The sequence below is a fragment of the Natator depressus genome, chromosome 7 (genome assembly GCF_965152275.1).
Source record: "Natator depressus isolate rNatDep1 chromosome 7, rNatDep2.hap1, whole genome shotgun sequence".
Taxonomy (NCBI): Eukaryota; Metazoa; Chordata; order Testudines; family Cheloniidae; genus Natator; species Natator depressus.
In genome coordinates this window covers 51,866,818-52,010,996 of record NC_134240.1, presented here as the reverse complement: position 1 = coordinate 52,010,996, position 144,179 = coordinate 51,866,818, and the positions used below count along the sequence as shown (strand labels likewise).

Below are 144,179 nucleotides of genomic sequence, written 5' to 3'. Positions count from 1 at the left end.
CTAGACGAGGGAGTGGGAGGAAGCAAATGAGTACAAAACAAATCTGGTCTATGTCTTGTTTTGATCCACTCCATCTATCTTTTACATCTTTGGCTGGCAGCAGACGGTGCAGAAGGACTGCATGCCATGCACATCTCATGGCTGCCCGGCAGAAGATGATGCAATAGGACTGCTAGCAATCCATATCACCTGCCTGCTCACCATAAGGCAGTTCAATAGGACTGACTGCAGGACTGAAGAGAATGACCTGGTCAAGTCACTCCAAATTTAGTCCCTGCGCCCATGTCTGCCTAGGCGCTCCTGGCCAACGTGGCCAGGAGCGCCTCGGACATGATGATGACGGCTACCAGTCGTATTGCACCGTCTGCTGTCACAAGGCAATGGGTTGCTGCTGCTGTGTAGCAATGCAGTACCACGTCTGCCAGCACCCAGGAGACATATGGTGACGGTTACCTGAGCGGGCTCCATGCTTGCCGTGGTATGGTGTCTGCACAGGTAACTCAGGAAAAAAGGCGCGAAACGATTGTCTGCCCTTGCTTTCACGGAGGGAGGGAGGGAACGGGGGCCTGACGATATGTACCCAGAACCACCCGCGACAATGTTTTAGCCCCATCAGGCATTGGGATCTCAATCCAGAATTCCAATGGGCAGCGGAGACTGCGGGAACTGTGGGATAGCCACCCACAGTGCAACGCTCCGGAAGTCGACTCTAGCCTCGGTACTGTGGAAGCACTCCGCCGAGTTAATGCACTTAATGCACTTAGAGCATTTTCTGTGGGGACACACACACTCGAATATATAAAACCGATTTCTAAAAAACCGACTTCTATAAATTCGACCTAATTCCGTAGTGTAGACATACCCTATAGCACAAGTTGAGACTGAAAGAACTGGAGGTAAAAGAGAAGGAAGTAGAGGCAGCCGGAGAAGCCAAAGCCCAGAAGCAAGCCAAAGAGGCTGCGGAGATAGCACACCAGAGGACTATGGAACTGAAATGACAAGAAACTGAGGAAAGAGAGAGAGTGAAAGCAACCATTGGACTTACTAGAAAAGCAGAACCAGAAACCACCCCCCCAGCCCCGCCACCACCACCACTAATTCCCACCCTTCCAAAAATCCACAAATGGGAACAATTGTGTCCTGCATACGCCAAGATCAGAGATGTTGCAGATTATTTCACTATCTTTGAGAGGCTGTGTGTGATTCACCAGATTCCTGATGACACGAAAATCCCCACTTTGATTGCCAAGTTAACTGGTGAATCTCTGGATATATTCAATGAAATGCCAACTGAGGATGCTTAAGATTATTGTAAATTCAAAGAAATGGTTTTGAAGCAATTTCAGATTACCCTGAAACCTATAGAGTAAAATTTAGAAATCTTAAGGGGGTGCTGACATGAGTAAAGGGGAATATGTAAACAAGATGAAAGATTTGATGGGAAAGTTGGTGAGGGGAAAAGGGGTTACAAGCTTTGAAGGACTATTTGACCTGGTTGCTCAGGAACATTTCCTAAGCATATGTAAAGATGATGTGAAACAGTTTCTATGGGACAAAAATGTGAAAACTGTGGATGAGATGGCTTCTCTAGATGATGCCTTTGAGCAAATACAGGCATCTATTATGGATAAACCACATAAAGGGAGGTTTAAAGGGAGGGAAGCAGGGTTCTGTTTTACTCCTTGGAGAAAGAGGGTGCCTGGGAGTCTGGGCACTCACCACCCCAAAACCATTCCTCTCTACTCGCTGTCCCAAATCTCCTGTGAAAACAGAGGAGCCCAAAAGATGCTATCATTGTAATTCTACTGACCACCTGAGGAATAGATGCTCTGTACTAGGAGGAAGCAGGCAACCAATAGCTCATGACAATTCTACTGTCCTCAACACAGAAAACTCCCAGGTGATTGAAACATATCCTATTTGTTTTGTAAGATTAGCCTCTGCAGAGCCAGAGAGGAAACACATAAAGGCTGTCAGGATTAATGGCAGGGCATATTTTGGGTGGGAACATACAGATGCTGAGATTTCTGTGGTCAAGTGGAGTATAATTCAGGAAGGTGACCTACTACCAGGACAGATGGCAGAGCTTTTATTAGAAGGAGTTTACAGGATTTATTCAGGATGCCTTTGGTGAAAACACATAGAAATTCGGGGGTTTAGAAAGTTTATTGACAGCAGGGGTGGTGGACGATAATCCTATTTTCATACTAATTGGCAGAGATTTTTTCTGTGTGGCTCAGGCTGTTAAGGTGTTGGCCTGCAGCAAGAAGGAGCATTCTGCTGGGACCCCAGAGGGAAAGTGTAAAGTGCCAGGAACTGCTGAAGGAGTGGGAGAGAGTCTTCTTGATTTCTGTGCAGCAGGGGGAAGCAGCATGCTTCCAGGTGTGGGGATGGTTGAGACCAGCTCTTGCACTGTAGCTGAAGGCAACAGCACCTCAGGAAGGGAGGGGAGTATTGTGCCTGTCAGTGAGACAACTGTCCAGGTTGTTAGCTATGAGCCCTTCACAGCTGAACAGGGGATAGATCCTACTGTAGAGAACATACAGGGATGTGTCTTAGAGGGGGGCCCAGAGGAGGAAACTGGGGAAGGAATAGTGGGAGTACAAGAATGTCTCCACAATGATCACATGGGAGAGGATACCCAGGACAGAATGGCTGATTCAGCATCTGTGCACCCAGGCACCCAGCCTGTGTCTCAGGTTTTGAAAGGAAACTATGTAACTGATCTCCTGGAGGGGAGCAGTCACACAGTTGACCTCTTGGGGACAGAGAAAGGGGTGACAGAGGGTACCCTAACCCAGGTCTGAGTTTTTCAGGACGCTGGTCCTGATAAGCTTTTGGAAAGTAACTGTGTCTCTTTAAACCAAGATGCAACCCTAGTGCCTGTGATAATAGAGGGAAGGCTGCTGGGAAAAGGTGCATTTGGGTAGCCACTATTAGCTCAGAGAGCACAAATCATAACCCTTTAGGAAAAGGGGGTGGGGAAGGTCTGAGTGCTGGGAGTGGGAATCACAGGGTAACCCCAAGTAGAGAGATGGATTTTTGGCACATGTCCTGGGGTTGGGAGACAGCTCCGCCGCTACTGCCTGCCAGGGCCATCGCCTCATTAACCACTTCTGCCCCATCAGCCCCGCTGTCTGCTCGGGTCACCTTCCCATTAACCTCTTTCGCCCCATCCTCCCCTCCACTGCCTGCAGGGGCCATTTCCCCATTAACCCCTTCCATGCCATCACCCCTCACTGCCTGCTGGGGCCACCACCCCATTAACCCCTTTTGCCCCATCTCCTGTCCAGCCCACCAGGGCCATCACCCCATTAACCCCTTCTGCACGTTCACACACCCCTGCTCACCAGGGTCATCAAACCATTAACCCCTTCCACCTCGCAGCTACCACTCTGCTCTGACCCACCAGTTGCCGTCATACCATTAACCTCTTCCGTAGCAAATATAGGCAAACATACACTAGAACAATCAAGGGAATTTGCAGAGCCATAAAGACTTGGGCAATAAATTATGACTCAGAATCTCTCAAGAACGTTATTCCTTGCATCAGCAAGGCCCCAATCCTACAGGCACCTCATAGCAAGGTTGGGGCATGACTCCAAAAATCCCTCTTTATACTAGGTGAAGGCCCAGCACAAGGAACCATGCTAGCTCTATGTTGGGAACAAACAGCCATTACATTAATAGAATCATAGGAAAGTAGGGCTGGAAGGGACTTATGCACTGACACATGGTGCAATACAGCTAGACCATCCCTGATCGCTGTTTGTGCCCTACCATTTCCCCCCACGGTACTTTGGACAGTACCATATCAGTGGCCACTGTGGGCCTTCGTGATTGTCGCTGTGCTGCACTCCACAGCCACTCAGAACATCAGTGACTACAGGGACAGTGCACAGATCCTCTGACTCCAAACTGTAGATCTCCATTATTTGAATCCATTGGCTAGCTCTAACCATTGTCAGGATCTAGTATCAATCGAGCTGTTCTCATTCAATCCAGGAGAGGGCAGCAGGACACTTACACATTAGCCAGATCAGTGCAAAAAGCTTAACACGCCCCTTGTGCCTAATACAGCGTAAGATTTTACAAACACCAATCTCCCGAACAAGCAGTTATACAAACCATCTTTCCCCATGTAAAAAAAAAAAAAGTCAAATAATGACGATGTTGCTGAAATTATGTTGCTGAATAACAAGTCGATGTCTCTTCACATTTGGATGCCTTCAGTGCATTTGAAGTTGCTTTGCAGTGGTTTGACTGACAAGACGAAAGTGCTGGTGGGCACCAGACTACAACATCCGTGCTGCACCTACTGCAGCTGTGTGAAATGTTCAGCTTTATGAACTCCTCAATCCCCAGTTACTTCATAACATAGGAGTTTAATGGTATATAGTTCACAGTATGAACACTTAAACCTAAGACGATTAACACCAGCAATCAAAAGGATTTAAAGATGGCTAATTGCTTGTAATTTCTAGCTCCCCACTGTCAAATAGATACTGCTGAGTATTATTGCTATTAAACTTACCAGAGCTGCTGGAGGAAGAACAAATTTGGTATTAATGAAGGGTCCTTGTGTTCAGCTGCAGCGCATTCTTGCCATACCTCCAGGCCTTCGGGGAAAATCCTGGATGCTGTAATGTAGCTCAGGGAAAGGTGGTAATGCTGCTTTGCCACACATAATTCAGATGCTAACAAGAGAGCCATTTGTCAGGTCTATTGCCCTGGGGGTCTCAGTATGTTACAGAGGAAAGGTTTAAAGGGATGAACCTGAACTTTTAACAAAGACGCTCTGTAACTTTCCCAAGAACATTTTATCAACCATGCTGTAGTTTAATAGTTATTTTGGGGGCTCAAATCTCTTTTCCATTTTTCCCATATTTAATGAATCACCTGAATAGGGGGCACTGCAATACACAAACAACAACAATAATAATAATTTAAATGTCTATAGCACCTTTCAATCTGTAAGATCCCAAAGCACTTTCCAAATTCTACCGTTAGAGTACAGCATCACTTTTCTTACTATTGAAATGCAGCCATGTTCCAGGCGGAATGTGGTGGCTGGTGAAGCAACTCCAAACAACAGTTTAGGGCAGGAAGTGAAGATGAAGGTCCAACTGAAACTGCAGGGGAATTTAGGGAAGCTGAATATAACTGTATGAGTTGATGGCTGTGGCCTTAGGCTCCAATGTTAACAGTCCCATTTTTATGAAAAGGGCCATCAGATCTTTAATGGCCATAAAATGTAATGACTCAAAACACAGTTTACATCTCATCTGAGAAACAGAATTTCCAGTAAAACATATTATACCCACCACACCACACCCCTCTTTCTCTACACCCACGTTATTTTGTAACCTCATCAAAAACAATTTCTGGGACTGCAAGACATGTGCCAAACTTCAACAAAGACTTTGCTTCATGCACTCCCTGCTGCTCTCCCGACCCATTTGTCTAGACATGGGTCTCATGCTACACATTCATCTCATTGGCTTCAAGACAACTATTTGTCCCTGGAAAATGGGGTTTGCAGGTTGAGGCCCTCCAACTGGGAGTTCTTCGGGGCAGGGACATTGTCTTCTTGTAATTGTGGGTCAAATACTAAGAAGCTGTAGGATTCATAAAGGTTTATGCGCTTGGCAACATTCAGGGCACACCCGGAGTGTTGTGTAGGAGTAGTGCACACACTGCTCCATCCAAGGGCATCAACCTTGGAATCTCGCCAAGATGACATGAACCGTGAGAAGCCTCTCAGGACTGGGCTCAAGGCCCGAGAGCAAGGAATGCGGTAGATAGAAATTGGTAAATAAGAATGTTAAACAAAGCCAGTGTATTCCTTTTATCTGTTGGAGAATGTAATGCGCGGGGGGAGAGAGAGAATAAAGGGGAAGGTGGAAAGCTGACAGGCAGAAGCCCGTTAGCAGAGACCAGCCTGCTTGCTTGCTAAAAGCTGTGTTCTGTCTTGTCATTGAACCGCCACAACTGGCGCCCAAACGTGGGGCCCTCAGCACTCACCTCGCCCGGCAAGGGTTTCAGACGCGTCACTCATCCGCTTCGTGGATCCCGGTGAGTATTTTTCGTTGTGGTAAGTATGGGAAGCTCCCTCTCTGCTTTGCAAGTGCAACACCGCAATGAGCTACAGTATTTGCTGCGTAAGGCTCAGCATGATTGCCCCACTCGAGAACTCACTCTCCTGCTACAGGAGGTGAGTGCCCAATGCCCGTGGTACCCTGAAGCCGGAACCCTTAAGCTAGCGGACTGGGAGCGGTTGGGCCAGACATTGCACAAAGAGCCTCGGGCGCCCGTGCAGGCTTTACATGCCTGGCACCTCTGCCGCGACGCGATACAGCGTGTCACCTCGGACAGGCCCTCCCTCGCGAGGCTGGTGATCTCGCCACGCCCGTCCGCTCCTGCAGCCATCCCCCCTCCTAGCGATGCGACACAATGTGTCGCCTCAGAAAGACCCTCTCCCGCGCCAACAGAGGGGCTGCCGATCCCGCCACCCCCGTCCGCTCCTGCAGCCATCCCTCTCCCTGCTTCGCCCCCAGTGCCTCTATTACCACCGCCTCCCTGGCCTTCCCCACCGGAGCCGGTGTGTGATCACCCTCCACCCGTGGGGCCCCATGCTCCGGGGCCCCCCGGGGGGTCGTCTGCGTCTGCTCAAGGGCTTTCGCAGGTGCAACAAATGGTGCATGCAGCGAAGACTCGCTCAGATCTTACAGCAGAGGAGCTGGCTGATCTGGTCTCAGTTTGTCCGGTGACCTGGCAGGATGATGGCCAGGGCAACCAGGTTGCAAACTGGGTCAGTTTGCCTTACTCGGTGATCAGAGAGGTAAAGAAAGCGATTTGCGAGTTCGGCCTGACTAGCACGTATGTGCGTGGTCTCATTGAAGGGCTAGGTACTGGGTACACCCTGATCCCTGAAGACTGGAAGGCGCTGTTGCGCATGATGCTGACGCCCAGTCAGTATGTTAATTGGCTTAGTGAGTATAGGCAGATGGCGGAACGCCAGGCCCAGGTATATAGAGAGCAAGGTATCATTTATGAGCACTTGGCAGGGGAGGGACAGTTTGCTACTGTTCAGCTGCAGTCTCAACTCCCTCAGGCCGTCTTCCCCATTATTTCCACCTGCGCCCAGCATGCTTTCCGGAAGGTCCCGGATTCAGGCAAGCCTACCAAAAGCTTTGCCAGTATCCGTCAGGGTGCATCAGAGTCCTTTATGGATTTTACCAACAGATTGCAGGAGGCTATCCTCCGACAGGTGGATAACCCTGCAGCAGCTCAGGAGATCCTGTTAAAAATGGCGGTTGAAAATGCGAACGAGGATTGCCGCCGTGCTCTCCAGGCTGCACAAGCCTCTGGAATTCTAGAGCTGTCGGACATGCTGCGGGCATGCCAAAACATCGGAACCCAAGCACATAAAGCTGGAGTTCTGGCCGCCGCCCTGCGGAAAAGTGGGAAGGAGGGGAAGCGTTGTTACCGCTGTGGTAAGGAGGGTCACTTTCAGCGGGAGTGCCGCTCATCGACGGCGCCCGCCCACCCCTCAAAGAAGTGCCCCAAGTGTCGGAAAGGCTATCATTGGGCTAATCAGTGTCGTAGAGGGTCGGGAAACCGCACGACGGGTCCCCCCCCGAACCCAGGGCCAAATGGGGGTGTTTCCCACTCAGACAACTGTTCCTCTGCCTTACAATCCATAGACTCCATGAGGGCGGCGACTGCCGGAAGTGCAGGGCTTGATTTGATTATGCAGGAGGACGTTGATTTTCAGTTGCCGGGGGAGGTTTGCGCCATACCTACGCAGGTGACGGGACCTCTCCCTGACGGCTTTGTGGGTCTCATTCTCCCTCGCTCACACGCTGGGAAACAGGGTTTTTTTGTCATCCCAGGAGTCATTGACGCCGATTACACCGGCATTATTAAGGTTGTGGTGTGGACCCATCTTCCGCAGTCGCTCCCGCGTGGACGCTCCATTGCACAATTGATTTTAGTCCCCTATCAGGTGCCAGCCGCAGAGGATCGAGCCCGGGGCGGAGGCGGCTTTGGATCTACGCTGTCTCACTCGCTGTCTCACAACACATCTTCTCCACTTGTTGCTCTGACAATGTCGGTCCGCCCCTCAAAACCTCAGTTAACACTTCTCTTAAATAATGTTCCTTTTACAGGGCTGGTGGACACTGGAGCTGACGTTACGGTGATTCGTGATCCGGAGTGGCCGGTCGGTTGGCCAACAGTTCCTTCTAAAGAGTTGTGGGGGATCGGGGGTAGCAAACCCGGGCGCCAAAGTTTGTCTTGGGTCATGGTCTCTAAACCGGGAGGCCGTGTCCTTGCTACAATCCGCCCTTTTGTACTCCCTGTCCACCTCAATATTTGGGGCCGTGACTTACTTACAAAGCTGGACACCACCCTTGATATTAATATATAATGGCCCAAAACCCTCCCTCACCCACCTTGCCATCCGCATTACCATTGGTATGGCAATCCTTAGAGCCCGTATGGATTGACCAGTGGCCCCTCCCTTTAGAAAAGCTGAAAGCGCTTCATTCACTTGTACAACAATATTTCCATGCACAGCGCTTGGAGAGCTTTACTAGTCCTTGGAACTAGCTGCTGTTATTTTGGCCTTTCAACTTTTTGCTGATTGTCCCTTTAATGTGATTGTGGACACGCATTATGTTTATCAGGTAATTGATCATTTACCCCTTGCCCTCATTACCCCTCAGGTCGATGTGGACCTCCTTCACCTGTTTTTGTCCTTACAGTATCTCCTCACCACTCGTAATTTCCCTTATTTTGTTGCTTATATTTGCAGTCATACCCCTCTGCTTGGGCCGCTCATTGAAGGCAATGTGCGCGCCAATCGCGCGTTACGTGGTCAGGTAAATTCCCTTTTTTCTGACCCCATTGAAAGCCATTCCTTTTTTCATCAGTCTGCCTCTGTTTTGGCCCGACAGTTTCATATTCCTGCTGACCATACACGTTCTATTGTTCGTTCCTGCCCCCACTGTGCCGCTGCTGCCCCTACCTTTTTTTATGCCGTTAACCCCAGAGGTACCGCAGCGAATCAGCTGTGGCAAATGGATGTCACTCACATGCCACAATTCTGCCCCTATTCGTTTTTACATGTTTTCATTGAAATCTATTTGGGATTCCTTTGGGCGACCCCACAGCGTGGGGAAGCCACTTCCAAAGTTATTCACCATTTGCTAGCCTGTTTTGCTGTTATGGGTCACCCGAGCCAGATAAAAACGGATAATGCCCCGGCCTATTGCTCCACAGCCCTCTCCACCTTTTGTGCCCAATGGGACATCCGTCTCAAACACGGGATCCCTTATAATTCCACAGGCCAAGCTATTGTTGAACGTGCAAATCGCACGCTACAAACCCTGCTCGACAAACAATTAAAACAAGGGGAGCTGCGTCTCCGAACCTTAGGAGACATTCAGCAACAACTGCATATCCTTTTGTTTCCTTTAAATAATTTAACGCTGAACGCAGATCAGCAGACCCCCGCAGATCGGCATTTTCACAAATCCGAGGTACTGGAAAGACGGCGTGTCTATTACCGTCAGCTGCCCAATCCGCAATGGTTGGGCCCAGTGCCTTTAATTACTTGGGGTCGGGGATAGCTGCTGTGTTTCTCCCTGCAGGACCGTTGTGGGTTCCAGCCCGGTGTGTGCGACCGGCACTGAAACAGCATGGCGTGGCACCAGGGGCTGTCGAACCCCATACCGGAGTTTCAGCTGACCTTGGAGGAAAACGCGGTGCCTCCCAGGTCGACAACGGCGGGACGGAGATGGAGGAGACGTAGCATCCCAAGCCAGCCCGTGAGATGCGGAGCAGTAAAAGCATTGGTCGCCGCGGCTCAACGAAGACTGGCAACAAACCAACAGCCAGAGACTCCTGAGACTTTGTTTGTGGCGATTCTCACCCAAATTACTGCTAATTCTGTATTGATTGTGTGCCTTTTGTGCCTGCTATTTCCTGGAGGGGTTGACTCGGGAGCGCTTTCTCCGTTACGGGCCCGAATGACATATAACCTATGGGAAAGATTGGCTTCAATAGCAAATGTTACCCATTTTTGTTTATTTGATTTTGTAGCAGCTGAAGAATTGTTAGGTACATGCCTTATTTCAGTATGTCATCACCCTGAGGAAATTGGGAATGAGATGATGCTCGCTGCTTATGCGAACCTCTCTTCCCAGTACTTTAGCATGGCTAATTGGGGCCCGGCCAATCACACTTTACCTTTTTAAGCTTATTTTTTGCTGCTGCTGTGTACAATGTATTCCTTTTTGTTAAGGCTTTGTTGAGACCCGCCCTGGCAGGCTCCACGAGTTATGACCTTGTCTGTCCGGGAGTTAATTGGCTTGCAAATGCAAATTAATGGCTACCATGAGATGGCCGAGCACAAATAAACAAAAAAGGAGGGGATGTAGGATTCATAAAGGTTTATGCGCTTGGCAACATTCAGGGCACACCCGGAGTGTTGTGTAGGAGTAGTGCACACACTGCTCCATCCAAGGGCATCAACCTTGGAATCTCGCCAAGATGACATGAACCGTGAGAAGCCTCTCAGGACTGGGCTCAAGACCCGAGAGCAAGGAATGCGGTAGATAGAAATTGGTAAATAAGAATGTTAAACAAAGCCAGTGTATTCCTTTTATCTGTTGGAGAATGTAATGCGCGGGGGGAGAGAGAGAATAAAGGGGAAGGTGGAAAGCTGACAGGGGGAAGCCCGTTAGCAGAGACCAGCCTGCTTGCTTGCTAAAAGCTGTGTTCTGTCTTGTCATTGAACCGCCACAAAGAAGCAATAAATGATCAAATAATAACTAATGAGTGATAGCAGTAACACGTTGCTTGTGTACTGCTCATGCACCTCGTCTCCATGTAACTTGCAGCAAAAGACTCCCTGTTTTGAGTGGGCCCTTTAGAGAAATATCTCAGGCAAATGCTCCTAGACTGCTTGGCAGTGGGTTGGTACCTGGAGTACACAGCATGATCAGCATTTCACATACCACAAGTGGAAACCTACTAAGGGAGTATGTATCAATTTCATGCCCAATCTTCCAGGCAAGCACACTTAATATACTGGTTTGGTGCATGTGATTAAGCCCTCTCCTGCCTCCTGTGAACAGTCCTAGCAAATCATCTGCAGGCTGTAACTTCTACTCAACAAGGTCTCCTTTACAGCAGGTGGTAGGGACTTGACTTTTGGTGCTGAAGGGTCTCTGGTTCAATCCCCACTAATGACCGTGATGGCTGTATGTGTGTGGTCACTGTTTTTTATAAAAAGAAAAGGAGTACTAGTGGCACCCTAGAGACTAACCAATTTATTTGAGCATAAGCTTTCATGAGCTACAGCTCACTTCATCGGATGCATCTGATTAAGTGAGCTGTAGCTCACGAAAGCTTATGCTCAAATAAATTGGTTAGTCTCTAAGGTGCCACTAGTACTCCTTTTCTTTCTGCGAATACAGACTAACACGGCTGCTACTCTGAAACCGTTTTTTATGTTGTGGCAAAATGCCAAAGGAGACTTGAGATTGAGGGGAGAGCTCTGACCATTTGAGACCCCATCAAGTACAGTATGCCACCTCCAGTGCCCATTGCCTTATGTTTCAGAGGAAGGTGAAAGCCACTCATAACACACCTAGCTATTTATGCAATGTAATGCAAGGTGCAGGGCAGGGAACTTGTTGGCAAGAAGAAAATGACAGTAAAGAGAAAGAGATAAAAGTCAGCAACAAGCAAGTACTGTGAACAAAGACACACCTGTTCTCAGGTAAGGCAAATGGGTGCTGCTAAGTCACAAAACTCCCAGATCCTTGTCTTTGAAGTTTGCCTGTCAATCTGATAAGTGACACAATGAGAATTTGCCCTGGTCTACACTAGGACTTTAGGTCGAATTTAGCAGCATTAAATTGATGTAAACCTGCACCCGTCCACACGATGAAGCCCTTTATTTCGACTTAAAGGGCTCTTAAAATCGATTTCCTTACTCCACCCCTGACAAGTGGATTAGCGCTTAAATCGACCTTGCCGGGTCGAATTTGGGATACTGTGGACACAATTCGACGGGTGCTCCATTTTGACCGCTCTGGACAGCACTCTCAACTCAGATGCACTGGCCAGGTAGACAGGAAAAGAACCGCGAACTTTTGAATCTCATTTCCTGTTTGGCCAGCGTGGCAAGCTGCAGGTAACCATGCAGAGCTCATCAGCAGAGGTGACCATGATGGAGTCTCAGAATCGCAAAAGAGCTCCAGCATGGACCGAACGGGAGGTACGGGATCCGATCGCTGTATGGGGAGAGGAATCCGTGCTATCAGAACTCCGTTCCAGTTTTCGAAATGCCAAAACCTTTGTCAATATCTCCCAGGGCATGAAGGACAGAGGCCATAACAGGGACCCGAAGCAGTGCCGCATGAAACTGAAGGAGCTGAGGCAAGCCTACCAGAAAACCAGAGAGGCGAACGGCCGCTCCGGGTCAGAGCCCCAAACATGCTGCTTCTATGATGAGCTGCATGCCATTTTAGGGGGTTCAGCCACCACTACCCCAGCCGTGTTGTTTGACTCCTTCAATGGAGATGGAGGCAATACGGAAGCAGGTTTTGGGGACGAAGAAGATGATGATGATGACGAGGTTGTAGATAGCTCACAGCAAGCAAGCGGAGAAACCGGTTTTCCCGACAGCCAGGAACTGTTTCTCACCCTGGACCTGGAGCCAGTCCCCCCTGAACCCACCCAAGGCTGCCTCCTGGACCCAGCAGGTGGAGAAGGGACCTCCGGTGAGTGTACCTTTTAAAATACTATACATGGTTTAAAAGCAAGCATGTGAAAGGATTACTTTGCCCTGGCATTCGCGGCTCTCCTGGATATACTCCCAAAGCCTTTGCAAAAGGTTTCTGGGGAGGGCAGACTTATTGCGTCCTTCATGGTAGGACACTTTACCACTCCAGGCCAGTAACACGTACTCGGGAATCATTGTACAACAAAGCATTGCAGTGTATGTTTGCTGGCGTTCAAGCAACATCCGTTCGTGTGTTATCCTCAGGAGAGTGAGATATAATCCATGGTCACCTGGTTGAAATAGGGTGCTTTTCTTCAGGGGACACTCAGAGGAGCCCATTCCTGCTGGGCTGTTTGCCTGCGGCTGAACAGAAATGTTCCCCGCTGTTAGCCACAGGGAGGGGGGAGGGTTGAGGGGGTAGCCACGCGGTGGGGGGAGGCAAAATGCGACCTTGTAACGAAAGCACATGTGCTATGTATGTAATGTTAACAGCAAGGCTTACCCTGAAAGAGTGTAGCCACTGTTTTATAAAATGTGTCTTTTTAAATACCGCTGTCCCTTTTCTTTTCTCCACCAGCTGCATGTGTTTCAATGATCACAGGATCTTCTCCTTCCCAGAGGCTAGTGAAGATTAGAAAGAAAAAAAAACGCACTCGAGATGAAATGTTCTCCGAGCTCATGCTGTCCTCCCACACTGACAAAGCACAGACGAATGCGTGGAGGCAAATAATGTCAGACTGCAGGAAAGCACAAAATGACCAGGAGGAGAGGTGGCGGGCTGAAGAGAGTAAGTGGCGGGCTGAAGAGAGTAAGTGGCGGGCTGAAGAGAGGGCTGAAGCTCGAATGTGGCGGCAGCGTGATGAGAGGAGGCAGGATTCAATGCTGAGGCTGCTGGAGGACCAAACCAGTATGCTCCAGTGTATGGTTGAGCTGCAGCAAAGGCAGCTGGAGCACAGACTGCCACTACAGCCCCTGTGTAACCAACCGCCCTCCTCCCCAAGTTCCATAGCCTCCACACCCAGACGCCCAAGAACGCGGTGGGGTGGCCACCGGCCAACCAGCCACTCCACCACAGAGGATTGCCCAAAAAACAGAAGGCTGTCATTCAATAAATTTTAAAGTTGTAAACTTTTAAAGTGCTGTGTGGCATTTTCCTTCCCTCCTCCACCACCCCTCCTGGGCTACCTTGGTAGTCATCCCCCTATTTGTGTGATGAATGAATAAAGAATGCATGAATGTGAAGCAACAATGACTTTATTGCCTCTGCAAGAGGTGATCAAAGGGAGGAGGGGAGGGTGCTTAGCTTACAAGGAAGTAGAGTGAACCAAGGGGCGGGGGGTTTCATCAAGGAGAAACAAACAGAACTTTCACACCGTAGCCTGGCCAGTCATGAAACTGGTTTTCAAAGCCTCTCTGATGCGTACCGCACCCTCCTGTGCTCTTCTAACCGCCCTGGTGTCTGGCTGCGCGTAACCAGCAGCCAGGCGATTTGCCTCAACCTCCCACCCCGCCATAAACGTCTCCCCCTTACTCTCACAGATATTGTGGAGCACACAGCAAGCAGTAATAACAGTGGGAATATTGGTTTCGCTGAGGTCTAAGCGAGTCAATAAACTGCGCCAGCGCGCCTTTAAACGTCCAAATGCACATTCTACCACCATTCTGCACTTGCTCAGCCTGTAGTTGAACAGCTCCTGACTGCTGTCCAGGCTGCCTGTGTACGGCTTCATGAGCCATGGCATTAAGGGGTAGGCTGGGTCCCCAAGGATACATATAGGCATTTCAACATCACCAACAGTTATTTTCTGGTCTGGGAATAAAGTCCCTTCTTGAAGCTTTTGAAACAGACCAGAGTTCCTGAAGATGCGAGTGTCATGTACCTTTCCCGGCCATCCCACGTTGATGTTGGTGAAACGTCCCTTGTGATCCACCAGAGCTTGCAGCACTATTGAAAAGTACCCCTTGCGGTTTATGTACTCGCTGGCTTGGTGCTCCGGTGCCAAGATAGGGATATGGGTTCCGTCTATGGCCCCACCACAGTTAGGGAATCCCATTGCAGCAAAGCCATCCACTATGACCTGCACATTTCCCAGGGTCACTACCCTTGATATCAGCAGATCTTTGATTGCGTGGGCTACTTGCATCACAGCAGCCCCCACAGTAGATTTGCCCACTCCAAATTGATTCCCAACTGACTGGTAGCTGTCTGGCGTTGCAAGCTTCCACAGGGCTATCGCCACTCGCTTCTCAACTGTGAGGGCTGCTCTCATCTTGGTATTCATGCGCTTCAGGGCAGGGGAAAGCAAGTCACAAAGTTCCATGAAAGTGCCCTTACGCATGCGAAAGTTTCGCAGCCACTGGGAATCGTCCCAGACCTGCAACACTATGCGGTCCCACCAGTCTGTACTTGTTTCCCGAGCCCAGAATCAGCGTTCCACAGCATGAACCTGCCCCATTAGCACCATTATGCATGCATTGGCAGGGCCCATGCTTTCAGAGAAATCTGTGTCCATGTCCTGATCACTCACGTGACCGCGCTGACGTCGCCTCCTCGCCCGGTAGCGCTTTGCCAGGTTCTGGTGCTGCATATACTGCTGGATAATGCGTGTGGTGTTTAATGTGCTCCTAATTGCCAAAGTGAGCTGAGCGGACTCCATGCTTGCCTTGGTATGGCGTCCGCACAGAAAAAAGGCGCGGAATGATTGTCTGCCGTTGCTCTGACGGAGGGAGGGGCGACTGACGACACGGCTTACAGGGTTGGCTTCAGGAGGCTAAAATCCACAAAGGGGGTGGCTTTACATCAAGGAGTAGTTCAGGCAGGACTTCACGGAGGGTTCCAATAAGAAATGGTGCACCTAAGTTATTGTTCTTATTGGAACAAGGAGGTTAGCCTGGCCTCTGATTGATACATGGCTAGATCTACCTCACTGCACCTTCTCTGTGAGTGACTGCAGTGTGACCTAGAGGAATGAGTCCCCTAGACAGGGGAGGAGGCAAATGAGTACAAAACAAATCTGGTCTATTTCTTGTTTTGATCCACTCCATCTATCTTTTACATCTTTGGCTGGCAGCAGACGGTGCAGAAGGACATATTGCCTGCCTGCTCACCATAAGACGGTTCAATAGGACTGACTGCCGGACTAAAGAGAATGACCTGGTCAAGTCACTAAAAATTTAGTCCCTGCGCCCATGTCTGCCCAGGCGCTCCTGATCGACCTCACACAGGCGACCAGGAGTACCTCGGACATGACGAGGACGGCTACCAGTCGTATTGTACCGTCTGCTGTCACAAGGCAATGGGTTGCTGCTACTGTATAGCAATGCCGTGCCGCGTCTGCCAGCACCCAGGAGACATACGGTGACGGTTACCTGAGCGGGCTCCATGCTTGCGGTGGTATGGCGTCCGCACAGGTAACTCAGGAAAAAAGGTGCGAAACAATTGTCTGCCCTTGCTTTCACAGAGGGAGGGAGGGAAGGGGGGGACTGACGATATGTACCCAGAACCACCCGCGACAATGTTTCAGCCCCATCAGGCATTGGGATCTCAACCCAGAATTCCAATGGGCAACGGAGACTGCGGGAACTGTGGGATAGCTACCCACAGTGCAACGCTCCGGAAGTCGACTCTAGCCTCGGTACTGTGGAAGCACTCCGCCGAGTTAATGCACTTAATGCACTTCTGTGGGGACACACACACTCGAATATATAAAACCGATTTCTAAAAAACCGACTTCTATAAATTCGACCTTATTCCGTAGTGTAGACATACCCTTTGTGTGTTGCTTCATCGTGCTCTTCTAGAACTGGTTTTCCTAGCCAACCATCACCATAGTAGCTATACACTGCGCTAACTGTGCAAATGAAAAGCTGTGACTTTGCAGCAGGATGATTTTAATGTTGGGAGAGAAATGAGTGAGACAGAATCTTTCTTTCTTGCCTTCTTTATTCACAGTATGGATGCAAGCTTTCCTCATCTTGAGCAAAGATGGCCAAACCAGAAAGATTCCAAAGGGATTTAAAACTCCTGAGCAAGTTCATTACTGGCAGAATTCCATTGGCTTCCATGGAGTTCCCCCCACTTACCACCAAATCTGAATTTGGCCTACTTTGTATCAACCGTCCACCACTAAAATGCAGCCTCTTCTGCAAGTAGGCACTCTCCCCCAGTAGTGCACCTGCTGCCCCTACATTTTCTGTAGCTGGGTGGGGAGCAAGGGCCAGATCATAGAATCATAGAATCATAGAATATCAGGGTTGGAAGGGACCTCAGGAGGTCATCTAGTCCAACCCCCTGCTGAAAGCAGGACCGATCCCCGACTAAATCATCCCAGCCAGGGCTTTGTAAAGCCTGACCTTAAAAACTTCTAGGGAAGGAGATTCCACCACCTCCCGAGGTAACGCATTCCAGTGTTTCACCACCCTCCAAGTGAAAAAGTTTTTCCTAATATCCAACCTAAATCTCCCCCACTGCAACTTGAGACCATTACTCCTTGTTCTGTCATCTGCTACCACTGAGAACAGTCTAGAGCCATCCTCTTTGGAACCCCCTTTCAGGTAGTTGAAAGCAGCTATCAAATCCCCCCTCATTCTTCTCTTCTGAAGACTAAACATCCCCAGTTCCCTCAGCCTCTCCTCGTAAGTCATGTGTTCCAGTCCCCTTATCATTTTTGTTGCCCTCCGCTGGACTCTTTCCAATTTTTCCACATCCCTCTTGTAGTGTGGGGCCCAAAACTGGACACAGTACTCCAGATGAGGCCTCACCAATGTCGAATAGAGGGGAACGATCACATCCCTCGATCTGCTGGCAATGCTCCTACTTATACATCCCAAAATGCCATTGGCCTTCTTGGCAACAAGGGCACACTGTTGACTCATATCCAACTTCTCGTCCACTGTAACCCCTAGGTCCTTTTCTGCAGAACTGCTGCTGAGCCATTCGGTCCCTAGTCTGTAGCGGTGCATTGGATTCTTCCGTCCTAAGTGCAGGACTCTGCACTTGTCCTTGTTGAACCTCATCAGATTTCTTTTGGCCCAATCCTCCAATTTGTCTAGGTCCCTCTGTATCCTATCCCTACCCTCCAGCGTATCTACCACTCCTCCCAGTTTAGTGTCATCTGCAAACTTGCTGAGGGTGCAATCTACACCATCCTCCAGATCATTTATGAAGATATTGAACAAAACCGGCCCCAGGACCGACCCCTGGGGCACTTCACTTGTTACCGGCTGCCAACTAGACATGGAGCCATTGATCACTACCCGTTGAGCCCGAAAATCTAGCCAGCTTTCTATCCACCTTATAGTCCATTCATCCAGCCCATACTTCTTTAACTTGCTGGCAAGAATACTGTGGGAGACCATATCAAAAGCTTTGCTAAAGTCAAGGAACAACATGTCCACTGCTTTCCCCTCATCCACAGAGCCAGTTATCTCGTCACAGAAGGCAATTAGATTAGTCAGGCATGACTTGCCCTTGGTGAATCCATGCTGACTGTTCCTGATCACTTTCCTCTCCTCTAAGTGCTTCACAATTGATTCCTTGAGGACCTGCTCCATGATTTTTCCAGGGACTGAGGTGAGGCTGACTGGCCTGTAGTTCCCAGGATCCTCCTTCTTCCCTTTTTTAAAGATGGGCACTACATTAGCCTTTTTCCAGTCATCTGGGACCTCTCCCGATCGCCACGAGTTTTCAAAGATAATGGCCAATGGCTCTGCAATCACATTCGCCAATTCCTTTAGCACTCTCGGATGCAACTCGTCCGGCCCCATGGACTTGTGCTAGTCCAGCTTTTCTAAATAGTCCAGAACCACTTCTTTCTCCACAGAGAGCTGGTCACCTCCTCCCCATACTGTGCTGCCCAGTGCAGTAGTCTGGGAGCTGACCTTGTTCGTGAAGACAGAGGCAAAAAAAGCATTGAGTACATTAGCTTTTTCCACATCCTCTGTCACGAGGTTGCCTCCCTTTGACCTACATGTGCATTTCCCATTGACATCTGGAGGGAAGTCTGACATTTCTTGAGCTGGCTTGAAATTTCCCAAACGTTATCAAGATCAGTGGGTTAGCAGGTTTGATTTAAATCTCCTGTAACTCAGAGCTAAGTATCTACAAAGCCAGGCAAGTCAGCAGAAAAAATCTCAATTGTCTTGGGGGCTCACAAGGTTACCTTGATTTGTTGCAGGGGATTAAGTTTACAGGAGAGGTTCTGGAGCATGTTGTATACACAAGAATAGCTGCACAGTCTCTTAGGAATTACTTTAGCCTTTGGATTAGTGTATGTAGCTCATAGGCCTGAGTATATAAAGCAGACTCACCTTGTTAGTCAATGACACTGGAATGTGTTTTATTTGTGTCTGTGTCTCTTTCCATCAGCAAATAGAGCACGTTTTTTTCCAGTTTAGGAGCCAGCGAAGTTGGAGCTGCAGAATATTAAAAAGTGTTGGGAAAAGCTTACTAGGACTTTGCTTATGGTTGAACTGAGACATCTGCCAAATGACAAGGGCACCTCAGCTGTGTAATAAGAGTCTTTACACCTTGTTTCTTGGAGGGGCTGAGCTGTGTCCTTTCACTGTTATCTAATGATGCTGTTCTCGCAGATGGGTATAGAAAAGGAAATCTATGCAAGATATTGGATCCTATTTATGGCCTTGATTCAGCCAAGCAGTTAGGCGCATGCAGAACTTTAAGCATGTGCTTAAGTCCCATTTAATCCTATCTCCGGACTTTCCCCTGTGTTTCCTTCTCCCATTCTTAGGGCTGGTCTATACTAGAAAATGAGATTGACCCAGCTGCATTGCTCAGGGGTGTGAAAAATCCACACCCCTGAATGACGTTTATAAATCCCTGCGTAGACAGCGCTAGGTGGATAGAAGAATTATTCTGTTGACCTATTTGCCACCTCTCGTGGACATGGATTAACTACTACAGCAATGGGAGGACCCCTCCTGTCAGCGTAGGTAGTGGCTCCACTGAAGCACTACCGCTGCACAGCTGCACCATTTCAAATGTAGGCAAAGCCATTAGCTTTGTGCCTTTTTTATGCTACCCCTATACCTGGAAGAAGCTTCCCACTTCCTAGACATTAGTTCCCCTCCTTTTCTCCATTCATATCCTTCCTCAAAACTCACTGCTTTTGCAAAGCCTTCAATATCACCAGTGATATTTGTGCCCCTGAACTCTTATCCCATATGTTGCATTTGCCTGACTTAGACTATATGTGCTTTGGGCGAGAGAGACCTTCTCTTTGCATGTTTTATAAACCACAGTATACATGAGGGAGGAGAATGGACTTATAGCTAAAGCACAGTATTGGGCATCAGGAGATCCTGGTTCTAGCCTTGACTCTGTCATGAACTGACAAGTGATTAACCTTAAGCAAGTGATTTAACTATCTGTGCCTCAATTTCTCCATCTGAAAAATGAGGATAATTCCTACCACATAGAGGAGGGTTTATGAGGCTTAATTAAATATTTCTAAAGTTGCTGTAGCTCCTCTGGTGGAAGATGCTGCAAATTGTTATTTACTGTCCAAAATAAAGAACAGTACCCAACATGTCTGAATGTGTCCTGGTACACAGATCACTTCTTCAGCTTCCCAGTTCTTTCAAAGCACACAGCCTACATGACCAGGGCTGGATGAAGGCTGTCAGGAGTCAGGATTGATGAGGTGATGTTGTGTTCCAGTGGGTAGGCTGTTATCCTGGGGCCTTTCAGAGTGTGAAGCTAGGGGATGTGGGGCCCTGGATACTCCCTTAAAATTTGTCAATGAAAATGGCAAACAGTTCACCGTGTTTTCTGTCACTCCTTTCACCCTGGTCAATACAGAACAGAAGAATTAGGCATTACTAGGACACTCTTTGATGCAAACCAAAGTACCCTATTTACTCAAGCTGGTTTATTGCTCCATTGGTCATTCTTCTCACTGTGTCTAGATCTGGGTATTACTGTACTTGTTGATAAACCTGAGAACATGAGCACTACATAATGAGGAGAGTCTTGTCCAAATTAATTCCTGGTGTAAACCCTTTGATTTTAAGGGAATTGTACCAGACATGAGTTTAGTGCTCTGTGTTCAGGGAGCATAGTAACAAAATCACCTTCAGCTTCTCTGACCATAATTGTGCCTTCCTAATGATTTGTGGCTGCATATTCACACAAACACAGAATTGTAAACTGTGGTATGGGAAACAGAACTTATTGGGATACCCTTCTGCTCCAAAACCACAGGCCTCTACCACTTGAGATGAAGAAGGAAGTCTGTCAGCAGTATCAGAGAGTATCGCTTCTTTTCAAGCCATCAAAAGAGGGCAAGACAGTTACCAACCCAGGATCAAGTCTGATTCCATAGAGCAGAGGGTAGAAATATACCCACACATGTCCTCCAGCCCCTAAACAGCAATCACAGTAAATCACCAATCAAGGATGAGTTTGTCCCTGAGTAGGGCGGCATTGCATGATTTCAATTCAATAGTCAGGTGCTAATTTATTGGCCTCACGCATACAGCTTTCCGAGTTGTAATCAAAACTGCATACATGCATCAGGAGCAATAGAATTAATGACCTTTACTGCCAGAAAAAAGCCTTTGTTATTGGCACTAAAGCGGGAGCTTTGAAAACTCTCACTTGTAGTGGCACTTCAGGCCAACCACCAGCATGTGGGAAAACTATAACCTGATCCAAGTTGGAACCATTTCAGAGAAGGCCAGAGCGCACACAATTATGTCTGTACATTAGTTATGCACCAAACATCTGAAACTGTGTAATCTAGTGGACAGAGCATAAGACTGGGAGTCCAGAGCTTGAGTTCTAATCCTGGCTCCAACCCACACTTGGAATCTGACCCAAGGCACATTGAAGTCAATGAGAGCCTTGCCATGGGCTTTGGATCAGGCTCTTCTTTTGTCCCGTGGGCAATAGGTTTCTGTTAATCATTACAGTCCTGCCAGTCCATGGGATAGTTGGTTTACATCAACTACTAAAATCTTTTGGCAGTTGCTTCAAAAGGGGAATAAATTAGTAGTGTCTAGATTATATAAGAACATAAGAACGGCCATACGGGGTCAGACCAATGGTCCACCTACCTCAGTATCCTGTCTTCTAATAGTGGCCATTGCCAGGTGCTTCAGAGGGAATGAACAGAACACGTAATCATCAAGTGATTCATCCACTATCGCCCATTCCCAACTTCTGGCAAACAGAGGCTAGGAACACCATCCCTGCCCATCCTGGCTAATAGCCATTGATGGACCTATGCTCCATGAACTTATCTAGTTCTTTTTTGAACCATATTATAGTCTTGGCTTTCACAATATCCTCTGGCAAAGAGTTCCACAGGTTGAATGCGCATTGTGTGAAGAAATACTTCCTTTTGTTTGTTTTAAATCTGCTGCCTCTTAATTTCATTTGCTGACCCCTCTAGTTCTTGTGTTATAAGAAGGAGTATATAACACTTCCTTATTTACTTTCTTCACACCAGTCATGATTTTATAGACCTCTATCATATCCCCCCTTAGTCATCTTTTTTCCAAACTGAAAAGTCCCAGTCTCATTAATTTCTCCTCATATGGAAGCTGTTCCATACTCCTAATTATTGTTGTTGCCCTTTTCTGTAGTTTTTCCAATTCCAGTATATCTTTTTTGAGATGGGGAGACCAGATCTGCAGACAATACAGTATTCAAAATGTGGGTGTACCATGGATTTAGATAGAGCCATTATGGTATTTTCTGTCTTATTATCTATCCCTTTCTTAATGGTTCCTAACATTCTGTTAGTTTTTTTGACTGCCGCTGCACACCGAGTGGATGTTTTCAGGGAACTATCCACAATGACTCCAAGATCTCTTTCCTGAGTGGTAACAGCTAATTTAGACCCCATAAATTTATATGAATAGTTGGGATTATGTTTTCCAATGTGCATTACTTTGCATTGATCAACATTGAATTTCATCTGCCATTTTGTTGCCATATAATGGAAGGTAAATCTATACACCCTCATCTTCTATATTTCTTTGCCCATTGATGGTTTTTACAAACATTTCCCAGTAGAGCTGTCAATGTTTGGAAATTGTGGAGCCTTAGAGGACCAATATTTAACCCTGAAATATACCTAGGGACTGATTCTTATTTACATTAAGGTCTCTTTACATTACTCACAGTGCTAGAGCAGCATAAATGGCCTTAAGGAGAATCAGGTGCCCAGGTTATAACTTTGTTCTCTAACATGCTTTTTCTGGCCCAAGAGGAAAGGATAAACCTTGTTCTAACACAGTCTGGCCACAACCATGTTCATAAACATGATTTTGGGCAGCGTAGACAGGACCTAAAATTTACCTCATTCATACAAATAGGAAGCCAATAAAGGCGAGCCACCACCTTGTTTAAAATTCCATTCCTTTTGATCCCTCCCTCCCTAGCATTCTAGTGATTCACTGGGGTGGGGGCGGGGGGGATGAGGGGAGGTTCAATGCTACAATAATTTGATACACTTCCATTCAACAATGTAATTCACAGATAATAGAGCCAAATTCTCTGGTCCGCTAATTCCACTTCGTGCCACTGAAGTGGCAGCGTGGAATCAGGCAGCTGCAGCTGGCTTCCTGCAGCTACCCCCTCCACTGTGTCTGAGAAGAGGTTGGGTGGGGTGGAGAATCCAGCCCATAATAGAAATTTTTTTAAAATCTTCTGATGAATGAAACATGCATCCCTCACACTCACCTCAGCACGAAGGCACTTTGAACTCTGACAATGGTATGCAAAAAAGCAAGCTGTTTTCTAATAATAATAACAAATGAGGAATTCAACATATTTGGTCTGTTGGGCGCCAAGGGGAAGATGATTAATTACCAAAGAGGGAGTGACTGAAAAGTGCAAGCCAGCGTCTCTAGATAATTTGTTTTTGTTCTCTCTCTTTTTTAAGCAAATCTTTATTGGATAGGACTCTAGTGTAAACAATTCCAAGAGCTTTGGAATCTTCTCTGAAGGCAAGGGCTGCCACCTTTTCTGCCAGGGTTCAGACACTATGCATGGGAGTGCCTTCCTTCAGGATTGGACAAAGAGCGCTGCTGTGCAGGAGTCATGATGGGCATGATAGAGTCATAACACGCACTATAAAGTTTCGGTGTGATATCCTGGCCCCACTGGAGACCAAGATATCACCCTAGATATTTATCTCAATCTCTGGGGCCTGCTATTTTGTAATGGAAGCTTCTGCTGAGATCCCGTCTGACTGCCCAAACTAAGCATGACTGAGATGGGTTAGTATGTGGATGGAAGACCACTGAGGCTGTGTACTAAAGCAAGTGATGCTGGTAGTAACTCAGTGGCACTCTTCTATCTAAGTCAGTGTTGAGCTAATTGTCCTAGGCGGTGCCATCCTTGGGTTTAAATGTAAGTCTGAAGTCCTAACACATGCATAGTCATTAAGGATCTGATTATATTTATTGGAAGGGAGGAGATGTTAACCTTGGAATCCTGGCCAAATTCCATCTCAGGTTACTAACTTCTGCCTTCCTAAACATGCCTTACAGTTTCATATAATCATAGAAGATTAGGGTTGGAAGAGACCTCAGGAGGACATCTAGTCCAACCCCACGCTCAAAGCAGGACCAACCCCAACTAAATCATCCCAGACCGGGCTTTGTCAAGTCGGGTCTTAAAAACCTCGAAGGATGGAGATTCCATTACTTCCCTAGGTAACCCATTCCAGTGCTTTACCACCCTCCTAGTGAAATAGTTTTTCCTAATATCTAACATACACATCCCCCACTGCAATTTCAGGCCATTGCTTCTTGTTCTGTCATCTGCCACCACTGAGAACAGCTGAGCTCCATCCTCTTTGGAACCCCCTTTCAGGTAGTTGAAGGCTGCTATCAAATCCCACCTCACTCTACTCTTCTGCAGACTAAATAAGCCCAATTCCCTCAGCCTCTCCTCATAAATCATGTGCCCCAGCCCCCTGATCATTTCCATTACCCTCTCCTGGACTCTCTCCAATTTGTCCACATCCTTTCTGTAGTGGGGGGACCAAAACTGGATGCAATATTCCAAATGTGGCCTCACCATTGCCAAATAGAGGGGAATAATCACTTCCCTCTATCTGCTGGCAATGCTCCTACTAATGCAGCCCAATATGCCATTAGCCTTCTTGGCAACAGGGGCACACTGCTGACTCATATCCAGCTTCTCGTCCACTGTAATCCCCAGGTCCTTTTCTGAAGAACTGCCGCTTAGACAGTCAGTCCTCAGCCTGTAGCAGTGCATGGGATTCTTCCATCCTAAGTGCAGGATGTCCTCTGCACTTGTCCTTGTTGAACCACATCTGATTTCTTTTGGCCCAATCCTCCAATTGTAGTTTCCACTGAATGCATCCGATGAAGTGAGCTGTAGCTCACGAAAGCTTATGCTCAAATAAATTTGTTAGTCTCTAAGGTGCCACAAGTACTCCTTTTCTTTTTGCGAATACAGACTAACATGGCTGCTACTCTGAAACCAATTTCTCTAGTTCACTCTGGACCCTATCCCTACCCTCCAGCATATCTACCTCTCCCCCCAGCTTAGTGTCATTCACAAACTTGCTGAGGGTACAATCCATCCCATTATCCAGATCATTATGAAAATGTTGAACAAAACCAGCCCCAGGACCGACCCCTGGGGCACTCTGCTTGATACCAGCTGCCAACTAGACATCGAGTTTGTTGAAAACTAGCCATTGAGCCCAATGATCTAGCCAGCTTTCTATCCACCTTATAGTCCATTCATCCAATCCATACTTCTTTAACTTGCTGGCAAGAATACTGTGGGAGACCGTATCAAAAGCTTTGCTAAAGTCAAGGTATACCACATCCACCGTTTTCCCCATATCCACAGAGCCAGTTATCTCACCATAGAAGGCAATCAGGTTGGTCAGGCATGACTTGCCCTTGGTGAATCCATGTTGACTGTTCCTGATCACTTTCCTCTCCTCCAAGTGCTTCAAAATGGATTTCTTGAGGACCTGCTCCATGATTTTTCCAGGAACAGAGGTGAAGCTGAATGGTCTGTAGTTCCCCTGATTCTCCTTCTTCCCTTTTTTAAAGATCAGCACTATATTTGTCTTTTTCCAATTATCTGGGATCTCCTGTTTGCCACGAGTTTTCAAAGATGTTGGTCCATGGCTCTGCAATCACATCAGCCAACTCCCTCAGCAGCCTCGGACGCATTGCATCCAGCCCCATGGACTTGTGCATGTCCAGTTTTTCTAAAGAGTCCTTAACCTGTTCTTTCACCACTGAGGGCTGCTCACCTCCTCCCCATATTGTGCTGCCCAGTGCAGCAGTCTGGGAGCTGACCTTGTCTGTGAAGACCAAGGCAAAAAAAGCATTGAGTACTTCAGCTTTTTTCATATCATCTGTCACTAGGTTGTCTCCCCCATTCAGTAAGGGTCCCACACTTTCCCTGACCTTCTTCTTGTTGCTAAAATACCTGTAGAAACCCTTTGTTACCCTTCACATGCCTTGCTAGCTGCAACTCCAGTTGTGCTTTGGCCTTCTTGATTACACCCCTGCATGCTTGAGCAATATTTTATACTCCTCCCTAGTCATCTGTTCAAGTTTCTACTTCTCGTAAGCTTCCTTTTTGTGTTTAAGCTCACCGAATATTTTACTGTTAAGCCAAGCTGGTCGCCTGCCATGTTTGCTATTCTTTCTGCACATTGGGATGGTGTGTTTCTGCTCCCTCAATAAGGCTTCTTTAAAATACACCTGGCTCTCCTGGACTCCTCTCCCCCTCAGATTAGCCGCCTAGGGGATCCTACCCATCAGTTCCCTGAGAGAGTCAAAGTCTGCTTCTCTGAAGTCCAGGGTCCATATTCTGCTGCTCTCCTTTCTTCTTTTTGTCAGGATCCTGAACTCGAGCATCTCATGGTCACTGATGCCTAGGTTGCCACCCACTTCTACTTCCCCTACCAATTCTTCCCTGTTTGTAAGTAGCAGGTCAAGAGGAGCACAGCCCCTAGTTGGTTCCTCCAGCACTTGCACCAGGAAGTTGTCCCCAACACTCTCCAAAAACTTCCTGGATTGTCTGTGCACTGCTGTATTGTTCTCCCAGCAGATGTCAGTGTGATTGAACTTCCTCATGGGAACCAGGGCCTGTGATCTGGAAACTTCTGTTGTTTCCAGAAGAAAGCCTTGTCTACCTCATCCTGGTGGTCTGTAGCAGACGCCCACCATGACACCACCCTTGATGCTCTCATCTCTAAACTTAACCCAAAGACTCTCAACAGGCTTTTCTCCAGTTCATACTGTAGTTCTGAGCAATCATGCTGCTCTCTCACATACACTGCAACTCCTACACCTTTTCTCCTCTGCCTGTCCTTCCTGAACAGTTTATACACATCCATGACAGTGCTCCAGTCATGTAAGTTACCCCACCAAGTCTCTGTTATTCCAATCACATCATAGTTCCTTGGCTGTGCCAGGACTTCCAATTCTTTCTGCTTGTTTCCCAGGTTTCTTGCATTTGTGTACAGGCACCTAAGATAACTAGCTGATTGTCCTACTTTCTCAGCATGAATCAGGAGGCCTCCCCTGTTGCACCCTCTCCTTGTGTTTCCTCCCGGTATCCCACTGCCCCACTTACTTCAGGGCTTAGGTCTCCATCCACCGGCAAACCTAGTTTAAAGCCCTCCTCACTAGGTTAGCAAGCCCACCTGCGAAGATGCTCTTCCCAGTCTTCCTTAGGTGGATCCCATCTCTTCCTAGCAATCCTTCTTCCTGGAACAACATCCCATGGTCAAAGAATCCAAAGCCCTCTCTCTGACACCACCTGCGTAACCACGCATTTACCTCCACAATTTGATGGTCCCTACCTAGGCCTTCTCCTTCAACAGGGAGGATGGACGAGAACTGGATACTGTATAAAGTTCTTCCCTTCCTGTCCTAATTTATTGACTGGTATTGATATATGCTGTTAAAAAGCTGCTGCCTTTGACCCAAGAGCTGCATGGCTTGTAAAGCACTTTGGGATAGCAGGGGATGACAGGTGCACCAGAAATGTGAGATACTAAATTTCCCAAGATTCCCAACACTTCCTGCTTCTAGTGAGGCCAGAAAAAAACACTTTTCTCAGGTTATTTAATGCTTTCACTTCTGACTTGGTCTGCAAAGGACAGAAACATCAACAAAGGAAAGTTCAGCTTTTTCAGCTTTTAAGAACAACTGAGGTTTAGTTCACATTTTGGGTAAGTGTTTTGGTCTGGGTCTTATATTATTGAAACTTTTTTTATATTATCTACAACTGTCTCTAGAGTAAAATATCTCCTCTCTACTTTTTTCTATTGAGCTATTTTCCAATTAGAGCTGTGCAAATAATGGATTTTTCAATTCACTGGGAATTCTGGGAACAAAACAAACAACACCCCTACACATTTCAGGTGGACATGAAAATGGTAATTTTTCAAAAATTTTGGGGGAATTGAAAAGTTGGGAAAAAATCATTTTGGATCAAATGAACGGTTTTGCTCAACTCGAAACAAAATGGTTCATTTACAATGAGCATTTCTTAACATTTTTATTTTGTAAAAAATAAAATTAAAATACATTTCAAAATGGAAGGTCATTTTGAATAGGAAAAAGTAAACATTTAAAATGTCAAAAATAAACATTTAAATTAGTTTGGGTTTTTGTTTTGCAACTGAAACAATTCAGCAAAATGACACACATTTCTGAAGTGTTTCAGGTGACCCAACTTTGCATTTTTCACTGAAAAAATGTTTTGGTCAAAAATTTTGCCCAGCTTTACTACCAACAGCATCTATAGAAACCCCTTGCATAGCCTGAGCACAGAACTTGCTGTGGAGAGTTACAGCATGGAAAACAGATTCCCTAGTACAGATCAAAGTAAATGTTTGAGTGTATATATCATAACAAACCTGTGGCTATTTAGGATTTTGCAGTTACAGGTATACTGCACTGCTACTGGCAACATAGTAACTGCAAGGCTAGAACTCAGGTCCTCCTGCTCCAGGAGGACAGACCACTTCCCCAGAAGCTGAAGAAGAATTGCCTTTAGCTGGCACCAATCTACAACTGAACAGTCACACACACACAAACACACACTCAGTGCACATGGAAACAACACAAGATAATTAGATTTGGCTTCAAGTAGAAACCAGGGAAACATGTTTGGGGCCAGACAGGAGGGCTCAGGATGAAGTGCACAGAATATTTGTAAAAACATGTTCCTGGAATTCTGAGCCCATAAATAACGTTTGTTAGAAGTTATTCAGTATCTTCCCACAGGGCTGTCAGGGAACAGAAATAAGCAGACCAGAAGGAGCTTAGGCACATTCCAATTTGGGGAGGAGATAGAGGCTGCAAAGACATCTCCAACTGACTTATTATAGTTCCTTTATGGTACTTTTGCTTTTGCTTTACCCAGAGGGTAGAAAAAACTTGAAAACAAACCCCCAGTGATTCCTCTCTGACAATGGCTCAGCCATGAAACTCTTGCTGCTCTGAGCCTCCCCTTGAAAGGTATCTTGAGCTAGACTGACACTAGCCAGAGGCTATTCTAGCAATTGCCCATATTGCATGGAAGTGACATTTATGTGAAGCAATTAGATCATTTTAAGCTTTGGAGAAAACGAGTAGCAACAAAGTGGAAGCTGTTTCGGTCTGTGCAAAGGTATCAGCATTTGCTTTGTCCATATTTACACAGTCAATCCAAGGTAAAACATCATCATTTCTACGGAAGCAAAGAAATAGAAGACAGAAGGGACTGAGGTCCACAGATGTTCCACTGTGATCCTATAGAAGATTCCCACTGTGATCCTACAGAAGTTCCCACAGTAAAAGGAAATTTATCATGATAAGTGATATGCCCGTCAGCTCCTAGTCCTAATGCACCCTGCTCAATAGGTCCAGAAAAAGGACTACCTCCACCCCGTGTCCCCCCTCCTCCCTCAAATTCAAGGGCTCACTGAATAGTCCAAGAGACAAAATGTTCACTCAGTCGCATATTCAGTGATCACTTTAACCCTGTGCATGTGAGCTGGGATTAGTGTCAACAGAACTAAACTGTATCATATCTCCCTACAATACCACTGGGTTCATTTTCATTCTTGACTCAATTCTGACAATAGAGGTGTTAACCCAGGACCTCTGTCCAGACTATAATTTGGAATAATTAAATTCTGCCTTCCTAAAATTTCCCCAGCCATGTGAATTAGCTACACTGTGGTATTCTTCCTGTGCTAAACTGTCCCTGTCCACTGCTGAACAGCTGCTGCGTTCCACCCCATAGGCAGCTGCATTTCACTGGTAGATGGACTAAAGCCTTCATATAGTTCAGTATCTTTCGTTAGGAAAGGTACTATATCAATGTTTATTATTATTTTCCTCCTTGTGGGGGCAGAGAACTGCAAACATCTAGCAGGTGCTGGACAAGCAGGCCCAGCCCTGCATTTAATCAAAACCTGGTTTTGCTCTAGTTATAATTATTTCCATCCAGTGAACAAACCAGACAATCACTACACTCTCGAATGAACTCAGACAGGAAAATAATAAAAGACAAAAACACTCTATCACCCGCAGGCAAACACTCTTCCCAAAGCCATTGCTCCATATCTGACCTCTCAGTCCTCATCCACAAAGGAAACCTACACAACACTAAAAATCATGGACTGAATAGAGACACTGGTTGTATGGCTCATTACAACATCCTGTAATCCACTAACCCTCCCTTGTCCTATGACTGCAGAGTTGTTAACTGCCCACTTCACCTCTTATATGTTAACTCCTTATGCTAAACAAACTGTTCCCCCTTGTAGTTAGCTGTGACACTCTGAGTACCTTTCCCAACCTGAGAAAGAGCTCTGTGTAGCTCGAAAGAAAAGCTACAATAAAAGATATTACCTCATCCGTCTTGTGTAACTAAAGATTTTAGTAGGAGTAATACCAACAATTCCCCACCATAGGCAAAAAGCTGAGAATTCTTGTCAGTTTTCTCACCCCATCAATAAATTAATAAACAAATAAAAACCCTCCACATTTCCACAGAGAAACTGGCCTAATTTCACAGACTTGTGTGTATGAGTATATTTGGGTTCTGGTAGTCCGTGATTGGGCCCTAGGCACTGTACATACATATAATGCTGCCCTCTACAAAAAATCTGCAGAAATAATTGAACCACCACCTTTATTTTTTCCACAAACCCTTGAAAACATGATTGATTTGATTAGGAGTCTATGATTGAGGCAGTGCGGCCTAGTGGAGAGGTCTCTGGACTGAGACCCAGGTTTCATTCCCAGCTCTGCCACTGACCTGCTGGATTACCGTGAGAAAGTCACTTCACCTCTGTTGTAAAATGGGAATAATGACACTGACTTCCTTTGGAAGATCTGCTGATGGAAAGTGCTAAATAACAGCTAGGTATTGTTATTTATTTGCCAGTTTCATTAATCACAAGACTTTTCCTCCACAGCTCTCTGAAGACAGCAGAAACCCCAGCTGTCTTTTCCCAGCTAGATTATGCCAAACATCCTCTCCAAGTGTGATACCAATCAACTGAGCTGCTTCTTTACACAGCGAAGTGCTTAATTTATGGGGCTAGTCTGCAGCAAGGCATTCAGCACTGCAGGATTCTTCACTTGAAAGCAACATGGGGCTTGTCTACACTACCACATGGGGTCAATCTAAGCACTGGTCTACACTGGGTGGGAGGGGGAGGGAAATCGATCTAAGTTACGCAACTTCAGCTACGTGAATAATGTAGCTGAAGTTGACGTACTTAGATCGACTTACTGTGGTGTCTTCACTGCGGTGAGTCGACTGCTGCCGCTCCCCCGTCGACTCTGCCTGCGCCTCTCGGGGCGCTGGAGTACAGGAGTCAACAGGAGAGCGCTCGGGGGTCGATTTATCGCGCCTAGTCTAGACGCGATAAATCGATCCCCGCTGGAGTGATCGCTGCCCACCGATTTGGTGGGTAGTGAAGACATACCCTTAGACCAGTGGTTCCCAAACTGGGGTTTGTGAACCTCTGGGGGTTCGCGAAATGTTACAGGGGGTTCTCAAGAAAAAATTCTTTAATGGCAGACAGAGCTGTCCCTAGGAACCCTGGGCAGCACGGGGCCAGCAGCCTGGAGCCCCTGGATTTCCAAGAGCTAGGCAGATCAAAGCAAGCATATCTATCACACTGAGGAGATTTAAACTTCAAGACTCCTTATAAGAAATAGAAAGGGAGGTGGATATTTTTTTCTGTTTTTAAAATTAAATAGGCAGCTAGTATTGTTTTTAAAATTATTATGAAGAACAAGTTTAAGCTTTGTAGTAACGTGCGTTGTTTGCCTGGACTGCTCAAGACCTGAATGCTTGTGTAGGAGGAACTTAGCCAGAGGTCCACACCAGCAATCTCACTCTTTTCCCAAAATGGAGCCCACTCCCCGGAAGAGGAAGTCTCTTGCTCTTTCCCCAAGATATCATGGGAGTTCTGGTCTCTAAGGCTAGATTGCAGCACACAGGATCTTCCCAACTGTAACATTCCCAATAAAGTTCAGAGTGAGGCCCCTCTAGGAAAGGGGGCCTACATAAGCATAACGGGAGTTGCTGTGTGCTTGTCACTTTTGAAAATCTGACTCTTATGCAGGTACCTAAATGGGAACTGATAATATTTGAAAATCTGCCCCCTAATTGTTTAGAGCTATTTTCTGGTGCAGTCTCTTCATCTAAACCTGCAGGAACTTGGGTTGTTTGGATAAAATGAAGTCTCAAATCAAACTAATTCTGATTTTGAAAAACCAAAGCACAATTAACCACAGTTTTGAAAAACCAAACCCATGTTCATGTAAGGGGACCCTTGGCTCCTTACTAAAACTCAGTGAGGTTTTTTTTTTGGTTGGCTAGCTCCCAGTACCAAAAGAAAGGGAAGGGTTGATGGGAAATCAGGACCCTGAGACTGACAATCCCCAGGGGCAATGGGGAGAGGCCAGTGCTCCAGGTCAGCCTGATTGATAGGGCGGGCAGGCTAGTGAGGGAGTCAGGAGTCCAGGGGATGGGGGGTGAGTCCCGTCCTCCTCTGTGTGAGCTGGAATTGCCTGAAACAGAGTGGAATTGAGCTAAGGAGAGAGCAGGGGCCTGAGTAGGATTGCCAGGTTTGGTTGGACATATTCCTGGAGGTTTCATCACATGACATAATTGTTAATTAAAGATTAATCTTTAATTCCTGGAGACTCCAGGACAATCCTGGTGGGTTGGCAAAACCCTAGGCCCGAGAGAGAGAGAGCCAGAAAAGCAGCCCAGGAAGCAGATCTGTGCTGGGATGTGAGCTGCAGCAACCAGAGCCAGAAGTGCCAGAGAAGTAGCCCAGGGAGCCACACTGGGAGCAGAGCAGCAGTGGCAGAGTGGAGACACAGTGGAACTGGAGCTGGGGCTGGAACAGTCTGGAGTCAGGTGCAGTGAGCAGCTGGGGAGAACGAGGGAGGGATCCTGGGCAGAGAGCTTAGCACAGTGAGACGCCCCAACCAAGATTTGGAGGGGGATCATAACCCTAACTGGGAGGGTGGGGGGAAGGGGCTGATGCTGGGAAGAAGAGTCCTACCAGCCACCTAGAGCCTGAGGGCGTGTGGCCATTGCCAGAGCAAGTGTTCGACCTGCAGCATCCCTGCAGCACAGCCACGGCCTGAGGAGGCCTGGGATGTGTGAGGAAGAGACTGTGAATTGCCCTTACATGCCAGAGACAGCTGTTTGTGATGTCCCCATGCCACAGAGCGGGGTTATAAGAACATAAGAATGGCCATACTGGGTCAGACCAAAGGTCCATCTAGCCCAGTATCCTGTCTTCCAACAGTGGCCAGTGCCAGGTGCCCCAGAGGGAATGAACAGAGCAGGTAATCATCAAGCGATCCATCGCCCATTCCCAGCTTCTGGCAAACAGAGGCTAGGGGAACCATCCCGGCCATCCTGGCTAATAGCCATTGATGGACCTATCCTCCATGAACTTATCTAGTTCTTTTTTGAACTCTGTTATAGTCTTGGCCTTCACAAAATCCTCTGGCATCCTTCCACATACTGAATGTGTGTTGTGTGAAAAAATACCTCCTTTTGTTTGTTTTAAACCTGCTGCCTATTAATTTCATTTGGTGACCCCTAGTTCTTGTGTTATGAGAAGGATTAAATAACACTTTCTTATTTACTTTATCCACACCTGTCATGATTTTATAGACCGCAGTCATATCCCCCCTTAGTCATCTTTTCCAAGCTGAAAAGTCCCAGTCTTATTAATCGCTCCTTGTACAGAAGCCGTTCCATACCCCTAATCATTTTTGTTGCCCTTTTCTGAACCTTTTCCAATTCCAATATACCTTTTTTGAGATGGGGCGACCACATCTGCACACAGTATTCAAGATGTGGGTGTACCATGGATTTATATAGAGGCAATATGATATTTTCTGTCTTATTATCTACCCCTTTCTTAATGATTCCTAACATTCTGTTCGATTTTTTGACTGCCGCTGCACATTGAGTGGATGTTTTCAGAGAACTATCCACAATGATGCCAAGATCTCTTTCTTGAGTGATAACATCTAATATAGACCCCATCATTTTGTGTATATAGTTGGGATTATGTTTTCCAATGTGCATTACTTTGCATTTATCATCATTGAATTTCATCTGTCATTTTGTTGCCCAGTCACCCAGTTTTGTGAGATCCTTTTGTAGCTCTTCGCACTCTGCCTGGGACTTAACTATCTTGAGTAGTTTTGTATCATCTGCAAATTTTGCCACCTCACTGTTTACCCCTTTTCCCAGATCATTTATGAATATGTTGACTAGGACTGGTCCCAGTACAGACCCCTGGGAGAAAACACTATTTACCTCTCTCCATTCTGAAAACTGACCATTTATTCCTACCCCTTGTTTCCTACCTTTTAACCAGTTACCTATCCATGAGAGGACCTTCCCTCTTACCCCACGACAGCTTACTTTGCTTAAGAGCCTTTGGTGAGGGACCTTGTCAAAGGCTTTCTGAAAATCTAAGTGTAAGCAGAGTCAGGATGAGCTCCACCCTGACATCTGGTGGTGAGGTGTGGCAAGTTGTGGAAAAGAACTTCAGGGGCTGATCTCATTTGCATAGGCACACCCACCCCGCCTAGAATGAGGCCATAACTGCCCAAATGGTTACTTTGGCTGTTGTGGGATCCCCAGTGTCTCTGTTATTGGGGCGGGAAGAATAAATTGTTATTACCCTGATTATGGGAACTGTGCTTGGAACTGTACTTGGCCTTTTGTTATGATGGAGGGACTCACCATCAACTAAGTAGCACTCGCTAGGCAAGGGACATGGGTTCCAAAACTCTGTGAATTGAGAGAGGTTTGAGACAGGTATTAGTGCTTGGTAGTGTGGGCCCCTTTGTGAGGGTCCAAAACACCAATTGCACCTCTGTCTCTCTCCAGGATACGGACCCTAGACTTCAGGAAAGCAGACTTTGACTCCCTCAGGGAACAGATGGCCAGGATCCCCTGGGGGACTAACATGAAGGGGAAGGGAGTCCAGGAGAGCTGGCTGTATTTCAAGGAATCCCTGTTGAGGTTACAGGGACAAACCATCCCGATGAGTCGAAAGAATAGTAAACATGGCAAGCGACCAGCTTGGCTTAATGGTGAAATCCTAGCGGATATTAAACATAAAAAAGAAGCTTACAAGAAGTGGAAGGTTGGACATATGACCAGGGAAGAGTATAAAAATATTGCTCGGGCATGTAGGAAAGATATCAGGAGGGCCAAATCGCACCTGGAGCTGCAGCTAGCAAGAGATGTCAAGAGTAACAAGAAGGGTTTCTTCAGGTATGTTGGCAACAAGAAGAAAGCCAAGGAAAATATGGGCCCCTTACTGAATGAGGGAGGCAACCTAGTGACAGAGGATGTGGAAAAAGCTAATGTACTCAATGCTTTTTTTGCCTCTGTTTTCACTAACAAGGTCAGCTCCCAGACTGCTGCGCTGGGCATCACAGAATGGGGAAAAGATGGCCAGCCCTCTGTGGAGATAGAGGTGGTTAGGGACTATTTAGAAAAGCTGGACGTGCACAAGTCCATGGGGCCGGACGAGTTACATCCGAGAGTGCTGAAGGAATTGGCGGCTGTGATTGCAGAGCCCTTGGCCATTATCTTTGAAAACTCGTGGCGAACGGGGGAAGTCCCGGATGACTGGAAAAAGGCTAATGTAGTGCCAATCTTTAAAAAAGGGAAGAAGGAGGATCCTGGGAACTACAGGCCGGTCAGCCTCACCTCAGTCCCTGGAAAAATCATGGAGCAGGTCCTCAAAGAATCAATCCTGAAGCACTTGCATGAGAGGAAAGTGATCAGGAACAGTCAGCATGGATTCACCAAGGGAAGGTCATGCCTGACTAATCTAATCGCCTTTTATGATGAGATTACTGGTTCTGTGGATGAAGGGAAAGCAGTGGATGTATTGTTTCTTGACTTTAGCAAAGCTTTTGACACGGTCTCCCACAGTATTCTTGTCAGCAAGTTAAGGAAGTATGGGCTAGATGAATGCACTATAAGGTGGGTAGAAAGCTGGCTAGATTGTCGGGCTCAACGGGTAGTGATCAATGGCTCCATGTCTAGTTGGCAGCCGGTGTCAAGTGGAGTGCCCCAGGGGTCGGTCCTGGGGCCGGTTTTGTTCAATATCTTCATAAATGATCTGGAGGATGGTGTGGATTGCACTCTCAGCAAATTTGCAGATGATACTAAACTGGGAGGAGTGGTAGATACGCTGGAGGGGAGGGATAGGATACAGAAGGACCTAGACAAATTGGAGGATTGGGCCAAAAGAAATCTGATGAGGTTCAATAAGGATAAGTGCAGGGTCCTGCACTTAGGATGGAAGAATCCAATGCACCGCTACAGACTAGGGACCGAATGGCTAGGCAGCAGTTCTGCGGAAAAGGACCTAGGGGTGACAGTGGACGAGAAGCTGGATATGAGTCAACAGTGTGCCCTTGTTGCCAAGAAGGCCAATGGCATTTTGGGATGTATAAGTAGGGGCATAGCGAGCAGATCGAGGGATGTGATCGTTCCCCTCTATTCGACACTGGTGAGGCCTCATCTGGAGTACTGTGTCCAGTTTTGGGCCCCACACTACAAGAAGGATGTGGATAAATTGGAGAGAGTCCAGCGAAGGGCAACAAAAATGATTAGGGGTCTAGAGCACATGACTTATGAAGAGAGGCTGAGGGAGCTGGGATTGTTTAGTCTGCGGAAGAGAAGAATGAGGGGGGATTTGATAGCTGCTTTCAACTACCTGAAAGGGGGTTCCAAAGAGGATGGCTCTAGACTGTTCTCAATGGTAGCAGATGACAGAACGAGGAGTAATGGTCTCAAGTTGCAATGGGGGAGGTTTAGATTGGATATTAGGAAAAACTTTTTCACTAAGAGGGTGGTGAAACACTGGAATGCGTTACCTCGGGAGGTGGTAGAATCTCCTTCCTTAGAGGTTTTTAAGGTCAGGCTTGACAAAGCCCTGGCTGGGATGATTTAACTGGGAATTGGTCCTGCTTCGAGCAGGGGGTTGGACTAGATGACCTTCTGGGGTCCCTTCCAACCCTGATATTCTATGATTCTATGATTCTATACTGTGGAATGTCAGAGCTAATTTTGGGTCTATTAAGAGTCTTGCTACAGGTACTGTGCTGAATTCACTTTGGCCTTATGGTGCACCAGCACTAAGGCTCCCACTACTATGAGCTGGAATCACTGAGCACTGTGTCAAGTAGTGGGGAGCCGCAAGATCTAGAGTGCAGTGGTGCTGTTTGTGCTGTGGTGCTGTTCACACGCCCCCCTCTGAGAAAACCTGTATTTGTGCTGGAAATGGCCCACCTTGATTTTCATGCACGTTGTAAGGAGAGTGGTCACTTTGGATAGGCTATTACCAGCAGGAGAGTGAGTTTGTGTGTGTGGTTTTTGGAGGGGGGTGAGGGGGTGAGAGAACCTGGATTTGTGCTGGAAATGGCCCACCTTGATTATCATGCACATTGTGAAGAGAGTGGTCACTTTGGATGGGCTATTACCAGCAGGAGAGTGAGTTTGTGTGGTGGGGGCGGAGGGTGAGAAAACCTGGATTTGTGCTGGAAATGGCCCAACTTGATGATCACTTTAGATAAGCTATTACCAGCAGGAGAGTGGGGTGGGAGGAGGTATTGTTTCATGGTCTCTGAGTATATAATGTCTTCTGCAGTTTCCACAGTATGCATCCGATGAAGTGAGCTGTAGCTCACGAAAGCTCATGCTCAAATAAATTGGTTAGTCTCTAAGGTGCCACAAGTACTCCTTTTCTTTATGCGAATACAGACTAACACGGCTGTTACTCTGAAACCTGTCATAAGTACACTATATCCACTGAATCCCCCTTGTCCACATGCTTGTTGACCCCCTCAAAGAATTCTAGCAGATTGGTCAGGGTGGATTTGATTTAAATCAAATTGATTTAAATCACTAATCAGGAAGACTCGATTTAATCATGGTTTTCTACATAAAAGTGCATTCTTGTTGGTTGTTATAACCTTAATACATATTCTTCACAACTCAGAGATAGATGTAGGTTTCATTTTTAGAAGGTACATGCTATACATTTTTAAACAGTGATTTATTTTGAAAACTTTTCAGATTAGTTTTACAATTATATCAGAAAATGAATGATTGTTTGGCTATTTCATTTACCAAAAGTAATTGTAGCAGATATTTATGAAGTCATTGGGAGGTGAACTATCTCCAATTCAACACGTTAATCATTAATATTTGGAAGATTTTCTTGCCATGCTGTATTAGGAGGAGAACATCACCAGACAGACATTTAAATTGTTTTAATTTAATTTAATTAAATTAAGTTAACTAAAACAACAATGTTAAGTGTTTAGATTTTTTTATTCAACGGCAAACATATAATATTTTAACAAAACAAGCATATGTCCCTCGCCTCTCACATTTATCTCCAGACTTCTTCTCCTTGTCCCGATCTATTCTGCCCCCAACAATCTTCTATTCATTGAACTTTTTGAAACTGTGCACTTTTAGAGAAAGGTAAGGGATTGACTCTGGGTACACAAATTTGCAGAGGGACAATAGAGTTGAGGTCTGTTATTTCTCACCTCTTATATATTATTTATTTATTTAAAAACATTTTTTGCTGTTAACAAGCATGAAGTCAGAACATGTAGGGACAAAGTGAGAAAGGCCAAAAGCCATGTAGAGTTGGACCTTGCAAAGGGAATTAAAACCAATAGTACAAGGTTCTATAGCCATATAAATAAGAAGAAAATAAGGAAAGAAGAAGTGGGACCGCTAAACACTGAGGATGGAGTGGAGGTTAAGGATAATCTAGGCATGGCCCAATATCTAAACAAATACTTTGCCTCAGTCTTTAATGAGGCTAATGAGGAGCTTAGGGATAATGGTAGGATGACAAATGAGAATGAGGATATGGAGGTAGATATTACCACTTCTGAGGTAGAAGCCAAACTTGAACAGCTTAATGCGACTAAATCGGAGGACCCATCCAAGAATATTGAAGGAACTGGCACATGAAATTGTAAGCCCACTAGCAAGAATTTTTAATGAATCTGTAAACTCAGGGGTTGTACCGTATGGCTGGAGAATTGCTAACATAGTTCCTATTTTTAAGAAAGGAAAAAAAAGTGATCTGGATAACTACAGGCCTGTTAGTTTGACATCTGTAGTATGCAAGGTCTTGAAAAATTTTTGAAGGAGAAAGTAGTTAAGGACATTGAGGTTAATGGTAATTGGGACAAAGTACAACATGATTTTACAAAAGGTAGATCATGCCAAACCAACCTGATCTCCTTCTTTGAGAAGTTAACAGATTTTTTAGACAAAGGAAACGCAGTGGATCTAATTTACCTCAATTTGATATGGTTCCACATGGAGAATTATTGCTAAATTGGAAAAGATGGGGATCAATATGAAAACTGAAAGGTGGATAAGGAACTGGTTAAAGGAGAGACTACAACGGGTCATACTGAAAGGTGAACTGTCAGACTGGAAGGAGGTTACTAGTGGAGTTCCTCAGGGATTGGTTTTGGGAGCAATCTTACTTAATCTTTTTATTACTGACCTTGGCACAAAAAGTGGGAATGTGCTAATAAAGTTTGCAGATGACACGAAGCTGGGAGATATTGCCAATACAGAGAGGGACAGGGATATCATTTTACAAGATCTGGATGACCTTGTTAACTGGAGTAATAGTAATAGGATGAAATTTAAGAGTGAAAAGTGCAAGGTCATGCATTTAGGGATTAATAACAAGAATTTTTGTTATAAACTGGGGACGCATCACTTGGAAGTAACAGAGGAGGAGAAGGACCTCCGAGTATTGGTTGATCACAGGATGACTATGAGCTGCCAATGTGATATGGCTGTGAAAAAAGCTAATGCAGTCTTGGGATGCATCATGCGAGGTATTTCCAGTCGAGATAAGGAGATGTTAGTACCGTTATACAAGGCACTTGTGAGACCTCATCTGGAATATTGTGTGCAGTTCTGGTCTCCCATGTTTAAGAAGGATGAATTCAGACTGGAACAGGTACAGAGAAGGACTACTAAGATGACCTGAGGAATGGAAAACCTGTCTTACGAAAAGGAGACTCAAAGAGCTTGGCTTGTTTAGCCTAACCAAAAGAAGGCTCAGGGGAGATATGATTGCTCTCAATAAATATATCAGAGGGATAAATACCAGGGAGGGAGAGGAATTATTTAAGCTTAGTACCAATGTGGACACAAGAACAAATGGATATAAACTGGCCATCAGGAAGTTTAGACTTGAAATTAGATGAAGGTTTCTAACCATCAGAGGAGTGAAGTTCTGGAATAGCCTTCCAAGGGGAGCAATGGAGGCAAAAGGCATATTTGGCTTCAAGACTAAGCTTGATAAGTTTATGGAGGGGATGGTATGATGGGATAGCCTAATTTTGGCAATTAATTGATCTTTGAGTATTAGCGATAAATATGCCCAATGGCCTGTGATGGGACGCTAGATAGGGTGGGATCTGAGTTACTACAGAGAATTCTTTCCTGGGTGTCTGGCTGGTGAGTCTTCCCCACATGCTCAGGGTTTAGCTGATCGCCATATTTGGGGTTGGGAAGGAATTTTCCTCCAGGGCAGAGTGGCAGAGGCCCTGGGGGTTTTTCGCCTTCCTCTGTAGCATGGGGCACGGGTCACTTGCTGGAGGATTCTCTGCACCTTGAAGTCTTTAAACCACGATTTGAGGACTTCAATAGCTCAGACATAGGTCAGGGGTTTGTCACAGGAGTGGGTGGGTGAGATTCTGTGGCCTGCATTGTGCAGGAGGTCAGACTAGACGATCATAATGGTCCCTTCTGACCTTAAAGTCTATGATTCTATGGTTCTGTTACCTCTGGAGACACAAATCCACAGTTTGAGAACTGCAAAACTAAGCATCTCTGATGGTATCTTCTAGACTGAGCACTGAGTCCAATTGGGTAGATAGAAAGATTAACCTAAATAATCGATACAGAAGCCTGTGGAACCCCATAAGATTAGGTCCCTAATCCATGAATTATTGCAACTCATTTACAAAACTTTTCTTAAACATTACATGAATATTTTGTCTCATACTATAGAATTAGAATTTATAATCCCTATTCCATGATGAGATATCTTTGAGCTATAATGTACCTTAATTAAAACTATCTTTAGATAGGTTTTTCTCCTCAAAAAGCAATATATAAAAAAAAATCTGGTTTAAATTTAAAAAATCAGATTTTTTAAAAAAAATCATTGATTTTTATCCACCCTGAAATTGGTGAGGCATGATTTCCGTTTACAAAAACCATGTTGACTCTTCCCCAACAAATTATATTAATCTATGTGTCTGACAATTTTGTTCTTTACTATAGTTTTTAATATGTGTTTTCCTTTAACCTTTCCCATTTTTTCCTTATTTTTTTAAAAATTGATTGCTCTTGAATACATTATATTTGCTTTGAACTGTATGTAATGATCAGTAGGTCAGGGAAGTGTCCAGTGTGGAGAAAGCACCCCAGAGTGGGGACACCTTAGCCCCTGTCCGAAGTGATCATGACAAGGTTGGGGTTGAGCGTCCCAGGAATCTTGGGCCCAGTCTTGTTGGAGTTACGAGGACTTAGCCACACGGGAGAGTGGAAGGGGAGCCCTCGAGGTCAGGCAGGTCTCTGGGTAAAGGAAGTGGGAGCGAGGACTGAGATCTTTTCGCTAGCCCATTCCACTGGGGTAATTTATAAGCCAGAAAGGTTCCCCAATTTCGGGACCATTCCCCCACTTACATTTATCTTCTCTTTCACTGTCCTTTGCCTTAGAACCAAAGAACTGGGAGTGAGGAAGCGGTACTAGTGCAATTGCAAATCATTGAGAGTCAAAGCTGGGTTATTTGCAGGTCAATATTTTCTCTCCCTTTTTTTTTTAAAGCATTGCCAGGAATTGTTTTGGAAGGCACTAAAGGAAGCTGTCTTGATGCAAATCCAGTTTAAAATACCACATATTTCAATTTCTTGTTATTTATTTTTTAAGTTGACACAGGAAAAGTGGCTGCCTTGAACACAGCAGTTATCTTATTGGCAGTGAATTTGGGTCACCTTGTAGGATCAGTCTGTCACACCGACTATTTGTGTGCTACAGTATTGTGGCACTGTGTTTGTGTATCACAAGGCAACGTCGTGCAGTGCTGCTTGTTCTTTTGGGATGGGTAAGTATCTCACCAGATGTGCATGTAAAATGGGTTTTTGGCATGAGTGAACTGGGAAGAGCCCAGAACAATCAGGATGAGTGGCAGCCCTAAATTAATAAGCACAATTAAGTTTAAACTAGAATAGCACAAACTGTCCCACTATTCCTACAGGAAATAGAACTATAAACCTAACTGCACGCTGTTTTTCTAAGTAGAAGTTCGGAAGCGCTATCAAGATGAGAGATCATACGGGACCAGATCCTAAAGCCTTTGAAGTCAGTGGGAGTTTTTCCATTGCTTCACTGAGCTTTGCGTCAGGCCTGAATTGAGGGGCCAGCATTGCTGATGCTAAGCTAAACCTGGCCCCTGAGAAGCCCCAGATGGTGGAAGCCATAATGTTACTTGATGACAAGCTAGCCAGGTTCCTTGGTTACATTGTTATGTGACAGGTTTCCCAATGCAACTCACGTTGTTGTATTTACTGTACACTATCAACCCTCATTTCCTAGTTTTTTTAATAGCGGATATATACCACTATATGCCCTAAGTGGGAGACAGTAAGTAGTTCTACAAGTTCTGAAAGTAAGAGAATTAATAGTCCAATTAGGGTGAACTCTTAGCCCCATTAGAAGTCGATTGGAGTTTTGTCATTAATTTGGGCTTCACCCCGAGTCTCAGGTGATCAGTTATTAAACAATCACTATGACAATATCTTGCTATCACGATCCAATGTTCAGGAAATGTTTAGTTTACTCAAATCCAGTTAAATTGCTACATAAGAAAAATATTTAGTTTTACTGATCTGTGTCCATGAGCTCAAGGGATAGCAATGCAAACTGGCCACAAGCTCATTCAATGGAATTTGTACTGCTTATTGGGCTATGCTCTGATGATGGGCTCATCTTTAGCATATCTGTGTGTACCAAACCTAATCTATCTTCTCCAAATGGTGAAACATGCAAAAGAAGATTCCCAAACAGAAACCGCATAATATACAATTGGACAATTGAGGGAGAGTTTGCCAAATCGTGAAGTCTTAAATGGCATTTCCAACAAAACTATGCCTGTGATGTTCGAGCAGTAAAAAGCAAAGTAAAGGGTGTGCCCAGATACTTATATACTCCAACTTCTGTCTAATTGCAACTAATCTATTGAAATGTAAAAGTCAGACTCCACCCATCCCCTTTCACCAGTGCTGCAACCTCATTAAAACAATTTGTGGAGCTAAAGAATGGGAGAGAAACCAGAAGACTACATTAACCCTATACAGGCAGGGTAGTCTAATGGCTAGGATGCCTGGGTTCTATTACTGGGCTCTGCCACTGACCTCAGTGTGACCCTGAGCAAGTCACTTCTGCTCTGCTTCCCTTCCCCCACCCTTTGCGAATTAGCTCATATACTCTTTGGGGCAGGGGCTGTCGATTAATATATATTAGTGCAGTACTTAGTACCAGTGCTTTTCTAGGTGCTACAGTAATAAAACGTTCACAGTGAGGGAAACATAAAAAGGAGAGTGAAGAGGATATTTTGGGGTGGGTAGATCAGGGAGCTGCCACTATGCAAGTCATTTTAAATAATTCCTTCCTCTCAGGTACTGCTAGACAGTTATTATAGTTCCTTTGTCAGCTTTTCCCTAGTGATGGCATGGCAGGCTCCTTTACTCTCGCCTCACATCCTCTGACCCTTTCAGCATCTCGGTCAGATGCCGTTGGCTTCCCATCTCATCCCAGCCTCCTGGTAATAACACTGAGCCACAGAGGTGAATGTAGTGTCTCCAGTATGGCCTGGCCAAGGCTCTGTAGAGGGGAATTATTATTATTTCTCCTATTTTACACATGACACTGTCTATTGAGGTTCTATACTGTGCTCTCACCAGGGTGTCTGAGCACCTTCCTCCCTACCCTCCGTAGGTACATTCCAGGCAGCAAATCACTCTTCTCTCAAAGACCTGACATGTAAGAGGCAGACATATTTATTCTTTCAGGCGGGAGGGGGTGTTTCAAAGGAGGTCTTCAGCTGCCCTTGAACTTCAGTGGGGGCTGGGCACCAACTCCCAGCTGCCCCTTTTGAAATTCCGAGCTGTGGTTTGCACACACTGCGCCTGTCTCTCAGTGCCAGGGGCAGCAGTAATTCACTTTTTAAGCACATTTGACAGGGCAATTTGCACTGCTCCCAGTCTATCCCCAAACCACCTTTGCAGCCTACAAACACTGTATGAGGCTCCCCACTCAGCCACTCAGGGCCACTCAGGCCACCCCTCAGAAATAGCTTGGATAGGTAATTAGGTGTGTAACAGTACGTCTCCATTGCAATAAAAACACGTGGCTCCACATCTCAGAACCCGAGTCAGCTGCCCTGGGCCAGCCGCAGCTGTGCCATGGGGCTTTTACTGCAGTGCAGACACAGCCTTTCATGCTCTGAAGTTGCCAGACCAGGTGTCTGTCTAACCCAAATGCACAGAACAAAACCGTGGTTTACAATGTCAGCCTGGGCTACTTGTACACATTGCAGCTGTAAGCTGCAGAGGCTAGGCTTCATCTTGCCTTAAGGCCTGTTTTGCTTTTAGGTTAGCTGCTACTACACTTTAACTGGGATTAAGAACAGAGCAGGAAGGTTTCTGGGGCTCTGGTGTGCTTCACATTTGCTGCTGATACTGGCTGTCAGGAGATAACCATGGCTCAACAGTCACCTGCACAAAGGATCCCTCTGGTCAGAGTGCCGTGGAGTTATGATTTCCCTAGGATTAGCAGGCTGCCTGGTCTGTATTTACCCCTGAGGATTAATAAGAGGACAGTTTGAGGGAAAATTCTCCCTGTGTTAGGCCCAGAGTCCACCCTCAGTAGCAGGGTGGAGGGGAGGTCTCTGAAAAGGGTCATGGGAGATGGCTGGGGGTTTAGTGGTCACACTGGTGTGCTGGAGGCAAGTTAGGATGTAATGGGCAGCTGTTGTGTAGGCCTAGGAGGCTGGAGTTGCTCACACAGAGTAAATGCATAGCATATCTATGAGGGATGGACTGTTGTCCCTTTGTTTGTTTGTTAAGTTCTGTTTGGATGCACCAGTAAGCCACCGGTGACCGAGGCAATGAGTATGACCAGCTCATTTCCTGCTAAATTGGAGCATCACCACAGCTACACATTATAATTAGAGCTGTGGAAGGCAGGACCCTAAAGCATAAAGGTAAAGAGCTTAAAAGAAAAAAGTAGACACTTGTCTGAACAAGAGCAGCAGTTGCAGTCACCCCGGTGAGGTTAGCATTATAAGGGCTATCAAGCTCAGAGTTCATAGAAACAGAGCTGGGGCAGAGAACAGACATTCCATTTCAGAGAGGGGTTTGAGAGTTTGACATTTATTTTTGTTCCAATGATGAATGAAATCTGAACATTTTGAAATTCTCTGCAAAAGAAAATTCCAGAAAAAAAAATTAGTTTCAGGTTGATCATAATGTTTCAACAACAGCATTTCATTTCAAGTTCAGCGCCTTCATTTATACGTTAGAATACAAAAGTAAAACCAGTTTGAAACGAAAAGGTGTTTCAAAAGGAAAAATCAAAACATGATGTCTGAAAATGTCACCATTTCACCATTGTCTCAGGCACTTTTGAAGAGCCCAATAAATGTCTAGCTGCATCTTTAAGTTCCTAAGTAACTTTAAAAATCTGGCCCTAAGTACTCATTCCATTGATTTCAATGGCAGAACTCCCATCCACATCAACAGGGACAGGATTCGTGCTCTTCTGAAAGGAGATCAAGTCATGGACAAGGAAGGTGAGGGACTGGGTCAGAGGGCACCTGCTGAACAATAATCCATGCATTTCTTTTATACCAGAAGCATGTTGAGAAATTGGTGAAAACCTGGAGAAGAACAAAAGGAAAAAATGCAAGGAGGACTTGACTGATGAGGAAAGTGTATGTAGAGTGCAGCGGTGGGAGAAGGTATTGCAAAGGAACAATAACTGTTCTCCCAGAGCTGAAGGGTACAAACCTCCAGTTTTAAATTAATCCCAGAACAGGCAATGGAGCTTTGCTGATCTCCACCATCTGAAAACCTCACCCATTGACTCTAGATAGAGACTAGAGGCCTCATTCCCCCCCTCTATTATGGCAGTTTTAGGCCAGTAACAATCACTAGGGAGTTATAGTGGTACAAATCTGGAGGGATGGAGTGAAGAATCAGGCCTTAGGGCTCTAGATAGCTACTTGGGAGCATTAGAAATCGCACACAGGGAGCATAATTATGGTGCTACCTGCAGAAGCCGCTGTTTGCAAGGCAGGGAAAACACACATTTTACAATCAACTTGTTTCAACTCTTTAATTGCTCAAAGCTGTTCAGTATGGCATCTGACATGGAAACTGTCACATGGCAACGTGGGAATGCATGTATGCTCATACCATTCTCTATTGATTAAGATGGATCTGTCATTAGGCTTTTCTGGTAGAATCTTTTAAAAAGGTGGATTTAGCAGATCTTTTTAATGTAACCCTTCTGCCCGTCAGAGTTGGCAGCAACAAGGGCCGGGTTCAATATCTAGGGGATCCATTCCAATAACACAATGCAAAACCGGCTCGAGCCCCCACCCAGTGACCTGGGACAAATATATAGCACCCCCGCTGGGCACCTCCAAGAGGCAATACTTCCCCTCTCGCAAGCACAGAGTCTGAGTGTGGCAAAAAGCCTTTTAATAACAGAGAGAAACAATGTGGCATTATGTTGGGGAAACACCACCAGCAGGATTCATAACACAACCCATGAGCAAAAACCCACCCCAAGCAAATTGGGTCATGTCCTTTCCCTTTGATTCTTGAGTCCAGCAACCCGAAATCACCCAAAGTCCCAAAAGTCCAATGACCCAAAAGTCTCTGTCCCTGGTCAGGGCAGCCCCAGAGTTCGAAAGTTTATCTGCAGAGCTTTACCTCCCAACCTGGGTGGAGATCGGGCAGGGGGGAAAGAGAGGTAAGGGGCACCTTACATGATCTGAAGCTGACTGCCCCGCAGCTCCATAGGGCTCCACCAGCTCCGCGTCCCACCAGCAGCTCCCGTCGTCCCACAAACTGCTCCACCAGCCGGTCCACGAACCGCTCTGCTCCACATCCCACCAGCAGCTCCCGCCGTCCCACAAACTGCTCCACCAGCCTGTCCACAAGGCACTCCAGCCATCCCACAAACTGCTCCACAATATATCTTCTGGTTCCCCCACTACTTAACACAACACTCAGTGACTTCAGCTCTTAGGTGAATTCAGCTTGTAGTAGAGGAGCCTCAGTGCTGGTGCACCATTAGCCCAAAGTGAGCTCAGCAGTCTGTAACTAGACTCCTAATGGAATCAAATTTAGCTCTGATATTCCACAGTGGAGAAAGTGCAATTAGCATATAAGGCACTCACCAAGGGGCCCATACCACTAAGTATTAATACTTGTCCCCAGTCTCTCTCTCAATTTACAGACTTTTGGAACCCATGACCCTTGCCTAGCAAGTGCTACTTAGTTGATGGTGAGTCCCTCCATCATAACAAAAGGCCAAGTACAGTTCCAAGCACAGTTCTCATAATCAGGGTAATAACAATTTATTCTTCCTGCCCCAATAACAGAGACACTGGGGATCCCACAGCAGCCAACATGACCATTTGGGCAGCTATGGCCTCATTCTAGGCGGGGTGGGTGTGCCCATGCAAATGAGATCGGCCTTTGAAGTTCTTTTCCACAACTTGCCACACCTCACCACCAGATGTCAGGGTGGAGCTCATCCTGACTCTGCTTACATTAACAAGGGTCAGACTGGAAATCACTGATGGAATAACCCCTAATACTGAAAAGACTTTCAGGTTCAGATCCATCTACACTGACTCTTGTAAATATCCAAGAAACATGCTTCATGGAGCACTTCAAGGCTGTCTATAGAGCTGCTTATTCCACATTCGTGAAGCAGCTCTCAGTCTTCAAGCAAGTTATATCCCAATCTAGGACTCTTTCAGTGCTTCCACAGGGTTTTTTGACCAACGTAACCAACCAAGCATTTCTCTGTACCTTGCATTTATTTCCAGGTCAAACATTCTGGAAAACTCAACTATGATCAAATTTGCTGATGACTCTAAAATTGCTTGGGAGTGGCAAATGCACAGGGAGGACAGAACTAGTCTGCAAAGTGATCTGGAGATTAGAGCCAAGGGATGCAGGCAGGTGAGTGGAACTTCAGCCCTAACAAATGTAAAGTCCTAGACTCAAGAGGAAATAAACATCACAAATACAAAACAGAGGGGCTCCAATTATAGCCAGTACTGATGGCTACAGAAGAAGGCTTCAGCCCATGATGGATCTAACTGTAATATGTGGCTGGAAAATTCCTTTCTGACCCCCAGCGTGGTGGTCAACTAGGACCCTGAAGCATCTTGGTGGAGATCCTTTGTAGTTTTTATCCTAGCTAATGTAACTGCAAATAATATTCTCATCCCTTTCATGTTTCTCAAAGTATCAGATATGTTCAGGAAATGTATCTCTTTTGGAATCCAAACGCACCTGGTACATCGCGACCTTCCCCTTATTCAAATGGATGTTCTATATGTAACCCTTCTGCCCACTGGAATTGGCAGCAACAAGGGCCGGGTTCAATATCTGTGGGTTTCTCTTCAACACTACAACACAAAACCAGCCCCCAGCCGGTAACCTGGGACAATTACATACCACCCCTTGGATGCCTCTAAGAGGCAATACATCCCCTCTGGCAAGCAAGTCTGAGTGTAGAAAAGAAACTTTTAATAAAAGGAGGGAAGTAACCCAGCATTAATTTGGGAAAACACTGCAAACAGCATTAATAAACACAAACCATGAGCAACAGACCCACTCCCAAGTAAGTTGGGCAGTGTCCTTTTCCTCAGGTTCTTAAGTCCAGCAACCAAAAGTCCCTTTAATGTGCCTGTCCCTTCTTTGCACCCCACTCACAGTTGTTGTCCTTGGTCAGTGCAGACCCAGAGTCCAGAGGGGCATCTGCAGAGTTCACCTCCCACCCTGGGTAGAGGGGGGAGGTAAGAAGGCACTTTACTCACTCCACTGCCTGGGCACACACTTGCTGTTCCCCTTCGCCAGCTGATTGGTGCCCCACACCTCTTCACCGGCCACCCTGCTAGCCCATCAGCACTTCGCTTCTCTTCACCAACTGCCCTACTGGCTAATCATCACACCTCCCTGCCAGCCACGCTGCTGGCCAACCACTGCACCTCTCCACCATCCAATCTCTACACCTCTCTGCTGGCTGCCCTGCTAGCCGCTCAACAATCTGCTAGAATTATCTTCAGGTCCCACCATTTAACACAGCTCTCAGTGATTTCAGATGTTAGTAGGGGGAGCCTTACTGGTGGTGCACACAGTGCTATCTCTTGTATCAGAGACACTGTCCCAAAGCAGGTCTAACACTTGTACCTACATATCAGTGATTTCAGCTCTGTGGTGTGTAACAAGACTCTCAACTGAGTCTAAATTAGTTCTGTTATTAAACAGTGGATAAAGAGAGTCAGATCACATCTGATGCCCTTAAACAAACCCCACACCACCAGGTACAAGTACCTACCCTCTCAACTTTGGAACCCATATCCCCTGCCTAGTGAGTGCCATTTAGTTGAGGGTGAGTCCCTCAATTGGGCTATGCCAAGTACAGTTCTGCTGTCCTGGATTCACACAACAAGGATAACAACCCTTTATTACTCCTGCCAAATAACAAGGAGGCTGGGGATCCAACACCAGCCAAAAGTGATCGTTTGGGCAAGCAATCCCATCGTGCTGAGCCCCTAGGCAGGGTGGGTGTTCCCATGCAAATGAGATCAGCTCCTGAAGTCCTCTTCCACAGTTCATCACTAGATGTAAGGGGAAAGCTCATTCAGACTCTGCTTACATATATATACACAATGACATAGTCTAGGAGGTGCCACTGTTTTGAGCAGGGGTGTTGCCAAGTTGTTTTGTACTCGTTGCTTTGCCTGAAGATTGTGTTTGTGATCATAGGTGTGTGTACGGGGTGTGCCAGTGTGCCCAGGCACACCCTAATGCAGGGGTCGGCAACTGTTAACCGATGGCCAAGGATGTTTGGTGAGGTGCCAGCTATGCCCGTTTTATACCATCCGTGACTTTAACCGCTAGGACGCACTGTCCCTTCGCGGCGGGCAGCCCGGGCTAGGCTGACAGATGCCCCAAGGTCCTAACCACCCGTGACTTTAACTGCTAGAGCTCAGAGCTCCTTCGCAGCGGGCAGTCAACGCTGACTGACAGGTGCCCCAATGGCAGCACTAAGAGCCTCTCCACACCCGTGACTTTAACTGCTAGAGCTCAGAGCTCCTTCGCAGTGGGCAGTCAGGATTGACTGACAGGCGCCCCAAGAGTTTGCCCCGTGGAGGCGGCACAACTCAACGCTAGGCTCTTAGTACTCTCACCTAATGGCCAGGCTTTATAGCCAAAACGGCTGAGGTTCTTTAATTGTGTTGGCTGCTTTACAGTAAACCAGAGAAACAAGTCAGGCTTATGCACAAATGGTTACCAAAATTTATTAAACTAGATTCTAATCATGTGGTTACAAAATTGCTAGTGCCTACTTATTTAAATGTAGAGATGTTACACACACAAACAAGTTACAAAACAGAAGCCACAATCCCAAAGAAAGAAAACAAAGTATAGAGCTCTATTTCAAAATATGTGTACACTAAAGATAGGAGATCAGGTGTGGGTGCTTCTTACCCTCCTTGCATCTCTCGATTCCAGCGGTGCCAAGCCAGGATCGGTCACTCAGTTCCGCGGAAAGACGAATAAGGGACAAGGCTTAGGGACCCTCTTAGCTGCAGAAGCCTTGGGAGGCTGTCACTTATCTGACCAGCAGATAGATAGTGAAAAGCACTCAAAAATCATGGTGCTGTAGGTCCCCTACTTATACCTCTGTACTCCTTTATTCTCTTTCTCCTTTCTTATGCCAAATTGGGGCTGGTCTGTCTGGGCGACGCCAGCTCTCGCAAGAGTAGTTTACACTTGCAAGGGAGAGAAACAATAAGTTTCGACTACTGGACATTCCTTTTATTAGGGTAAATATTTTCCCACCTAGGATGTTGGTGTGTGTGCATCATGCTATTTAGTAGGGGCTAAGAGCCATGTCTGTCACAGCGCCTCTGCCTGCTGTGAGCCTAATCGTTGTATATGTTCCCAGAGGCACATTGTAGCAGCACACCGGTGCTTTTCACAGCTTCAAAGGCTATGCTGGAATTTATGTTAAGTGCCCTGTTTTGGCTTCCGTGTGTTCCCAGCAATGCTGGTCTGGGGGGGGGGGGGCTGGCTGTCTGGCTACAGCAACTTAAGGCACGCGTGCCAAAGATGGCATGCGAGCTGATTTTTAATGGCAGGCTCCTGCCTGCTGGGTCCCAGCTGCCAGCCCTGCTCAGCCTGCTGCCGAACCCAGGCTGGCAGCAGGCTGAGTGGGGCCTGCGGCTGGGACTCCGGCAGGCAGCAGCATGCCATTAAAAATCCTGTCCGCCCCAGCCCGCTCTTCTCCGCCTCCACCCTCCCCCAAGGGGGCAGGGTGAAGAAGCTTGGTCCTGCCGGCTGCTGCTGCAGGGCAGGCAAGCTCCCCCCTCCCCCACCTCTTCCCCCAGCATGCTGGGTTCCTGCCCCTCCTCCTCTCCCTCCCTGCTGCCGATCTGCTGATGGCCTTTGCGAGGGAGGGGGAGAAGCGGAGCCTCAGCACACTCGCTGCTCCGGGGAGGAGGCGGAGAAGAGGTGGGGACAGCGCCTTGGGGAAGGGGAGTGGAATCAGGGCATATCCCCTCCAGCCCCCTGCCGTGAGCAATGTTCCCACTAATTTTTGACAGGCTGTGTGCGCAAAAAATTTCTTCTGTGCAAATTGTTGTGCTTCTGTGCAAATTTTTGTGCATGCTGTGTTTCGCTGTGTGCACGGGGTTTAGGATCTGTGTGCGTGTGCACACACACACAGCTTAGAGGGAACAGTGGCCGTGAGCCACTCTGGACAGGGGGCTGGGAGCACCGCCATGACCCTAGCCCACACCCCCAGCCCTCTGCCCTGACCCCTATGCCCCCCCACACATTCCAGCCCCCCACCCGACCCCTGCACGCCTACACACTCCCAGCCCTTTGCCCTGACCCCTGAACCCCCCTTACACACTCAGCCCTCTGCCCTGACCCCTGCATCCCCCCACACCCCAGCCTCCTGCCCTCATCCCTGCACCCCCCCACGACCCCAGCCCTGACTCCAGCACCCCCCCCACATACCCAGCCCCCCCACCCCATGCCCTGACTCTTGCACCCCCCACATTCCCACCCCCATTCTGAGCACCGAACAGGAGCTCCTGCACCCCCCCGCCACATTCTCACCTGCACCCCTCGCATCAAATGGGAGCTGCCCAGGTAAGCACTCCACACCCAAACCTCCTGCCCCAACCCTGAGCCCCCTCTCTCATTCTAGTTCCTGGCCAGACCCTGCACCCCAACCCCCAGCCAGCTCCTTCACCCCCAGCCCTGTGCTCAGTGCACTCCCACCCTCAGCTCAGTGCAGAGAGAGAGGAAGAGAATGGGCTAGAACCAGGATGAAGGTAGGTACCCACTCCATGTGGGCAGGGCCGGGACCCCAGACTGGCAGGGGGCTGAGTGGGGCTGGCAGCCGGGACCCTGGCTGGCAGGAGCCGGCGGCCAGAACCCCAGACCAGCAGCGGGCTGAGCGGGCTGGTGGCGTAAGATCAGCATTTTAATTTAATTTTAAATGAAGCTTCCTAAACATTTTGAAAACCTTGTTTACTTTACATACGACAATAGTTTCGTTATATAATATATAGACTTAGAGAAAGAGTCCTTCTACAAAATGTTAAAATGTATTACTGGCATGCGAAACCTTACATTAAAGTGAATAAATGAAGACTTGGCACACCACTACTGAAAGGTTGCTGACCCCTGCCCATATGTCTAAAAAAAAAAGTGGCTTTGCGTTTTAATTTAGTCGCATGATACGCTCTTTTAGTTTTAAAGTATGGATTGTTGTATTATGCAATAAGCGCCACATTGTGTAATATAGAAGTTGTAGAAATGTATAGAAAGCCCACGTTCATTCACAGCATGCGTCCCCACTACTGCGGCACTGAATTACCATTGGTCCTCCCCTCCCCCTCCAACTACTACTCTAGAAAATTCTTTGACCTATATAAGTGGCCGCATCAGGCGTGCACAGCACAGTGTCTACAGTGTTTGTAATCTTTGTTGTGTGTACTCAACTGAAATAGCATAACAAGCCCGTGGCTTTACGTTTTAATTCAATCATATGATACCCCCTTTTAATTTTAAAATATGGATTGGTTCGTTGTTAAGATAAGAAAAGGAGCAGACAAACTGAATTATAATGAATGTGCTGATAGTAGTGCAAATACCTCGGACTCCTAGGTTAAGAACTTACATGAAGATAATGCCACCATCAGTTCCAGTGCGTGCAATAAACTGAGTAATGACCAACAGAAACAGACTATCTCTGTGCCCTGGTCTACACTAGGACTTCAGGTCGAATTTAGCAGCGTTACATCGATGTAAACCTGCACCCGTCCACACGATGAAGCCCTTTATTTCGACTTAAAGGGCTCTTAAAATTGATTTCCTTACTCCACCCCTGATAAGTGGATTAGCGCTTAAATCGGCCTTGCCGGGTCGAATTTGGGGTACTGTGGACACAATTCGACGGTATTGGCCTCCGGGGCTATCCCAGAGTGCTCCATTGTGACCAATCTGGACAGCACTCTCAACTCAGATGCACTGGCCAGGTAGACAGGAAAAGAACCGTGAACTTTTGAATCTCATTTCCTGTTTGGCCAGCGTGGCAAGCTGCAGGTGACCATGCAGAGCTCATCAGCAGAGGTGACCATGGTGGAGTCCCAGAATCGCAAAAGAGCTCCAGCATGGACTGAACTGGAGGTACGGGATCTGATCGCTGTATGGGGAGAGGAATCCGTGCTATCAGAACTCCATTCCAGTTTTCGAAATGCCAAAACCTTTGTCAAAATCTCCCAGGGCACGAAGGACAGAGGCCATAACAGGGACCCGAAGCAGTGCCGTGTGAAACTTAAGGAGCTGAGGGAAGCCTACCAGAAAACCAGAGAGGCGAACGGCCGCTCCGGGTCAGAGCCCCAAACATGCCGCTTCTATGATAAGCTGCATGCCATTTTATGGGGTTCAGCCACCACTACCCCAGCCGTCGACACTACTGACTGTGGACACCATGAACAGATGTCCATTGTGGTGCGGTATTTTGACAATGAAAAACATAGTCCAGCTGAACATTTTGTGTCTGTTCAGAGACTGTTAACAGTTGATGCTCAGTCTATTTTTGATCAGTTAAATGACGTCCTTGGCATTCTTAAAATTGACTGGTCATCAGTGATGTCTGTCTGTTTTGATGGTGCATCTACTATGTCTGGATGTACTGCAGGAGTTCAAATGAAATATAAAGAAAGAAACAGTGAAATACTCTATGTACACTGCTATGCGCATTGCTTGAACCTCATCCTAGAAGATGCATGCACTTCAAGTAAACAAAACAGAACTGTCTTTGATATTTTTGGTGTTATTCAGGCTCTTTATGCCTTCATGGAGGGGAGTCCTGTGCGACATGCAGTAATGGAGAAGATTTCACAAGAAGTAGGATCCCAGTTGAAGACTTTGAAGTCCCTGTCAAACATAAGATGGGCATGCAGAGCAGAAGCAGTGGCTGCTGTAAAACAAAACTATTCCATCATTTTACAAGCTTTACAAGAGATTATCAAAACAACTCGCCTTGCTGATGCTAAAATAAAAGCCAGGGGCCTTATCCATGAACTAAATTCATTCAGGTTAATCTTTGCCCTTCACATGATGCACCCTATTCTCCAGATGGTGGTAAAAGTGAGTAAGGCTCTTCAAACTCCAGATCTCAACTTACTTACTGCAATGACAGGGGTGAAAAGCTTGTGTAATTCTTTGACTGTGATGAGAAGTGGCCCAGAATATTTTCAATCTATTTTCAATGACAGTGTGAAAATGTGTGTAGCGAATGATATATCAATTTCCCCAGTTAAGAAGAGAAAAACGTCCACTCGTATTGATGACACGTTTGAGTCCCAGCATCACTTTGATACAAAAGAGGAGCAGGAGAGAATAACTTCATTTTACCACTCCTAGACTCAATGATTACTGGCATTGACCAGCGATTTGAACAGGAGACTTGTAAAATTGTGACTGCAATGGGAAAACTGCTGAGCTTAGACGTTGGCAGGGACGATCTGAGAATCATTGCCAACAAATTTAAAGTGTCCATGGATGAGTTGGAAGCTGAAGTCTGATTGCTGCGGGGTTATGATGGATCCGTTCCTAAAGGTAGCACTACGAACACCACCAGAGAGTGGCTTGATTGGCTAAAGGAATCGGATCGGTTTTCCATGTTCCAGGCCTTCTACAAATCTATGCAATGCTTTTCAGTCTTACCTGTTACAAGCTGTTCATGTGAAAGAGCCTTTTCGAAACTAGCACATGTAAAAAACAAACTAAGAAGTACAATGTCCCAACAGCGCCTCGACTCACTCATGATTTTGTACATTGAACAAGAATTGGCTTCGTCAGTTAATTACAATGATGTGATTGAGGAATTTAAGTCCATAACACCTGGTGAGCAATGTCTCATTCTCTAGGACAGGAAGATGAAGAAACCTAAATCTGTTTTTGTCAATTTGGGTTAGCTCATTATCTGGTTAAAGATAAAGATCATGAAAATTGACTGTATCTTTGTATATGCCTGGTTATCACTCAACAAAAATTTGGTATTTTGTGTCTCATTTTTTAAGTTTGTATTTTTTAGTAAAGTTTAGTTGTTAATTTAAAAAAAAGTAAGTTTTAGTTTCTTTCATTTGTTTGATGAATAAAAATAATGCCCTTTATGACTGAGTATTCGATAAATGTTCGCCTTTGGAAAAAAAAAATTCCCTGGATGCACATCCTCATGGAATGTGCTGCACACACTTATGTTTGTGACCACAAACACTCACCAGTGGAGAAAGGAAACGGGGAGGCCAAAAGAAACGCTTTAAAGACACCTTCAGGATAAACATCGAGAGATGTGGCATCGACACTGCACATTGGGAGACAGCAGCCCAGGATAGGGATAACGGGCCAAGACTTGTCAGAGAGGGAACGTCCACTTTTGAGGAAAACCGCCTTGCCCTGATCACAGAAAAATGCCAGAAAAGAAAGAAAAGACAATGGTCATGCAGCAATCAGGGCCCAACCCTGTCTTCCAACACTACCTGCAATGTCTGCCAATGAGCCTTTGGCTCAAGGATCGGACTCTTCAGTTACCAAAGGACCCCTGAAAAATAAAACCTGTGAAAGAGATCATCCTCGACCTCGAGGGATCGCCGCCGCCAAAATATATTATAGTGTCTAGGAATAGGGAAGTATTTCTCTAAGCAGGGGTTCTCAAACTGGGGGTTGGGACCCCTCAGGGAGTCAAGAGGTTATTATGTGGGGGGGTCGTGAGCTGTCAGCTTCTACCCCAAACCCCGCTTTGCCTCCAGCATTTATAATGGTGTTAAATATATAAAAAAAAGTGTTTTTAATTCATAAGTGGGGGGTCGCAATCAGAGGCTTGCTATGTGAAAGGGGTCACCAGTACAAAAGTTTGAGAATCACTGCTCTAAGTCAGGGGTGGGCAAACTTTTTGGCCTGAGGGCCACATCTGGGTATAGAAATCGTATGGCGGGCCATGAATGCTCACGAAATTGGGGGTTGAGGTGTCTGGGGGGGGGTGAGGGCTCCAGCTGGGAGAGTGAGCTCTGGGGCGGGGCTGGGGATGAGGGATTTAGGGTGCAGGAAGGTGCTCCAGGCTGGGATGGAGGGGTTTGGAAGGCAAGAGGGGGGGGATCAGGGCTGGAGCAGGGGGCTGGGGCGTAGGGGGAGTTGAGGGCTCCAGCTGGGGAAGCAAGCTCTGGGGTGGGGTGAGGGGTTTGAGGTGTGAGAGGGTGCTCTGGGCTGGGACCGAGGGGTTCGAAGTGGGGGAGGGAGATCAGGGTTGGGGTGCGGGCTCAGGGGTGCAGGCTCCAAGTGGTGCTTACCTCAAGCAGCTCCTGGAAGCAGCAGCATGTCCCCCCTCCGGCTCCTACACAGAGGTGCGGCTCCAGCCAGGCAGTTCTGCACGCTGCCCTGTCCACAGGTGCCGGCCCTGCAGCTCCCATTGGTCATGGTTCCCAGCCAATGGGAGCTGTGGGGGGTGGCACTTGGGGAGGGGGCAGCGTGCGGAGCCCCCTGGCTGCCCCTATGCATAGGAGCCGGAGGGGGGGCATGCCGCTGCTTCCGGGAGCTGTGCTGAAAGCCCCTGACCCCGCTGCCCAGTGGGAGCTTGAGAGCCGGATTAAAAGTTCTGATGGGCCGGATGCGGCCCACAGGCCATAGTTTGCCCACCTCCGCTCTATGTTTTTTGTGAGCCCTCTAATGGTGCTTACTATGTTCTTTGTTCCAGAAACAGGCCAGAGCAGCAGTGAGTGTCTATTGTTAAGTCTTGTCTGTTGTGTATATTTGGTAAGAATGGTTATTTGGATCCCTTATATAAATAGCAAAAGACACCATACATTGATTGAGACATGTAGAAATGAAGGGGTTAATGCTTTACAGCTACCAGACCTGAGATACTCACAGAAATCCCAGTGCTCTATTTTTTGCACTGTAAGTGGTTTGTAATAGAACAAACCTTCACCTAGGCATACTTTACACTTGTGAGCCCCTGCCAAGTTAGCAAGAGAACTAGGCCACAGGAAACCAATGCCTTCTGGAAACCTTTTGTTTACAGGAATGAATCCTCATTTTATTTCCTCTACAATTTTTTTTGGAAGTTGATCTTTGAGAGAGGCCACATGTCACAGCTCTGCCAAGCTCAATTGTTAGCTGAAGATATTTACAGTCATCCTGAGCTTTTTTTCCTAGATGCCCAATGGAGATTGCAGCTCCACTGCACTGGGCACTGTACATACACATAGCGAGAGACAGTCCCTGCCCCAGAGAGATCACCATCTAAATAGACAAGACAGACAAAGGGTGGAGTGGATATGGGCACAGAGAGGGGAAGAGACTTGCCCAAGGTCACACAGCAGTTCAGTGGCAGAGCAAGCAAATGAAACAAAGTCTTTTGCATCCCACTTCAGTGCTCCATCCATCGGACTATACTGCCTCTCTAGATCTATGCCTCACACTGAATGTGCTCAAAGAGTAGTTACCAGTATTTCACTGTCAAACTGGAAAGGCATATCTAGTGGAGTCTGGTCTGGTGCTGGCTCTGGTACTATTCAATATTTCCATTAATGACTTGGATAATGGAGTGTAGAGTATGCTTACAGAATCTGCAGATTACACGAAGCTGGGAGAGGGTGGTTTGAAATCAACACTGAAATTAAATAAAGACAGGTGTAAAGTATTATACTTAGGCAGGAAAAATCAAATGTACAGTTACAAAATGAGGAATAACTGGCTAGACGATGGTACTGCTGAAAAGAATCTGGGGTTATAGTGGATCACAAATTGAATATGAGCCAATAATATGAAGCAGTTGTGAAAAAAGGCGGATACCATTCTGGAGTATATGAACAGGAGTGTTGTGTGTAAGACATGGAGGGTAATTGTCCTGCTCTACTTGGCACTGGTGAGGCCTCAGCCAGAGTACTGTGTCGGTTCTGGACACCACACTTTAGGAAAGACGTGCACATATTGGAGAGAATCCAGAGGAGAGCAATAAAAATGATAAAAGGGTTAGAAAACTTGACCTCGGAGGAAGGTTAAAAAAAACCCGGTATTTTTAGCCTTGAGAAAAGGAGACTGAGGGAAGACCTGAGAATAGTCTTCAGATATGTTAAGGGCTGTTATAATGAGGCTGAGGATAATTAATTGTTTTCTATGTCCACTGAAGGTAGGACAAGAAGCAATTGGCTTAATCTGCAGCAAGGGAGCAATAAGTTAGGTATTAGGAAAAACTTTCTAACTCTAATGGTAGTTAAGCTCTGGAACAGGCTTCCAAATGAGGTTGTAAGACCCCCCCTTTTTAAGAAGAGGTTGGACAAACACCAGTCAGGGATGGTCTCAGGTTCCTTGGTCCTGCCTCAGTGCAGGGGGCTGGACTAGGTGACCTTTCCCTTCCATTCCTACATTTCTATGATTTCAATGACCTGCCACTACTGCATTCCCCACAGAAATCAATGAGCCATTATTGGCATGACAAACTGTACAGATGTTGTCAACATGTAAGAAAGAGACTGACCCCATCAGGTATTTGTCAGAGGCAGGTACAGCTGGCCCACAATGGAGTTACACGATGTTTGATCTCCCGTGTCTGTCCACTGCTGTCCATTCCCGGTCCTGTGGCAGGTTGCTCCATAACGTGATGTTGTCTCTGCCTTCTCTCATGTCAGGCATCATATTGATCCAAATCTAACAGTCTCATACAGAAGGCAGCTTTGCCTCGGGAAGAGGTTTTTGAGCAGAATGGTGAGAACACACGTACAAGTTGAGTGGCTGTGTGACAGACATATTGCTCTGAGTCACTCTCTCAGCCAGACCTTTACATTGCTCTGACCCATCACCCCCTGGGCTGGCCACAAAACTTTCAAAATAAAATTACTTCAAACACAAAATCTTGATAGTGAAAGTCTTTTTGGCCAGTGTTCTTCTAGGAAGTGGGGGTGTTCCATTCCTCTGCTGAAGCCTGGGAAGGGGCCTCCCAGTCACCCCTTTGGTCCCAGGGCCCACTGACAAACAGCCCTTTGCTATTTCCCTCTCTTCTTGCAGAGTGTGAGCAAGGAAATCTTTGTGCTGTTTTTCCCCCAAGGGATTTTTATTGATTGATTGATGGGCAAGGCTCCCCTCTGTCCCAGCCCTACACTACAAGGATTCTGACTCTTAAAGAAATGGTTGTCTCTTCTCATAGAATCATAGAATATCAGGGTTGGAAGGGACCTCAGGAGGTCATCTAGTCCAACCCCCTGCTCAAAGCAGGACCAATCCCCAATTAAATCATCCCAGCCAGGGCTTTGTCAAGCCTGACCTTAAAAACTTCTAAGGAAGGAGATTCTACCACCTCCCTAGGTAACGCATTCCAGTGTTTCACCACCCTCCTAGTGAAAAAGTTTTTCCTAATATCCAACCTAAACCTCCCCCACTGCAACTTGAGACCATTACTCCTTGTCCTGTCATCTTCTACCACTGAGAATAGTCTAGAACCATCCTCTTTGGAACCACCTTTCAGGTAGTTGAAAGCAGCTATCAAATCCCCCCTCATTCTTCTCTTCTGAAGACTAAACAATCCCAGTTCCCTCAGCCTCTCCTCATAAGTCATGTGTTCCAGACCCCTAATCATTTTTGTTGCCCTTTGCTGGACTCTCTCCAATTTATCCACATCCTTCTTGTAGTGTGGGGCCCAAAACTGGACACAGTACTCCAGATGAGGCCTCACCAATGTTGAATAGAGAGGAACGATCACGTCCCTCGATCTGCTCGCTATGCCCCTACTTATACATCCCAAAATGCCATTGGCCTTCTTGGCAACAAGGGCACACTGCTGACTCATATCCAGCTTCTCGTCCACTGTAACCCCTAGGTCCTTTTCTCCCTGAGACAAGTCTTCCCCTGGGACCATTTCCTCACTCCCACACCTGCCCACCCCTGCTGTCCCCAGGGTCCTCATTCTGCTCAGACTACTTGGAATAGGGTAGCCTGGACCCCCACCCCTCTTTTCCTGAAAGGGCCAGTATACCCCATTATAGGTTGGTTGTCTATTGTGTTCAGGCTCCTTTATGACATGCTGGTGGTGTACAAAAACCAGCAGAAATGGCTCTTGGGGAATGCTCCTGCCTAAATCCTCTGGCACCCACAAGAGAGCTCAGCTCCAGCACAGGTACAAACCAGGTGCTAAGGCCCCCCCCATGGTAAGTCCACCAAGAGAAGGGTACAGCTGTGCAAGCTGCCCATAAATCCAGTTCCACGAGATAAAGTGTGGCAAGCAGAGGTGACGTGAGTTGTCCAAGTGACTTGCACAGTGCACGACAGTGGTAGAAGCCCTTAGCCCACACTAGTAATGCTATATAAGTGTGACTTTCCTACCATTACCATACAACAGGGCCCTGGGGCTTTTTCAAAGTGTGGACCACATTTTAATTCAGAGATTGTCCTGGATCACCCACCCTCATGTTTACAACTGTCTAACAGCCCTGTAGAAACAGCAATTGCCTGAACGGAAAAGCTTCAGGAAATAGTTAGCCATCCTCCTGCAGTGTAGACTATTGGAAAAAGGCAAATATAGTGCCCATCTTTAAAAAAGGGAAGAAGGAGAACCCGGGAAACTACAGACCGGTCAGCCTCACCTCAGTCCCCGGCAAAATCATGGAGCAGGTCCTCAAGGAATCCATTTTGAAACACTTGGAGGAGAGGAAGATGATCAGGAACAGTCAACATGGATTCACCAAGGGCAAGTCATGCCTGACCAACCTGATTGCTTTCTGATATATCTTGACTTTAGCAAAGCTTTTGTATGGTCTCCCACAGTATTCTTGCCAGCAAGTTAAAAAGTATGGATTGGATGAATGGACTATAAGGTGGATAGAAAGCTGGCTAGATTGTTGGGCTCAATGGGTAGTGATCAACGGCTCGTGATCAACGGCTCGATGTCTAGATGGCAGCCGGTATCAAGTGGAGTGCACCAGGGGTTGGTCCTGGGGCCGGTTTTGTTCAACACCATTAATGATCTGGACAATGGGATGGATTGCACCTTCAGCAAGTTCGCAGATGACACAAAGCTTGGGGGAGAGGTAGATATGCTGGAGGGTAGGGATAGGATCCAGAGTGACCTAGACAAATTGGAGGATTGGGCCATAGAGCAAGGCTGAGACTCACCGGTGTGGCACCTCCAGCTGGTTGTCCTGGGAATTAGCTCTCCAGCCTCTGGAGTGCCCTCTGCAGGCCGGTGTCCCTCTTGCCTCAGGCCCCTACATCCCTCCCGGACCCTGGTGCCCCTTCCCTCAGGGTTCTGCCCTCTGCAGTCCCCCTGCAGTTTCTGGGTCTCCCCGCCCCAGGGAATCCCCACCCTCTATCCCCACCTTGCCTCAGCAGCTACTGCCAGTCCTCATCTAGCCCCCGCACACTGGGGCAGACTGCAGTCTGTACCACTCATCATCTTCAAGGAGGCTGCTGCCTTTGCCTAATCTTGGGCTGCCCCTCTGTAATCCCAGTACCTGCCTTAGGCCTTCATCAAGGCCTGCAGGCTGGGGGTTTTCCAGCCTGGAGCTCCCCAGCTCCTCTGGCCTTTCCCCAGCCCTGCTTCACTCTAGGTACCCTGGTGAGCTCCCAAGCAGCCTGGCCCATCTCTCTCCACAGTGAGTGAGTGAGTGAGTGAGTGAGTGAGTGAGTGAGTGAGTGAGTGAGTGAGTGAGTGAGTGAGTGAGAGAGAGAGAGAGAGAGAGACTGCCTGAGCTCCTGGCTCACAGCCTTTTATAAGACCAGCTGTGGCCTGATTGGGGCATGGCCCCAGCTGTGGCTGCCTTCCCCATCAGCCTAGCCTTTGGCTTCCCCGTGGCAGCCCTGTCCCCGGGGCTGTTTTAACCCCGTCAGGGCTGAAGCGAGTGACCACCCCGCTACAGGCCAAAAGAAATCTGATGAGGTTCAACAAGGACAAGTGCAGAGTCCTGCACTTAGGACGGAAGAATCCCATGCACCGCTACAGGCTGGGGACCGACTGGCTAAGCAGCAGTTCTGCAGAAAAGGACCTGGGGATTACAGTGGATGAGAAGCAGCCTTCAACTACCTGAAGGGGGTTCCAAAGAAGATGGAGCTCGACTGTTCTCAGTGGTGGCAGATGACAGAACAAGAAGCAATGGTCTCAAGTTGCGGTGGGGGCGGTCTAGGTTGGATATTAGGAAACACTATTTCACTAGGAGGGTGATGAAGCACTGAAATGGGTTACCCAGGGAGGTGGTGGACTCTCTAACCTTAGAGGTTTTTAAGACCCGGCTTGACAAAGCCCTGGCTGGGATGATTTAGTTGGGGATTGGTCCTGCTTTGAGCAGGGTGTTGGACTAGATGACCTCGTGAGGTCTCTTCCAATCCTAATCTTCTATGATTCTATGTAGGAGCTGGGAATAAGGAGGAACCTGCAGCAAGGCCTACATTTTCCAAAGTGGACACCAAAGTTAGATGCTTCATTTTTTGGGTGCCCAGCTTGAGCCACCTTTGGGCCTGTGTAATAATGCTGGTTCTGGTGGGACCCAACTGAGAGTGCCAGTTCAGGACCAATTGCTTAAAGCAGGGCAGTTACTGCCCAAGGTTCAGGTTTTTCCACCTCTAAAGCAAACCAAACCAGCCAAACAGAGAGGACTTTGGTTTTACCCCAATGGCTAACCACAAGTCACACAAGCAATTCCCTTAGACACACCAGTTTCCCAGGATCACCACCAGTGCCACTCGTTATGGGGACGAATGGTTATGAAAAGCAATACCCCAGTAAAAGAAAAAAGGTTCTCTCGATCCCAGAGGACCAAGCCCCAGATCCAGGTCAATATACAAATCAGATCTTACCCACAAATCATGCTCTTGCCAATTCTCTAGAATTTAAAATCTAAAGGTTTATTCATAAAAGGAAAAAGATATAGATGAGAGCTAAAATTGGTTAAATGGAATCAATTACATACAGTAATGGCAAAGTTCTTGGTTCAGGCTTGTAGCAGTGATGGAATAAGCTGCAGGTTCAAATCAAGTCTCTGGAGTACATCCACAGATGGGATGGGTCATCCGTCCTTTGTGTAGAGCTTCCCTTTGTAGCAAAGTCCATCCAGAGGTAAGAAACAGGATTGAAGACAAGATGGAGGAGCTGCAGCAGCTTTTTATAGTCTCTTGCCATGTGGTCTCTGCTTTCTTTGTCCCAAGGACAAGCTGTCCATCACATCTGGAAAAACCTCAGAGTTCTGTCCATAGGCATGTCCTTGCATACCTTGCTGAGTCACAAGGTGTGTCTGCCTTCTCTCAATGGGTCAGTTGTATAGCTGATGGTCCTTAATGGGCCATCAAGCAGGCTAGGCAGAGCTGACACCAACATGTCTGGGGTGTCACCCAGAAGCATAGCATAAGTTTGAAATACAGACAGTATAGAGCCAATATTCATAACTTCAACTACAAAAATGATACACATATACAGATAGCATAATCATAACCAGAAAACCATAATCTTGTCTTAGACACCTTATTTGACCCACTTTATACAAGATTTGGTGTCACTACAGGACTTTGGTTGCAACAATGATCTATACGGTTACAGATTCTGTCAATAATGTTACAGTCTGATTTTCAGGTGTGCTGAGCACCCAAAAGGCCTATTAAAGTCAGCCAAAGCTGCAAGTGCTCCCTGCACCTCTGAAAATGAGGCCCAAAATCTCCAAATTGGGCACCCAAAACCCAAGTCACCCCATATTATAGCCGACTTTGGAAACCTTGGGTCTATGTGACTTGCCAGCTCTTTGCAGAACCCCAGCTAATGCTCCAAGGAATACAGGCTGAGAATCCCTGCCAAAGAGGGTGTTTTATTTAAGCAGGGAAGTTTTGACTTCAGGAATGTCTGCTCTTGTGCTTGCTCCGTACTTGCCCCAAGTCACACAAAGGTGAAGAGAACAAGAGGATGCAGCTGTATACACAGGGGATACAGGAACATAACAATCTTCCATGTTCAGTGGCCTCTCTGGGTGGAGGGCTTTCCCATGGCAGAGGAAACTGATGCATTCATCAGAAGTGCAGCAGGAGCTGACTAAGGTTTTTCCTCTTCCTGTTACATCCTGTGAGATCTAAGAGTGAATTTCCTGCCTGCTGTGGCATTCACAGAATTCATCCGCCAGCTACAGTCCAGAGGTTATGAAAGGAAAATATTTGAGGCTCAAGACCTGCTCTTCCTAGTAGGAGCTCACTGGGAGTGGGATCTGGGAAAAAACAGTAATGAGTTTCCTCACCAGTATGTTCTAGTAACTGCAGCATGCTCTCTAAGTGGTTGGAAACCTGGCCATGTTCCTTAGCCAGCAGTTGACACCCTCTTGGGGCCATCAGCTCAGGTAACTGGGTGCCCCTTATTGCTCTTTCTTAAGCAATCATTACATTCTCTTACCCTAGCACACCAATGTGTAAAGTTATGTTTACTTGCAATGTATTACTCTACCACCGGCTGTCGATATGTGTTGTGAAGAGTTTCAGGCGCAGTGTGGTGCCTGGGCAACAAAGAAAACAAAGCTGGGACTCAAAACATGTGGGAACCTGTTTGTGTATATAGTTGTAGCTGTATCCCTTAATAAACACCTCAAGCTTCAGGAGATCTGTGATTCATAAAATTCATAAAAGGTGGTGGAATCTCCTTCCTTAGTAACCCATTCCAGTGCTTCACCACCCTCCTAGTGAAATAGTCTTTACTAATATACAACCTAGACCTCCCCCACTGCAACTTGAGACCATTGCTCCTTGTTCTGTCATCTGCCACCACTGAGAACAGCCTAGCTCCATCCTCTTTGGAACCCCTCTTCAGGTAGTTGAAGGCTGCTATCAAATCCCCCCTCACTCTTCTCTTCTGCAGACTAAATAACCACAGTTCCCTCAGCCTCTCCTCATAAGTCATGTGCCCCAGCCTCCTAATCATTTCCGTTGCCCTCCACTGGATTCGCTCTAATTTGTCCACATCCCTTCTGCAGTGGGGGGCCCAAAACTGGATGCAATACTCCAGGTGTGGCCACACCAGTGCCGAACAGAGGGGAATAATCACTTCCTTCCATCTGCTGGCAATACTCCTACTAATACAGCCCAATATGCCGTTGGCCTTGGCAACAAGGGCACACTGTTGACTCATATCCAGCTTCTTGTCCACTGTAATCCCCAGGTCCTTTTCTGCAGAACTGCCTCTTAGCCAGTTGGTCCCAGCCTGTAGTGGTGCATGGGATTGTTCCTTCTTAAGTGCAGGACTCTGCACTTGTCCTTGTTGAACCTCATCAGATTTCTTTTGGCCCAATCCTCCAATTTCTCTAGTTCACTCTGGACCCTATCCCTACCCTCCAGCATATCTACCTCTCCCCCCAGCTAGGTGTCATCTGCGAACTTGCTGAGGGTGCAATTCATCCCATCATCCAGATCATTAATAAAGATGTTAAACAAAACCGGCTCCAGGACCGACTCCTGGGGCACTCCGCTTGATACTGGCTGCCAACTAGACATCAAGCCATTGATCACTGCCCATTGAGCCCGACAATCTAGCCAGCTTTCTATCTACTTTATAGTCCATTCATCCAATTCATACTTTTTTAACTTCCACATATCATGACACTATGTGACTCAGAGCACCAGCTTGTCCCAGCTATGATGGCATGGCTTATCTTACATTTGAGAAATGTGCTTCTGTTATATGAAGTGGCCTCAAAGTATGGGGATGGAACCAGGCATTTTAGCCTACTGGCTCCAAGGCCTTGATTATGTGCATTGCTGAGGTGCTCTCTGTTTTCTGCAACTCTTAAACATGCTCCTTAAAGGTGCTGAATGAACTGTCCTGGAGAGGGAAGCTTTCCCTATGTTGTATGTGGATCTGTGTTATCAGAGGTTTGGTTACAGAGATGCTGTTGGGAGACTAAACAATAATGGACCAGATTGTGCTTCTTAGGATTGGAGGAGAGGTGGAGCTGCCCACAGGGAGCTATGGGACAGCGCCAGTGCCTCAGGCACACACACCTCTCCAGCTCCTGGAAAATGCAGTGCCTCTGCAGCCCTAGAGGGGTGAACATTGTCTTCCCCACTTAGCTACATGGTTATATTGTGACCCCACCTCCTTCTCTGCCTATCCCAGTCCTTTTGCATTGGACAGCAGCACCCAGTGGGGCAGTAGGAAGGAGTGGGCCCTGGACTAAGAAGAGTGCAAGAACTGCAACTATGCCTTCCCTCTACAGTATTGCCAAACTCAAGTGTTTGAAAATCATGAGGCAGGCCCTGAAAATTATGAGATTTCATTCAAATAATAAATGTTTCCTTTTGATCTGCCTCCTGCGATTTAAGCCTTTAGTGTGAACTCGTCTCTAGTGTTCGTTGGAAAATTGCTTGTCAAAATTTTCCACAGGAAAATAAACTTTTTAAAAAAAATTTCCTCAACATTTTCCAGGGAAAATTTTGAGTTTTCATCAGTATTTGTTGGCCAAAAGTGAAATATTTCAGCCAAATAATGATACTTTTTGGATGAAATATTGAAGGGTTTTTGGTTTTTTACAGAAAGCAGACACTCTTTGCAAAAAACCCAATTTTCTACTGAAAAACATTTTTTGATGGAAATTTTTCAACCACCTGTATATGCTTCAACATTTCCAGCTTTTCTCTGCAGCCAGGAGGGCTCAAAACTTGCCTTTTAAAAAAAATGAAAACAGATTCTCATGCAATCTCTTGAGTCTGGCAGCTTGTGCTTTAAGAAAACAAGCAATTATTGCAAAAGTCATAAAAAATTGTGGGACTCGGCAATACTATCTTTGCAAGGTTGTTGGACCACACCTCCCACTCCCTTGCAAAGACTGAGCAACAATCTGGCCCCATATATTTTATTACAAACCAGAAAGCACCTTTCCCAAAGTCAAGGACACCCACAATGATTAAAAATGAAAGAATTTTTAATAATCTTTCTTTTTTGCACTTTACTCAACTTTGAAAAGAGGCAAGTCACCTTCAAGTTTGTTTGTAAGCTGTTTAGTTAAGAGCTGGACTCAGGACTTGTCTTCTACACTTAAAAGTTTTGGTTGTACCAGCATGGTTAAACCTAGTGTGGATGCAGTCATGCCAGTATAAAGCTTAGAATGGTATAGATTATTCTGGTTTGGGAACCAAAAGTAGCTATATCAGTTTAAAGCTCCTTTAAACTGGTATAACCATGACTATATTAGGTCTATTATAGGTATAACTATGCCAGAAAAAAAATCACACTCCTACTTTGACCAATGTTGCACAGTATGTGCCAATAGATGGTGCTATTTATATTAAAGATCTTCATTTACACATACAGTAGGACTCAGAGTTATGAATACCAGAGTTACAAACTGACCAGTCAACCACACACCTCATTTGGAACTGGAAATGCACAATCAGGCAGCAGCAGAGAAAAAATAATCATAAAAAGCAAATACAGTACTGTACTGTGTTAAACGTAAACTACTAAAAAAATAAAGGGAAAGCAGCATTTTTCTTCTGCCTAGTAAAGTTTCAAAGCTGTATTAAGTCAATCTTCAGTTGTAAACTTTTGAAAGAACAACCGTAACATTTTGTTCAGAGTTACAAACAACCTCCATTCCCGAGGTGTTTCTACCTGTGAGGTTCTACTGTGCATGGACCTTGGATATAAAACATTCCTGATAGTGTCTACGCATTTTCACTTTCAGGTTCTTATGCACTAGGTTAATGCTGAATTGCATGGGTGGTCAGCACTGCAGAGAAATATTTATTGTTTTTTTGGTTTTTAAAACTTAGTGCCACTGGAATTTAGAAAAAAATGGAATAATTTCCCTTGGTTGTGATGAGTTTCTTAGACATAAGGGGCAAATCATCCGGGCCAAGATTTTCAAAGATGATTAGGGATTTTGGGTTCCCAACCTGAGACATCTGAAAGGAGCCTGATTTCCACAAAGTGCTGAGCACCTGCCCTCTGCCAATCAGGAACATTGGTCTCAAACTGGGCACCCAACAACTGTGACACCCAAATCATGAGTCACTTTTGGATCTTGGCTGAGGTTCTTAGCACCTCTCCAATTTGGCCTTGAATTTGGGGCTAAATGTGACCTGAAAGAGTGTCTCTTTAAGAAGGGCCGGATGTGGCTTGGAGAACATTTGCAAGGGATGAAAAGCCTATGGGCTTGTCTTCACTTACAGCGATGCAGTGAAGCAGAGTCTTTCCCATCAGTGCAGGTACTCCACCCCACCCAGAGGGGTAGCTATGTTGATGGGAGAAGCCCTCCCATTGACACAGCTGTGTGTGTAAACCGGGGGTTAGGTTGGTACAAGTATGTCACTCAGGGGGGTGACTTTCCATGCAACTGAGCGACGTACTGACATAAGTTGGTAGCATAGACCAAGCCTAAATATTATTAAAAAGGCAATATGCCATGCCAGGGTGTGGAACCATAATCACCTGCTGTGCTTATTGCCCATAGCCCTTTGAATCACAATCACAAATAGACGTCAGCACTGCGGCTCGTTTTTCAAGCTAATTACTTTGAAAATAGGCCCAGAGGGTGTTCACATTGTGGAGGAAACAAATGAGCTTTATGAAGCTATAAACAGAGTGAGTGAGTGAGTTGAGGAAAGGGGAGCTATGTGCCATGATGGGGGGTCTTTGTTTCCAAAACTTGGCTGGCAGTAAACAATGCTGGTGATGTCATTCTCAGGCATCTGCGAATGAGCATTCAGCTGCTCAGACAACTCACTATTCCACCATTTCTTTCCCTCCTCCCCTCTCCCTGCTGTCCCCGGAAGAGATACATCATCTTATTCAATGGAGTTCCCAGTAGGCTGCACCATTCGAAACCCTCTGTGCCATTCTGAGGGTCTGGCATCAACATAACATGTCTGGAGCCAGAGAACAACCTTCAGAAAGCTGACTAGTAATGTATTAAAGCACAGGCCAGTTTTTAAAACACATATAAGCCACTGTTTATTTCTAAGTTTTCAGAGTAACAGCCGTATTAGTCTATATTCGCAAAAAGAAAAGGAGTACTTGTGGCACCTTAGAGACTAACCAATTTATTTGAGCATAAGCTTTTGTGAGCTACAGCTTACTTCACTGGATGCATACTGTGGAAAGTGTAGAAGATCTTTTTATACACACAGCAGGAGAGTGGGGTGGGGGGAGGTATTTTTTCATGCTTTGTGTGTATAAAAAGATCTTCTACACTTTCCACAGTATGCATCCAATGAAGTGAGCTGTAGCTCACGAAAGCTTATGCTCAAATAAATTGGTTAGTCTCTAAGGTGCCACAAGTACTCCTTTTCTTTTTGTTTATTTCTAAGTTCTCCCTTGCAAACTTCCATCTGGATCCAATGGGCCAGATCCTCAGCTGGCATAATCCGGGTAGCTCCATTAATGTTGGCTGAGCTCTGCTGATTTGCACCAGCTGAGGATCTGGCTTGGTAAATTATAACCTCTACTCACTGCTCAGGCAATTCTAACAACACTCACCTGCATTATGTGATCCTTGCAGGAATAGAGGAAAATTACTGAGCCCCACAAACCAGTGTAACTCGGGTCAACAACACTCCAGTCCCAGGTCCTAGGACCTACTTTGGGGTGGGTCAGAGCCTGAGTCCCACTGTGACTCAGCTCCAAGCCCTGTCATTTTGCAGTGTGGATGCAGACCCTAGTCAGAAAGCCTGTGTAGTGCAGTGTGGACATGTTAGCACGGCTGTGAGACCTGGGTCCAGCAATTGTGAGCCCAGGTTTATGATGCAGTGTGGATGCTCAAGCGTGGCTTGTAAACACCTAGTCCACAAGCCTGGGTCCTCAGCGCTGGGTTTACAATGCAGTGGAGAAATACGCCTCATGAGAAGCAGGTCAACAGGAGGGATGGGATGGGCAGCAGATCCCAGCAGTTTGTGGGAGGAGTCTCCCCCCAAAGACTCTGTAGGGCTGTGTAGCCTGTCGCCCAGAGGAAGGGAAGCTGTCCAAAGAGGGAGGCTGCACTAACAGCAGAGCAAGGCAACAGGGAGACAACACAGAGCGGGCCCCAGTCAACCACTATGACACCTGAGGGTACACTTGTGGGATTGAGGGCCTAACACTCTCCCAACCGACCAGAGTGGGATGGTCCCCAAGGAGGCAGCTTTGAGATGTCTTTTGTAAAGGGACGTGATGAGTCACCAATCTATTAGCATTCTTTGAGGAGGTCAGCAGGCCTGTGGACAAGGGTGATACGGTGGATACAGTGTACTTGGACTGGCAGAAAGTCTTTGACAAGGTCCCTCACCAAAGACTATTAAGCAAAGTAAGTTGTCATGGGATAAGAGAGAAGGTCCTCTCATGGATTGGTAACTGATTAAAAGTTAGGAAACAAAGCACAGGAATAAATGGTCAGTTTTCACAGTAGAGAGAGGTAAATAGCGAGTATCTGTACTGGGACCAGGGCTGTTCAACATATTCATAAGTGAGCTAGAAAAAGGGGTAAACAGTGAAGAGGCAACATTTGTAGATGATACAAAATTACTCAAGATAGTTAAGTCCAAAGCAGACTGTGAAGAGTTACAAAGGGCTCTCACAAAACTGGGTGACTGGGCAACAAAATGGCAGATGAAATTCAATGTTGATAAATGCAAAGTAATGCACGTTGGAAAACATAATCCCAACTATACATATAAAATGATGGGATCAGTGGCACTGAAACATTTTTAATAGTGGGGGTGCTGAAAGCCAGCCCCTTTGTCCCTCCCTCCACCCCCCACCCCTCCCAAGCTGGGGCCAGGAGCAGGGCTGTGTCTCTGGTAGGGAGGGACCCAGACAGAGGTACGGGGGCCGAGGCTGGGGCCACAGCTGGGAGCGGGCGTAGGGCCAGGAGCGGAGCCCCGGGTGCGGGGCCGGCAGTCAGGACCCCGAATTAAACCTGGAGATGCTGCAGCAGCCCCCACACCTCTACTTCCCGCGCATATGGATGGGATCTAAATTAGCTGGTACCACTCATTGTGGATAGTTCTCTGAAAAAATCCACTCAATGTGCAGAAGCAGTCAAAAAAGCCAACAGAATATTAGGAACCTTTAGGAAAGGGAGAGAAAAATAAGACAGAAAATATCATAAAGCCACTACATAAATCTATGGTACGCCAACATCTTGAATACTGCATGCAGTTCTGGTCATCCCATCTCACAAAAGATATATTAGAATTAGAACAAGTGCAGAAAAGGGCAACAAAAATGATTAGGGGTATGGAAAGGCTTCTGTATGGGGAGAGACTAAGAGGACTGTTCAGCTTAGAAAAGAGAGGACTATGATCGAGGTCTATAAAATCATGAATGATATGGAGAAAAAGGATCACTTGATGATTACCTGTTCTGTTCATTCCCTCTGGGGCACTTGGCATTGGCCACTGTCGGAAGACAGGATACTGGGCTAGATGGACCTTTGGTCTGACCAGTATGGCCGTTCTTATGTTCTAGAAAGTGAATAGGGAAGTGTTATTTACCCATTCACATAACACAAGAACCAGGGATCACCAGATGAAGTTAACAGGCAACCGGTTTAAAACAAACATAAGTTAGTACTTTTTCACACAACGCGAAGTCAACCTGTTGAACTCATTGCCAGGGGATGTTGTGAAGGCCGAAACTATAACCAGGTTCAAAAAAGAATTAGCTAAGTTCATGGAGGGTAGGTCCATCAATGGCAATTAGCCATGATGATCAGGGATGCAACCCTGTGCTCTGGGTGTCCCTAAACCTCTGACTTCCAGGAGCTGGGACTGGATGACAGGGGATGGATCATTCAATAGTTGCCTGTTCTGTTCATTCCCTCTGAAGCGCCTGGCACTAGCCCCTATTGGAAGATTATGATACTGAGCTGGATGGACCATTGGTCTGATCCAATATGGCCATCCTTATATTCTTAAGAGACAGAGTGAAGGAGCCCAAGGGACAAGCCTAGCTCTGTTTGAGCTGCCCTAGGTGCAGATCATGGAAATTCTTTACTGTTGTAACTAATCTCTAGGCTATGCCTATACTGCACTTTTGTTGTTAAAACTTTTGTTGGTCAGGGGTGTGAAAAAACACACCCCTGACCATCAAAAGTTTTAATGACAAAAAGCACCGGTGTGGACAGCGCTTTGTCAGAGGGAGAGCGACTCCTGCCAACAAAGCTACCACCCCTCACTGAGATGGGTGGGTATTTTGTTGGCAAGAGAGCTTTTCCCTACTGACAAAGAGCTGCTACACTGTGTGCCTTACCCTGGCAAGGCTTTAGTAGCACAGCTGTAGCACTGTAAGCTGCACAGTGTAGACATAGCCTACGACTTGTGCCTAGGTTATTTGCTCCCTTTCCCTCCCGCCTATGTAGAATGTTCCCATAGTTATGAGAAGAGAATGTGCCCATTAGTGCTGGGTGCACCTACCCCACTTGCCTTCCATCCCATGGAGCACAGATCTTGTTGCCACAGATTTTAAAAGGGCCTGGTGTTAGCCGAGTGCTCCCAGTGACCCCCTGCAGTCGGGTCTGAGAGGCTAACCTAGTATCTGGGTGAGGAAGAAGATGATGCTGATTAATGGAGCTGTGACATTGATTTCAGAGCAATAATAATACTAAAATGAGACTTTCTTTGGTCTCTGCAACGGAAAGCAATTTTTGCTTTCATTAATGCCCTCTTCAAAAATGTAGCTGGTGTAATCAACACAGCTCCACTGATTTCAATGGAGATAAGCTGATTTCCACTAGCAGAGGATCTGGCCCATGATGTTTATTTCAAAGGAAAGGGATAAAGAAAGGCATCTGGAGGAGAGGGGCATGAGAGCTGGGGGAAGCTGGACTAATCTGGCACCTGGGAAGGAGAAGGGGGAAAGCTGGACTGGATCTTTTCCAACACCTCCCCACCTATTTGATTTTTTTCCACTCATTTGCAACTATTAATTCATCTGAGGCCCCCCAACCACACCCACCCCAAATTCAGCAACTGGAAAAACATAACACCTAGCAACAGATCTTGTCTGGGTCTGGCCCCAGCAATTCTCATTCAGGCAAAACACCCATGGGGAAGCAGTAGAGTTGCTACGGTTTGACACTGGTGTAATGGCAGAATACATCCCAAAGGCTTTGAAGTCAATACGAGTTTGGCCGGAGAGGGATGTGGACTGGGGCAATCTCTTAGCAAATATACAGGAGAGGCTTTGTTTGGATTGAGGTGGGTTTTAGAGTTTCCTTTCTTTGTGGTTTGTTATGCACTGTCTTAACCCGGTTTCTGAGGCATGTACATGGACAACAGCAGGCCTGTACATATAGCTTTGGTTGGGTACAAATCACAGGGCCCTGCTCCCAGCTATGCAGTTCTCCAGGAAAGCTGTAGGTCAGCACTGTAACTGTTTGGTTATGACCTGAGCCCTTCAGCTCTGCTTGGAGTTTTATAACCATTCCAAACCATTGAGGTTTGCACTGAACTCTCCAATCAAAGCTAGTGGAACTGGAATTAATTTAGCTCTTGCTGCCTCTGCCCCTTTAATAGTGTCCTGTAGCCATGTTAAATCAAGGCAGGGATTTGTATAACTCAGGAACACGCTTACTGTGGAGAAAAAAACCAAATCACATTCCATGCTTTCCCTCCCTGCTCTCCTCTTCGGAACCCACCGGAGATGTGAGTTGTTTGTTGCCCTTATGCAAGGGCTCAGGCATTTCTTTCCCGGGGGTGCTCTGGGATAGTGAAGGTATCAACCCCTCCAGGCACTGGCTTATCAGCCCGGGGAGATGGAAAGGGAGCAGCCTGTGGAATGTCAGGCCCTGCTGGCTGCGCGCCCATTTACAGTTCAGCAGCCTCGGCGAGAACAGCCCCTGGCTGCTGCTGCGGCTGCCACTCGGGTTATTTCCTCTGGGCTCAGCTGCAGCCTGCAGAGCTCTGCAAAGGGGAGGGGTTTCTTCGCTCACTCCCTCCTCCCGAGGGGGTTCCTGCGCCAGCCTCAGCGATGGGAGTCAGGGTCAGCGCGGGGTCGGTTTAATTGGAAGCAAACCGTGGAGACTCCACGCGAGGCGAGAGCGCGGGCAGGATGCCCCGGGCTGGCGCCCCGGCTCCCCGCCGCTGTCAGTGAAGGAGCGAAGCTTCCTGCGGCCGCGATGTTCAGCTGGCACAAGAGCTTCACCCTGGGAGCTCCCTGGAGAAAAGGTGAGTCCAGCTCTGGCCCGCACCAGCCCCCGGAGGTCGGAGGAAAAGCCGATCGGGGCGTGCTTGGCTGGGGTTGTTGTGTCGGAGACAGCGGCTGTCTAGCCTAGCGACGCGGCAGTGCAGACAGATTGGGGAGCGGGTATGAGCGCCTGCGAGCCCCACGGGTCAATTGCGCTCAGCACCTGGCCGGATTGGGTCGGAAAAGAAGCGAACTCCACGCGTGTCCTTGAGTCAGAGAGCGGGTCCAGAGGCGCCCATCCCGCCCCAGCCGCCCCTTCCCCGCAGAGCTTGCACCAGCCCCTGGGGCCAGTGCGAACCTGGCCATTGACTGCACTGGGGGTTGGGTCAGGCTGACTGCCAGAGTCAGCACCAGCCTTTCACTCACATTTCTACAGAGTCGTGTCGTGACAAAGAGGATCCCGGCCCGCTAGTGGCTGATGACAATAAACCTTCTGGCTTCCCCATTAAACGCTGCACTGGCGGCGGCTTTGCGACTGGCTTTGGCCCAGCCTAGGTGAAGCATGGGCCGGTGCCGCAGCACCACCTGCATGACAAACATTTGCTCAGGGGTTTCCAACGCACTCGTAGGAACGTGAGCTCGTGAACCCTGGCCGGACACGAGCCGGCACTAGAGGGAAGTTTTTTTCTTTACAAAATAACTTGCGGAACAAAATTGGTGGACACCCCTTTCCCCCTCCCCAGGAAAAAACCAAAACCGTTGGCCATTGTAGGACTGCAAGGGAGCAAGGGGGAGAAAGAAAAAAGCAAATGGTTGAGTTCAGACGCTTTGCAGCTCAAATTGAAATAACTTTCTGTCTCTGGAAGGGTTTTGCAACTAATGTTAAAACTAAAATGCAGTAAGTGATTAAGGTGGTTATATCACTCCAGCTGACTAAAGAACCCCCACCCCAAACAAACAGCAGCCTAGGGGGATAAAAATAAAGGACTAGAATCCAAACTGTCTTCCTCTGGATTTACACTGGTGTAACTATATTGACTTACCACCATTTTGTGGCAATGTAACTCTGATCAGAATCTGGCCCCAGTTACTCTACTGGGCTAACACTATCTATTTCTCCAGGGCGGCACTGCCTGATTGCTTGTGTGATACTTGCAGGGAATTCCAGAAGAGTCTATTCTCTCAGCCCCTCTGTTCAGTGTATGCCAGGCATAATCTGGGGGAGACAGTTGTGGTACCATGACACTGCTTTATGTCACCTTCACACAAAAAAGGTGCAGTTACCCGGATTTCACAGTGCTTTGGGACTCAGGTGAGATGGCCATGGCTGAGTCCAGGTGTGATGGATGTGGAATGGAGTTTGCCCAACATTTGTTACTGAATTTTGTAATCTTCAAGATCTACAAGTAAGATCCAGGGACAGAAATACTATTCCAGCCTCAGAATAACAGCTGTGTTAGTCTGTATTCACAAAAAGAAAAGGAGTACTTGTGGCACCTTAGAGAATAAATTGGTTAGTCTCTAAGGTGCCACAAGTACTCCTTTTCTTATTCCAGCCTCATTTACCAGGAAACCCTGGGCTAAACCTGCATAGCTCCATTGAAGTCAATAGATTGGGCAGATAGTAACTGACCTATTCCACTGATAAGGCAACACTTCTTTAGTCCCACCCATTGGGTGCTTTTCACCAGCACCAAAAGCCACCTCTTGTTAAAAATAAAGATGAAAGATAATGAAATTGTTTGAGGACGTGGAAAAAGCAGAGGTGGCTGTGGAGATAGGTTACCTGCATTTAAGTATATGTTGCACAAAAGCACTTGCAGGCTAGTAAGTCTAGTGTGACCTCTAGTCCCAGGCTGATTTACACTCTCTGAGAGCTGGCTCCATTCCTCTCCAACCCTAATGCAAGTTAGAACCCCAATGGGTGGTCAGGACTGCTGCTCTAATAAGCACTGGCGGATAATAGTTCCCTAGAGCAATTCTGCTAGCTAGGATTGCTGGAGCACATTGCTAGGCCAGTGTACATTAGAATGTGTTTACCCAGAGGTAGAGAAAGCTGTCTTGAAGAACTTCTAGAGCAAATGCTGGTGTTGCTGCTGGGAGAGGGATCCAAGTCCCACGCAGAAACCTGAAAAATGTATGAATTGTTGCCACTTACAGTGCTGTCTTTTTTGCTGTACTTTTTTGCCTGGGGGTAATTTGGCCATAAACCAGATTTTCCTTCCCCAAACTATAGTGTGACCGTAACAGCAAAGTCTGCAGGAAGAGAATATTACTAATCCCCAAAGAAGTGCCACTCACCACATGGACACCAGTGCATGGGGGGGGGGGGGGAGGGGGAGATCCTGGGAGGAAAACAGACACCTCACACAGGGCATTGAAAGAGAAACCTGGTCAGAATTTCTGTGAGCTACAGATGGGGCCTGAGGTGTGGAGCTCACACCCAGGGTGAATTTCCCTAAGGCTTGGGGGATAGTGGTGATTTAGATTCAGTGCCCTGATTTGGGCCCCATCTCTGCCAAGAGCAGCCAAGAATTTGCTGTGTTTCTTGGAAGTTCTGTGGCAGGGCTATAAAGCCACATCTATGAGCGCAGCTTTGGAGAGAGAATGAAATCCAAACCTCTCCTTTGCTGCCTGCTGGTGTCATCTCTGCATGTCTAGTGCACCTGTCAGCAGCTAGATGCTGCTGGGTAAGAGAAAGTGAGCAAGGAACTTGGAGAGAAAAGTGAACGGGTATGTGAGGAGCAGAGAATGACAGTGAAAGGAGGAAGGTAAAAGGCTTAAGCCAGAGATAGTCAGTTAGTTTTGATCAAGATCCAGATTTCTTGGTCAAGGTATAGTCAAGGTCCAGACTCCAGTGAAAATAATAAAAAAATAATAACAATAATGATAATAATAAGTAAATAAAAAGATTTTGGGGTCCATTCAAAAGCATGTGGAGGTCTGGATTTGGCCACAGTCCTGCTGACTCACCCTGCCTTAAGCCCTCAAACTCCTTAAAGCTGTGAAGAAAAGCATGGACAGATCCAGCTACTCTCCAGCATACACCAGTCTCACTCTCAGTCATCATCACAACCATCCCTTTTCAGGAACAGACCCAGGGAAGCAGGCAGGGTGGCAGTAGTAATACTGGTGGTACCCCCCTCAGAAGGCAGTTTAAGACAATTTGCGGTGATGATGTAGCTGTGTCGTCCCAGGATATTAAGAGACAAGGTGAGGGAGGTGTCCAATAGCCTCAGGCAACAATCCCCTTTGTACTCATGACAGCTGAGGGTCTGTCTCTTCTCTGCAGTAAGACACCACGCTGAGGTTCGGTCTATACTAACTTACCTCAGTATTACCACATTCAAACTTTTCGGTGCTTCCTTGACCTGAAGCCAAACTCCAAACGGCCCTGCCACAGGTCTAGTCCATCATACACACAAGGCTGATTTCGCTGCACAGCAAGGTTTGTGGGTAATAGGAGATGGAGTTTCAGAGTCCATTAATGGCTAACCTGCATGTTTAAGTAGAGCAACCATGACCCTGTGAGGAGGGAGTTGTAGGGTTCCTGTGACATGCCCAGTTAAGGAGACAGAACGTGTGCTTGCACTGATTTCCTATTTCTTTAACTTGAAAAGGCCCCTGCTCCCCTCTCTCATTTTATGGTGAGTTCAGGAAGCTCTAGTCATACAGGACTGGAAATCAGAAAGACCTTCCAGATTGTCTAGCCCTGGCACCAAGCACAGAGTAAGAGTTTTATCTGTCCTAGTCCTTCTTGTGCTCCCTCTACCTTCCTCTAGCAATGGTGCCTCACCCACCTCTCTGGGCAGATTATTCCAGTGCCCCCCCATCATAAGAAATTAAGAATGGCCATACTGGATCAGACCAAAGTTCCATTTAGCCCAGTATCCTGTCGTCTGACAGTGGCCAATGCCAGGTGCCCCAGAGGGAATGAACAGGTAATCATCAAGTGATCCATCCCCTGTTGCCCATTTTCAGCTTCTGGCAAACAGAGGTTAGGGACACTATCCCTACCCATCCTGGCTAATAGCCATTGATGGACCTATCCTCCATGAATTTATCTAGTGCTTTTTTGAACCCTGTTATAGTCTTGGCCTTCACAATATCCTCTGGCAAGGAGTTCCCCAGGTTGACTGTATGTTGTGTGAAAAAATACTTCCTTTTGTTTGTTTTAAACCTGCTACCTATTAATTTCATTGGGTGACCCCTAGTTCTTGTGTTATGAGGAGCAGTTAATAACACTTCTTTATTTACTTTCTCCACGCCAGTCATGATTTTATAGACCTTTATCATATCCCCCCTTAGTCGTCTCTTTTCCAAGCTGAAGAGTCCCAGTCTTATTAATCTCTCCTCATATGGCAGCTGTTCCATACTCCTAATCATTTTAGTTGCCCTTTTCCAATTCCAATATATCTTTTTTGAGATGGGGTAACCACATCTGTATGCAGTATTCATGCATCATACCATGGATTTCTATGGAGGCAAGATGAAATTTTCTGTCTTATTTTCTATCCCTTTTTTAATGATTCCCAACATTCTGTTCACTTTTTTGACTGCCGCTGCACATTGAGTGGATGTTTTCAGAGAACTATCCACAATGACTCCAAGATCTCTTTCTTGAGTGATAAAAGTTCATTTAGACCCCATCATTTTATATGTATAGTTAGGATTACGTTTTCCAATGTGCATTACTTTGCATTGTGCATCACAATCCCTGTCCCCACCCCCAGTCCATTCTACCCATTTCCTTTGTTTAAATTAGCAAACCCTCCCCAGTGGAAAATCCACTAGGCTCCATGGTTGGAGAGGTCTGTGTACGTGCTTCCCACCACAGTGAATGGGAAGAAAGGAATTTTTGTGACTGGCTGGTTGTCTGAGCCCCTGGTTGAAGCTGTCATGATGCTGGCATTTCCATGTATGGGATAACAATGTGCTAGGGCACCTAGGAGTCTTTTTCATTATTATTTAGATCTAAATAAATAAATGAGTGATGGGCTTGATGCAGAAGTTATTGGGTGAGGTTCTATGGTGGAGGTCAGATTAGATGATCGGACTAGGCCTTTCTGACTTTAAAAGCGATAACTCTATTAATAAATTCGGATTTATTCCAGTAATAAATAGGATAATCTAGCTGAGCAGTGTTGGTTCCTGTGTGCACTGATGGCTTCAGCTAGAGGGTCAGTAACTCAACAGACCCATTGCCCTGCTCCAAGAAACTAGTTGGCCAGCTGAAAAACCTCAAGTAGGTTTTCCACTCAGGAAGCCATTTCCTCTTTTATTCCACTATCTATCTATGCCTATAAACTTTTCATTTCCCTTTCCCCAGTGTCACTGCCTCTCAAGTTTTTGTATACAGTGCTCACTCTCTCAGTCTCTTGTAAGCTGTACATGTTGTTAACTTAACACCTCATATGTAAAATCCCCTTATCGTTTTTGTCATCCTTCACTAACCCCCGCTCTCCCCCAGTGTTTTCCCCAGGAATTGAAATTAGGGGGGTGTTTGAATATAGAGGGGTGTTTGAATATACTGAAGGGGTGACGGCTGTCCTGATCACATAGCAGCCCCATTGCTGGTAGTGCCTCATTCTCCACTCAACTGTCGGTGTTTTATAAGACAGGCATCTGTAAAAGCTATGTAAAGCTTGAGTAGAATCCAAAAATTGCTGTTGTAGATTTGTAAGAATCAAATCTGTGTACTTTTTCAGCTGGCTTGACAAGTAGCATTTGTTCTCTTCACTTAAGGAGTCAATATTAAGTGCCGTAATTAGTCAACTTCTGAACTGAAATCCTTGCTTCTTCCAGTACATTTTCAATGGCTCTCTCTCTGTTTGATCCAAGTGTAGCTTCTATTGCTGGACAAAGATCTACTACTGTTGTAGCAGATGCCTGGACGGCATTGTTTAATGACCCAAGTGGTTTCAGCAGTAGACTTACAAGAGAGAGAATGGCAATAGTCTTCTCTGAACGTAGTAGCAAAAGTAGCCCACCAGCATTACTACTTAGATCCATCCGATCTAGGTAGATCCTTTCCAAAGCCAATAATAATGGTTGCAGTAATTTTTAAGACAACAGCCATGGGTCGTTTATGAGAAAGCCAGCGGCTTTTCCCAGGTTGAACTCATTTGAACTTTAAGATGTTGAGCCCTTTTGGACTCTTGCTGAAAAAAAGACTATAATGAAGAAATTACATTTATGGCTTTTAAAATGTCTTTTGAAGATTCTGCAGCTCGTGCTAGTACTAGATGGAATAGATGGCCTCTGCAGTGCATATAGGAGAGATTAGGGTTATACTTTTCCCTGAGCAAAGCTTGTACTCCACTGCCTTCCAGAGAGGTTTGCAACTTCATCAAATGCACAAGCAGCCATCTCTTTAGGGTTCAGTCTACAAACATTTAACTCTTCTAAGATGTGGGTTGTCACAGATGCAGCCGATGTGTCTTCTATAACCTGAACATCTAGAAATGCATCTACTGGCCTACCATTGACATCAAGATAACATACACAATGACTTAATACTTGATGCCCATTTACATTGGTGCATTCGTTGGCCATGTACGCAAATTTTCTGAATGCAGCGAGAGAGTTCTTCACTTTTTAAACTGCTGAGTCTTTCACTGTTGCACCATACGCTTCTAACCAGTCAGTTGAGTTTCTTGCAGAAAGATAGTGAGCATTTGTCGGTCTTGGTCAGAACCAGTGTCCAACTTCAGGATTAACAAGTGACAAGGCACTTAACATTGACCTCCAGTTTGTAGTATGTGGTATCTCTTGCTTAAATAGAAAGTATGATGTGATAGCCATGTTTATTTGCATAAACTGTGTTTTGTCTCTAGAATTCTTAACAGCCTCATTAAGTACTTCTAAAATTGGCTTTGACAGTAACTGGCTTATAAAGTTTTCTGCATGTTGATGCAGTCCAAAGGTTTGGTGTTTTGCAGCCTTTTCACTGGTTTTCAGCATTGGTTTGCTGATCAGTCTGGCAAACCACACTCCTCCACTTTTATTATATAAATCCATGGTATGCCCACATCTTGAATACTGTGTGCAGTTCTGATTGCCCCATCTCAAAAAAGATATATTGGAGTTGGTACACAGAGAAGGGTAACTAAAATGATTAGGGGTATGGAACAGCTTCAGTATGAGGAGAGATTAAAAAGACTGGGACTTTTCAGCTTGGAAAAGAGACAACTAAGAGGGGATATTATAGAGGTGGAGAAGGTGAATAAGGAAGTGTTATTTACTTATTTATTCCTTCAGATAACACAAGGACTAGGGGTCATGCAATGAAATTAATAGGCAGCAAGTTTAAAACAAACAAAAGGAAGTACTTCTTCACACAACACACAGTCAACCTGTGGAACTCATTGCCAGAAGATGTTGTGAAGGCCAAAACTATAACAGGGTTCAAAAAAGAACTAGATAAATTCATGGAGGATAGGTCCATTAATGGCTATTAGCAGGATGAGCAGGAATGCAATACTCTGAGTGCCCATAGCCTCTGTTTGCCAGAAGCTGGGAGTGGACAACAGGGGATGGATCACTTGATAATTGCCCTATTCTGTTCATTCCCTTTGAAGCACCTGGCATTGGCCACTGTCAGAAGACAGGATCCTGGGCTAGATGGACCTTTGGTCTGACCCAGTATGGCCATTCTTATGTTCTTATGTAAAAAGTAATTATAATATAATAAAAATGTTTAGTACAGAAACTCCCCAAGATAGTGACCTCTCAAGATAGCGACAATGTGAGATAATGACCTTGGCAAATAATACATTTTAAAAATCTTGGCCCACTAGGAATGTATATTTATATAAGTTTCCTAGTCACAAATCTAGCATTCTAGACCAAAGTCACTAAAACATGGTCCAACAATGAAATGTTCCTTTAATATGCCTATCCTTCTCCCTCCACCCCACCCCACTCATAGTTGGTGTCCTGGGTCAGTGAAGACCCAGAGTTCAGAGGTGCTTTCACATGAGTTCATCTCCCACCCTGGGAGGGGAAGGGGAGGGATGAAGGCACCTTGCTTGTTCCTCCAGCCACTCGCTGCTTGCCACTCACTCTGGCCTCTTGCTCTGGCCGCTGTTCATCATGCCACCATTCACTCCACTGCTCCATCGCTGATGGCCCTGTGCCATCACCTTCTGCTGCCACCTGCCACTGTGACCTTGGTGAGTCGGTCTATTGAGGTTTTACCCAGCTTTCAGTGATTTCAGCTCTCAGTGGGGGAACCTCACTGCTGGTGCAGGCTGGGCAGGGTCTTCCACAGAACTGTTGTCACACAGCAGGTCTAAGCATCGACCTGATGATTATCAGTGATTTCAGCTCCAGTGGTCACTTCAAAAACAAAAGACTCTTTATGGTGCCTAATCATCTGTAATTTTAAACAAAGGATGGGGGCAGGTCAAATAGTGCCTGTGACTCTTAGGCAGAGCCCACACCACCAAGAAAAACACCTGTCTCCACTCTCTCTCTCTCCCCGCCATCCAAAACCCTTGAGCAGGGAGTACAGTTCAATTGAGCATGATCAATGCTTAATTTGTAATGAAAGAGGTGCCAGGGCTCAAGCAAATTTTTTACTTTTATAACTGATGTGGCAAGTCCAGAGGTGCTGGGGCTATGAACACCAAGCCTAGATGTGCCAGGGCTCAGACTTGGCACAAATTAAGCACTGAAGGTGACCCCCTCAACCAGGACATGCTAAGTACAGTTCTGCTGCCCTTTACTCATACAGTAACAACATTTCATTACCCCTGCATTCAGTACTAAAGTGATTTGTAACCCAACACCAGGCAAAACTGATCTCTTGGGCAACACATCTCTGTCTGCTAGATACCAAGGCAGGATAGATATGTTCATCTAAATACAGTCTGGTCCTGAAACCTCTCCCTCCTCCTGCCCCGGCTCATTACTTGCTGTCAGGAGAGAGCTCATTCAGACCTTGCTTACAAATCATAATTTGAAATTCTTAGGTTGGTCAACATCACCAAAACGAATGCACCGACATTGTCATAAAAAAAACCCTGCTGTGTGAGGAAGCTAGTCTTTGTTCATACTTTTCAAACCTGTTATGCTTTTTCAAGTACAAGTATTTTATCATATACTGTACATGCTTTTAAAGTGTGTATTACTGTTTCAATTTCAATTCAAATTTCCAACCAATGACTAAATTGGCAACACTGTAAAGGTAGCTAGTTGACCACTGGGAGGCTGTTGGGGAAATTCAGGGGCAGTGTAGGGAAATCCCTGTTTCCCCCTCTAATTTAACAATGTCCATTTTACACTGAGTTTAACACTGTCCCCCGAGTGTGTCTCTGCTGTGAACCAAGCGGCATCATTATGTCCCTGGACCTACAAGAAATGATATCTGCAGTTCAGAGATCATCTTTCACCCCAAAGTGCTTTGTTACCTTTGCTGAGAGACCAACTTATAACACTCTGAATTTCATCTGAAATTCACTCTGAATTAATCATTTAGTGAATTTCATCCTTCACCTCTGGTCCATAAATCAGTCACCATCTTCTCAAAATGATTTATTCTGAATTTGAAGTTTGAGCTAATTTGACTGGACACCAGTCACATGGTATATCTCGGTTTCCTGATTAGATGAGCTAACTCTCACACTCAGGTTTCTGGTGTAAATGTTCACAATTATGAATCTGTAATTTGCATCCTGCAAACATACTTCACTATGTGGTTAAAATGCACTGTGGCAGTAAACACCATTATTAGGACAGTGGTTCTCAAACCTGCTCCCTGTCTCAGCACATACAGCAAAGGCAGTCAGAGGCAAAAAATGCCTTTTGGTTCAGAAAGGAAGTGACCCTTTTAAAAAAAATTCTAAAAAAAATCTCATTGTTTGGGGGCCGGGGGGGGGAGGGATTCCACCTTTTTTCTGATGAAAGGGCTTTTAATGAAGGGAAATGGCACCTGTGCCAAATCCTGACAGAGAAATTAAAGAAAACCTAACACATGACAGGGAACAAGAAGCTAAGGATAAAGTGTGTTTAAAAGGAAAGGGAAATGGATGGGTGAGAGAATGGGAAATGGAAACTTTCACCTCTAGGTCATCTGCCTGAATCTAAGTCACTAGTGACTTAACATCCTCATCATCTGCAGACAGCTGTGCACAAGTGAGGCAGTGTGTCCTAGTGAAGAGCACCCTGGATGGGGACTTGGGAGACCAGGGTTCTAGTCTTAGCCCTGCCACCACTTTGCTGGATCACTTTCTCTCTTAGTATTGCAGGATCCTTATTTGTAAAATGGAGATACTAATACTGAGGTCCTCTGTGAAGTGGTTTGAGATCTGCTGAGGGGGAAGCTAGGTATGATTATTATTTATTTACTGTGGTACCTGGGATGTGATCAGAGGCAGATTAAGGTTTCCTGGGGTCCTGGGCCAGAGCAAGTGGGGGGCCACTTTCTGCCTGTGGCACTGCCCCTTCCTTGGGGCCTGCCCCTGTTCCACCCAGGGTCCCCCCATCCCAGCCCCACAACCCCTTTTGCTCCGTTCTCCCACCCAAACTGCAGCCCCAAGACTGGAGAAGCTCTGTCCCTGAGTTTTGACCTAGGACACAGGAGGAAGTGAGAGCTCCTCCAGTCCCAGGGCCACAGCAGGGGTCCAGGTGTTGAGGCTTCCCCCCCTCCCCCCACTTCTGCGGGGGACCAGGGTCGGGGGCTGGGGCTTTTCCTGCCCTGCCTCTGCAGTGTTTCTGCTGGCAAGTGGGGTTGGGCATGGGGGCTTCCCCTTCCACCCCGTGGCTTCTGTCTTGAATGGGTGGGGGCTCTGGGGCTTCCCCCACCTGGGGGCTTCTGCTGGGAATGGGGTCGGGGGCTGCTGGGGGGTGCTACTGGATGTGATAGATGGAGTTAAGGGGTCTTAGTAGGCAACAGCCACATCACAGGATGTGCCTTTGATGGCAGCATCAGCATCATGGCCAAGGACTGAAGCAGCCCCTCACTCCTAGGGTAGGTGCCTCCGGGAAAGGTATGAGGCATACAGTAGGACAGCACGTGGGAAGCTTGCAATGCTGTCCTTGCTCTGTAGCTAAGATGAGTGCATCACTCTAGGGCGGTGATTATTAGTGCTATTTATTTAGTTGTATTACGGTAACACCTGCAGGACCCAGTCAGGGATTGGGTCCCCTAGAGCGCTAGCCACTGTACACACAGAAGGAAAAGCTGGTCCCTGTCCCAAAGCAGTTACATGCGGTTTAATGAGAGACAGCGGATGGACACAGCAAACAGGTGGGGTGCGCACAAGACACAAGGGAGATGATTATGAACACAGGTCACAGCACACCAGTTGGCTACCCACTGGTGTGCTGCCACCATTGCTTATGGTACTTATCAGACTGCCCGTCGGGCACCTTTCACCAGGGCGGAATGCACACCTATACCAAGTGGAGTGCTGAACACTCAGCTCTGTGAGACTCCGGTACTGTCATTTCTACATATATAGGATGGCAACATTTAAGGAAGAACAGAACCTTAAAGGAAGGTAAAAATAATGGGGTCCCAAAGAAGAAGTACCCAAATCAAGCTGAAGTGTATGGATTCTAATGTGGTGACCCCAGCCCTACACAGATGCCTGCTCTATCCAGACATTTAAAAATAGTGGAGGGATTTTATAGTTTGTGAGATAAGCTCTGAGTTTTTGCATCAGGGGCCAAATATTGTTCTCAGCTCCCCTAGTGGAACCCCATTAGCTTCACTGGGGTTGCACTGGTGTAACTGGGCACAGAATTTGGCCTTTATTTTTTTTCCTCTAGAGACAGACTGAAGGTGTACACTTTGGATCTGGTTTATGAACACTCCCAAGTTTGTGGATTTCAATGTGGGTTCTGGCTTGGCCCAGAATAAAGCTGGAGGCCATTTGCAAGAGTTGGATCTGGATGTGGATTCTGAGTGCCTTGGTGCCAGCAGACTGGGGGTGAGAGGTGGGGAGGGAAGGGGAGGAGCGGGGTGTTCAGGCCCAGGAGTCATTTCCCCCTAGGTTTGAAGAAACAAAGAAAACAGCTTGATAGTGATTGCCTACTTAGACGTGTAGGAATATCATTGTTCCTTTGCTCAGAGTGCACCCAATGCAATTGGGTTTGGCTCTGCCCCAACTGTCACTAGTTATTGTTTAAGAGGGAAAAATGTGCTTGGAAAAGGAGACTAAGGTCTTGTCTACACTATCAAGTTTTGTCGACAAAAGTGATGTCGACACATAAAAATTGGCATAATAAAAATCAGAATGTCATGTTCACACTTGCTCCCTCTGTCAGCAGAGTGTGTCCACAGTTGGGGCACTATCATTGACAGTGTGAGCAATGCACTGTGGTTACCCATCCCACAGTCCAGCTCAACACCTTCTGTCGGTAGGTGTTGTGGGAAGGTGGAGTGGTACACGGCGCATCTTGGAACCAAGCTCAATGTCCCACGCTGCATTGCTTTCTGTCCCAGCACTCCATGGGTTTCTGGCTTTCTTTTGTGGCATTTTTCAATGGCCCTTCTTTGCTGTGCACCCTGGCATCTCTGTGTGAAGGGACGGATCCAGCCCTGCTCCCCTATGCTCTGTTAATTCTCATGAAGACATTGCGGATGGCAGTGCAGTTAATCGCAAAGTTCCTAACTAAAGAAGACTCCCAGGTGCCTGACATTCTGTGTGATCCGGATAGGAGCAACTTTAGATTGCTTTTGGCATTCACAGAGCAGGTGTATATGGTGGACCGTCGCTTTTGGGCTCAGGAAACAAGCACAGAATGGTGGGATCGTATCCACATGCAGGTGTGGGATGATGAGCAGTAGCTACAGAACTTTCAGATGCGGAAAGCCACCTTCCTGGAACTGTGTGTGGAGCTCGCCCCAGCACTGCGGTGCAAGGACACCAGAATGAGAGCTGCCCTATTGGTGTAGAAGCATGTGGCGATTGCTGTTTGGAAGCTGGTGACTCCAGACTGCCACTGGTTGGTCGCAAATCAATTTGGAGTTGGGAAGTAGACTGCTGGGGATGCGTTAATGAAAGTGTGCAGGGCAATTAATTGCATCCCGCTATGAAGGATCGCGCGTGAAATAGTGGATGACTTTGCAAAAATGAGTTTCCCTAACTGTGGAGGGTCAATAGATGGCACACATATTCCAATTTTGGCACCAGATCACCTTGTGACTGAGTACATCAATAGGAAGGGATACTTCTCCATGGTGTTCCAGGCGCATGTGGATGACCGTGGGTGTTTTACTAACATCAACGCAGGGTGGTCTGGGAAGGTGCATGGTGCACGCATCTTCAGGAACACTGGCTTATATAGAAAGCTAGAAGCGGGGACTTCCTTTCCAAACCAGAAGATTTCAGTGGGAGATGTTGAAATGCCCATAGTGAGCCGGGAGACCCTGTGTACCCCTTACAGCCATGGCTCATGAAACCTTACACAGGAAATCTGGACAGCAGTAAGGAGCGGTTCAACAACAGCCTGAGTAGGTGACAGATGACAGTGGAATACGCCTTTGGCAGATTAAAGATGCGCTGGTGATGCCTTTATGGCAGGTTAGACCTTAATGAGGATAATAATCCCATGGTCATAGCTGTGTGTTGTATGTTGCATAATATTTGTGAAGCTAAGGGTGAAAGGTTTGCTCAGGGGTGGAGTGTTGAGGCAGACCTCTTGGCTGCTGATTTTCAGCAGCCAGATACCAGGGCTATCACAGGAGCCCAGAAGGGGGTAATTTGAATCAGGGAGGCTTTGAGACACCACTTTGAAAATGAGAACCAGTAATGTATATCTCTGTGATTGGTGCTGCAATGTTATAATACATGTAGTTTTCCTAAGAAGTAATGGTGACATCTAGGGCCTTACATTCCAGTAAGCAAATTATTACACTGCCTGTGTATGTATTGGTAGTACCGGCTATCTGAATTTGTAGGAAACAAATGAAGATGAGTTACCATTCAAAAACTTTGCTTTTATTGCACAAGAAACAACACACACAGAGATGGTTTGTAGGTAAGGAGGTACCAGGGAAGGGCAGATTTTCAGAGCTATGTGTAGGTCTGTCACAAGGTACACACAGGCTTCGACCTTCTCGTACCTGTGCCCTATGTTGGCTGGCCAAATAAAGAGTCCCAACACCTTCTTTGGTGCTTCACCCTTGTGTCTTTATTTATAGTGCAACTGTGTAGTCCCTTTTATTCCCCCAACAGCTATCCCCATTCAGATCCTTCCTAGGGTCTCCTGGCCCGTGAGGCTCCTTGCCTTTGGTGAGGCAACAGAGCTATAAACCTCCTATCCCCGCCTAGCCTCCTGATTGAGCTTTCTCCAGGGCTTTTATAGCCCTTCCCTTCCTCAGCCCCGCTGCTGCTACTTAGCTCAAGTCATTGCTGTGAGCTGCAGCTGGACTCTCTGCTGGCTGCCTGGGCCCCTGCACTTGGCTTCGCTACCAGAAAGCAGGGCTTAGCCAGCATTTTGGCAGGGCATTCAAGGGGTTTTACCTCTGCCCTGCCACAAGGTCCATTTATTATTTTGAAAGTTGTCCAAGGGGGTGGAGTGAAGGGGAAACTGAGAATTCCCAGAAAGTGGAAAGGACTGTGCGGGTGGAGTTGAGGGAGAGGCACGGAAAAGAGTTCTGAACATGGGTGGCCTGTGACCTGGCCGCCTGGGGAGGCTAGCCCCTGCCCGCTCCCCTTCTGCCCGAGACCCTGTCCCTCCCCTTCCCCCCCCAACAGGAGCCCAAATCACCCCCACTGTGGCCCCCCAACCCCAGCGCCGGATGGTCAGGGGCAGGGGGGCGAGGCCCCAGCCCACCACAGCCTCAGTGCCCACAGCCCCTGGGCGGTGTGGCCACCGTGCCCCCCAGCCTCAGTGCTCAGGCAGCCAGCTCTGGAGCGCCAGGCAGGCAGTGCAGCCCAGCATCAGCCACCGCGGCAGCCCCGAGTCCCTTCAGGAGGCATGCTGGCTGGGGGGCGGGGCTACAGTAGGCTGTTTGGGGAGGCAAAGCCTCCCCTTGCCTACAATACCCATCACCAACAGTTCTGAATGTGCTGTAGGGGAGGGCAGGCACGGATCTGCTCAGTCTGCAGCATTATTAAGGATTTCAGTATCTGTGTTTGCTCCTCCATTACTTTAATCATCTGCTCAGTAGCATCCTTAAACTCCTGATTTTCTTTTCTGTCCTGTGTTTCAGCTTCCCACCACTCCTTGCATTCCCTTTTCTCAGCATTGGAGAAGTGCAGTACCTCCCGGAACATGTCTTCTTTGCTCCATCTTGGGAGCTTTCTTATCTAGCGGAGATGGTTGGCTGGTGTGTGGGGGGTGTTCCTGAAGGCCACATCTGCCGAAACACAGGGGACAATGCACAGAAGTGGGATTGTTAAATTCATACACAGCATTGAAACATTTCAGTACAATACACCTTTTGCAACATAACAATCACTTTGTCACTGATCTTGGCAGGCACACATCTCTGGCTACGCCCGAAGCATGGTGAGTGCTGATGTGGGGGAGGGGGCATTCCACATGGGGTAGAGAGCACTCTGATAGGGTTGTGGTGAGCCGACTAGTGAAAAAAATCTAAAATTATCCCACACTTTTCCACAGGTGGGGGTCATTTTAGCAGACATCTCACTGCTAAGGGTAAGCAGGGAAGTGAGGGTAAATCTACTACGTTTGTGGCTTCCTCCCTGCTCTCTATGCTGCTCACCTGTGTGCCACTTTGGTCCCTGCGCGGGAAAGTTTTCTACAATGGGGTGAAGAACAAAGCTGCTCTGCCAAGGAACCTTCAGCAGAGGGTTGCTGAGTACCTCCAGGAGACTTTCCTAGAGATCTCTCTGGAGGATTCCTGTGAGACCTCGGCACACATCAACACCTGTTCTGCTGTACTAATTAGCTACACAGGGAAATGTCCAGCACACAGAAACATAGCCAGCCTCTACATTTCTATACCCTGAACTCACCTCCGCTCTACACAAACCACAGCCACTTACCAGGGGTCTCCTCTCCTACTTCTTGCTCACCAGAGAGCAACTGCTGAGACTGGCTAGACACCTCTGGAGTGCTGAACAGTTCCTGGCTGCCTGCCCCACCGGACGACCCCCCGCAAGAGCTCCACACTGTCATCTAACTCCACTTTTCAATCAATTCTTCATCCTCCAGGTTAGGTGCTCTTTCCACCACCTCCAGGCCCGCCAAAGTATCCACGGGGCTCTTGGCGGTGGAGATGGAGTTGCCTCCAAGGATAGCGTCCAGCTCCTTGTAGAACTGGCAGGTCTTAGGTGCAGCACCGAAATGACAGTTTGCCTCCCTCACCTGCCTCAGCTCCTTTATCTTTGTTCTGGACTGTAGTGTGTCTCAATCATAGCCCTTTTCACACAAGCCTTGAGAAATCTGCCTGTAGGTATCAAAATTCCTATGGCTCAAGTGCTGCTGGGACGGCACAGCCTTCTCTCTCCAAATACTGAGCAGATCCAGCAGCTCCGTAGGTCCAAGCGGGAGAGTTTTTGGTGTGATAACCTGCCATGGTCACCTGGGAAGATGCTATGAGACCTCTCCATGCTGAGCAAACAGGAAATGGAATTTTAAAAATTCCCGGGGCTTCTAAGGGGGAGGGGTGGATGGTTGTTTACTTGGCTGCAGGGCAATGGAGTTCAAACTGCTGACCAAAGTGGTCACGATGGACATTGAGGGACACCTCCTGGAGGCCAATTAAAGTGATAAAATCAAGCGTGGTGGCTACACTGGCACTTTGTCAACAAAAATTTAGAGGAAAAAGCCTTATGTCTTTCATTGGTTTTATTTTGTCGCCAAAGCAGGGCAAAGCAGGGATAGTGTTCTTGACGGCTTGTAGTCCATCTTTGTGTGGAATGTTGGTGTAGAGGGCTTCTACATCCATAGTGGCCAGGATGGTGTTATCAGGAAGATCACCGATGGATTGTAGTTTCCTCAGGAAGTCAGTGGTGTCTCGAAGGTAGCTGGGAGTGCTGGTAGTGTAGGGCCTGAGGAGGGAGTCTACATAGCCAGACAATCCTGCTGTCAGGGTGCCGATGCCTGAGATGATGGGGCGCCCAGGATTTCCAGGTTTATGGATCTTGGGTAGTAGATAGAATATCCCAGGTCGGGGTTCCAGGGGTGTGTCTGTGCGGATTTGATCTTGTGCTTTTTCAGGAAGTTTCTTGAGCAAATGCTGTAGTTGCTTTTGGTAACTCTCAGTGGGATCATAGGGTAATGGCTTGTAGAAAGTGGTGTTGGAGAGCTGCCGAGCAGCCTCTTGTTCATATTCCGACCTATTCATGATGACAACAGCACCTCCTTTGTCAGCCTTTTTGATTATGATGTCAGAGTTGTTTCTGAGGCTGTGGATGGCATTGTGTTCCGCACGGCTGAGGTTATGGGGCAAGTGATGCTGCTTTTCCACAATTTCAGCCTGTGCACGTCGGCAGAAGCACCAACATTCCACACAAAGATGGACTACAAGCCGTCAAGAACACTATCCCCGATAATGTCACGGCTAACCTGGTGGCTGAACTTTGTGACTTTGTCCTTACCCATAACTATTTTACATTTGGGGACAATGTATACTTTCAGATCAGCGGCACTGCTATGGGTACCCGCATGGCCCCACAGTATGCCAACATTTTTATGGCTGATTTAGAACAACACTTCCTCAGCTCTCGTCCCCTAACGCCCCTACTCTACTTGCGCTATATTGATGACATCTTCATCATCTGGACCCATGGAAAAGAAGCCCTTGAGGAATTCCACCATGATTTCAACAATTTCCATCCCACCATCAACCTCAGCCTGGTCCAGTCCACACAAGAGATCCACTTCCTGGACACTACAGTGCTAATAAACAATGGTCACATGGACACCACCCTATACCGGAAACCTACTGACCGCTATTCCTACCTACATGCTTCCAGCTTTCACCCTGACCACACCACACGATCCATCGTCTACAGCCAAGCTCTGCGATACAACCGCATTTGCTCCAACCCCTCAGACAGAGACAAACACCTACAAGATCTCTATCAAGCATTCTTACAACTACAATACCCACCTGCGGAAGTGAAGAAACAGATTGATAGAGCCAGAAGAGTTCCCAGAAGTCACCTACTACAGGACAGGCCTAACAAAGAAAATAACAGAACGCCACTAGCTGTCACCTTCAGCCCCCAACTAAAACCCCTCCAACGCATTATTAAGGATCTACAACCTATCCTGAAGGATGACCCAACTCTCTCACAAATCTTGGGAGACAGGCCAGTCCTTGCCTACAGACAGCCCCCCTGAACCCAACCTGAAGCGAATACTCACCAACAACCACATACCACACAACAGAACCACTAACCCAGGAACCTATCCTTGCAACAAAGCCCGTTGCCAACTGTGCCCACATATCTATTCAGGGGACACCATCACAGGGCCTAATAACATCAGCCACACTATCAGAGGCTCGTTCACCTGCACATCCACCAATGTGATATATGCCATCATGTGCCAGCAATGCCCCTCTGCCATGTACATTGGTCAAACTGGACAGTCTCTACGTAAAAGAATAAATGGACACAAATCAGATGTCAAGAATTATAACATTCATAAGCCAGTCGGAGAACACTTCAATCTCTCTGGTCACGCAATCAGAGACATGAAGGTCGCTATCTTACAACAAAAAAACTTCAAATCCAGAGTCCAGCGAGAAACTGCTGAATTGGAATTCATTTGCAAATTGGATACTATTAATTTAGGCTTAAATAGAGACTGGGAGTGGCTAAGTCATTATGCAAGGTAGCCTATTTCCCCTTGTTTTTTCCTCCCCCCCCCAGACGTTCTGGTTAAACTTGGATTTATGCTGGAAGTGGCCCACCTTGATTGTCATGCACATTGTGGGGAGAGTGGTCAGTTTGGATGAGCTATTGCCAGCAGGAGAGTGAGTTTGTGTGTGTTTGTGTGTGTGTGGGGGGGGGGGGGTTAAAAAACCTGGATTTGTGCTGGAAATGGCCCACCTTGATTTTCATGCACGTTGTAAGGAGAGTGGTCACTTTGGATAGGCTATTACCAGCAGGAGAGTGAGTTTGTGTGTGTATGGGGGTGGGGGGGTGAGAAAACCTGTATTTGTGCTGGAAATGGCCCACCTTGATTTTCATGCACGTTGTAAGGAGAGTTTGTGTGTGTGGTTTTTGGAGGGGGGTGAGGGGGTGAGAGAACCTGGATTCCTGCAGGAAATGGCCCACCTTGATTATCATATACATTGTGAAGAGAGTGCTCACTTTGGATGGGCTATTACCAGCAAGAGAGTGAGTTTGTCTGTGGGGGGGCGGAGGGTGAGAAAACCTGGATTTGTGCTGGAAATGGCCCATCTTGATGATCACTTTAGATAAGCTATTACCAGCAGGAGAGTGGGGTGGGAGGAGGTATTGTTTCATGGTGTCTGTGTATATAATAATGTATTCTGCAATTTCCACAGTATGCATCCGATGAAGTGAGCTGTAGCTCACGAAAGCTCATGCTCAAATAAATTGGTTAGTCTCTAAGGTGCCACAAGTACTCCTTTTCTTAGTAGAATGATGTTAATTTACACCAGCTGAAGATCTGGCCCTTTGCTAATATTCAGACATATGAGCTGTGATTGTACCACTCTTGTAGTCATTGCTTAAAAGCTCTGAGAAGCAGAAAAGTCTGCATGGCTCTCTTCACTCTTTTGGCAAATTGGAGTGGCTCCTTGGAAGGATGAGGTTTTCAGGCTCAGAACCATTAAGTGAAAATGAAAAAGAAATTGTTCCTCCAGAAAGGAGAAACAGGATGATCTTGTGGTTGAGGTGCTAGCCTGGAATGCATGAGACTTGGGGTAAATTCCTGCCTCTATGGAGGGATTTCCTGTGGGACCTTGGGCATGTTACTGAGGCTATGTACACACCACAGCTTACAGCAGTATAAGTTATGTTGCTCGGGGATGAGAATAAGCAATCCTCATGTGTGTCGTAAGTTACATGAACCTAAGCGCTGGTGTGGACAGTGCTATGTTAGCAGATTCCTTCTCCTGCTGACATAGCTACTGCTGCTCATGGGGTCTGGAGTAATTAAGTCAACGGAAGAGCTCTCTCTCGTCAGTGTAGAGCATCTGCACTAGCAGTGCTGCAGCTGCGCCGCTGTAAGCTCTGTCCTGTAGCTATAGCCTGAGTCTCTGTCCTGCATCTGTAAAATGGGGATAGCATCTTCCTAGCTCTGAGGGGTATTGAAGGAAAATCCATTCGAGATTTTGAGGTGCTCAGGCTCAGCTTCTATGGTGACAGGAGCCCCATAAGCACCCTAGATGGTCAGATTTCATCTTCTGTATTTGTTCATTTGCTTCTGCCACCACCAGCCTGTCTACACTACACAGTGTTTTTAGAGTCATCTAACATTACGAATCAGCTCATCTGACAGCAACTTCGGTATCAAGGGAGATCTCAATTTATTATGGCGCTTCCCCATTTCCGACAAAAATGTTTGTGCGTAGACTAGGGGGAAAGTTCAGCAAGAAATAAGGAACACATTGAAAGACCATGAGGGACTTTCCAGTGAAGCAAATCATGGCCTGATTAACAGTCAGATGCAATTCAGAAGCCTATTGGAAAGGAATGTTATTGTCCATAATTACTCTTTCTCTCTGGTGGAAAGATGATGGCTGCATAATTTGTTCTTAAAAATAAAACCAAGCACTAACTTTCCTCTCTTCCTGATTCTAACTTGGTTTTTATGTGGGGTTTAAGGTGCCATTTGGCATAGTGCTGCCATCAATTATGCCCACTATCCTTTTATTCCACATGCGAGAATGGTGCAATGTCATTGGGTCAGTAAAGAGGAGGTTGTGGTTGAGAAGGTGGCATGCTTCCGACTCAGCAGTGAATCAACCTTCCCCAGCTCAGCGGTGTGAGGCACTCAGTTGCTGGAAGTGCTTTTATTTGAGTGAAATACAAAACATAGTTCCTGATCCCTTGTGGTCAATTACATTCTTGGGGCATTTGTGACAAGAGTAAGGGTGTTAGCCCAGCTCAGGTAGCTCCCTAGCTAAGTTTCCCCTGGAGTTTCAATAGGATATGGCATTCCTCTTGTCCTAAATCACTGTGTAGTGTTGCTGTACATTGCTGCATAGGTGCCAGGCTCCATCCCAGAGCTAGCTGCATTTCAGTGGCAAGTGAGAGAAATTCCTGTAAAGACAGGGACAAGTGGCAAAACCTCCATTGCCTTCAATGGGTATAGGTACAGTTCCTTTGTTGATAATACCGACATCTTCATAGAGGACTAGAGTTAAGTACCCAATTTCTCCTGAATGTCAATGGGTTTTGGACCCCATACTCCCTAAAACACCTTTGAAAATCTCAGTCTGAAGTGACCGAACCTGCTACTATATATACAATATCAGATGATGTTATTAAACTGGAGCAGGGAATCCTGATGGAAGGCACATCAGTTAAACTGAAAAAAGTTTTTGTAATATCCAGCTTGGCCTTATTGAGGCCCAGTGACTCTGTTAGCAAGGAAAGCTGGAGCAATGGGGCAAAGCAGCAGGAGGAGGAATGAACGAGAGCAGGGTGCTGAGACGGGTCTCTGGGTCATTCTGAGACGTGTCTATGCTACTGAACTCCCCTCCTTCTAGCTGTAGTTTTTTCTTCCCTTCCTTCCTAGTGAAGAACCATCACATCATCAGGAAAAGCAGTCTGACGTGGCTGATAGTTTGTGAAAAAAGGAAGGAAGAGAGTACAGGGAATGGAAGGAAATGAAGCAGGATGTAAAATGTCAGGTGTACATATGTGTGGCCTGGGGATTGTAGCCCCTCTCTGTGCTGTGTCACAGTGACCTAAACATTATATTTCAATGAGTGATGGCCCCAAGAGGCAAAGTTCAGTGACAGATGCAGGATCTGGGCTTTTGCAGAGTTCACCAGGGATTGGACCGGGGCTTTAGTTTGCATCCATCTTGGATTGAAATGGGCATTTTGGGTTGTAAAACGTTAGCTGGAAAGACACAAAAGAAATGGAGGTTCAGATCCTCAGCTGGTGCATGTCAGCCCGGCTCCCAGGAAAGCTATGTCAATTTGCACCAGCGGGGGCCTGGTGCAGAGGGGAAGTGAAAAGTGAGCGAATTCTAGACTGTGACAAACATTTCATTTTCTCCTCCAGCCACTGTTTGCTATAGCTATCACTGTTTATTATTGGTATTGTACTACAAGGAGCCCCAGTCATGGCCCAAGATCCCATTGCTCTCAGCCCTGTACAAACACAGAATAAAAGATTGTCAGCTCTTTGGTGCAGGGACTATCTTAGTGACCTCTTCATTACACACTTGGGACCTGACTGCCTTCTCATTTACAGTGATGTAAATCTGGAGCAAAGTGAGAGGAGAATCAGGCCCTGAATGTCACTGACTGGCATTAAGAGGTATTGTTCCCACTGTAAAACAGCAACTGGTATCAAAGGCAAATGGATATTGCCAATTGCTAGAGGCCATTCACCAAGGACACTGTGATACCCCAACACTGATTAGAAAAGCAATTTGTGATGTGTGGTCCAATGCAGTGTACATGGAAGTATCACAACCTGACCCCATGTCTGGGAACAACTTCCCTCACTTCCAAGGGCAATGTTGGGGGCTCTGATCTGAAGGTGCTCTTTATGTGGCACTGGATGCATGAACCATGGGTTTTCTGGCTTTCCCTTACCCTGTCCCCTCATGTGGGAGGAGATTACACGTTCTCCTCCACAGCCTGCGGGCCCTCACACCAATGAAAATTGCCCTAAGGCAGTGACCTATTCCCACTTGCTCAAAGATCCCTCCTTCTATTTCTATCTGGATCCTTCTGAGTATCCTCCAAGGGTTAATACTTCTGGTCTGCCATTGGAGAGGTTGGAAAACTGCCCTAGACATAGCTGGCAATCATTTACCTGTTCATGCTTCAGTGCAATGCCCAGAGAGGATATAAAAGCATGTAAAGTTAGGATCCCTTATGTCAACAAATGGGTTTAACTGAATGTAAGGGAGCCTAAACTGGCATAGGGTTCTTCAATATATTTCCTAGCATTTGGCCTGGTCTATTTTGAAATGACTCCTGTGATGGGTTTCCAGCATGGCCCTCAGGAGACAATTCCACATTCCAATAAATCCTGCTGCTAGGATGTTCTCACTCTATGAAACATTCTCCATGAAAGCAAAGCTTCTTCATTCATATGCAAACACTGATGGTCAAGTCTGCTCCCATGTCATTTCTCTTTAAATGAACTACTCTCACTCCCGGGGAGAACTTCATACCTAAACCATACAGAGAGTAGCAAGCACCCAAAGTGCATGGTTCATATTCCAAGTCACTGCCTGTTACTATGGCTATCCATACTGCAACCCAAATGGCATGCAAATTATTCATTTTAACCCAAAATACATGTGAGTGGCCAGAAGAACCAGATTTGGTTGTGCTCATTCCTGCTTTTAGGGCGTGACAAAGACAGGTGAATAGGAGGAAAAATTCTGAGTTTAAGTTAATGCTGATCTTACCTTAAATTACTTGGGCTCTTCATCATCTGCATGTGTATAATCACTAAGGGGTTGTCTGATTACATGTCTTTTTTTCACAACTGTCAGCTAAGTCCTATACCCACATGAAAAATTCAGCATTCGGGAACATTATGTGCAATTATGACTCTCCCTGAAGGATATTGTGTCCATAAAACACAAGACTGCTGATGTACTAGGTCTATAAGAGGCTTGCTTATAGGATCTAGGTACACAGACCTGTGCTGCCCCTAATACTGCGTTGCTGTGGAGAGCCTTCGCGTTGCATACTAATAACCTGTATTCGTGGCAGGAGACATTTTCTCTCTGCATATAATAGAATTTGCTGGGAAAAGGCTGCCTCCCTCCCTCACACACACACACACACACTCTCTCTATTGGAACTTACTCTCAGGCACCTGAAGTTTGTCTAACGCCTGCACAAGCCATGAATGTAACAAGCAGCTGTGCCACATTCTGAAGCTGTAACTTCCAGATAAGTGTTGCCCATGATTGATTTGTTTTGAAAGAGTGTAAGGAGACGATTTGCCATTTCTTCCCCACAGTGGAAGCTTTATGGAGCAGACTGAATTTTGCAATTCTTTGTGACTGTCAGCTTGCTTGTGTTTTAGCAGGCAAGATGAACCCACCATCCAAGGGCAAGGTTGTGCTGACCAACATGAAGATACTGAGCAATGAAGGGAGTCAAACCCAGGGGCTGACACGAGAGCCACCTGCAGCCATGGACTTTGCAGCAGAATCCAGGCTTCCCAAAGTCGACATCCTATTAGAATGCCAGGGAAATCTGGGCACAAGAGACACCTCTGCAAAACCAGAATATGTGGCCACCCTGTCTGACCTCAGCACCTTAGAGTCTAAGTGCCAGCTTCACAGATTCTCCAAATTTGAATCAGAGGATTCTGGGGTTGAATTGCCGAGTGGAGCTAATTCTCCATCTACACCAACGGGCTCCGAGAAGAGCTTTGTGCTTCACACCAGAGACTCATCTTGTGACTCCGGAGTGCTTAGCACCTCTTCTTCTCCGGGAACTGACCATGTCACAATGAGAAAGTGTAAAGACATCAGAGAAGTCAGCCAGTGTGCTTCAGAGAGTGAAAAGCAAGTTGAATATTACAGCCAGGCAGCAGACATGGTGAAGATCCCTACAGCTTCCCTGGAAGATTTCAGGGACTGTCAGGAGGGAGAAAGTCCTAATAAACTTTTTGGCCAAAGTGAAGGACAATATTTGGAAGAGAAACCCAGGAAAGAGATAGACCTTTCCATTAAAGTCACTCCTCCAGCTGCTGCCCCCATAGAAAAGCAAAGGCCAACTACCAACCATTGCAAAGAGACCTTTGGGAGCATGCAAGATCTTCAGCTCCATGGACATCAGCTCAAAAAATATCCCACAAGCGACAGCCTGGATGAGTACATGGATGAGTGCTGTCGATTAAGTGAGGTAAGAAACCAGACATGCAAGTTGGAATGCTACAGGTGGGATTTTCAAATTAGTCTAAGCTGCATAGGTAAAAATCCCATTGACTTCAATGGGAGCAGAGTTAGGCCAACTCTGAGTGCTTTGTAAACCCCCACTCTAAAGTATTACGGTCTGCGGAGAACTGCAGTTGATTTTAAGGGCCTGTAATTTACATGAAATGAATTTTTGAGGAACTTATGAGCATAAGGGCCAGAGCCTCAGCTGGTGAAGATCAACACAGAGTGAATAGCGCTAGGCCAATTTACACCAGCTGAGGCTCTGGCTCAGAGAGTCTTGTGCTGAAGGGTAGAGTTGCTGCTGCTATTAAAACCACACACATTTTGAAGCGGGGTGGAGTGGTGAGCATGCTAGCCCATCTCATGGTATAGTAACCACCTGGGTTACTATGAGGTGGAGGTCACAGGCCTAGAAATTTGATAATACAGTGCACCTTCAGGGCCAGGTCATCCCTATTACTGGAAACAGTGTATAGTGAGTGAACACGGGCTAAATGCATGAGAGGAATACTGCAGGGCTGCTTGCATTCATGCTTTAAGACAAAGATCCCATTTTAAGTAGCAAATATCACACAAGAGCAGCAGAAACCTAAGTGCTTTGAGATCAGCAGGTGGAAGGTGCTGCATATGCATAGAGCATTCTCCTCCTTGAAAGCTTGGCCAGTTTCACGGACTTATTTGCTTCTCCATCCCAGCGTAGAATGTGCACCTGCTGAGTTTGAAATGCAGCTAGAAAAGTGTTTCAGTCACTGAGTATAAGAAGACTTTTTCTGCTGCTGCTCTTTGTTGGAAAGAGTTTGCTCTAGTGCTTTGTTTCATGTGCTGACAAACTACTGACTTGCTACCTTGTGCATCTGCTTTCAAGATCCAGCAATGAGAAAATATAATCAAGTAATTCTTGAGAGAGAGACCAAAGTGTACTGTGATCAAAAGGAAGGAGCTATACGGCCTTGTCAAACAATAATCCTGCAAACACACTGAACATGCTGAAAGATGCACAATGGTGAAACTCTTCTACTGATGCCCTTCTCCCCCGACAACAGCTCATCTATTATGCCTGGTCTACACTACGCGGTTAGGTTGATGTATGCTGCCTTGTGCCAACCTAGCCGTGGAAGTGTCTTCGCTTGAATTTGGCTCTTGCTGACTTACGTGCCTCTCTCGCTGATTTAGTAATACCACCTCCCTGAGTGGCTTAGAGTCACAGTTGATGTAGTTAGGTCAATGCAGTGTCAGTGTACACACTGTGTTTTGTACGTCGACTTGTTACTAGCCTTCAGGAGCTGTCCCACAATGTCCCACATTGACAATACAATCGATAAAAGCGTTCCTGGTGAGGACGTGCACCGCCAACACAAGAAGCCAAAGTGTACACACACAAGTGATTTAATAACTGCGGTGGCTGTAAGTTAGGTAGACAATTTTATAGTATAGACATGGCCTTAGACAAGCACCAGAGCAGTGCGAAGGCCTGCCATTTGCCTAATTCTCATTGATTCTAGTGAGGGTTGGGTCTCTAAATCCCTTTGAGATCTGGGTTTAAGCACCCACACCAAGATTTTCAAGTGTGACTAGTGGTTCTGGGTGCCTCCATTTTTGGGGGGTTCAAATTGAGACAGAAAGTGCTGTGCACCCACTCTATCAAAATTCAGCCCCAGGAGGTGTCCCATGTTGGGCACCCTAAATCACTAATCAATTTGTGGGAATCTTAGTCTTCAAACTTAGATTGTGAGGTCTTTGGGGCAGTCTTCTCATGATGTGTGTGTGCAGAACCTAGCACAAGGGAGCCTCCAATAAACAGACTACATTTAAAATGAAAGGTAGTGATGGATCATGGCCTTAGCTTACACCCACACTTTCCCCACCACGCTGTACACATACATCATAAACTCACTTTATTTGGAACCCTCATAAAGATATTGTCTGTTGATCGCTAAGATCTGTACTCAAACCTCCTAGCTATCTCCTGTCTCCATAATGAGCCAGACAGTCCTGAACATTGAGGAAGTTCATAACAGACTGACCCACAGGATCCAGCTATGTTCATGGCATACTTGCAGGGAAGTCAAATAAAAATATCAAATACTGCTGCTGGGAGGTTGCACTGTAACACTACTTTATTTTTTAGAATCCAGAAGAACAACACACAGTAATCGAAAGCAGAGAAACAAAGCTAGATGCTTCCTGAGGCAGAGAGGCACAGCTCTCCCCATCTTATTCTAGGCTGACTGCCTGCTTGCTTCAGCTCCCTAGCCGGCAGGTAAATCAGGAAACAGCCCCCCACCCCTGCCCACTTTTAAAGTGACAACTTGCAATTCCAACAGTCCTCAATACAAGACAGGTTCTCCTCTTTGATGTACACAGCAAACATGCCATGTTGTAGGACTGAACAGCCCCTTGCTCCCTGTAGCTAACTGCCTTCTCTGACAAGCCACCAATATAAAAACACATTAAGCAATATTTTCTAAAGTAACAGAGGCCTACTGGTTGGGTGGACCTTTCAAAAGGGGCTGGCACAGGCCAGCTTGGGGGCAAGGAGTTGAGGGGCGGCTCCAAGAGCAGGAGAGTTCTGCAGAAACTGGGGTGGTGACCCCATCAGACAGCCACATTAATTGCCTGAAAAGTACTTTAAATACTTTGTGAAATGGAGCCTCAGTTTCCCACTAAAGGGAGCATTGACATAAACCCAAGAGTAAATTCTAAAGAGGCTTAAGAGGAAATGAAGCTGCCTCTGTGGCTTGTTCTTCCTTTTTAATATCCTCACTGGCTGAATGGTGAAGCTCTAAGTCAATGCCAAGAAGCTAATTTTTTTGTAGCTGTACTAATGCAGCAGTGATTTATGCTAGAAGAGGGTACAGTGCATATTAATGGAGTAGATAAATAATGCAGCATGTCAAGAACAGCAGCTACTAGAACTAGCATGATGCAAGATAAAGACTCTATGTTAGGCCATAAGGAAGGTTTTGTACAACAAATGGAGGATGGATTGAAAACCTTTTAAAAGCCGTGGCCCAGATGTTCAGCTGCTGTAAGTAACGTACTCCCATTGAAGTGATTATATTTACAACAACTGAGCCTGTGGCTCCCGACCTCTGTTTTGTTGATCAAGGCGCCCTGGATACAACATGGAGCTCAGGATCCAAACTCCACTCTAGATCCAGACTCACCTTAAGGGCCCAAATGTCCTTTAAATGCGATCTCCTTGTTACACTGGAATGCCCCCTAGTGGTATCTTTCTATCCTGATCTGTTTGGCTAGCTTGGCAAAGTGAGCCCCCTATTGTCCAGCCAATTCTAAATAGAATGGGGGGGCTGGTTTGGTTTTTCCATTTCATGCTGGTGAAAAGTGCCAGGATGACAGTCCTGCACCTCCATGTAGCTACAGGACAAGCATAGTCTGGGTAGCAGCAGCCCAAGCGTCCTCTCTTCTGCAAATCTTGCTTGGAGGGGCCACCTGTCTCCATGGCCTGTTCATTCATGGCCTTTCTACTGCAACTGCCAACATAGGGGGTAGCTGTGGTGACAGTGTTTGTGACGTGGACACTTGTCCACTGAGAAGTGAGCCGCAAGCCATCAAACAGCCATATCAGATGGTGATAAATTTTGACTTTGGCTGGATTCATCTCATCAACTCAAGCTGATTACATTGTTACCAATCCCCTGACTCAACCCAGTCCCTTGGAATATTTCTCTTTAGACACTGGTATGGTACAGGCCAGAAGGAGAAAGCCACAGGAGGCCATCACAGTCAAGTACCACTTCCATAGCGTGGGTGTGCCACGCAGAGGAAGCTGCAGGCTATCAGTGAGCATGGCTGTTCCTGGAAAGCAACGTAAAATACAGGGTGGGGAAGATTAGAAAAGTACAGAATGAGTCCTCTGTTTCCTGTTATTCAGGAGTCTTAACAAAGCCGTCAGCTTCCACTGACAAGTGTTTTCCACTCAGCCTATGACATCACTAATTGAGTATTCCAAGCCCAGGATGTGCTGTTTGCAATAACATTCCAGGGCTGTTGAAATGTTGCCTTGCACATTCTTTGGGATCCTGGAGCGCTGTGGCTAAAAGAGCCACACGCAATAGAAAGGGGTGAGCCGAGCAAGGTGCAGAGGAGAACCAAAGCCTGTAGTAAGAGCACAGCCTCCAAGCTAATCCTGCCTGAGAGTAGGAGCAAGACGACACGTATTATTACATTAGTATCTCATGACCCTGAGCTTGATTGGGGCCCTACTGTACTGTGTGCTGTACAAATCCCAAGGATGGACATTCCATACCCAAAGAGCTTACAGTCCCAAAAGACAAGAACGGCAATGGGTGGCAGAGCCAGGATTAGAATCCAAGTGTCCTGACTCCCCGTGCAGTTCAACGCCCTATCTGCTGTACCCAAACTGCTTTCCCAGAGGGCTACAAACTCATTGGTTTTACTATCTTCAGACACACCCACATATTTGACTCTGTTCTCTGGGAAGTAAGAGAGCAGAAGCACTACTGCTCACTCCAGTGGATGGTGCCTAGCACTTGACTTTGCTTGCATCCATGTGTGCATCCATGAGTGCATCCTTCACTCACATTCGTCCTAACACGCAACACACCGTGCAAAGTTTACAAGATTATGGTCTGATCCTGAGTTCAGTGGGAGTTCGGAGGTGAGTGGGTGAAGGGGTCCAAGCCTCTCGGGGCACTCAGCACCTTTTCTGGGAAGCTTTTAATAAGCCTAAGCCTTGTGTGACCTTTATAATAGCTAGCTCAGGACTCCAGAACATCCTCCCATTGGAGACCAGGAAAAGCCTCCCCATGCCAACTTCAGATCATGCCATAAGATCCAGCTCTTCCCCACAGCACTCTCCAAAGAGCCATAATGGAAGAAAATCCCAGGGTATGCACCAATCTAACAGCCCATGGTTGAGCCCAGAGCAGGACAGAGCATTGATGAGACGCTCACAATCACGAGTCCTGATTACACTAGATTAGGCAAGGGAGGTCCTTGTCCCCTGGCAGCACGAACTGCACTTAAACCTCTTGCAGCACCTATATACCAGCCACAGGTGGTAGGCAAATAGCTAGAGACTGAGGGACAGATTTGCAGCTAGTGTAGCTCCACCAATGTCCAAAGAGCTAGGGTGAGTTGCACCCAACCCACTGAAGACCTTGCCCAGAGACTGTAGCTATAATTTTAAACGTTTCCCCTGTGGATGCTCAGCCCTGCATTTTCAGATATTTATAATTTTAAAAACAAGGGCCAGGTCCAAAGGGCTATGCTGATTCACACTAGCTGAGGATCAGGCACCCAAATGTTTAGGGCTCGGTCGGTGAGGAGATCTAGGCCAGCTTCTGTTCTCAGTTACATCAGTCTGGAGTAATGCCTTGAATTCACGGTAGAGTTGCTGGGTTGGATCTTCAGCTGGTGTAAATCAGCATAGCTCTGCTGAAGTCAATGGAGCCATGTTGATTTACACCAGCATAGGATCTGGCCCACTCAGTATTTAAGCCAATGGATCTGACAGCAGGATCTCGTCCCCCCTAAATTCCCAAAACTCAGCTGTTTTTTATTTTGCCCCTTGTCTGTCCATCCCTGTCTCCTCACCCCAGAACAGCAGTGGATATATTTTTTTACTGCTATATATTTATCACGATGTCAAAAATGGCTTTTGCTCAAACATTATTAAAAAATAATCACCTTCAGGTAGGAATAATGGAAAATTTCAGCTCTGGTGTGAACATTTCAAGGAAGCTACAGTCATATGGAATTGGAAGGAGTGGGACTTGCAATGGAATCTGTTTTGTAATTGTACAGTGGCACAACAGCAAGCTAGCCTAGCTCTCTCTCTAGCCTTTAGAAAGATTGACCCCAGGATGTCGTACAGCAGGTTCCGAGCAGCATGCTGCATGAGCCAGATGATGATATTTAGGGAGTGCTGCTTAAATATTTCCAGTCTATTGAAAGAAATTCCTGGAAAGGCCACATGGCGTCTCTTGCTGAGCAATCATTAGGGAGGCAATTTGCTCTATTACCGAATCAAAAACTTTCTGTGCTTCACATCAGCTCTGTCAGTTTCAGGCACACCAAAAATTAACTGAGACATAACCCTAATCCAAATCAGGTGTATTGCACAGCAGTGCAGCGAAGGCACCCATTTCCAGGTATATCCCCCACTGCTGAAGGACAGAGGCAGTGAACTTGCATTGTAACTGCAGGGCAGTTGCAGTACATTTTAGGACTTGCCTGATGCTTAAAATCCTTCAGTCCTCATTTTCTCCTCTAGTATGATGAACAAATGTTTTGGAGCTCTGGGAGCTATTAGCAAAGAGAGGCACTGAAAAGTAAAGGCCTGTTCAAAGCCCCTTAAAGAAAGCCTTCTAATGATTTCAAAGGGCTTTGGCTCAGACCTTAAATACCCATAAAAGCAGAATGTTTAATTTTTGCTGGAGGGAGCAGCAGGCCCTGTGTACTAGGGTGTTAGATAAATCATCTTTTCTTCATTTGCATTTGCTAGGATAGTTATAGGATGATGCTAATCACTTAAATTGAAGATTACCCAAGAGGACAACTCAGATTACCTGCACTCTGAAGAATTGTTTGGGAATCTGAGTGGCCAGCATGCCAGCCCAGTTAGATCTGATCTTTAATCTGATTTAGATCCTCAGCTGGATTATCACCCTAACTCCATGGACCTCTCGGGCATGGCTAGAGCACACTGCACTGCAGGTATTCGCTCCTTCCGAGGGCCAATGAGGGCTCATAGGCAGCAGAGCATTAGTTTTAGCACCCTAAGGGTGCTGCCATAAGGTCACCATCTCAGAGCGCCCCCCACCCCTTGGCTTCCCCATTACCAGTGCTCCGTTAGGCTAAGAAAACCTACTAATATGCAGATCTCAGATCACAAAATAAAGTTCAATGCCATAACTCAAAAGATTCTGGCTCCTCCCCTTTCTGTGATTCCAGGTTCTTCATGAGTCTCAATCATCCTTCAGCCTGGAGGGCTCAGCCCCAGAAGCCCCTGCTAGAGTTCAAATGGGCCAAAGGAAGGATCCACATAAATAGCGTCCACCCACCCTGTGCTTATTGTTATTATCACAACCCTCCTGGGATATCTCCCCATTTCCCTGGGCATTCCTCTGGCACTGACAATCATCCAGGCCTCCCTTCATCTGGCCTACTCTCCTCCTTCTTGGCTCCCAAGACCCTTTATCTATCTCTTGAGTAGGGTTGCCAACACTCCAGGATTGTCGTGGAGTCATCAGGAATTAAAGATTAATCTTTACTTAAAGATTATGTCATGTGATGAAATCTCCAGGAATTCGTCCAACCAAAGTTGGCAGACCTACTCTTGAGCCGAGGTGCTACCCTGCCTGCTAATTGGGCCTAGCCAGGGCACAACTGCTCATTCACAGAAGGACTGAGATCCTCTCCCTTAAAGGGGCGCAATCACCCGGGGACAGTTGGTCTGACTTGCATTGAGGGCCAGGTAGGCCCCTGGCTGCCCCATAGCATAAGGAGCACAAATGCACAGCTTCCCGTGAGCCCAGGAAAGGAGAGAATAGCTGTAGTGCAGTGTGCTCCAGCCAAACCCCTGTAGGTCAATGGAGGTAGGGCAATTTACCCCAGCTGAGAATCTAAGCCAGATGACTCCTGATCCCTTCCTGCCCCAAGCACACAGTATGTGAGCATCAGGGTTTTCTTTCCTGTTTTTTTCCCTTAATGATTTTACAAATAAAACAAAAAACAATAGAATATTTCAACTGACATATTATGCACTACTACTGATATGGTAGGAAATAAATATAAAAATGGGGGGAAAGTCAAAGAAGTTTTTCAGAAATTCCAATTTGCAGGAAATTTCAGTGATATTTGGTTTTGTCCTGATTCAGACCAAAACCTGTTTTCAGAATGTCAAAATTTTGTGCAAACTACAAATTTCAAGTGTCAAACAGGTCTAGTGCCCAGCAATTTTGAGGAGCCCATCTTGAGGCAGCTTAAAGGGGCCTGATTTCAGAGGGTGAGTGCTCAGAACTTTCTGAAAATTGGGTGTCTCAAGTTGGGCACCCAAAAATCACTAGTCATTTTTGAAAATTGTGGCTAGAGTTCATAGAACACAGGGTTTTTTCTTTTTTTCTAAAAGGAACACATTGATTCGCTGTTCTCTGAATGCTCCTGGATCCCTGTCTCCCTTCTGCTACACTGATGTTTTAAACATACATTTTTTATATTAGATCAAAATCCATCCTGACTCCTTTTTTAATAGTTCTGCCCACAAAAGAGTGCAACCAATCATAAGGAAAGTGAGCTAATATTCCTGATTTATGCAGTGTCACATTATTTAATACGATTTCACAGGATTTACGTCACGGACTCAGACCTAAAACCATTTGAACATAAGAACAGATTTTATAAATAACATTGTATCATTGTTTATTTAAAAATAATCCTGATGCTGATTAGTTTTTGAACCCACCAAGAACTTTTTGACATAATGGAAAGACAGGAAGAGACCCGAGGTTTGTATTTCCCCCCAAAATGTGTACTGCTGTGAGAAAGGACACAGAGTGAGCTTCCCACTTTTGTAGAGGCAACTAACTTTCTGACGTAAGATAAACTTTAGAGTAGAGGCTTTTGTAAAAATCTGGGTTTATTTTACTTACGGATATCACGTGCCCATCGACAGGCAGAGCCAATGTGTAAATGAGCTTCTGTGTGTATTTGTTAGTGGGATGTTCAACAGATTATTACAACAAAGAAGACTAATGCGTTTGCCAGACAAGGCAGCCAGATGCAGAAAATGCAACTGGACAAAATTGTTGCCTTTCTTCTGACACCAGCTTCTCACGCTGGCACCAGAGTGGCCCCTCTGCTGAGTGACAGTGGAATTGTGGGGCCTTCCAAGTCAGCTTCCCAGTGGAATTGAAATCAGTAATGCAGAATCAGGTTATAATCTGAGTCTATTTTGCTACATAGTGTGGAATAGAGGCAGTCACAAACAGCATGCAGGCAATCCCCTCTTCCAGAAGTTACAGCTCACCCACCAACGCTTGCTTCAAGTTGCTCTGTCCCAAGAATTGCCACCAAATATAGAGAATAAAGCAGAGGGCAAACCTTTGCTATTGGTCATGGTGTCTCCCAAAGGACAACAGCAAAACAAAACCTAACAACAATACAGTATTTCTTCCAAAGACTGAACGTTTACTCTCATGCTAAGAAATGGAACATGTAAGTCTATGTGTATGTCAAAGGGTGTGCCTCCTCTGCGGTGACCCCCTATTGGCCAAATGTGGCTCTGCAGCCCATTGCCTCAGTTTCTCTTTCAAAGTCCCAGAAATAATCCACAGAGATTTATATACAATAACAAACCTCTTTCTTGGGGACTGGTTTGTTAACATATAAAGCAAAGTAAACCCAAAGCAAAGTCTCTTCCATCTATTCCTTTCACAGTCTCCCACTGGGCACAGCCCCTTCCTCTCCCTGAGGTCTGGCTGGCTCCAAGCCTCTCCTCCAGGCACACTTTTGAGTCATCTCAGGGCTCTATCCCTCAACGTACCCTAGATGCATCCATTCCCAGACTGTAGTCTCTCCTCTTTGCAGTCAGGATGTTGCACAGGACTCTTTGGGCCAGTGTTTCTGGACTCTCAGCCACTCCTCCAGCAGCTTCCTTCAGGAGCCCTCTTCAGCAGCTCCCACAGCTGCTGTCTTTCCCTTCATGAGGCCAAGGTGCCTTCCCTTAAGCCCAGTTGGGTGGCAGGTAATTAGTCACAGATGCACTGCCTCCAACCCCCATTAAATGGGCCAGTCACCCTGTGACAGTGGAATAGACTCATCTAATTCTTGCCATAACCATATAGGGGGCCTAATCCTGCATACTTTCCTCAAGACAAACACCCATCGCCACCTGGGTAAGGAGCTCAGGGGACCTGATCCAAAGCCTGCTGGAGCCAATGGAAAGACTCCCGTTGACTTCAGTGGCTTGGGTTAGGCCCAGAATGAAGTTCACTGCCTAACTGGTGACATAAGGCTAAATCAGCAGTGATGTAGATGTTGGGGTTACACACCTAGAGCCTGGTTCTCTGTCGCCTTCAACATTGTGTCCTTGTGTCATTGTGTACATACACCTATGCCATGCCACCCAATCAGACTTCCCTACTCACTTACACTGGGGTAGTGTCTTCCACCCACTCTGCATAGCTGCAAATGACTCTGCAAGGTGCAAAGGCAGCAGAGATCTTGTCCCCCAGACTAGGTTAGTCCCAGAGTGGCAAAGCACTGTAGCTTGCACTGGCTAAGCAGTAGTTCTGCAGAAAAGGACCTGGGGATTACAGTGGTTGAGAAGCTGGATATGAGTCAGCAGTGTGCCCTTGTTGCCAAGAAGGCCAATGGCATATTGGGCTGCATTAGTAAGAGCACTGCCAGCAGATTAAGGGAAATGATTACTCCCTTCTATTCGGCACTGGTAAGGCCACATCTGGAGTACTGCATCCAGTTTTGGGCCCCCCTCTACAGAAAGAATGTGGACAAACTGGAGAGAGTCCAGCGGAGGGCAACGAAAATGATCAGGGGGCTGGGGCACATGCCTTACGAGCAGAGGCTGAGGGAACTGGGCTAATTTAGTCTGCAGAAGAGAAGAGTGAGGGGGGATTTGATAGCAGCCTTCAATTACCTGAAGGCGGTTTCAAAGAGGATGGAGCTCAGCTGTTCTCAGTGGTGGCAGGTGACAGAACAAGGAGCAATGGTCTCAAGTTGCAGTGTGGGAGATCTAGGTTGGATATTAGGAAACACTATTGCACTAGGAGGGTGGTGAAGCACTGGAATGGGTTACCTAGGAAGGTGGTGGAATCTCCATCCTTAGAGGTTTTTAAGGCCCGGCTTGACAAAGCCCTGGCTGGGATGATTTAGTTGGGATTGGTCCTGCTTTGAGCAGGGGGTTGGACTAGATGACCTCCTGAGGTCTCTTCCAACCCTAATATTCTATGATTCTATGATCAGACATTTGGAGGGGCCCAAAATCAGCCCTGATGCAGACAGATGCAACTCACATTGATGTCAATGGGCTAAATTCCTCCAGGGTGCAGCTCCATTGATTTGAGTGGAGCTACATCAGGGATGAATTTGGACCCAGGAGTGTGACTGCATACGTTCTAGGCCCAGATTCTCACTTATGCTATGGGACTTTTACACCACTCTGGAAGGATAGCTGTGGGTGTAAATGAAATATATGGAGATGAGCACCTAGTAGTTTGGCTGCCCACTGGAATCTGCTCCATCTGAATCTTGAGCCTGAAGGGTTGGGCTGGAAATAGCCTCTCTCCCTGCTCTTTCAGTTCATGCAGCAATGCCGTAAGACATTGGGACATCTTGGGGCTATCATAAGGTGAAATTTCATTTTACTGGGACTCCTTAGGTTGCACTGAAAACCTTGGCACTGCTGGTTCTGGCTGGAGACAGATGGGGGTGCAGCGTGGGCTGAAAAAAGTGAACGAAACAGACTTTTTCTAACCTCAAAGATAAGGTTTGGGGTTGGGATAAAGGCCTGGGCCAGTTCTCATTTTAACCACACTGCTCGCCCGGTGTATTTTTGGTGGCCTGTGAAACTGTAACAGGGGAGGTAGGGCAATAGCTGCTCGGAATGATTTTGCCACTGTTGGTCTGTGCTCTGAATGGCTTTGTCATTGCAGGTGAACCAAGGGAACACGAAGGCTCTCAGCTCTGGCCTTGGGTATCTGGAACACATCTGTCAGCTGATAGAGAAAATCGGACAGCTGCAGGAACACAATCTGCGACTCCAAAAGCAAGTGTGTGGTTTGCAGAAGGAGCGGAAGATGAGCCAGATAAAGGAGGTAAGAACAGGTAATTAGGTGCTCTCTGGGTTATGGGAAAATGCTGCCAACCTCAGCCCTAGCATGAGGGTACAAAACCCCAAAGCAGGATTTATAGCCCCTGCATTCCAACTGCAGTTACCAAGGTTTTTCCTTATTTACTTCAGGATAATAATATTATTAATATTATATAATATTATTATTATTTTATTTTGTTGAAACTTTTATTTTTGGGTGGCAAGTATGGCTTTTTGACTTAGTGGAAATTGGAAAACATTTCTGTTTTTGTCAAAAATATTAGGGTTGTCATCCAACCCCCACCCCCACCCCAAAAACACCCCTCCTACTACTCCCAAATGTTTGGTTTTAAACCTAAACATTTTGTTTTTAGTTGCTGAAAACTGAAGATTTTTTTGGTGTTTGGCTGCCAAACAAAAATGAAACATGTTCTTTTTCATCAGTTTGTTTGGCCAGGGGGTGGGGGTTGAAACATTATTTCACAACCAGCTGTATCACTGGATGCTTCTCTCTGAGAATCTCAGTGTGATTTACAAATGGTAATAAATTAAGCTTCACAACTCCCCTGTGAGGCAGGCTAGCATTACCTTCCCCACTTTAAATAGAGAGAAACTGAGGTACAGAGCTGACATGACCTGTCCAGGGTCTCACAGGAAGGTGGCATCAGAACTGGGAACAGACCCCAGATCCGCTGACTTCCAGTCTCATGCTTTAGCCATACAATCATCCTTCCACGTTTTTTTTTTAACCTATCAACATCAACTCAATAGCAGAGGTTTGTCAGACTCAGCACTCCGCAATTTGGGGGGGGGGTTTTGGGGGGGTGAGCAGGGGAGGAGGAGGATTCCTTTGTTCTTTTGACTACATTCTCCCCCCCACACACACACCCCGTGCTTCTCACCCACCTGCTTGGGCTGCAGCTGGAATAGGTGACTTGACCCTTTCAGAAACAAAGCCAATGTGGCATTGTGAGTCAGCAAAACGGCACATCCAGTAATCTCCTTGTGCCCAGCTCTCTCCCTCAGAGCAATGCTGCCTCCTACACAGGGCCTGGGAATTGTTAGCACATTTCCTGAAAGCTTAACAATTGTGAATCATTGTTTGCAGCAACCCTTACCCTCTGTATTACCAGGGCCAAATCTTCAGCATAGCCTCTCCATTGGCATTAAAGGAGCTACCTCGATTTATACCAGCTGAGGATCTGGCCCTACATTTTTAACCTACATGCATTTTGTATTTTTAAAGATCCCTTGGCAGAATCTCCCTATCTGCAAATGTAATGCACCCACCACTGGGGTGTCTAGTTCACAGTAGTAATATGCTCTTTGCATTTTCAAAGCACTTTACAAACACTAACTAATTACCTGCCCTTGGTATTTAAGAGACCTCCCCAACACCATAACATCTCACCATCCTCAATGTATTAATCCTCACAACCCTTCTGTGATGTAGGAAATACTGTTATCCCCAACTGCAAAAGGACCAGCTCCTCAAAGGTATTTAGACGCCTAACTACCATCCCTTTGAGGATCTGGGCCAGGGAGACTAAGGGTAACATTTTCAAAAGCACCCAAGTGATTTAGGAATCTATGTCCTATTGAAGTCAACAGAACTCTGCTGATTTATTAGGTTCTGCTGGGAGTTGAGGGTGCTCAGCAGCTCACAGCATTGGATCCTAAGTGCACAAGAGATCTGACAGGAAAGCCCCCTTTTTATCATAAGGCTTCTAAGCTCTTCCTCCCCAGAGAGTCCTTTAATCCTTTGGAAAGTACCAAGAGATGAAAAAGCAACACATCAGTTAGAGGACACATGGACTCCTGGAGAAAGAGAGCTGTATCTCCCAGTGCAGTATCAAAGGGCGGCAGAATGCTACCTGCACCACCTTCTCCTAGGATCCTAGCAGATCTCTTCAGCTGAGTAGCCACAAACAGTGCTTGGGGGAGATGTGTCCAAGGAATATCCACAGCAGATGCTGCAGGGGTGCTGTTTGAGCTGGGATTTCCAAAGGGGGCTAAGGGAATTAGGCACCCAACTCCCACTGACTCGCAAGGGATTCCTTTAAGCCCCAGTGAAAAATCCCAGTCTAAGAAGGTGGCACTCTTCCCTCTGCTCTGCAAAGCAGCATCCCAGCCTGGAGGCATTATAGAGCATTATGCTGTTGGGTAAACAGCTTTCAGATGAGAGGGTTAACTTAGGGTTAACTTGACTGCTTGTGGTTCTTAAAAGGAGCTTACCCTGGTATCCTGGTCAAATGCCAACACCAGTAAGGATCTACTTCTACCTAGTTACATTCCCCTGCAGTTGCAAATAGATAAAGCACTCTTCATGTCCTGTCCTAAACTCTTGTGTAGCATTCCTGGGCGTTGTTAAACAGCCACCGCATTCCACACACGTGACAAGATTAATCTACAAATTATGGAGAAAACTATATTGAATTTAAAATCACAGTTCACTTAGGTGCAAAACGGCCTTACGCTGATACATGAAACTTCTTCACAGAGTCAGTTACAAGCAATCAAGATATCACTGCTTTGGCAAGTAACTGAATACCACCTACAGCATATTTGTTTAGCAACATTTTATCTGACTCTGGCATCCCGGCTATAAAAACACAAGATACTATTGTTTGTGCATTTTCCTACAGAAATAATATTATCTTAAATTGTGAGTCACTTTTATAGTGGGATGTGTTTATTTACACACACAGTGTCTTGGTTGAGCAGCTGTGAATTTGAAAATGTGAATTCAGTTTCTTTTTGGAAGAGATGTTAAAATATGTTGACTATCAGTCAATGTCTATAAGTTTTCAGCAGGATGCTGATGCAGGGATCAAAATATTAATCGCTAACAACTACACTTACACCTGTCAGGCCGTTAGTACAAAGCACTATTTCCAAAGCACTAAGAATCTTTAGGGATCAGCTGCTAGAGAAAACATGGAATAATCCTGGACATCTCTAGTTTGGAATCCTTACAATTTGTCCGCAATATCTCCCTGCCCCAGTTATCTTGTAACAGCCTGCATACCTTCTCTTTGTCTGGTGTAGGAGTATTTTCTGCAGCACTGTTCCTGTGGAGCTGCCAGCATCTTGCTCAACTCGTACCAGGAGGTGAAGAAATATTTTACTGGGAGGAGCAGACCGCTCAGTCTCTTGGTTCAGAGTGGAAACCAGTCTGACCTTTCAATCATCCCAGAAAGAGGTGGGTTTCGGTATTGGTGTTGATGTCTCATGGCCCTGATTCACTCCCACCCTGCAACTTGTGTTGTCATCTACACCTGTGCCAAGTGGGGATAAAATGCGACTAAATCAGGTGAGTGGGGTTTTGCACTGCTTTTGCACAGGTGTAAATGACTGCACAAGACAATGGAGAATCAGGCCCAAAGGGCTCAATCCTGCCTTCATGCTCAAGTGGGATTATCTGAAATTTATAGAAGTTAGAGGTTCCTGAATCTGTGGCTTTATTTTCACTAGGCAAAATGGTGTAATTTTTACCTGTGTTATCCCACATTAAAATCCTAGTTCAGTGCTTCCCAAACCTTTTACTGCCAAGGACCCCTTTGGCATCTAACTTATTGGCCCAGACTCCAACAAGTTTCATGTTACTATTATTCTATTAGTCACTATCTGTACTTCTGTTTTTTCCTAAATGGGGGCATTACTTTCCTATCTTGTAGAAGTGTTGTGACTCTTGACACCTTCTAACCCCTCACAGAGAGCGTGTAGTCTTGAATAGGCAAGTTCTGGTACTACCCGAATGCCCATGCCAATGTGGGAATACCCTTACCAGCTTGACCTCTTACATCTAGTACATGTGAAGTCACACTGCATGTAGGATGCCATTTTGAGAACAAAATGGAGCCTCCATGGGGCAAAAGTGCCAGAACATTGTTCTGACATGTTCTGGCCCTGGCTCAAGGGACAGACCCAGAGGTCAGCTGGAGCCGGTTCACACCAGTTCACTGGAACCAGTTGTTAAATTTAGAAGCCCTTTTAGAACCTGTTGTCCCTCGCGGGACAACCGGTTCTAAAAGGACTTCTAAATTTAACAACCGGCCAAAAGTGGCGCCTTAGGCGCTGACTCCGGGGGTGGAGCACCCACGGGGAAAATTTGGTGGGTGCAGAGCACCCACCAGCAGCTCCCTGCCCCGCCCCAGCTCACCTCACCTCCGCTCCGCCTCCTCCCCTGAACGCGCTGCCCGGCTCTGCTTCTCTGCCCCCCTGGCTTCCCGCGAATGAGCTGTTCGCGCGGGAAGCCTGGGAGGGCTGAGAAGCAAGAGGTGGCTTTGCGCTCAGGCCCAGGGAGGCGGAGGGGAGCTGGGGCGGGGGGGGGGCCGCGAGGAGGGCCGCCCACGCCGCAGCAGGTAACCCGGGGGGGGGTGGGGGAAGCGCACAGGGGAACCGCTCCCCGCCTCAGCTCACCTCCGCCTCCCTGGGCCTGAGCGCGAAGCTGCCGCTTGCTTCTCAGCCCTCCCCGGCTTCCCAGCGAACAGCTGATTCGCGGGAAGCCGGGGGGCGGGGGACGGAGAAGCAGAGTGGGGCAGCGCGTTCAGGGGAGGAGGCGGGGGCGGAGCGGAGTTGAGGTGAGCTGGGGCCAGGCCGGGAGCTGCCGGTGGGTGCGCTGCACCCACCAAATTTTCCCCGTGGGCGCTCCAGCCCCGGAGCACCCATGGAGTTGGTCGCTCCCCCTGCTCCCCCCCAGCTTCGCTACCCCACCCCTAGGAGCCTGAAGGACCTGCTGGATCCTTCCTGGGAGCTGCCTCAGGTAAGTTCCGCAGGGACTCCCCACCTCGCCCCCCAGCAGGTCCCTCTGGCCACTACAGTGGCCCACGAGACCCTTCTGCCTGGTTCCAGGGGCAGTCAGGGGACAGGGGAGGGGGGTGGATGGGGCGGGGTGGCATCAAGTAATGCAGGGGGTTGGATGGGGCAGGAGTCCCCGGGGGCGGGCCACGACCCCCTCGTAGGGTGAGGAGGGAACTGGTTGTTAAGATTTTGGCAGCTCATCACTGAACAGACCCCCCACCCCATAGCCCCCGGCAGATCCCCAGGGGCCGGGGAACCCACTTTGGGAACCACTCTCCTAGTGTACACAAGGCCCGGTGTAGTTTTACCATATTAGCTGGTTGGGGTCAATCCTATGGGGTAACCCAGGATGTTACCTTGACCAGCTAACATGTTTTAAAACAATTGCCTTGTCTACACTAGGATTTTAATATGGGTTAGCTAACCTGTAGACGTGGTGAGAGAAGGTAAGGGAAGTGCACTCACTAAACTGTCCTTTCAAGGAACTCAACATTCCTTAGCCCATGTGTTAGGACAGTTCTTCACTGGCACCTTAAGATACCCAAAACAAGATGTGATTTGACCTAATGTGGGAAGCCTTAGCCCCGTGCCCCAGTTATGAGCATCCTACCATCTCACAGAGCACATGCTAGCTGAGACAGAGCTAAGCCCTACCTGTGCAATTTGGATTCCAATGCAAACTTTCCCACAGGTTTGGAGGGACTGGGCTCAGCCTGTTATGAAGAACGTAGCCAGCTGGGAAGTTTGGATCCATAGGAGGATCTGAACTAACCCAAATTCTGAGGCTGTTTGGTTTCACTGTGAAGTTTGGGCTCAGGCCCATCTCTCAGACTATGATACCACTGCCAGTCATCCCCTGCACACAACAGACATGAGCCTTCTCAGATGTATTCAGACAGAGAGGAGAGCCCTTTTAAGCAAGCTCTGCTCTGCTCCCCTGGTTTGGAAGGATGCTTGTCTAGATTAACACCACAGGGGTTTGAATCAGTTTGGAAACAACTGAGAAATCTCCCAAACCCTGACTTATTTCTAGAATGAAACTTGAACCCAACATTCTGAAGCCAGGATGGGCCCGAGACAGAACATGTGGATCCAGGGGATGTTTTATCTGGGGTTTTGGTCCAGCCCATCTCCAGTTTTAAGGTTCTGAAATGCTCCAGTATTTCCCTCCCTTCCTCCCTCCCACACACACACTTGTGGTTTCTGACCACTGAAGTCAATCGGAGCTTTGTCATTGATTTAAACAGGGCCAGGATTTCATGCCTTATATCCAAGTGAATTCCAAAATCCTCTGAGGGTGGGGAGGAGCTATCCAGATCTATCCTACCTTAGAACAGTACCTTGTTCCATAGGGGGCTGCAGCAGCAAAGCTTGGACATTTCTTGTTTCTTGTAAGACAAGGAACTCAGGCACTTAAAGAGGGAAAGAATTTCTCCAGCGTTCTCTTTCCAAGGCTTGTAGTTCACAGCCTGCTGATAACACTGCCCATAGGGACCCTACTGGGCCATTTGTGTGAATAAATCTGACCATTGAATTGCAGGAAGTGACACACACCTGGAATCAGGAGATAGACAGCTGGTGCTGGGGCTCAGGAAGACCTGGCGTAAAAGGAGCAATGAGGAGAATGACCTCAGAGATGCCTATAATCTGACTGATGGCCAAGCTTTCCTGCTAAAGGACCCAACGACGAAAAAGGTGACTGATAAGCTAACACTTAGAGAGACTGACAAAGCTGTGATGACAGTGCTGAGACAGCAAGGGGAGCAACCATCAGCCAAATGCAAGGGGATCAAAGTGGGGTTTTGGAGACTACAAAATTAGGGACCGAGAAAAATCTGCTGAGAAATGGGAGTCAATAAGAGCTGTGGCCGGGTGCTCAGGCCTGAAATCAATACACTTGATGTGAGGCTTGGAATGTGGTGGTGTAACAACAAGCCTCCAGCCCAAATGCAAACCCAACCTATGCTGACGTGAAGCCCTTGTGAAGCCAAAGAAACTCTGGGTGGGTGTTTTTCCTCTCCAGCACTTTTCCATTGTTTACAGCATCTCTGCACTTTCAGGTTCCAGTGGGGATCAGAAGTGCTGGGATGCTGGGCGAGAGGCTGTAATCGCAGTGTTACAGCTTCACAGGAGAAAGGAAGCAGTGGAAATCTTACAGGAAAGTCAGTCTGTAGGAAGTTTCCAGCCAATGTTGCACACCTAAGTGGTTCAGATTGTTTGCATGAGCTTCAGAGACACATTCAAGGCTTGATCTTGAAAGGTACTGTGCACTCTGGCCCTGACCCAGCAAAGCATTTAAGCACAACCTTAACATTAAGCACATGAGTAGCCCTTGTGATTTCAGTGGGCTGCAGGATCAAGCTCTCACAATTTAGGTGCCTATTGAAACAGAACTGTTTGGAGATCCTACTATTATTGACATGTGGATGCCATTAAAACACAATCAGCATTTTCCACACCATCGCATTTCACCTTTCTATGGTCTCCATAGGATACCCAGCAATCAGAATAGGAAATGCAGCATTAAATGTAACTGAAGATGGTAAATGCTGATCTTTGTCAGTCAGTCAGTACTTCATCCTCAATCTAAGTGAAAGTAAAGCAAAAAATCCAAGCTAGGATACACTTACATTAGTGTAGTTATGTCAGCAGGGCCTGGTGGAGCCAACCAAGATGTGCTAGGCGCTGTATACGTGAGTTTACAGTCCTAATAGACATGAAAGACAAAGGTTGGGAGTAAGGAAGGTGTATGATCCCCATTTTACTGATGGAGGACAGAGAGATGGATTGACTTGACCATGGTGAAGCAGGGAGTGTGTGGCAGAGCTGGGGAACTGAGCCCAGATTAGTGCCCTTTCCACAAGATCAGCCCTCGCTCTGGCTAATTCTGATTTTTCTTTTGCCTTTGTTGGGGGCTGACCTCGGTAAGAGTATCCCGGTAAGTAATGACGTCGTTACATGCATTTCCCTTCCACATACTATTTATGTGTGTTATCAGTCATAGTGCCTACCAGCCTCAGTCATGGCCCAGGAGCCCATGGTGCTAGGTGCCGTACACACACGGAACAAAAAAGATGATCCTTGTCCCCAAAAGTTTACAACCTAGTAATAGAGCCAATAGTACCACAGTCCCATCTGCTGATTGTTACCCCTTCTGAGTGTTCTTCACTGGAGTTGCCTCAGGTGTCCTCCATCTTCACTACAGATAACCCAATTGTGCAACGCATCCTTCACAAGGAAAGAGATTGAACAATTTGTATTGGGACTTTCTTTAATGTAGACAGTTTAAGCTTTTCTGAGCAGAGGCTGTCATATACTCTATGTTTGCACAGCGCCTGACACAATGGGCCCCAACCTAGCTGCGGCCTTCAGACCCTACTGCAATATAAATAAATAATAATAAATATGGTGATTTTCTATTTTAGCTATTATCCTGGCCTCACTCAAGGAAAGTTAATTTGGTATCAGTGAAATTAATATTTCAGTCTTCATCTGAGCCTACAACAGATGGTATGAAACTTAGTAGGCCCTGAATAAGATTAACGGTGATAAAGTCTCCTCTCCTGAACTTATTGTGCAGCACTGGGATGTGCTGGTGAATAGTTGTCTGATTCCACTCCAGAGGTGGCTGCAATTCAGTGCTTTCTTCACTCAATTACGTAGCATATTAAAGCACTTCAGGAGCCTTTCAATTAACATGGGAAACATTTTTCTTTGGTTCCAAAGGTTTCCCAGCAATGGCTCTGGGAATTTTATAACAAGGTGGTGTTGGATATCAAGGCTTTTGAAACTGGAATAACAAAAGCAGTACCCCATATGAACTTAGGAGAAGTTCAGCCCCAGACGGAACATTAGAAAACTGTTAACAAGAGGCCTTGATGTGTTAAAAATGAAAACAGATTGTAATTAGCATTTAGAAATGAAGTTTTGAATTGGTGTTGGTTGCTGATATGAAAGGAAAAAAATCTGGGCCTGATTCTATCTCATTTACATCAGGATAAACCAAGAGCAGCTCTACTGAAACCAGCTGAGTTACACCAGTGTAACCAACACTAGTGTAAATGATACAGGAGTCAGGCTGTGATTTTTAGGATGATTTTTTTGTAAAGCCTCCCTGGGTAGGTGTAAGTGGGCAAGGAACCAAATCAGTTGAACTAATTTTGTCCTTCATAGAGTTAAACAATGAGGTGAAATGTGCCCTAAGGCAGCTCCCCAGCACCACCCACCAACCACCAAATACCTTTCACTCTCTAAAACATTAACTTGGAAAGCTCTATCATGGGCACAGCAATGTAACTGGGGGAAAATGGCAGTAGCAGAAATTTATTGGAGGCTACAGGAACCTCTACTTCCATGTCATGTTCAAGCCACACTACATAATGGTCATAACTGCAGACTGAATACCAAGGGTGGGGGGAAATTGCTAACTATAAAGTCTGTGGAATAATCTCCCAAGGACTATTATAATCAATTTGTTTGACTTGAAACTAGACAACTAATTTTTTTGAAGAAAGAACAGTCCTGTATTGGCACCAAGAGGGACAATAACTCTGATGTTCTGGCTAAGTTAGTATTTTAAGCAGAAATCTCCCCTATAAATCAGTCATCCTGGAAGCACCCTTTAGTACTTCCCACTGGACAGGGAATTTTCTCTCGGTATCAGCCTAAGTTGTGGCTTGGTTTGTACTGCCCAGGGTGAAAGCCACGCTTGGGGCAGAATGAGGGATCTCATGAAGAAGACCAGGCTGAGGAACCAAAGCAAGTTGGGGCTGTCATCGGCAGCTCTGAAGAGGTCCTGTCCACAACTCTACAGGTAATACCTGCCAGGACTGGGATGTTCATGGGAGTCTTTGGTTTGTAATTGAGAGGATGCAGTGAGGGGGCTTACTTAATATTTCTCTATGACTGCTCTGGCAGGAGAGTACTTTTCTGAACCAGACAACTCCCTCCTCATCTCTAGCCATTGCAGTTTGCTGCTAGTTCTGGTAAAAGTACAAGCTATTTGTGTCTTCTCTTGTCCAGTCGATTTAAGTTTCCACCTGGCCTGTAAAGATTTCCTGCTGTGCTGGGTGAATGCCATTGGATAACACTGAAGTGCTGTAAAACAGATCCTTTTTCCTAGCATGGCAGAGGAACCTTCAGACTTCTGGACAGTTCACCTGAGACATACAGCGTGTAATTAGCCATGGCCAATTCAAATCCAGCCCATATACCAATTTTTATTCCAAATCCTTTTGAGCTATATGCTGCCGTCAATCCCCCGATGCGTTTCCCTTCAAGGGGAATGGTAACCCCATGTTGTACCCAATCTAGTTTGGAGATGCAGGGTGGAAAAATCAGAATTGGTGTAAAGATTTCCATTCAACTGAGATGCAGAAAATCATTTGCTGATTGTGTGTGTACTTGGATGGTTTCTATTCATGTTATGGTTGGGTAATTGAGCAGAAAGCAGAGCATCCCACCTCTGCTAGATAACCTGTGCTGGTTACTTGGATGGGCACTAATAACACATTTATATTGCATGGTCTATCTCTACATATCATCATGTTATATGGGTGAGTCAAATACAATGACACCAGTGCCAGTCATCCCCTGCATGGATATTCCTTTAGTTTTCCAAGCTCTCTCATCTGTTCCAACAAATCTCTGTTGATTTGTGTATGTAACTGGGTAACAGGAAAAGCCTGGATATCTTACTCATAAGAGCGGGAGGATTACATGGCACTGTGCAACCCTCCCGTGTTTTTTCAGCTGGGGACTCAGTAGTATTGACAGTAATTGCTGCAAAGAATGCAGGCTATTTTCAATTTTCAGCTGGCAGAACAGCTGTTTAATTCAGGAATGTCCCAGTGTTCCGGGAGGTAGGGTGCACCTACATTATGAAGACACATTTGAATTATTTCAGGTTTCAGAGTAACAGCCGTGTTAGTCTGTATTCGCAAAAAGAAAAGGAGTACTTGTGGCACCTTAGAGACTAACCAATTTATTTGAGCATAAGCTTTCGTGAGCTACAGCTCACTTCATCGGATGCATACTGTGGAAAGTGTAGAAGATCTTTTTATATACACACAAAGCATGAAAAAATACCTCCTCCCACCCCACTCTCCTGCTGGTAATAGCTTTAGATAAGATATTACCAGCAGGAGAGTGGGGTGGGAGGAGGTATTTTTTCATGCTTTGTGTGTATATAAAAAGATCTTCTACACTTTCCACAGTATGCATCCGATGAAGTGAGCTGTAGCTCACGAAAGCTTATGCTCAAATACATTTGAATTAGGCTCCATGTAGTTACAGCTGGAAAATCCTCTAATGGTTCACAGAATGGCTTTCCCAGCTGGAAAAAACTTGGTGTGGGACCAAATCCACGCAACAGGCAAGCTTCCTGCTATTGTTTGGGAAACTGAAACAAATACAAAGCAGAAAGAGATCAAAGAGCTTTTGCTACAGTATGTGGCATGGGCAAATCAGCCAGGGAGAAAACACAACCCATCCTGAACCTTTGCTCCAAGCTTGAATTGGACCCAAACTGCATTTAGGGTTCAAAAGACTTCTGGCTACATCTGTCTCTTTCTGACTGTAAAATCCTACCTGGTCTTTTTGCCCTGCTCTGTGTAGTGCTGAGAATATCACTAGTGCTCCATAAATAAAAATTATGCTGGTGTACATCAGCATAGCTCCATTGAAGGCAAGGGGACCAGCTGAGGACTAGGTCCCATAGCTCTTTATACGATTGTTTTATCACTGCTGTACTTACTGGTCCCAGCTGGTACCCAGTGGAAATGCTGGGATACCCCAAGAACAGACAGTACATCTCATCTGGATGGAACAGGGAAGCACCAGAAATATGTTGATTTTCCACTCCTGTTCCCAAACCTTGTAACCCTTTTTGACTTTCCTTCCATTAAATCCCTCTCCCCACTCCAAGCCCACTGTCGACCCCTTTCCTCCCCATTTCCAGCTCCCCCTCCACTCTCAGACCTTCACCCCCACCTCCCCTCACCGTACTCACACAGCTCTCCTGTGCTCTTTGGGGATGCACTCCCTGCAGCCACTGATGGAGGTGATGACATGGCACAGCAAGAAGAGATGGCTTGGCTAGATTCAGCAGCAAAGGTAGAGCACCCCCTGCTGGTGGAAGTGCAGGGGTTATGCCTGACCAGCATTTACGAACAACACAAGTCTTTTTATATTTTTAAAATCTGGGGGCAATGGCTCTTTTACAAATGCCTGGGGTTCGGCCCCAACCCAGTCTCCACTGGGACCACAACTATGGGAAATGGAGCATTAGACCGTTATTCCATTTGTAAATATGTGAAACTGTGATGATCTAATCTTCACTTATCCTAACTTCCCCAGCATCTGAAATAGGGTCAGGTCCCCTGTGATATTGAACTGAAGTGAGCTAGACCTTAATTTCCTCTACTAACAGATAGCTCCCAGGGAAGTGAAGACTGGTAGCTTTTTACACATAGTCACACTTGAGTTATTCAGGCAAATAGGGAAAGTCCCTTTTTTTTTGTTTTTCCACCTAGGTCAAAGCAAATCCACTTTCATGGGCCCATTCTGGTTATGATGTATGATCTGCTCTGAGGTGTTTTCACATCCACAGAAGAATTCTCCTATTAGAAAAGGAACCCTTTGCTTTACATAGCAAGAGATGGGCTCCCATGGCCACGAGCAATGTGGTGTGCCTCAAAATGTCCAAAACAGACTAATTTTTGAATTTGCAGTTCTCATATTGATTCTTTACTCACATAGGGCGAAATTCCCCCCTGTGCACATAGCCTATCCGTCACTAGGGAACTCAAGTGGTGCACAGACCTGGGTCTGGTCCTCAGCAAAGGAATGAAGGGATAACTTAGTGGTCCATCCAGTCAAGGAGAGCAACTTATTCGAGCCCAGGTGCCCCCTGAGAGGAGAGATCCTTCCTCATCCCTTTCTTTTTGGCTGGTTTATTGGATTTAAGATGTTCTAAAGTAATGTGTGAACTTCACACAGTCAAATATTTGCTCCAGACAAATAGCTAAACATTGGTGCTTCTTCCAGCATTATGGGGAGAATCCAATCTTAGGCGTGGAAAGCTGGACTGGAAATCTGCCTTGCTATTTTTACTGCACCCATCACCAAGGTATCTGAGCACCATATAATACCATAAAGCCCGTAGGAGTAGTCTATGATTTGATCTGAATAGTCACCTCTTCTAGGGTGACCAGACAGCAAGTGTGAAATATGGGGACAGGGCGTGGGAGGTAATAGGCACCTATATAAGACAAAGCCCCGAATATCTGGATTGTTCTGACAAAATCAGGACATCTGGTCACCCTAACCTCTTCCCCCACTCCAGGGGCAAGTATGGTTCCATAGCACGACTGCTTTCTATCCTGCTCTTTCTTAGCCCACTGAGGATAGGCAGAGTGGCAGAATAGGCTCTCACAGCATCGCCCATACTTCCTGCTTCTGGGAGAGCTACAAATACAGCAAGAGCAGCTTCTCTCAGGGCTAGAGCCCAGAAGCAGCCATGAAAATTGAAAGCAATGGAATCCTCCTAGCTATTTTCAGGGGCATCCAAGTTTTTCTGAAGCAAGCCCACAAGCCTTTAGAGGTGCACTCCTCACTAATCCTGTCTAGAACTGGATCTGAGCTGTGACGTTTCGGGGAGGGACGGGACCCCACTCACTATTGATTTTTCTGTCTATGTACATATAGAAAGGTAGCATTAATGGAGTTGGGTAGGAGTAAGCTGTCCAGGGGGTTGTTAGGCCTTCTTTCATGGCTAGGATGTCAGTCTGAATTCAGCGCAGGTTGATAGCAACTGAAAGTTGCTACTACTTGATAGCTGTTCTGTGGCCAATGGGATTTGTTGGGGGGCCTGGTATCAGTTCAGTTCCTAATAAATGGGTGACCACATCACAAAAGCAACTCTTCTAACTGGGGCCTGTGTTGACACAAAGCCCAAGGATAGAAAGAGCCCTGGAGCCAGAACCTTTTTGCCCGCAGAGCAGGATCTATGCTGCTGCTCCTGTGGTACTGTTCTGGGAGGGTATGTCTATGCTGCTGTCACAGAGTTTGACTGGAGCTCAGGCAGACATACCTCAGCTAGCTTTAGTACTGGAGCAGCGAAGCTGCGGCTGCAGGCACTTCAGCATGGGTTAGCTGTGTGACTTCAGGGGGCTGGGTGGGTTTATACAGCTTAAGCTGCCACAGCTTCTCTGCTCTAGGACCCAAGATAGCAGGATTAAAAGTAGCTCAGGGATGTCTGCATGAGCACACCTCGTGACTGCACTACAGGCATATCCTGAGAGCACTCCGTGCCCCAAAGCAGCAATTGGTTACTACATTAAAAATACCCACATTTGGGAAGAGATTCCATTGCTTTCATTTTGAAGAGTTTGAAACTGATTCATTTTACATAACTGTTCATCATTTTAAAGCAAAATTGTACCAAAATGGTGGCTTTGGGTAACAAAAAATGTCTATAACCACTTTGATAATTATTTTGAGTTAAAAAGTCATATTTATGTCAAAAAATTTCATGAACATTTTCAATTTCAAAAAAAGGCTTTAAAAAAAGTTCAAAAAATTTCAGCTGGCTCAGCTTCGATCTTTCACCAGCCCACTGTGCCTGATCCAAAGCCCACCAAAATCAATGGGAATCTTTATGGTGACTTCAGTGGGCCCTTCAATCAGGCTGTACACACATCAAAAAATCTGAAGCCAAGACTCATCCAAACAGCATTTTTCTGCCCACCAAAAGAACTGGATTTTTAAAGGTGAAACTTCCCAGTAATAGGGTTGATTTGATATTTTCTGTCTGTCATTCCCCACCCCCCATGTGGGGACATACTGCATATTTTCCTGCAGATGGTATGTGTGCCAGCCTGTTTGTTATGCTGGGACTCACTGCCAAGCAAAAATGTTTTATAGCCTCCATTTTTGGATGCTGCCACAAATATTTTGACGGCATGTGTTTTGGAAATTTAGGCTGGAGCTGGAGAAAATAACAGATCTGGATGCAGCTCAGATGTGTGCATGCAGGCCCAGTGAAATATGTGCAAAAACACAACCTGTGTTCTGAGTCCTATAAACATTGATAGCATTTTCCCATTGGTTTAGGCCAGATGTTATGACTTCGGATCAGAGGAAGACGGAGAGGAACTCCATGATTGTTCTGGGACAAAGCACAAAGAATGAAAAAATCTGGTCTTTCTGAGCATCTGAATCCAATGGACCAAGGTAAAAGACTTATCAGGGAGGAGGTTTTTCCTTCCTCCAGCAGGGAAGTGATTTTGCATCCCATTACCAAGCTATGTTTCCATGGGCAAAGACTTGGGTAAGGTCTGATTGCTGTAAGTAGCCCCAGTAACTAAGCCCACAGAACTACTGTCATTTACAAGAGCTGAGGATCTGGCCCATGTATATTTATTTTAAAATGAAGACTAATTTGGGGTAAAACTACCTAGATTTTTAAGGCCAGAAAGAAACAACAGGTAGTGATCAACGCCTCAATGTCTAGTTGGCAGCCGGTATCAAGTGGAGTGCCCTAGGGATCAGTCCTAGGGACGGTTTTGTTCAACATCTTCATTAATGATCTGGATGATGGGATGGATTGCACCTCAGCAAGTTTGCAGATAACACTAAGCTGTGAGGAGAGGTAGATTTGCTGGAGGATAGGGATAGGGTCCAGAGCGACCTAGACAAATTGGAGGACTGGGCTAAAAGAAATCTGATGAGGTTCAACAAGGACAAGTGCAGAGTCCTGCACTTAGGACAGAAGAATCCCATGCACTGCTACAGGCTGGGGACCAACTGGCTAAGCGGCAGTTCTGAAGAACAGGACCTGGGAATTACAGTGGACGAGAAGCTGGATATGAGTCAACAGTGTGCCCTTGTTGCCAAGAAGGCTAACGGCATACTGGGCTGCATTAGTAGGAGCTTTGCCAGGAGATTAAGGGAAGTGATTATTCCCCTCTATTTGGTACTGATGAGGCCACATCTGGAGTATTGTGTCCAATTTTGGGCCCCCCTCTACAGAAAGAATGTGGACAAATTGGAGAGAGTCCAGCAGAGGGCAAAAAAAATGATTAGGGTGCTGGGACACATGACTTATGAGGAGAGGCTGAGGGAACTTTACTTATTTAGTCTGCAGAAGAGAAGAGTGAAGGGGAATTTGAGAGCAGCCTAACTACCTGAAGGGGAGTTCCAAAGAAGATGGAGCTTGGCTGTTCTCAGTGGTGGCAGATGACAGAACAAGGAGCAATGGTCTCAAGTTGCAGTGGGGGAGGTCTAGGTTGGATATTAGGAAACAGTATTTCACTAGAAGGGTGGTGAAGCACTGGAATGGGTTACCTGGGAAGGTGGTGGAATCTCTATCCTTAGAGGTTTTTAAGGCCCGGCTTGACAAAGCCCTTGCTGGGATGATTTATTTGGGATTGGTCCTGCTTTGAGCAGGGGGTTGGACTAGATGACCTCCTGAGGTCTCTTCCAACCCTAATCTTCTATGATTCTATGAACATTCTGATCATATTGTCTGCCCTCCTGTACAACTCAGGCCTGAGATACTCACCCAGCAATCCCTGCATTAAATGCACTAACTTGCCATTGAACTGGAGCATATATTTTAGAGTGACATCCGGTCTTGCTTGAAAGATTCCAAGTGATGGAGAATCCACCCCATCCCTCAGCACTTGAGAGCATCCCCGTAATCAAATCTGAATAGAAACAGATTCAGCCCATCCTCTAGGTAGGTCTGTGATGGAAAAGCAATTGACTGTGTAAGGGAGAAGAGTGCCTCCCTTTCTGTTCTACTCCATGAGCTGCTACATTCCACAGCCTACGTTCTTGTTTCAGAGATAAATGAGCTGGGGCGCTCCTGGACATGAAATTGAAAACCATGAGGCTACATTGTGCAGACTATGCTCTACAGCAGGATCAACATCAAGGCAGTGGGGAGGGAGGAGAGGTAAAAGAAAGATTTGCTGAAGGGTGGGGTGCTCACCTGTACTAGAGTTTACTTTTGACATGAATGTAAAAGTGAACTTAAAATACTGCTATATACCAGAAATATAGTTACCATCTCAGCAATAATAACCAAGCAGGTTTGATACAATTTCATAAACAAGCTACCTTAAGTCCTCCTGCTTGTGAAGTATTATTGATCTCCCGGGCTTTATTCAGCAGAAATAGGCTAGACCCTAAAGGAACACCAGTGCCTTAGTGAAAAACAAAGACTGGAAGACTACATGTAGTAGACACTGCTGGGTGTGGGCAGCAGTGCAAGACTCAAGGGATTTTTTATATCTCCACTTGTGGGTATTACAAACAAGTCTGCACATTTTGAAGGTGTCTCCACCCACCAGTGCCTGGCTGGGGAGTTTTACTGAGCTCCCATGCAATGGCCAAGTCATAGAATATCAGAGTTTGAAGGGACCTCAGGAGGTCATCTAGTCCAACCCCCTGCTCAAAGCAGGACCAATCCCCAATTTTTGGCTCAGATCCCTAAATGGCCCCCTCAAGGATTGAACTCACAACCCTGGGTTTAGCAGGCCAATGCTCAAACCACTGAGCTATCCCTCCCCCCAGCCAATCAAAGCCACCAGCCAAGATTTTCTAAAGCTGGATTTGTAAGTGCATGGTTAGGTCCCAGTCTTGTGTGGTTGTCCCCCTTTGCCCATCTGTAGCTTCACTGACCTCAGTGGGTCCCCATGCAGACAGAGGGTTATAGCCATGCAGAGATTATTGCAGGACACTGGGGCCTTCAGCCGTTCAGCACCTAATAAGTGGCCTGATTTTTAAAAGTTCTGAGTGAGCTGCCCACCCAGGTCCTTGGTTTCACCGGGCACTCAGGACTTTGGAAGCCAGGCCACTTTATTAGGAGCCAAACACAGGCTCCTGTTTTTAAAGTTTATGGCAACATTGGGTGAAGGCTCCTGGTCTGCTGTTTGGCTGCCTGTCCATCACCATGTGCCATAGGATTTAAGAGGCAAAAAAGCCAGATGAACTTAAACCTATGGCTGTGGATCAAGTGCTGGATTGGGGCTCCCTCTGCTGGGAAAGTTAAAATAATAGGGAGATTGGGGATGGAAAGGAAAGTTTTAAGTCTCTATTACAAGCCAGGGTAGTTCTTTTTCCAGCTAAGGTCTATAGGCCTGCCCTCTGTTATCTACTAGATAGCTTTAAAGCTATGCCCAGCTGTTTGGAAGCTGCACTGTTGCCACTCATCCATTGCCCACCTTTAACAGATTGAGAGGACACAGACCATGGTTAAAAAGGTCCCACTGAAGCCATGACTACAGCAGCATCTCTGTGCATGTGCTATAAGCCCACTTCTTCTTTTTTTTTTTTTTTTTGCTACAAGCTCAGAATCCAAGGACTCACCCACATGGAGTGAAAACTAGCCTTTGCCTATTGGGGGAAGGGAATTCTGTCTGCTATATTGGAATGAGACAGCTGAGCTGTTTAGCTAACAAAGTCCACAGACTCAAGTTACTGCTGACTAAAGCCTTAACTTCACATATATCCGGAACCCTAGGACACTCTCAGAAACTAACAGGCAAACTTCAAAAGATTCAGAGTTTGAATAACTCTCCAAAACCTTAAGTGAATTTCCTCTGCTCATCTGGGCTATCAGGAACCTATTGGTTCTACAGAACTGGTTTAGAACTCTCTGGAGGACAGGATCTCTCAGGATACTGCCAGTATTGCTGCCCAAGTGCAGAGCCAAAAGTGTAAATAAAGTAGGCTAGCCAAGCTACAGCTGGACCCAAACTGCAAAAGTCAGAGCAGGATCCAGACTTGGGGAGGAAGAGGATGTTAAATCCAGGCAGTTTTAGAACCCTGTAACAAAATTCAGATCTGGATCCAAACTTACTCCACATTTTTGGCTGGTTTTGGCCCATTTCTAATACAAACACTTGAGAATATTTTATAAAGGATTTTGTTCTCATGACAGACAATGACCTGAGGTGAAACAGCCGTTATTTATCAGAACCTCTTTGGACATACAGGCCAAAAATACCAAGAATGTTTTCTAATTTGGGGGGGGGGGGGGAGAGGAGCATCTTGAGACACCTTCAAAGGTGCTGAGCACCTACAACTCCAAAGGAACTCATATGAAGCTATGGGAAGCTCAGTACCTCTGAAAATTGGGCCCAAACTGTCTCAGATTGAGCATCCAGAAATGAAAGCACCCAAAAAAAGGTGCTCTGATAGATCTTTCAGCAACAAACTCGGCTGCCACTCTGGTTTTCAGTTAGTCAGTGTATGTCCTGCCAGCTTTATCCAGAGCTGGGGAGGTTTTATCTTGATTATTCTGTGAATAATCATTGTGTCTTCATTAATGCAGTGGGCCAAATCCTACATTAATTTACAGCCTCTGTAATCTCATTGACTCCAGGCAGAATTGGGCCATACGTGTTATGATAAACAGTATCATGAACTGGTATTTTTACACTTAAATGACTTTATGTATCGTTTTTATAAAATGAATTATCACTCTTTTGTTATGATGTTATATGAAATATATTCCTACATTTTCAGCAATAAATATATTTATTCCCTGAAACATACTGTGTATTTCCCCATCCTAGGATGCAAACGTAAGGAGCTTAATAAAAGCATCACTATTATGGAATACATTTGATCATAGCATTTTTAAGAGAGACAAATAGGAACAGGGTGAAAGGGTTGGGAAGCTGAAGGATACATTTTCTAATTCTGAGCCTCATCTGAGACACCCACCTTGGACATGCTTTTCAAAAATATGAAACATCCATAATTCCAATGGGAATGATGGATGCAGCTGCACATTTCTGAAAACAAGGCTCAAGACGTCTTACAGGGGAACCCAGAAACGCAGACGCTCAAAATTAAAAGCTACTTTTGAAAGTTTCGATGCTATTGCTCAGCTACAGAACAGCCTTTTAGAGCAAGAGATGAGACAAGAAGCAATAGTCTCATTTTCTGTTGACTAATGTCACACTACCCTTTCTGAGTTATAAGAAAAGGAGGACTTGTGGCACCTTAGAGACTAACAAATTTATTTGAGCATAAGCTTTCGTGGGCTACAGCTCACTTCAACCCATGTTGATACATGGGTTACATGAAGGCCGCTTCCCTCATCCACCAATACACCTTCTCCACTTTTACCCATTCACCCTCATCCACCCATCCAGCCATATTTCCATTTATCCCTTCACCACCAGTTCATGAAAATGCTTCATTATAACCAAGCCACAAGTCACTCCTGATTGTCAGGGGGACAAATTTCTCAGATGTTCATCATTGGAAATTACTTAGCCATCTCTCCTGACAATACAGACATGATCGATTCGTGAAAATTCTTCATTAAAACCAAAAAAGAAATCCCTACTGATCCTTCAGGGCAGCAAAGTTCTAAGAGAACTCATTGCAAAGCAATTAGGAATCTCTCCTGACAATTCAGATGGTGTCTGTAGTGAAAGTTCTTCATTGCAACCAAGCAATCTTTCGCTGGTGATCACCCATTTGAAATGCTCTCAATCTTTATTGCAAAGCATTAAGATGCTCTCCTGATATTTCAGTGGATATTGGTTCATGAAAGTTCTTCATTGCAACCAAGCAACCACTGAGGGCCAAAAAGTCCTCAGCGAACCTACGTTGCAAATCAGTTAGGAATCTCTCCTGACTATTCATGGGTGATCTTTCTTCAAAATTCTTTACTTCAACCAAGCACTACTGATAGTTTAGGATGACAAAGTTGCTGGAAAATCTGAGTATGAGGGTAAGGGTCGGGGATTGCGGATGAGTGGTTGGGTGGATTGATGGGGAAGGGTGGTTTGGGGGATCAGTGGGGAGGGTGGATGGATGCGGATGAGTGGATGGGTGGGGGAGGGGTTATGGGTGTACGCCTGGGGAAGGTGGGTAGATGGGTAGCAGAGCATGCATAGGTGGGTACATATTGGTGCTGGTGGATGTGTGGATGGCTGGGTGAGGGTGGCTGGGTGAAAGGGTGGGGAGTATGCATAGGTGACTAAGTGGACGGGTGGGGAAGGGTGGATGGATGGTTGCGTTGGGAGTTGGTGGGTAGGTCAATGGGTGGGGGAACATGGATTGGTGGGTTGGTAGATGGGTGGGGGAGGGTGTATATTTTGATGGCTTTATTGGTGTATGAGTGGATGGGTGTGGATGGGTGGGTGGGAGGAGATGGGGATAGGTTAGGGAGTGTGTATGGGAAGGGGAGGGTGTATGGTTGTGGGAGAGAATATTGGTGCATGGGTGGATGAGGATCTTTGGGTCGATGGGTATATGGGTGGATGGTGGGAGAAGGTGGCTAGGTGGAAGAGTGGATGGGTTTGATAGGGTGTATGGGGATTGATGGGTGGAAGGGGAAGGTACGTACATCAGGGATGGTGTAAGGAGCAGAGTGGCTGGGTGGGGAAGGGTGTATTGGGAATGGGAGGATGAGTGGAAGAGTGTTGATGGGGACTGATGGGATAATGAGGGAGGGTGTATGGGGTGGTGTATGGGTGTGGGCGGGTGTATTCATGGGGAAGAGTGTATGGGGCTGGGAGGATTGGTGAGGAATGTGTATTGGGATGTGGGGGAGGGTGGGTGATGATGGTTGGGGCAAGGTGTATGTGTATTGAGGAGGGTGAATGGTGGGGGATAGGTGGATGGGTGGATGTATGGCGATGGTGGATGAATGTAATGGGTGGAGGAGGCTCCATGGCTGTATGGGTGGGCGAAGGTGTATTGGGGGGTAGGTGAGGGAGGGTGTATGGTAGTATGACTTGGGGAGGGTAAATTGGTGGAGGAGTGGATGGGTGTGGAAGGATGCATGGATGGATGTGTCGGGGAGGGTGGATGGGTGGGGAAGTTGGATTGGTGGATGGGTGGATGAGTGAGGGAAGGTGGATAGGTGGGTGAGGATCTATGGGTGTATGTGTGGGGCTGGGTAAATATGTGAATGTGTGGAGAGGTTGGATGGGTCAATGTGTGGAGAAGATGGATGTGTGGATAGGTTGGGGAGGGGGGAAGGGTGTATTTGTGTATGAGTGGGGAAAGGTGAAATGGTGTACTGGTGGTGGAGGGTGCATGGGTTGATTAGTGTGTGGGGTGGCTCGTGCAGGCTGGCTTCACACACCCTGCAAAGAATGGGAGCTGGCGGCAGCTTTCCTGGGCACAGGGCAGGGAATTGCCACCAGCTCAGCTGGGAGCAGCCAGCCAAGCCAGCCAAACCCTCCCCCTGCAGCCAGGGAGGCACCGCTAGGGGGTGAGGGAATGGAAAGGTCTCTCTTGCCTTTTTCCAAGTAGTGGCCTTCCAAGGAGCAGGGGCTGGGGCCCAGGAAGGGGCATCTTGGCCAGGCTGGGGTCTCTGCACTGAAGCAGCGGGAATGTTACTGCTTGAGATTCACCACTCCTGGCAGCAGCCAGGGCTTCAGGATGCCCAGCAGCAGCCCCCGGGACTCGGGGATCTTGCAAGAAATATGACATCCCCACAGCATCCCACAGACACTGCAGGGAATGAGACTGACTTCCTGCTGCTGGGACTGAGTGACCCCAGCCATCGCTCCCAGAGCCACATCCCAGTTGCTCCTGGGTCCCAGCGATTAACTGGTTGCACTGCAGCCCTCTGCCCCAGACCCTGCCTCCTGGGGGCCCCAAGTCCCCTGGGCACGGGCAGCTTCTCTCAGCATTAAGAGGGAATTGTGCATTGAAGCCAACATGTCAATGGGTTGCCAAGTCTCACGAGAATAAAAAATGGCAGTGCCTTTCAAAATTAGCCCAGAACAAGCGCAACCCCTTTCAAGCAAGCCAAAAACAAGCCCAGCCCTTTCCACAGGGAGTGGAGTGAGGGTGTTGATACAAATTCCATTTTTTTAGTAATAATGTAAGTACGCACAAATGTATTATTTTCATATTTTTAATATGTAGCTAAATGTTGTGTGCAGCAAAAACTAGAACTAGAACAAAAAAGGTCATCCTTGCTCTCCCCATTCTCCGTGGTCTCGGTAGCCTCAGTGTGGTACATTCCCCTGCTGAAAGGTTTCAGAGTAGCAGCCGTATTAGTCTGTATTCGCAAGAAGAAAAGGAGGACTAGTGGCACCTTAGAGACTAACAAATTTATCTGAGCATAAGCTTTCGTGAGCTACAGCTCACTTCATCAGATGGAAGTGAGCTGTAGCTCACGAAAGCTTACACTCAAATAAATTTGTTAGTCTCTAAGGTGCCACAAGTCCTCCTTTTCTTTTTCCCCTAATGAAGCTTCTCTCTGTGCAGGACAAAATCCTTACAACAAATTCCCAGTCTTCTTAACCCATAGCAAACATGCAGTAAACTACTCAGAGTCTGGTGATCCACCCTTTTCCAGTGCTTGGACTTCACATTGTTCATCTGAGAGAACACTTGTTCCACATCAGCATTACTTAGAGGCATGGCGAGTAGGGAAAGTGGGCTAGTTCTTTAAAGAACCGTTCACCGTTACTGTCTTGAAATTTGTATACTTCCACCCAGAACTGCTCTGCACTTTTGTCATCCATGCTCTTCCATTACTGGAAGTTGATGGCTTGATACTGTGCATCCGAGGCCCCCAAGTCACCTTTGAAAATTTTCAGCATGGAGATGGTCATTAGCTGAGAGAGAACAGCTGACGGACTGAACACTGACCTAGATTTCCACAGATTAATATTTGCTGAAAATCTTGACTGCACTTGTTTAGCAGCTTCAAGAAGGAAGTCTCAGCATCTATTCTTTAGATTAGCTTCAACAACATTGTCAAGCTTTGCATCTCCTAAAGCAACAGTAAGCAGTATGCCAAAATTAACAGCCCACAGTGGCAAGTGGCTCCATGGGTCACACAAATTGACTTCAAGGAGTTTACCATCAGCTAAAGGGATCCTTTCTGAAAGTGACACTCTTGATGTAAGAGTACGAAAGAAAGACTGGAGGCAGTCCAGCATTTTGAAGGCATTACCACCAGATTCAAGTTGGAACAGTTTATTGATTCTGGCAAATTTCTGCAGAACTGGTGTTAGAAACTGTTAATACAGTTTATTAGCAGGGTCACAATACATCTGATACAGAACTTCTGCATCATAGCATTGTTGTTCATCTTTGTTCACTTGAAAATGCAACTTTAACTTGTCCCAATGATCTAGTACAGTGGTTTTCAAACTTTTTTTCTGGGGACCCAGCTGAAGAAAATTGTTGATGCCCATGACCCAACAAAGCTGGGGATGTGGGGTTTGAGGTGTGGGAGGGGCTCAGGGCTGGGGCAGAGGGTTGGGGTACAACAGTGAGGGCTGTGGGGCGGGGCCAGGAATGAGGGTTTCAGGATGTAGGAGGGGGCTCTCGGCTGGGGCAAGGGGTTGGGGTGCAGGAGGGGGTCAGGGCTCTGGGCTGGGGCCGGAGATGGGGGGTGTGGGATGCAGGAAGGACTTCAGGTTGGGGGTGGGGGACTCAGGGCTGGGGCAGAGGGTTGGGGTGTGGGAGGGGGTCAGGGCTCTGGGCTGGGGATGCAGGCTCTGGGGTGGGGGTGGGGCTGAGAGATGTGGGGTGCAGGAAGGGGTTCTGGGTTTGGGAGGGGCTCAGGGCTAGGGCAGGGGATTGGGTTGCAGGGTTGGGGTGCCAACTTACCTCCCATGGCTCCTGGTCAGTGGCACAGCTGGGGTGCAGAGGCAGGCTTCCCGCCTGTCCTGGCACCACAGACCATGCTGTGCCCCAGAAGTGGCCAGCACCAGGTCTGGCTCCTAGGCAGAGGCAAGCAAGCACCTCTGCACAGCTCTTGCCCGCAGGCACCACCCTCAGAGTGCAGAGCCGGTGCTCAGGGCAGGAGCAGTGCGTGGAGCCTCGTGGCCTCCCTGCCTAGAAGCTGGACCTGCTGCTGGCCGCTTAAGGGGCGCAGCACGGTGTCGGAGCAGGTAGGCACTAGCCTGCCTTAGCTGGGCAGCACCGACAACGGGACTTTTAACGTCCCAGTCAGCGGTGTTGACCAGAGCGACCCAGTGCCTTACATGCAGTGACCGAGTATTGAGTCGTAACCTGAATGTTGAAAAACGCTGATCTAGTATGTGCACACGACAATCATAAATGGAGAGCCATCTAGTGGCTGATAGCTGAACGAGCTTCAGTGGCATGTTACTGTGATTTATCTTTGCATATTCACGCTGTCTCAGAGGCCTGTGAAAAAAACAGCTTTAGGAATGGGAGGTTAAAATCTCTAGATTGCATGGCAGTGTTTCTACAGCTTTACTGGCACACACCTGGTTTGTGTGAGATACACATTTGATCAGCCTAAGATTCTCATTCCTTTGGAGGAGATGTATGTAGATGGAATTTTCCTTCCCGACCATGATGTTACAGCCATCAGTCCCAATCTCAATACACTTGCTGAAATCCAAACCAACACTGTCAAGAAACTGAATCAGTGCTGTAGCAATTGCTTCTGCTGTTTCACTTTCCAAAATGACTAGTCCCAAAAATGTAGACTCGATTTTCTTTAAGGAGGAGCTGAAGTAGCGCAATGCTGCTTTACTGCAGAAACATCTGTGCTCTCATCTATAACCAGTGAATACTGAGACTCACAAATGTCTTTGATGAGGTCAGAGAACATGCAGGGAGCACTAAGATTGTTTATTAACGCTGTGTATTTTGTGTGATGCAGACTTACAGCTCTCTTGAAAGCTGATCCAAGAAGTTCCCCGAGGTGATTCACGGAACTAACCACTGAGTGGCAGGCAATGTAGCAGGCCAGTTTTAGCTCCACTTGGTGCATCATGATTGACGGTTTCGGTACTGTAAAACCAACATCTGTCAGGTGCATAGAAGAAAATGGCGTTGTATTTCTTTAAGGTTTGTCGGTTCCTGCGTGCTGCATAAGGTCTGCATGATGTGCCCAGATCCCCCCTTTTCTTTTTCCCATGCCTTTCTGTAGTATTTTTCCATACTTTGCCCATTTTGTTGGCGACATACTGGTCTTTCGTTGGGTTAGCCTCAAAATGGCATCCAAGCCTGCCTAAATTGGAACACAATAGGATTTGTCAAGTGGCTTGGCCAGAAAGGTGACGAATTTGCCCCCCACCCACAAAGGAGCTCAGGGAGTGGGACTTTTGATTATTCCTTGATGTCCACCCCATGGACTGTCATGGTACTGTTCAAAGAATTATAGAGCTTGTTTCATGGTGTGCACAACGATAACCTTTCTTCCTTTGGCAGAATGGAAAAGCGCAGAATGGAAAAGTGTCCCCTCTGATAATCAGAGAAGATGGAGATGTGGTGATGACATCAACTGTTGTGCTTAAGCAATTATCAAATATTTTCAAAGTCATAGATTCATTATAAGGCATACACGTTTACAAGATATCTGAATACAGAATGGGTCGTCCAGCCTTTGGTAAGTGGGAGGGAGAAGGGAAGGGTTCAATATCTGACTCTAAGTAGATGTTGAAAAAAATAAAATAAACTAGACGTCTTTGCTCAAGGACTGTTGTTGTTTGTAGGATACAGTGGATAATGTACTTGAGAAATAAAGATAAATGTTATGCTTTTTTGGTAATATTTATAGTTCATACTCTTTTGTCATGTAACTGAGAAATACATTGTTACAGTGCCTACATATGTAGGCAAAGGAGATTTTCTTGGAAATGTGAAGAAAACTAATCCTGGTCCCAGTGAAGGTAAATTTAACACTTAAAATAATCCCAGTGTTGGGGGATCAGGATCATCATGCATATGCTGAAGATTCCATTGTGTTCTGTGTCTTTATTACGTGAGAAAAAGAATTGCTCACCTTCCAAAGAAAAGTTGGCAGCAAATCAACTCAGGTTAAGTCTGCCTGCTTTATTCATTCCTTCAGGATATGTGTTGCTCCTCTTATATGTCAGACCTTTGCAATTTTTTCCTCAAAAGATTTCACTAAGCATTGATCACAGAAGAGAACTTTACACACTGTTAACATTCACAAAATTACAGACATAAAATATCTATGCTTATAATAATCAGCGTTTATGTTGTAGGTATGACATGAAAATTGCAGACATATAAGCAGGGAAAGCCAAACTCCACAAACTCCACAATGCAGCATCATTCATCGGCCAATCACAAGGGCTAAATAAATACATTTGCGCTATGTGCATAAGTTCCAAGTATTTCTGGCTTACAAAGTCTGGCAGTATTTGATCCATGGAAATCACATTTCATTTGAAATAATGAGATCACCTGTAACATTTTAACAAAGTAAAATCATAGTAACTCAGGATAAGAAATATAACTGCACAAGAATGTGAATTTAAAAAAAAGCACAAGCAGGGGTGTTTGCAGACACTGTTTAATATGTTCAGAAATCAACAGAATATGTATATGGAAACCCTCTTCTTACCCGCCTTATATGGCATACTGATGTTTATTACAGGGAGTTTCTTTCCTATTCAAGGTTTTTTTTGAAAAAATCAGTTTTCTGAAATTCTGAAGAATCTGAAATATATAAACCCGTATAACACACACATCTATGTATCATGATAATAACAGGCATGAAAAACCTTTAAAAAGCAAAAGTAAGCATTTGTACAAAAAAAATCTCAATCATATGAGAATTCTTAATTAGGGGGTGTCATAAATATAAAGGAAAGGGTAAACACCTTTAAAATCCCTCCTTGCCAGAGGAAAAATCCTTTCACCTGTAAAGGGTTAAGAAGCTAGGATAGCCTCGCTGGCACCTGACCAAAATGACCAATGAGGAGACAAGATACTTTCAAAAGCTGGGAGGAGGGAGAAAAACAAAGTGTCTCTGTCTGTCTGTGTGATGCTTTTGCGGGGATAGAACAGGAATGGAGTCTTAGAATTTAGTAAGTAATCTAGCTAGATATGCGTTAGATTATGATTTCTTTAAATGGCTGAGTAATTAGCTGTGCTGAATAGAATGGATATTCCTGTCTGTGTGTCTTTTTGTAACTTAAGGTTTTGCCTAGAGGGATTCTCTATGTTTTGGAGCTAATTACCCTGTAAGGCATTTACCATCCTGATTTTACAGAGGTGATTCTTTTTTACTTTTTACTTCTATTAAAATCCTTTTTTTCAGAAACTGAATGCTTTTTCATTGTTCTTAAGATCCAAGTGTTTGGGTCTGTGGTCACCTATGCATACTGGTGAGGATTTTTACCAAACCTTCCCCAGGAAGTGGGGTGCAAGGGTTGGGAGGATTTTGGGGGAAAGACGTTTCCAAACAATGCTTTCCCAATAAATAAACCCAGATAAACGTTTGGTGGTGGCAGTGGAAGTCCAAGGGCAAAGGGTAAAATAGTTTATACCTTGGGGAAGTTTTAACCTAAGCTGGTAAAAGTAAGCTTAGGAGGTTTTCATGCAGGTCCCCACATCTGTACCCTAGAGTTCAGAGTGGGGAAGGAACCTTGACAGGGGGGCTGAGGATCAGAGTGTCACAGCCTTATGTGCATGATGTTTATTACTCAAGAAATCATAAGTGACACTTTATCTGTATGAGAAGATGCTTAGGCAACATTCTCACAGTACCTATTAGACAACACTTGATACCAAACAAATTTTTGGAGTAGAGCCCACATTCCTATCTTTTCAGGACTGTTTAAAAGGCATTTTGCAAGTGGAATTTCATAGCTATTGCATGAAAAACCCTTAATGAAAGTCTGAGCATTTAAAAAGAAATCTTTTATTAGTCCCTTTCTACTGCATAGTAAGTCATAGTCTATTAGTAAAGAAAAATTGAATGCACACAAAACATTGAGAGTAGTGAAAAGCATTATAAATAGTACTTGAAATACTTATGAATTCCTTTTGAAAGCAAGCTTATAGGCAGAAAATCTGCCATTGTGTTTTATACAGACTTCCACTTTTGCCACTGTTACACATATATGGAGCAACAAGGTAGCACCATAAAAATTACATTCAGAACCATGGTGCTCACATGCCGCCTCACTGCTGTCTGATTTAATTTTTGAGGCATTTTCTTGAGCCTTTTCCCTCACTGTTAAAACTTAATTTCTCTTGTCTTGTTTTCATTAGTTTTTTATCAGTGAGGAAAAGGCCTATGTCTACATAATGTAGACATAACATATACTGTACATATCTGGATTCTTCAGTGATTGATCATGTCAGATCCTTCTCCTTCTCAGTATCCTGATCTGTATCACAACAGTGGTACCCCTAACTCACCCAGCAATATCGTCAATCTATCCAGCTACACACTCAGCCCGGCAGAAGAGTCTGTCCTATCTTGGGGACTCTCTTTCTGCCCCGCCACCCCCACAAACATGATACAGTTCTGTGGTGATCTGGAAGCCCACTTTCACCTGACTCAAAGAATACTTTCAAGATAACACTGAACAGCACACTGATACACAGATACCCTCCCACCAACAGCACAAGAAGAAGAACTCCACATGGCCTCCTCCTGAGGGACGAAACGACAGTCTGGACCTATACATAGGCTGCTTCTGCCGACGTGCACAGGCAGAAATTGTGGAAAAACAACATCGCTTGCCTCATAACCTAAGTCATGAAGAACGCAATGCCATCCACGGCCTCAGAAACAACCCTGACATTATAATCAAAGAGGCTGGTAAAGGAGGTGCTGTTGTCATTATGAACAAGTCTGAAAACCAAAAGGAGGCTGCCAGACAACACTCCAATACCAAATTCTACAGGCCACTTTCCTCAGATCCCACTGAGGAATACACTAAGAAACTGCACCATTTACTCAGGACACTCTCTACACTAACACAGGAACAAATCAACATACCCTTAGAACCCCGACCAGGGTTATTCTATCAACTACCCAAGATCCACAAACCCGGAAATCCTGAATGCCCCATCATCTCAGGCATTGGCACTCTCACTGAAGGACTGTCTGGATATGTGGACTCTCTACTCAGACCTTATGCCACCAGCACTCCCAGCTATCTCTGTGACATCACTGATTTCCTGAGAAAACTACAATGCATTGGTGATCTTCCAGAAAACACCATCCTAGCCACCACGGATTTAGAGGCTCTCTACACAAACATCCTACACAGATGGAATACAAGCTGTCAGGAACAGTATCCCTGATGATGCCACAGCACAACTGGCTGCTGAGCTCTGTGACTTCATCCTCACACACAATTATTTCAAATTTGGTGACAATATATATCTCCAGACCAGTGGCACCGCTATGGGCACCCGCATGGCCCCACCATATACCAACATTTTTATGGCTGACCTGGAACAACGCTTCCTCAGCTCTTGTCCACTCACGCCCCTTCTCTACCTACACTACATTGATGACATCTTCATCATCTGGACCCATGGGAAGGAAACCCTGGAAGAATTCCATCACGATTTTAATAGCTTCCACCTCACCATCAACCTCAGCCTTGGCACAGGAGGTCCATTTCCTAGACACCACAGTGCCAATAAGTGACGGTCACATTAACACCATCCTATACCAAAGACCGCTATGCCTACCTTCATGCCTCCAACTTCCATCCCAGACACACCACACGATCCATTGTCTACAGCCAAGTGCTGAGGTACAATCTCATTTGCTCCAACCCCTCAGACAGAGAACAATACCTACAAGATCTTCACCAAGCATTCTCAAAACTACGATACCCACACGAGGAAATAAGGAAACAGATCAACAGAGTCAGATGTGTACCCAGAAGCCTCCTGCTGCAAGACAAGCCCAACAAAGAAACCAACAGAACTCCACTGGCCATCACATACAGTCCTCAGCTAAAACTTCTCCAACGCATCATCAGCGATCTACAACCCATCCTGGACGATTCCTCACTTTCACAGGCCTTGGGAGGCAGGCCAGTCCTCGCCCACAGACAGCCCACCAACCTGAAGCATATTCTCACCAGCAACTACACACCGAACCATAGTAACTCTAACTCAGGAACCAATCCATGCAACAAACCTTGATGCCAACTCTGCGCACATATCTACACCAGCGACACCATCACAGGAGCTAACCAGATCAGCTACACCATCACCGGTTCATTCACCTGCATGTCCACCAATGTAATATACGCCATCATGTACCAGCAATGCCCCTCTGCTATGTACATTGGCCAAACTGGAAAGTCCCTATGTAAAAGGATAAATGGACACAAATCAGATATTAGGAATGGCAATATACAAAAACCTGTTGGAGAACACTTCAACGTCCCTGGACACACAATAGCAGATTTAAAGGTAGCCATCCTGCAGTAAAAAAACTTCAGGACCAGACTTCAAAGAGAAACTGCTGAGCTTCTGTTCATTTGCAAATTTGACACCATCAGCTCAGGATTAAACGAAGACTGTGAATGGCTAGCCAACTACAAAAGCAGCTTCTCCTCCCTTGGTGTTCACACCTCAACTGCTAGAAGAGGGCCTCATCCTTCCTGATTGAACTAACCTCGTTATCCCTAGCCTGATTCTTGCTTGCATATTTATACCTGCCTCTGGAAATTTCTCCTACATGCATCCGACGAACTGGGTATTCACCCACGAAAGCTTATGCTCCAATACATCTGTTAGTATATAAGGTGCCACAGGACTCTTTGATGCTTTTACAGATCTAGACTAACATGGCTACCCCCCGATCTGAAGTGTTTGTCTTCCCAGTGTCCAGGTTGCTTCCAGCAAAGGTGGGTGAAGATATTGAGGAAATGCATGAGCTTAAGTACATATGCCTGGAAAATACTTGCCCAGACAGGTGCTGATTGGATTTGCAGAGTGAAATTATTCATAAATACCCCTGGTACGGTCTGTCATTGAATTGGAAATCCACAGATTACAACTCCCATTGACAAGTAATGGCTGGCAATGATCATTCAGTGCCCACCCATCTGTACATTTCCTCTTTTGTTGTCACTGGAGAGCAATTCCCAAACTTACTTCAGTAACAACCATATTTCAGTAACAACCATGCAGCAAAATTTCATAACTTCTGTTAGAGGGCTTTCCCTTCACCCTCTCACTTCCCTGATTTTTGTCATGCAGACAGTAAGCAGCAAAAGACCAGAAGTCCGAAGCGCAGACAATGCGATGTTTATTGGGGTTAGTTTCTGTCACAACAGGGTCGCCTGGGCTTTCTCTCCTCTCAGCTGCCCTCTGACCCGCTCTGGCTGGAACCAGCTAGTCAGGTCACTGGGATCCTCTCTCCGCAGCGCATTGTCTTTCCACTGGCCAGAACCAGCTGTGACTCCCAAGCTGAGCCTCCTGGTCACCAGGT

At 46.4% G+C, this 144,179-nt stretch overlaps 2 protein-coding genes and 2 long non-coding RNA genes across 9 annotated transcripts; 3 read left to right on the top strand and 1 right to left on the bottom strand.

Moving 5' to 3' along the window:
* Nucleotides 1–6,043: 6,043 nt before the first annotated feature.
* On the top strand, nucleotides 6,044–9,795 carry LOC141990800 (uncharacterized). Its single transcript, XR_012640265.1, has 3 exons — nucleotides 6,044–6,075; nucleotides 8,819–8,885; nucleotides 9,657–9,795. It is a non-coding gene; the product is annotated as an uncharacterized LOC141990800 (long non-coding RNA).
* Nucleotides 9,796–12,329: 2,534 nt separating this feature from the next.
* Nucleotides 12,330–19,173, top strand: LOC141991321 (uncharacterized). The gene is made up of 3 exons (XM_074959627.1): nucleotides 12,330–12,797; nucleotides 13,377–13,836; nucleotides 19,167–19,173. The coding sequence occupies exons 1-3, from the start codon at nucleotides 12,392–12,394 to the stop codon at nucleotides 19,171–19,173; spliced, it is 873 nt and encodes a 290-aa protein (XP_074815728.1). The 5' UTR covers nucleotides 12,330–12,391.
* Nucleotides 19,174–64,228: 45,055 nt separating this feature from the next.
* On the bottom strand, nucleotides 64,229–75,974 carry LOC141990799 (uncharacterized). The gene is made up of 3 exons (XR_012640264.1): nucleotides 75,787–75,974; nucleotides 72,593–72,698; nucleotides 64,229–65,482 (listed from the first exon to the last, which is right to left on the bottom strand). It is a non-coding gene; the product is annotated as an uncharacterized LOC141990799 (long non-coding RNA).
* On the top strand, nucleotides 75,039–138,448 carry LOC141990792 (uncharacterized). Of its 6 annotated transcripts, none has more exons than XR_012640263.1 (9): nucleotides 75,039–75,401; nucleotides 99,495–100,321; nucleotides 112,014–112,175; nucleotides 115,220–115,373; nucleotides 118,515–118,669; nucleotides 121,669–121,787; nucleotides 124,023–124,087; nucleotides 127,088–127,207; nucleotides 137,613–138,448. XR_012640263.1 is itself a non-coding variant. In XM_074958418.1 (8 exons), the coding sequence occupies exons 1-7, from the start codon at nucleotides 75,353–75,355 to the stop codon at nucleotides 127,182–127,184; spliced, it is 1,560 nt and encodes a 519-aa protein (XP_074814519.1). In that variant the 5' UTR covers nucleotides 75,040–75,352; the 3' UTR covers nucleotides 127,185–127,207; nucleotides 137,613–138,448. The 6 variants fall into 6 exon arrangements, 3 of the variants coding, with proteins under 3 accessions (XP_074814519.1, XP_074814516.1, XP_074814517.1); XR_012640262.1 differs by lacking the exon at nucleotides 124,023–124,087 and having other exon boundaries at nucleotides 75,040–75,401; nucleotides 137,613–137,765; nucleotides 138,164–138,448; XR_012640261.1 differs by lacking the exon at nucleotides 124,023–124,087 and having other exon boundaries at nucleotides 75,040–75,401; nucleotides 137,613–137,800; nucleotides 138,164–138,448.
* Nucleotides 138,449–144,179: the final 5,731 nt, after the last annotated feature.

Excerpts from the sequence above, each read along its gene's own strand:
- LOC141991321 (XM_074959627.1), top strand. The coding sequence starts at position 12,392 with ATGAAGGACAGAGGCCATAACAGGGACCCGAAGCAGTGCCGCATGAAA. Across the intron at positions 12,798-13,376 it reads AGGTGGAGAAGGGACCTCCG|CTGCATGTGTTTCAATGATC; the intron begins GTGAGTGTACCT and ends TTTCTCCACCAG.
- LOC141990792 (XM_074958415.1), top strand. The coding sequence starts at position 75,353 with ATGTTCAGCTGGCACAAGAGCTTCACCCTGGGAGCTCCCTGGAGAAAA. Across the intron at positions 75,402-99,494 it reads GGGAGCTCCCTGGAGAAAAG|CAGGCAAGATGAACCCACCA; the intron begins GTGAGTCCAGCT and ends CTTGTGTTTTAG. Across the intron at positions 121,788-127,087 it reads TCCTGTCCACAACTCTACAG|GCCAGATGTTATGACTTCGG; the intron begins GTAATACCTGCC and ends CCATTGGTTTAG.